Source organism: Solanum dulcamara, chromosome 8 (assembly GCF_947179165.1).
Source record: "Solanum dulcamara chromosome 8, daSolDulc1.2, whole genome shotgun sequence".
Taxonomy (NCBI): domain Eukaryota; kingdom Viridiplantae; phylum Streptophyta; class Magnoliopsida; order Solanales; family Solanaceae; genus Solanum; species Solanum dulcamara.
In genome coordinates, this window is record NC_077244.1 from 3,661,776 (window position 1) to 3,785,379 (window position 123,604).

At 35.2% G+C, this 123,604-nt stretch overlaps 5 protein-coding genes, 3 long non-coding RNA genes, 1 other non-coding gene and 6 pseudogenes across 24 annotated transcripts; 6 read left to right on the top strand and 9 right to left on the bottom strand.

Moving 5' to 3' along the window:
- The first annotated feature begins 3,229 nt into the window (after positions 1–3,229).
- LOC129898941 (serine/threonine-protein kinase prp4-like) lies at positions 3,230–14,499 on the top strand (annotated as a pseudogene).
- Positions 14,500–18,297: 3,798 nt separating this feature from the next.
- Positions 18,298–20,611, bottom strand: LOC129899701 (uncharacterized). The gene is made up of 2 exons (XR_008769573.1): positions 20,244–20,611; positions 18,298–18,909 (listed from the first exon to the last, which is right to left on the bottom strand). It is a non-coding gene; the product is annotated as an uncharacterized LOC129899701 (long non-coding RNA).
- A 251-nt stretch (positions 20,612–20,862) lies between these two features.
- LOC129901554 (putative pentatricopeptide repeat-containing protein At1g12700, mitochondrial) lies at positions 20,863–59,611 on the bottom strand. 11 transcript variants are annotated; one of them, XM_055976777.1, is made up of 7 exons: positions 57,512–59,611; positions 32,534–33,951; positions 31,891–31,967; positions 31,585–31,640; positions 25,894–25,960; positions 25,565–25,660; positions 24,941–25,201 (listed from the first exon to the last, which is right to left on the bottom strand). In XM_055976777.1, exon 1 carries the CDS (start codon positions 59,550–59,552, stop codon positions 57,765–57,767), a length of 1,788 nt encoding a protein of 595 aa, XP_055832752.1. In that variant the 5' UTR covers positions 59,553–59,611; the 3' UTR covers positions 24,941–25,201; positions 25,565–25,660; positions 25,894–25,960; positions 31,585–31,640; positions 31,891–31,967; positions 32,534–33,951; positions 57,512–57,764. The 11 variants fall into 11 exon arrangements, with proteins under 11 accessions (XP_055832756.1, XP_055832752.1, XP_055832750.1 ...); XM_055976775.1 differs by having other exon boundaries at positions 31,585–31,645; XM_055976779.1 differs by having other exon boundaries at positions 32,521–33,951.
- Positions 21,168–22,637, bottom strand: LOC129898944 (putative pentatricopeptide repeat-containing protein At1g12700, mitochondrial). Its single transcript, XM_055973658.1, has 2 exons — positions 21,893–22,637; positions 21,168–21,307 (listed from the first exon to the last, which is right to left on the bottom strand). Exons 1-2 carry the CDS (start codon positions 22,635–22,637, stop codon positions 21,168–21,170), a joined length of 885 nt encoding a protein of 294 aa, XP_055829633.1.
- Positions 27,134–28,093, bottom strand: LOC129898945 (pentatricopeptide repeat-containing protein At3g22470, mitochondrial-like). The gene has a single exon (XM_055973659.1). It carries the CDS (start codon positions 28,091–28,093, stop codon positions 27,134–27,136), a length of 960 nt encoding a protein of 319 aa, XP_055829634.1.
- On the top strand, positions 28,726–30,693 carry LOC129901556 (putative late blight resistance protein homolog R1A-3; annotated as a pseudogene).
- Positions 39,721–42,434, top strand: LOC129901099 (uncharacterized; annotated as a pseudogene).
- On the bottom strand, positions 46,849–50,473 carry LOC129901557 (pentatricopeptide repeat-containing protein At1g12620-like). Of its 6 annotated transcripts, none has more exons than XR_008769862.1 (3): positions 50,345–50,473; positions 49,022–49,080; positions 46,849–47,661 (listed from the first exon to the last, which is right to left on the bottom strand). XR_008769862.1 is itself a non-coding variant. In XM_055976786.1 (3 exons), exons 1-3 carry the CDS (start codon positions 50,373–50,375, stop codon positions 47,614–47,616), a joined length of 324 nt encoding a protein of 107 aa, XP_055832761.1. In that variant the 5' UTR covers positions 50,376–50,473; the 3' UTR covers positions 46,849–47,613. The 6 variants fall into 6 exon arrangements, 2 of the variants coding, with proteins under 2 accessions (XP_055832761.1, XP_055832759.1); XR_008769864.1 differs by having other exon boundaries at positions 49,022–50,051; XR_008769865.1 differs by having other exon boundaries at positions 50,259–50,473.
- Positions 53,058–54,569, top strand: LOC129898788 (putative late blight resistance protein homolog R1A-3; annotated as a pseudogene).
- Positions 55,512–56,074, bottom strand: LOC129901558 (uncharacterized). Its single transcript, XR_008769866.1, has 2 exons — positions 55,870–56,074; positions 55,512–55,621 (listed from the first exon to the last, which is right to left on the bottom strand). It is a non-coding gene; the product is annotated as an uncharacterized LOC129901558 (long non-coding RNA).
- A 7,474-nt stretch (positions 59,612–67,085) lies between the features above and the next one.
- On the bottom strand, positions 67,086–67,201 carry LOC129901930 (U5 spliceosomal RNA). The gene has a single exon (XR_008770010.1). It is a non-coding gene; the product is annotated as a U5 spliceosomal RNA (small nuclear RNA).
- Positions 67,202–71,677: 4,476 nt separating this feature from the next.
- On the bottom strand, positions 71,678–75,710 carry LOC129898948 (internal alternative NAD(P)H-ubiquinone oxidoreductase A1, mitochondrial-like). The gene is made up of 8 exons (XM_055973662.1): positions 75,654–75,710; positions 74,504–74,717; positions 73,952–74,115; positions 73,772–73,837; positions 72,545–72,705; positions 72,275–72,389; positions 71,984–72,151; positions 71,678–71,833 (listed from the first exon to the last, which is right to left on the bottom strand). Exons 1-8 carry the CDS (start codon positions 75,708–75,710, stop codon positions 71,681–71,683), a joined length of 1,098 nt encoding a protein of 365 aa, XP_055829637.1. The 3' UTR covers positions 71,678–71,680.
- An 829-nt stretch (positions 75,711–76,539) lies between these two features.
- LOC129898950 (putative pentatricopeptide repeat-containing protein At1g12700, mitochondrial) lies at positions 76,540–78,585 on the bottom strand (annotated as a pseudogene).
- Positions 78,586–84,462: 5,877 nt separating this feature from the next.
- Positions 84,463–115,201, top strand: LOC129898951 (serine/threonine-protein kinase prp4-like; annotated as a pseudogene).
- Positions 89,532–99,610, top strand: LOC129898958 (uncharacterized). Its single transcript, XR_008769451.1, has 2 exons — positions 89,532–90,637; positions 94,579–99,610. It is a non-coding gene; the product is annotated as an uncharacterized LOC129898958 (long non-coding RNA).
- Positions 115,202–123,604: the final 8,403 nt, after the last annotated feature.

Consider the following 123,604-nt stretch of genomic DNA (forward strand, 5'->3'; position numbering starts at 1 on the left):
CGATGTTTACCAAAAACTCAGCTGTAGTGTTACTCCTAGCTTAAATTGTCCAACAGATTCAATATTTCATAGACAACTGAACATATCTGGTAGTCAAAGATACCCGATACTTGTGTTGGTGGGAGGTAGCATGTACTTGATGAATAGTAGAAGGTACACACAGGTGAGCCCCAACACCACCGTCATTAAAAAAAATAAAGACAACTATGATGAAGCTAACATGTGGAGACATGATCATGGAACAATTTTAACATTACATCTACGTCCATGCAACCAAAGTTCTCCTTTAATGAATCACCCCTTGGTAAGGATTGGGTTGATCTTGTCAGTTCTAGCATTCCATATACGGTTTGCCAATGATGTAACTACGACTTCAGAAACCAGCAAGAAGATTATTATTCTGGTAGCAATTTGTAAGTTAAAATCAATTGTTATTGATTCTAAAAAAAATAGAAAATGATAATACCTGATGACAACAATAATAAAAATACCTGAAGATAACTAAATAGCACTAAAAATGATATTATACTGATAAATCCATTGCATAGGACACTTGTAAATGAGCTTACAATCTCACTACTTTTGTAACTATCTAACCTGCATCTTCTTGATGACATTTATACCAGCACTTTAGTCATTCCATAGAAACACACGCAGAGATATGATTCACTACAAGTTTCAAAAAAAAGATATGATTCTCTACAAAAGACCCCCAATTATCTGCCTTAAATTTAGAGCTTTCATTTTTCACTAGATTGTGCACAGTTGTAGCAAATAGTACAGTTACACAAGATCAGACCACCAAGTTAGAAACTAGGAAAAAAGATTTCCAAGCCAACAGGAAACTGCAAAACTAATGGAAATGCACATAGTAAAAGTGTCAAGACCAACACTAGCCTGCAAGAAATCAAGGTAGATTCTCGGAAAAAATAATAACAAATGGTTTCCTGCTGAAGGATGTCATCATAAACAAAGCTTGTTGTAACTCGGTGCAACCATTCCGGTACTAGCAACTTGCCCTGCATCAACCTGCAGATAAATTAACATACACTAAATAATGTGAAAATCATTAAAAAGGGCAAACCTAGAAAGATGAAAGACAATTACAAGCAATGCTGGTGAAATCGGCAAAAGAAAATATAACAGATATTTTTTTTCTTTGGGAGGGTTAACTCAGAAACATGAATATTTTGATGTTTCTGAACATACCAAATAGCACTGAAAATGATATTACTAGACTTATAATGTGTACAAAAAGGAAACAACTTACCATTATTTCTTTTTTAAGAAAATCAGTATGGCCACCATTTTTTCTCAAATCAAAACTGATGTCTAAAAGCTCAAGCGATGTTCTAATTGCCATCACATTTGGCAAATGCATTGGGTGTCATTTTTTTGCAGGGATAAAAAGGGAACTGTATCACAGTGATAGAGTAGCCGAATGAACCAAACAAAAGAAATATTCACTTCCTATTTTTCGAGTGAAGCTCTGGTATCATGTCAATGACAGAAGGATTCTCCCTTACAATGTTTACCAAAAACTCAGCTGTAGTTGCATCAAATGAGAAACCCCTTCCAGCCATTTCCTTCATAAAAGCTGTCATTTCAATAATTTTGTTGCACCTGAGAAATCCTTGCAAAATAACATTATAAGTGACATTGTCTGGAGCACAACCGTTGTCTTCCATTTTTCTTAGAATATCTTTAGCTTCATCAAACAACTCTTCAAGACAAAATCCATTTATCATTACGGTGTATGTTCTCACATCTGGGAGCAATCCAATAAAAGAAAGTTTCTTGAAAACAGCACGCGCTTCGTCGAGTTTACCATTTTTGCACAATCCATTAATGACAACACTATAAAATGCAATATCAGTATATTCTCTCTTTCTTTCTAACTTATTAAAGAGTGACATAGCTTCTTCAACGAGTCCGTAATTAAAATAACCATTCAGCAAAGTGACATGAATGTATATATCAGGCTTGGTCCCCGCAGATAGCATCTCAGCGTATATTTGTTTTGCTTCACCAGTTCTTCCAACTTCAAACAGACCTTTCAAGATAGTATTGTAGGTAACAATATCAGGTTTTGATCCCTTTTGAGAAATTTCACAAAACAATTGCATGGCCTTAGCAAAATTCTTTTTCTTACAATATCCGTTTATTAGTATGTTATAGCTAAAAATGTCAGGCTCAATGCCCTTCTCTATCAAGATATTAAAAATTCTCCTCGCTCTATCTAGTTGACCACGCAAACAATACCCATCCATTATTGCATTGTAGGTGATTATATCAGGTTCTACACCCTTTTCGACCATGTGTTTCATTATTTCCTCGGCATCTTCAACTTTCCCTTCTTTGCATAGGCCATCCGTTAGTATATTGAAGCTGCGCACATTTGGATATATATTGTGGTTCACCATCTCAGATAACAAAATCTTAACCTTTTCCCACTGACCAATCCTACACAAACCATCAATTATTGAATTATATGTGACTATGTTTGGAGGAATGCCTCTCTGCTTCATCTCATTCAAAAGAGTGATAGCAGCATCTAAGCTTCTATCTTTGCAAAGGGCATCAACAACAATGTTGTAGATACATGTGTCGGGCTTAGTGTACCCTTGTTCCATTAAACGGAGCAAACTTACAGTTTTTTGAGTATGACCCCTTTTGCTGAGCCCATTCATGACAGTTGCATACATGACTACGTCAGGCTCACAAACCTTGTCTCTCACCAATTTTTTGAACAACTCAACTGCATCTTTAACTTTATTTTCAGCAAAGATTCCCTTTATTAGAGTGGTAAAGGTTACAACATCAAATGGAATGCCACTCTTCAAGTAAATGGGTAACACCGAAAATGCACAATCAGAACGATGCATCAGACAATAACTATTAATCACACCAGTCAAGATGAACCCATCACTAATTGGGATACCCAATTTCTGCATTTCTCGAAAAAGAGAAAGGACAGAAGTGTAATACTTCATACTTATCATATTGTTAAACAATTTAGAGAAATGGACAAGTGAAGGAAGAGGTTTCATTCTAACCATTTGATTGAAGAGATTCACAGCATCATCTAAACTCTTTACTTTGTCAAAATTGCTACTGTTTAACTCAACTTTACCCTTTCCTGAAATTGCAGAAGCAGAATGTGAATTAGGGAAGAAAGAGATAAAGGGAATAGCATTTCCATTTCGCAGAGAAATTCTCTTCATCTTCAATGGCTAAATGGATGTGTGAGTGTTGCTCTACTCAGCGTGCCCTAATTATAGCCTTTATGGAATTACAAGGTATGATGTTGTTTTTTTTGGATAATCTTAATATTTTGGACAACAAGTAATTATTCTTGAGGGTAAAAAAAAATATATATATTTTCTTGATATGTTAAAAGTAACGTTATAAAATCTTCTCATATTTTTTAAATTTCATACTTGGTCAAACTGCATTATATAATTGTGACAAAAAATATATTTTAAATTGTGAAAAAATGGAGATTTTTTAATTGTATTTTCTTGGAATTTCAATGTTTGATTATTCAAATTGAGTTTATTTTGTCACTTCTACGAAAATTAATAATAAATACCTTTTAATCCATCATAAATGTAAGAAGTTTCAATTCTAAAAGTTTTATGTGACACTTTAAAAGTGATAGATTAGTCTAATATATAATATTTACCTACATTATTTAAAATCAAATTTTATTTGCAAAGCATTCTTATTACAATCTATTTTTTATAGGTTTAGCGAAAATAATTTTGTCTTCACAATATACGAGTTAACTACGTAGATTTACTAATAAAAGAAAGAGTTTACATACACACGATGCTCCCCAATCTTGCTTGCAGGAATATATTGGATCTATTGTTGTTGTTTTGTTTTTAATTTTTGTGTGACAGTACCCAATTGTTTGAGAATAATAATTTATGTCATGTATTATTTAATATTTAACATAAAGACAAATACTCTGGATATCGTTTTACATAACAAAAGTTACATGGCTAGTAACATGAAAATTCACTTGCTATTGATAATGAAAATACATTATCCATCTTACACATACTCCAAATATGTGGATATATTCAAATAAGTTAATTTGAATTTGAAATGATTTTTGAGAATTTACATCAATGCCCATTTTTTACATAAAATAATCTCCAAATTTGCACAACTCTTTATCATAATGTAATAGCATGGACAACGTCTTCAATGGACCACCCTTTATCATACCACTCTTAATCAACTATTGAGATATGCTTGATATGGTTACCAATCTTAATCAATTATTGATATATGCTTGACGTGGTTATCTGTCAAGTGTAGTGTTGTATCAGAAAGATAAAAATACAACAATGAAAAAAAAGTTTTGAACCGTGAGAAGTCGTTGATTTTAAAAAAATAGTTGAGGTATATTATACACACGTATACGCTCGTGTTTCTTAAGAATATACTAAAGCCAAAATAGGCATTGCAAATCGATAGCCACTTTCAAAGAAGATAAATTTATAGTGGTCGAAGAAAGAAAGCTATAACACATATCTCATTTTGAATTTCAAATATAAATTAGGTTTAAGATTTCAATAAAACTAAAATCTATTTCAATAAAACTAAAATCTATGTTAGAAATAACTATATCAACTCAAAAATAAAAATAGTCCTTTATTCGAATCTCCGTCCCAAACAACGATTTCAAGTCACTTAGAAGTATTAACCATATATCTTAGAAGATTACTTTTTTAGATAAATCCTCAATTGACTTGGCAAAAATAAAAATTTTCTATACAAGATTAAATTTTGAAAATAATATACAATCACAGGGTAAGAAGAAACTCGATAAGGGGAGGCAAAATAGTGAGAGGCAAAGTGTAATGAATATTTACACTTTCATTTTTTCCGCTTATTCTTTTGAGCTTCCCCTTTCATGGCTCTTTAAGCTTTTCATTTCTTTTTATTTTTTTGTGTCTATTTTTATTTATTTATTATATTAAAAATATGCATTCATTTTTACTTGATCAATTTAAAAATATCTATCTTATTTTTTATTATTAAGTACTAGTTATTTTTAATTCACTTTTTAATGAGTGAGGTGACTTATAATAATTAGGAGTAATATAATATTTTTTTCTATTATTTTTTAAAGAATGTACTAAATCAAATATAAATAAGTAAACATGAACAAAGGGAGTAATTTAATAAAACAGATGTTGAGATTTGTTGCTCTAAGTCGGAACTTAATATTTATTAATATTTTAAAAAAATTCAATATTATTCACAATCAACATAAGCAATATTACGTGGATGTATTTGAGAAATCACTTGCATGCACATAAATCTTAATAGTCTTCAATATTAAAGGAAAAAACTGTCCATGTTTTTGTATTAAAACTCTTTAGGTTTTACACCTTTTTATTCTTTTTTAATTAATGTAAAAAAATAGAAATAGGAATATATGTATAAAAATATACTTTTAGTTTGAAAACCTCAAAATTGGTTTATACACTTTACTCATTGTTGATGTTTTTGAGAAACTTATAATTACTAAAAAAGTTTTAATTTATGTGATAATATATAGCTGAGAGAAGAAAATTTAACAAAAAAAAATTTGGAACATGTATTTTAAAACAATTCATATATGATCATGTAATTATAATCATCTCATAAAGGATGATACAGAAAATTAAAATCAAATTGTTTTTAAATATTAAAAAAAATTCTCTGTCAAAATAAAAAGAAAAAAACAAAAGAAGGACAATTAAACAATTTGCAAAAATAATAATAATAATAAACAAAAAAGTTGGCTTCCGACAATATTAATAGTTTTTTTTAATGCTTTCTTAATTTCTTAAAGCAATACTTATTCTGAACCAAAATGGATAAAAGAAATATAATGTTACAAATATTTTCTCCTAAAATCTGAAAAGCAAAAAAACTGAAGAGACAGAGAGTGAGAAACCTAAAAGGTATTGGCAATTCTATGTTTTTCTTGTATTTTAAAAAACTAGTCAGTGTATTTAGTAGCCTATTTCTGATACTGGTTTTTGTTTCTCTCAATGCAGAGATGAAGTTGAATAGGAGGACTATAAGGAAAAAATTGTTTTCCAGCTTGCTCAACAGGAAGAAGAATAAGAACTTGTTAGAACTAAAGAGGAGAACAGAAGGCACAGACAAGCTATTTTTGAAAAGTATAAGAATCAACCTTCACAGAAGGAGCAAGTTACTCAATCCGAAGACAATGGTAAGTTATTTGACCTGTGATTTTTGTAAAATATAATTCAATTCTGTTTTGCTGTATTTCTTGTTGTCTGTTGTAGAGCTCTATCTAAAGAGGGTAGGGTCTATCTGAAACAACTTCTCTACCTCACAAAGGTTGGGGTAAGGTAGGCGTACATCATACCCTCTCCAAATTCTACTTGAGGATTATACTGGGTATGTTGTTGTTGACTAATTAATAACCCAGTTTTGCTAAGCAATTTACACTACTAAAAAACTTGTAAAAATGACCCAAAAAAAGCGACGAACAGCGTCGCTCGAAAAAGCAAAGTAATTTGAGACGCAGTCCGTCGCTTTTTTTTTTTGTAAAAAATATAATTTTTTTTATAAATAGCGACAGACAGAGACTATATGTCCGTCGCTATTTTTTGGCGGATTTTTTAAATATATTTAAAAATTAATTATAAAATAAACATAACGACGCAGTCCGTCGCTTTTATTTGAAAATAATTAAATATAATTTTAATATTGCGTCTCCGTCCATCGTATTTTATTATATTTTATTTATCATTTTTTTAAATAAGCGACGGACAGTGTCTCTAAGTTCGTCGCTTATTTGGTCAAAGGCGGTCAAATATTTTTAAAAAGCGACGGACAGAGCGACACTGTTCGTCGCTCCATCTGAAATATTTCAGAACAGAGACTCATTTTTTTTCTCATTTTTGGTCTCTCTCTCTCTAAACCCTCCCCCTTCTTTCTAAAAATTCCACCCCCACCCCCACCCCCACCCCCTCGCCGCCGCCGGTCGCTGCTGCTGTCGCCATGCCTCCCCCGTCGCCGTTGTTGCCGCCGCCCCTCCCCACTGTCAACCTCTCTCTCTATCTCCGTATATACATATATATATATATATATGTATATATGTATATATATAGTTTCATTATAACTTTTATTTTCTAATATGCAACAAGATTATGAGCGACATGTACGTGAGATGGGAGATTCGGTTCAGCTAAAGCCTAAACAGTCTACTCAAATTTGGACAGAAAAAGTGGTTGGAGGCAGCCACAAGGGCCGAATATATGGAATGGGCTCTAGGAATAATGTACGACAACTCCAATTAGGTTTAGAAGTTATTGGATCATCGCGTCAAGCCGAGGCCATTGACGGGGTTCAGATAGTTGCAATATCTCAGCAAATTGCAGAACTTACACGCGCATTGGCAGAATCAGAGAAAAGAAGGATCGAGGATCAAAAAAGTTGAATAAACAAGTTGAGCAAATTAAAGAACAAGTGCTCAACCTCGCCCATCAGCCTCCGCCCCGTTATTCAAGAGCGTCCACTCCGGATAATTCTAACAATAGTGATGAATATATAGCAAATAGTCATTAGGGTTCCCTATGTTAGTTTATGAACATTTTGAATTTTTTTTGTTAACTTTGAAATACTTTAAATCGTTCTAAATTATGATTTTATTCATTTTAAATGTTTAATTATGTTTGTTATTATGTATTTTGCGGATTTTGTTTGTTGTTATTTGTGTTTGAATGGGCTGAATTGAATACAATTGAATTGAATTTTGATTGCAGGTAGGCAGCAAAAACTACAGGTTTCTGCTGTCAAAAGTGTTGCAGAAAAAGCAACAGACAGGGTCCTTTAGTCCGTTGCTTTTCTGATTTTTTTTATATCTTTCCAGAAATGCGACGGACAGGGTCCTTTAGTCCGTCGCTTTTCTGGTTTTTTTAAAATATTTTTCTAGAAAAGCGACGGACAAAATGACCCTATCCGTCGCTTTTCTGAAAATTTTTTAGATAAACAAAGCGACGGATGGAGACTAAATGTCCGTCGCTTTGAATTAAATAATTTTTTTTTAAAAAAAATAAAAAGACGGAGTCCGTAGTATTTTTTTATATATTTTTTTTAATTAAAAAAATTAGGAGCGACGCAGTTTGTCGCTTTTTACGACCCTATCCGTCGCTCCTTCAAAAGAATCGAGCAAAAAAGCGATGACAGTGACTGCGTCGCTTTTTCGTTGATTTTGACAAAAAAAAAACCGACTCAGTCCGCCGCTTTTTTGCGTCATTTTTTAGAATTTTTTTTAGTAGTGTTAACTATCAAGTTCCTGCTTTCTTAATGTATTTTAATTTTGGATCCGAACTATTAAACGTGTGTGTTATATAATTTAGGATTTGAGTTGGATACTGTCACCACTTAAGATTTTATGAAGATTGTAAATTCACCTGAGCCTTTTCAGAGTTATTTTCTCTGTTGTTCCTCTGCATGTCTCTCTCTCTCTCTCTCTCTCTTGTTGAGTTTCTGGTCTCTAATTGTACTTTTCATTTCTTGGCATTGGGTGAGGTTCATGCGGATCAGTCTACTGAGAAGTGTGCAGCTGGAGATAATGTTGTACCATAGCCCATTGATGGTCCAACCAATGGTGCATGTGTCCATGTTGATGAGCCAACATTTTCTTCTGGGAAATCACCTTCGCGAGGTGGTTATAATGCTGAAGAGAAGGCTTCTAGAGCTGGTGGACTGGGACAGGCTATTCCAGAGGTAGGTGTGTTCACTTGACCCTGAGATTCAAATGGGTTTTTCTTTTCTAGTGATGCCATTCTTCTTTTTGTTTTATTTATCTTCCACACTAATTTCTGGGAGATCTTAATACTTTCCCCTTTTGTTAGGGGTTTGTTTTAGAATTAGTTGATGAAATACTTCTCCATTGGGTTCAAATATTTTGGGATACTGATAATGCGGCTTACTTCTTCTAATCATAAGTCATTACTTTGCAGTTTTCAACAGAGGAGCTAGTGAAGAAGCTTGAGAAACGAATTGAATGTCTCAAACAACAACCACATGTTAGAATACGTGCTCATTCTCTTTTTTTCCCCTGTCTTTCAACACTTAGTTATGTGAGCTCGTAATCATTCTCCCACGTTATGGGATTTTTTTAAAATTAGTCGATGAAATAATACTTCAAAATGCTGATACTGCAACTTACTTTTTCTGATCATAGTCATTACTTTGCAGGTTTTAACAGAGGAGCTAGTGAAGGAGCTTCCTAAACAAATAGAAAAATTAAACAACATCAAATAGAGTGTTATGTCGGAAAAGACGGTTTAAAATTAATTTCAATTTTATAGAGAAAAAATTAAATATAGAAAAAAGGAGTCGCCACTAAATTTTTTAAAGAAATTAAAAAAACTTAATTTAAAAAACTCTAACAAATTTCAGTCTTAAAAATTCAAAGAAAAATGTATGAGGTTCTTATTTCCACTTTGAGAAGGTGTTAAGCATTCAAAGTGACCGCTAACGCGCGGTTATCCGACGATTTGAAAAATTATTTGACTAACTTTTGAAAATATTAATTTAAAAGAAAACAAAGACTTTAAAATTATTATTATTTTTTTAGAAAAAACGATCAAACTTAAACATTTGAAAATAATATACATGTGTATAAAAAAGTAAAAAGTTTATCAAATGACTAAATAAAGGTAGAAAATTATTTAAAGAGTAAATTAACATTAATTGGTTTATCGTTAGGGGAATCTAATTAAGTTAAAAAAAATAAAAATTAATATCTAAGAAAGCATAAATAACACAAGTAAATAAATTAGTACAACCCGAATTAATATAAAAATAAACAATAAATAACACATGAAAATATTGTCCGACACTTAGTTTCTATATGCTTGGATTAAGCAGTTGGGTCATCTGCGTTTTGGGCCTTAAGCACAATTCCACTATATATCGCAACTGTATATACACTGTATATCAGAATGTATATACACTATATACAGTGTTACAACATTATTTTTGTATATCGAACTGTATACACATAGTGTACCATCTGTTTGTTCCTTGTATATGTTGTATATCACTATATATCAGACTATATATACTGTATATCAGTATATACAACATTATTTTCTTGCATATCAGACTGTATAGATACTGTATATCAGTGTATACGATACTGTTTTCCACCTGTATTCCATATATACACATCCCAATATCAATATTCAAATCATGAATATTACCTTCCTTTCCATGTATCAACTTTCCAGCAATTCGAGCAAGATGATGGGATATTCAAAACTCAATGATATGCAAGGATGAAGTCCAAAGATGGACTCGAATTGATATCACATGCACCAAAATAAAATTACATAAGCATTTACTCATTTTAAGCTAAACCAAGAAATATATCATGATATTTTAAGTTATCAAATTGATGGGCATCCTAGAAGTGATTAACAACATGCATATATATAGACAAAGGAAGTGAAAGAAGAAATATATTCAAGTAACTAAAGAATACAGATTTAATATATACGCTATACTAGCTCAAATTTTAAAGAAATAATTAAATCAATTAGGCCATGAAAGTTTTAATTAAATAACAACTTTAAGCATATTTTTGTTATCTAAATCATGTTAAAAGAAGAAATTGAAAACATAAAAATCTATATTGTCAAGGAAAATTACTTGGATAATGAACAAAACTAAGAGTTTTCATGAAATAATCCTAATACATGATAGCTAATTAATCCTAACAATAAGAAATTTCTATCATTAATCTAATTATTCTTAATACATGCTAACTAAAAAAACAAGACTACGAATCAACTAAATATAAAACATGAAATAATGACCTCTTTACGGGCAGTGAGACTGAAAACGACGAGCGTAAGATAACTTTACCACCACCCAAAAGCTTGATGAAACTTCAATCCACAAAAAGAAAAATTGAAAATTTAGACTCGAACCTTCGTGGGTTTCATGTTATAAGAACATTGTTCTTAACCTAAATTTTGACTTCAATATCCTATTTACCTTGAAGAAAAATATAGATTGAAAGCTAAAAATTTTCACAACTTTTAAACTGGGGACAAAAGTCCAAATTCCTAGCCAAGTTAAAAAAATTTCTAACTTTGGGTGGCAAAAAAACCTCTCAGTTTTTCTCCCTTCTTAATAAGAATATGAGCCTTTATATAGGCTCAAAAAACTCTAAATTTTTCATCAATTTTCGATGTGGGAGATTTGAATAATTTTTTTTTCAAAAAAAAAAAAATTTCAAAAATATAAACTATAATAAACTAACCAAACTAACATTGTATTTAGTTAAAAGTAAAATCTTTTTGAGATAATTTTCAAATAACCACATAAATAATGATTAAAGATTTATATATAAAAATATGTATATTATACTAAAATTTATAAAAAAATAAAAATAGTTAAGAATAATATGAAAATATCTTTGTTTTTTAAAGCTAATTATTTTAAAAATGTTCAAAATTTAAAGAAACTCGATGGCTAATTTGCGTTGTGGAGGGTCAAAATTGGGTGTCAACATGGAGCATGAGGACAGAGTTAAGCACCAGGTTGTTCGGAAAATAACCTGTTAATTATAGTTGACCATTGAATTTCTAGCAACTGGGCTCACATACTTTGGCACGCTGATAATTCTCAAAAATAAAAATAAAAATACTCTATGTTGATAATACAACTTATTTTTCTAATCGTCATTACTTTGCAGTTTCCAACAGAGGATCTAGTGAAAGAGTTTGCTAAACAAATTGAATATCTCCAACAACATCAACCAGAGTATAACGACCAAGTTAAGCAAAAGGTTGGTTTAGCTTTTTTCTCCTTTAGTGTTTTTCCTAAATGCTGGTTTCTTCTATTTGATGATTGACTTACTGTTTTAACACTTCACAGAGTGAGAGGTCGGCTGACATGTTTTGTGACGATATATTTGGAGAATCACCTGTTGGAATTTCGAAAATGGTGAGTCTGTCTTGGTAACGTCGTCGGAAATTATTATTATTGTTATATTAATTCAAACAAAATGTGAGTGTCCCTTTCTTTCCTACTGAACCCAAAATGAAACGTATAAAGGAACCATTTATTGAAGTGATGACTGCAAAATGGGTTTTATTTTATTATGTTTCAAGTTGAAGGTTATTCCCTTTGTCCATATTGTGGGAGTGTATTACTTGGTGGCAGTTTTTGCTACTATTGTTCAGTTTAGATTGTGATATCTAGGAATTATGTATTGTTTGAACTCTATTGATTCTATGAATCCCTCTCTCTTGTGCTGTATGCTCCAAGGTAAAACCCAAGCCAATAAGTAGGAGAAAAATAGAGGATTGTTCAGTTCTTTGTACTTTTGCTAAGACTGAATTGTGGGAAATAATTTATTTTGCTTATGGAGAGTCTTTTCTTTGTCAAATCAGGCTGTAATAAGTAAACTGATTTCATATGTCTGGTTATATCTGTTTTGCAGGGCAAATGAGATGGCATGCCGATCGAGCGCAATTGTTTTCATAATAACTGGAATGATCCGGAAGGCTATTATAGTAAGTATTTCATCTCACATTTTGCCTGGATCCTTCTTATCTGAGCTTTTACTTCAGAGCATGTTGATCACACTTCTAAATTTGTTTTTTTTCTCCCTCTTCCTTAATATTTGCTCATGACAGTCCCTTCATTCTCTTATTTGATATATCATACTGCAAGTTGACATTGTTACCTCAAGAAAATAGCTTTATCCTTCTACCTATTTTTGTCAACTTTTCCTGTAATGGTTAGTAACTTTTGTCTTAGTTGATGTTCTAATTCTCATTGATTTTTGCAGGATACCGCTTCGGAGAAATTCTTGATGGCCGTTATGAGATTCTTGCTGCTCATGGGAAAGGTGTGTTTTCTACTGTTGTTCGGGCTAAAGATTTGAAGGCTAGACCCGGTGACCCGACAGAAGTAGCAATAAAAATCATTCATATTAATGAAACGATGTGAGTTAATCTATTAATTTCTCCATTTCGTGCCAACCTTGCTTGTTTTGGCGGCCTAATTTTGTTGTTTTTGCTCATCAAGTATAAAGCGAGTATGGAGGAGTTGGTCATATTGAAGAAGCTAGTTGCTGCAGATCCTAAAGACAAGCGTCGCTGTGTTCATTTAATCTCTAGCTTCAAGTACCGGAATAATCTTTGTCTAGTATTTGAGTCTCTTTGGATGAATCTCCGTCACCTCCAGAAGAAGTTTGGGCGTAACATTGGACTCAGCTTAGACGTTGTGAGGCTTTATGCGAAGCAATTTTTCAGTGATTTGAAGCATCTAAAGAGTTGTGGCGTGCTTCATTGTGACATTAAACCTTACAACATCTTGGTAAGTGGAATGTTTTGAGTATTGTATCTTTTGCTGGCTTGCTGATTCACCCACTTTGCATCTGCTGAGAGTAGCTTTTTATCACTTTGCTTTTGTATGCGTATGATGACTTTTCTATATTTAATTGTTAAGGTAAATGAAGCGAAAGACAAGCTAAAGCTTTGTGGCTTTGGCAATGCTATGTTTGCTGGCAAAAACGAAATTACTCCATACCTCGTGAGCCGCTTTTACCGCGCCCCCGAGATTAGTAAGTATCATTTCTCAAGATTTGCCATTAATTATTTTCTGATCTTCCTTTTCACTTTGTTTCTTTTGTTTGATGCTCTAATGTTTTGATCCTAAGTAGTTTTATGGATCTGCAGTTTTGTTTGTTAATGTATTTGGTTTGCCATACGATCATCCGATGGATATTTGGTCAGTAGGTTGCTGTTTGTTTGAGCTTTATGCTGGTAAAGTCTTATTTCTAGGTCGTACTAATAATGACATGCTCCGTCTTCATATGGAACTGAAAGGTCCATTTCCAAAGAAGATGCTTTGAAAGGTTCGTCTTAAGACATTCTCTGAATGAAAACATTTATGATTTGAAGTTAATAGGCTAGTCAATAATTTGCTGTGGACAATTCTGTTATGATGATTGTATTAGGTAGCGGCTTTTATTGTTTTTAATGAATAATGACATGATATAGCTAGTATGGAAACAATAATACTCTTTTCTTCTTTTATCACAGGGTGCATTTGCATATAAACATTTTGACCAAGATCTCAATTTCCTCGACACTGAAGAGGATCTCGTTACAAAGAAGGTATGTCTTGTAGATCCTTGAGCCCATCGTTTCAATCCCTGATAAACAACCCGTTATAAAATGAATGGTAATATAACTTTGCTGTACTTTTAAGTTTTGCATGTGCTTCTATTTGTTTGCAGGCTATAAGGAAGCTGATTGTCAACATGAAGCCGATAGATATCAGTTCAGTAATTTCAGGAGACCCTGGTGAAGAATTAAAGATGTTGGCTCACTTCAAAGATCTGATGGAGAGAATATTTTGGTGTTAGATCCTCTAAAGAGAATCACTGTTTCTCAGGCATTAGAAAACCCATTTATCACGAAGAAGTGAACGACAATGATGATGTAACACCCCAAATTTTGTAAATTTATTATGTGCCTTTAGATGATCTTGTTCTTATAGTAAATATTTTTTTTTATCATTTCTCTTGAATTTAAATTTAAATTTTGTTTTAAAAGAAGAAAAAGAAGACTTGTTATATCTTGTTGATATTTATCATGATTTGCTTTAAACATCTTCAGATTTCAGACCCTTAGTGGGTGTTTGGTTGTGTATTAAGGTACTAAAGCTACTTATCGAGCTAAGGAGGTCGACATAATTGCTTGATTATTTTCTTTGAGGATCTATTCTTGATGTTTGTTTGAGCTTTTGGAACACTAAAGCTTTGTCGTTTGCACATAAACTTGAATTTTCCTTTCAATTTATTTTGCTTAGATATCAGAAACCACCTCTCTACCTCCCAAGGTAGGGATAAGGTCAACGTACACTATAACCTCCTCAGAACTCACTTGTGGGATTACATTAGGTATGTTGATGTTGTTGTTGTTATATTGATTTCGTTGCTAGAAAGTATGTCTTGACTCTTGGACACTTGGATAAATTAGCTTTCATTGAGTGTACAATTTTATAGTTGGGTTATGAATATGTTAAAGTCATATTGGTGTAACGGGAAGTAGTTTTTGTAAGATAATTTAACTCACCCACATATACGAATTGCTTGAGCACTATTGCAATCTTTTGATCTTTATCCTTCTTGTGATAGTGACTATCACTTATTTTGACATGCCTCTTGAAATAATTTGGATCTTGTGCATCTTGACTTTGGAGTTACAATTCATCTTATTTATGGACTTACGTCCAATTTAAGTATGAAACTATGACTAAAAAGTTACTCTCCTACTTCAGCTCAAATTCTTAAGATGGTTTACACAGAATATCTCCCTGCCATATGTTCTGGAAGGAATTTCAGAATCTTTTGTGTAGAAAGAGAGAACTACAGGCTATGTTAGATCATCAGTGAAGCTAAGCGTTGTGTTCTACAGGCTATCCTTTTGATAATGTTGTTTACATTCCATATATAGTAGCAGTGTTTTCAATGGTGAAAAGCGAAAAAAAGTTCTAAGGTGTGTTGGGGGTTTAAGTGCAAAGCGCAAATAAAGCGTGGCCTTTAATGAAAAAAGGCGCAAAGGGACAAAAAAAATACAACTATATATGTTTAGTCCAACACTAATAATTATAAACACGAATGACAAATATATGACCAAAGAAATTGAAAAAAAAAACTATGATAAAGTGAACTATCAATTTTTTAGTGTTACTTCTTTAGAAGAGGCTCATTGGCAATGAAAAGTTTGCCTTAGAACCTTGCAGACGACACTGAAGCGCACATAAAGTGAGGCAAAGCACTCAAAACATTTTGAGCCTCGCTTCAAAGCTTAAGCGCGCCTTTGACTACACTGGATAGTAGGTAGTGTTTTTTGATGTATCAGTGACTTTTTTTGGAACAAGGTGTAATATAGCTTAGCTGTGGTGTTTATCATTCATTACTTGGTGATTAATACTAGTAATTAGTTACAAAAAGGTACTTTCAACATTAATCTTTATTCTCTTTATTTTTGGGTGGATTCCGGTTCTTCTTCTTATTCGATTATACTTGATGTTGTTGTTTGACGTAGTGTTGGGCAAAACTAACTAATCGGTGGAATTTTGGATTAGCTTTGTGAAGCTTCTTGACAATTGAAATTTTGAATATTTGCATCTTGAACTACTTGATATTTGATTTTCTTGAAGCATCTACCTTCATCATTAAGTATTTGATGGTGATTTTGATATGCTCATTTCTAGAATTCATTTCTTGAGCACCTTATATGGCTATAGCTAAATTCATGTGTTTAAGTTTGATATGATATGTTGCAGTTTTTTTATGGGAATTGGAGAAATTTATGGCTCCAAGCCCAAAGTTTGTGTGCAACTAAACTTTATGATTAGCGATAGTTTCTTGCTATCGTAGGTGATGTACATGAAGAGACTTGAGGATGGTCACTTGAAGTGGACTCTTTAGAAGCATAGATGGTGATCACATTTGCATAAGCATACATATATTTTTGTAGACTTTTGGGGATTTGTACATGAACCACATGATACACTTAGATATGTACTTTTTAATGAATGTTGACCATGATGTAACTTGAAATTGGTGAATAGTTTATCTACTTCTTTCTTCCATAGAGAGGAAACTTATCCTTAGACTTTCGGAGGGTGTGTAAATCGAGTCTAATTATTTACTAAGTTTACTCTTAAATTGCAATTTAGTGGCGTAGGGGACTTAACTAGTTAGTGCTTGACATTTGAAATTTTGGATTTCATGCCTAGTAATGAGTCTCGAATGTTGTAGTATGAAAAATAATCTTCTACTTGATATTAGATACAATCTAAGGTGTTGATTTAATTAAAAGAGGTGCTTCCCATTTTAACTCAAAGAGTCTTGAAGAAAATACATAACTTTGTCTATTAGATTAGTTCGGTTAATAAGTGGCCTTCTCCCTAGGTAGTTTCTACAAATGGTATTCTACTAGACACAATCATTTGCGGGAGCGATGCTTGGCATAGTTGAAGTTGCAAAGACAATGACTTGTAGTGGGAAATCTATTATCTTGGCGCACAAGCTATCCTGAACACCACAATGCCACGGTTATCAAATTTTATTTTATTGTTTTTCAAAAAAAGACTTACCAACTTGCAGTACACGTTTTGGCTTTGTTGTCTCTTGAATAGACTTGTTTGTATCCCCTAAATACCATACATGTGATATTTTCCAACGACTTTTTATGCTTCAACTCTTTCTTTTCTAATTTTCTGCATAACGTGTCACCAGATAATCACATCAAGCACATTCTAGTCGTTGATTAGACCAGTATGACGTCTATGCAGATGTTTTCTGTGTTGTTGTAAGTGAACATTGGGATGAGCTGAACCGTTTAAAGCCTACATACGAGGAAGTCATTAGTTTCATCTTGTTTAGAAAGAGACCTTTCAAAATTTGACTTTACCGCTCTTTGGTGAACTTTTTTAATTCTTTGTAACTATTTGCATTGTTAAGGGGATTTTTGCATTTTATTGCTGTTTATAGGTGTGGGGCCGTGTACTTTGATTATCTTATTTATTTATAATAGCTAATGCCTCTTTTTTTCGTACTATTCTACCATGACCTTTTCGCTTTCGTTATTCCTTGTTCTCATTTTGTTTTTGATATGCTTGGCCCTATCTGACCTTTTATCTTGTCTTGTTTTTCTCTCTTGAACTGAAGGTCTTCCGGAAACAGTCGCCCTACTTTTAAATGTGGGGGTTAGGTTTGCATACACTCTATCCTTCCAGACTCCACATTGTGAAATTTCACTGGGTTTGATGATGAAAGGGAGCCTTGATGCAAAAGTAAAAATTATTATCGTGTGACGAAGAGGACATAGGTTCAAATTGCTGAACACAACCTTTTTTTTTTCTAATTTTAATATAGATTTTGCATGGATTGCCCTTATGTGAAGATGGTCTTCTTGATTTTCATTTAATGAAAATTTATGGGTTAAAGTACTCTTAATTATGACCTAGTTTTGCAACTTGTACGACAGAAGCTCCATAGGAATAAATTAGGCAGAAGTATTCTAAAAACGACACAAGCACCGTAAGAACTAAATTATGCACGTAAAACTTGTAGGTTATGAACTTCTTAAGGCATAATGTTTTGAAATGGAACCAAATTTTTGCTTGAGATTTTGCGATTTCTTTTTTAAGTCGGGGTATTATCAGTTAATTTTTTGTAACTTCAGGTGTTTAAAGGGCGAAAATTAGAAATCATCCAGAAATAGGAGCATTCAAACTAATGAGCCAATATTAACCACCAAAAGATGATAAAACCTATCCATATAAACTTCAAAAGACATCAGTAAACTACACATCAAAGAATTTTTTTTAGTCCTGACTCTAAAGTTGATAATTTGGTTCCCTATCCATCTTTAAAGAGGCTCTCACCCTACTTGGGTAGGATAGGTCGACAACATTTGTGAAGACGTGGATATTTTGTAGCTTTTGACTCCAGTTAGCCATGGCATCTGCAACAGTATTTGCTTTCTCTGTAGTAATGCAGAAAACAAAATTCTCCTTTCTCTTTCAAGACTTCAATCTTTTCTACTATATTCTTGATTTGCTCCATCACATTATTGATCGCCAGATTTCCATTTCCTCCACCAAGGCCAGGCAACCATCTGTGTTAGGCTTATAATCAGAAGACTTAGCTGACCTGATTAGAATAATCTTTAGCAAAGGCTTGATACTTTCCATGATAGGGAGTTCTAGTTTATTGTGAGTTGTCAAGCTTTTCTTCCGAAGTTTCTCTTCTACAAACATCAGAAGCTTTTCCTACACTGCAGTTAAGCCACCATCATGGTCTATTTTCATGAACTTCAGCTGAGAGGATCATAAGAAATTATGTCATGAATAATTGAGTTTTGAGAAACAAAAGCAATATACATTCAAGATTCAGCAAATCACCTATTTTCCTTTATATTTGTCTCCCCCACTTGCAACATTTTTATACTACTCAATGTGTGACAAAATTGAATAGCCCCACCTTCAAAAACCCTTGACAGACCCTTCGAGACCTCCTTAACTCATCTCTCCCATTCAAAACTTGCTTTCCTTATTCTCTCTAATCTTTTCATGCTACCAAAGCCTCTCATTCTCCCACCACTCCCCTTCTACTAGAGATCCTTCTTTAGTGTTCTCATCCAACATTTCCTTGACATGCCAAAGGCACCATCTCTCAGTTCACTACTACTTCCATGACTAGTTCCTTTGCCATTTCTATAAACCCACCCTTCTAAAGTTTTTCTTTCTCATAAAGTACAGGGTTACTAGTTCTAACGCAATACTTACCACACTCGATATGGAACTTAATATTAGGAATAGAACATATATATTGGTAGCACCAACATTTGGATCATTTTCTCCTACCATTTCCTTATTAGCCATTTTAGTCTCGTTATCCCACAAATCACCCACAAAAATGACATTACCATCTTTTCAATTGTGCTCAACAAGCTAATTGCTAATGTTAGTATTGATCTAGTTATGTACTCATCTACACCCACAAAAATGACATTGCCATCTTCTCAGTTGTGCTCGACAGGCTAATAGTTAATGTCGTCATAATACTTTTTTTTTGTTAGTTGATTCCTTAATCGATTTCGGCTTCATTAGTGGTCAATGTTCAACAAAGTAAGCAAACTAGTTGATAGTCTGTTCCAAGGGTCCAAAATACAAAATCAAAGATGTTATTGCAGGCGACAACTCTATCCATGCTATAGTACAAAACCTGAAGTTCACCATCTCCTACCCAAAGAGATAGGTCACAGAACAAAGAAGAACAACTAAACGAAACACCACAAACCTTTTCTTCCTTTTCCTTCTACTCAACCTCAACCACCTACCATCAGTTTAGTAGAGAGAAGCCCCCATCTCCCCCCACCCCCAACTCACAAACTACTTAATCCACAACTCCCCAAGCTAGAGACTCCAACTCATGACTAAACAACTTACGCCTTCTATCCCATTTTTCAATAGTCTATGTTCTTCTAGTTGGCTACACGAAGCAACTCACCAATCATGAGTTGAAGAACCTTCCTTTCTCTCAATTCAGTTGTTTTCTACTATTCTCCAAAAATTTTGCAAAAACCAGTACAAACTGCTCTAACATGTTGCAAAGTATTCAAGCTCATAGCGAGATAAAGTTTTAGGATTACCTCTTCGTTCATAATATCCTTTGACTTTTGTTGACCTACTATGATTTTCCTGAGACAATCTGGTTCAACAGAGTTAATGAAATAGAGGTGAGAAGGGAATAAAAAAGAAAGAGAAGAACAAAAATCATTTGGCATTTATTAAATTTGCATCTAACTATGATCTTGCAAATACTACAAAGAAGAAAATGGATATTCAAAACCCTTCAGCATGGCAATTGTTTGTGTATTCCTTTCCCAAACATGACCTAGAGCCTGTATGGATAGACTTCTTTTAAGTATTTTTTAAGTTAAAGTAGCTTTTAAGCTCTTTTATTGTGTTTGGGTAAATGAAGAAAGTGCTTTTGGACACTCATTTCAAGGCAAAAGAGCTTAAAAAAAGTAGAAAGTGAAAATCTGGGATTTCCAGCTTAAAAAAAGCTTATCCAAACATGCTCTTATTTTATAATGCTTCCCTTCACATGGCCATGACAAGGCAAGCAAACGCAACGAGAAAGTATCAGCATGACATTCATAAACATCAAGTGCACTCTATTACGTTAATGAAGAAGAAACAAAAGATCATAACTGATATTCAAATGATTCTAAAGACGAGGTTAAATTTGTGACAGAAGATGATCACATCACGTGATAAACTAAACTTAGAATGAAATAAATATGTGTTACTCCTATCTTAAGTTGTCCACAAGATTCAATATTCCATAGACAACTGAACATATCTGGTAGTCAAAGATACCCGGTCCTTGTGTTGGTCGGAGGTAGCATGCACTTGCTGAATAGTTGAAGGTACACATAGGTGGGCCCGAACACCACCGTCATTAAAAAAAATAAAGACAACTATGATGAAGCTAACACGTGGAGACATGATCATGGAACAATTTCAACATTACATCTACATCCATGCAACCAAAGTTCTCCTTTAACGAATCATCCCCTGGTAAGGATTGGGTTGATCTTATCAGTTCTAGCATTCCATTTACGGTTTACCAATGATGTAACTACGACTTCAGAAACCAGCAAGAAGATTGTTCTGGTATCAATTTGTAAGTTAAAATCAGTTATTGGTTCTAAGAAAAAATAGAAAATGATAATACCTGAAGACAACAATAATAAAAATACCTGAAGCTAACTAAATAGCACTAAAAATGATATTATACTGATAAATCCATTGCATCGGACACTTGTAAATGAGCTTACAATCTCACTACTTTTGTAACTATCTAACCTGCATCTTCTTGATGCCATTTATACCAGCACTTTAGTCATTCCATAGAAACACACGCAGAGATATGATTCACTACAAGTTTCAAGAAAAGATATGATTCTCTACAAAAGACCCCCAATTATCTGCCTTAAATTTGGAGCTTTCATTTTTCACTAGATTGTGCACAGTTGTAGCAAATAGTACAGTTACACAAGATCAGACCACCAAGTTAGAAACTAGAAAAAAAGATTTCCAAGCCAACAGGAAACTGCAAAACAAATGGAAATGCACATAGTAAAAGTGTCAAGACCTTAGGTAATAATATTAGGTTTTGATCTCTTTTGAGAAATTTCACAAAACAATTGCATGGCCTTAGCCAAATTCTTTTTCTTACAGTATCCATTTATTAGTATGGTATAGTTAAAAATGATAGGCTCAATGCCCTTACCTATCATGGTATCAAAAATTCTCCTCGCACTATCCACTTGACCACGCAAACAATATCCATCCATTATCGCACTGTAGGTGATTATATCAGGCTCTACACCCTTTTCGACCATGTGTTCCATTACTTCCTTGGCATCTTCGACTTTTCCTTCTTTGCATAGTCCATCTATTAGTATAGTGAAGGAGCGCACATATGGATAAATATTATGGTTCACCATCTCAGAGAACAAAATCTTAACTTTTTCCCACTGATCAATCCTACACAAACCATCAATTAATGAACTATATGTGACTACATCTGGAGGAATACCTCTCTGCTTCATCTCATTCAAAAGAGTGATAGCAGCATCTAAGCTTCTGTTTTTGCAAAGGGAATCTATAACAATATTGTAGATATATATGTTGGGCTTAGTGCTCCCTTGTTCCATTAACCGGAGAAAACTTACAGTTTTTTGAGTATGACCCCTTTTGCCGAGCCCATTCATGACAATTGCATACATGACTACGTCAGGCTCACAAACCTTGTCTCTCACCAATTTTTTGAACAATTCAACTGCATCTTTAACCTTATTTTCAGCAAAGATTCCCATTATTAGAGTGTTAAAGGTGGCAACACTAAATGGAATGCCATTCTTTAAGTAAATGGGTAACACCGAAAATGCACAATCAGAACGATGCATCAGACAATAACTATTAATCATGATATTCAATATGAAAACATTAATTGGGATACCCAATTTCTGCATTTCTCGAAAAAGAGAAAGGACAGCAATGTAATACTTCATACTTATCATATTGTTAAACAATTTAGAGAAATCGACAAGTGAAGGAAGAGGTTTCATTCTAACCATTTGATTGAAGAGAGTAACAGCGTCATCTAAACACTCAAAATTGCTACTATTTACACTAACTTTAGTAGGGTGGCATGAAGAAGAAGAAGAGTAAAAATGGGAAATATGAAAGGAAGAGAGAGAGAATAGAGCCATTCCATTTCCGCAGATAGATTCTCCTCATCTTCAATCTCTCTCACTTAACCTCTCGCACCTCATCACTGGAGCATTGTATAAATTAGAGTTGCTTATTGGAGAGATAACGACTTATGTAATATGGATTTTTAAGTATACTAATAAGCTATCGATTGGTTCAATATCAAATTAGTAATTAACACTCTGTTTGGACGGTAGTTTTTCATGATTTCATAATGTATGATACTATAAGGTATGATATGATATTGTACATTACAGTACAATACTATATTTAGATAGACTGTGTGATTTGCTATTGTTTAATAATAATTTTGTTGTTTGGTTTGACTGTATTTGGCTAAGATCCAACCTGCGCTACCAACTTTTTGACTCAACTGAAAATTCCATCATGTAGCTGGATACAAATAAGCCAGTTAAAGACCTATCGTAACTAATAAATTTACAAAAATGCCCTTTATTATTACTGATTGTCAATTTGGTGTCGTTACAATCTCACAAAATGTTACCATTTCCTTCTTCTTCAATCAGATCTCATCGAGTTTTCATGGCTTCAACCATTCATCGACCTTCTTTATGAGTTTTGTTTACTCTTTGTTTTCAATTTTAAGCTAATGGGTGCCGCTCAATGTATTTGTTTTATGTTCTTTTGATTCGCTGTGAAGTGGGTCTCTTTTGTTTTTTTCATTTTGTTATGTGATTCCACTGGAGATAAAAACCACAAATGAAGAGAGAATTTCAATTTGAAATTTCTAGAAGCTTCAAAAATTATTGCGGAGGAGAATGAGTAATACGACGTAAAAGTGGTAGTTATATTAGAGTAACGTTTAATAATGAATACAAGTAAATTAGAATTATTTAAAATTAAGTAAGGGTATAATTGGAAAAAAAAAAAGAGTAAACAATGAGATACCACTGAATTAGTGGTTTCAAAATGTGAATGTTTTCATGGCAACAAAACCATGAAATCAAACCATACCATACCACGGAAAACCACCATCCAAACAAGCTGTAGCAAGCGATGATCGGGCGGTGTATTGACTCAATCATTTCATGCTCCCTTCTTCTCATCTTCTTCAATGGCGTAAAAGTGTTTTTGATGACTATATATAGTGAGTAGGGTTGAAGGGATTATTTTAATTTTCTTCGACCAAAAATTACGCTCTTTCTTTTTATATGATTAAATTTATTTTTCTGTATATACAATGAATTTTGAATGTAAATTTTAGAATAAAAAAGTTATTTCCAATAAACTATCACTCTATAATATTAAACTTTGTACTTTGCTATCAAAATCATTATGTTATTTTAAGATTTGCACGTCAAACTTTATTATTAGTAATTGACATACTAATGATATTAGTCCTCCTGTTGCTTAAATTCTGGATTTGCCACATGATGTCATATACGCAAAAAAATTGAAAAAATTATACAAAATACAATGCAAAATCCAAAAAGTTGTATCACTTATATAGAGAAAATAGAAGTTGGAACCCTCACAAAACAATAAGGGGTCGTTTTAGTAGAGTGTACTAAAATAATGCTTAATAGAATATATTAGTAATATTTGCATTAGTTATGATTGCATTAATTATACATAGAATATTTCTTATGCATTATATGGTTTAGTATATTAAAAAATAACATTCATTGTATAAAAAAATTTATTTACAAAAATAACCTCAACAATTATGATGGAAAAGATGGAAAGGGGATTTTGAGGGATAATTGGGTCTTTAACCATAATAATGCAAGCATTAAATCCCCTTGCATTACTAATACCTAAAAATACATAGTATTAGTAATGCAAGCCTTAATACACAATAGAATTTATAACCAATGTACCAAAGAAGATACTACTAATACACCTAATTAATGCATGCATTATTTTTGCTAACACACTACCAAACGACCACTAAAATCAGAAAGGTAGATCTCTCTGTCCGAATAAAGTCAACTCTACGAATTCTAAACTATCTAAAGAAGTTCTAAAAAAAAAAGGCAGCCCGATGCAATAAGCTCCCGATATGCGCGGATTCAGGAAAGGACCGGACTACAAGAGCCTATTGTACACAACTTTACCATATATATCCAAAGAATGACTCAAATTGCAAAATCAACTACTAGTGACAAGTTGCACCAGTTGACAATGTCTACTCGATAAAAATACAAAACTGATGTTTCAATTCTTTTATTGCTGAGAAAACGAAGCACTTGCTAAGAAGCTTTCAATTTACTTGAGTCCAAAGCCAAAGTTGAAACATCCTCCTCTATTCTCCAACTGTGAGTCCAAAGCCAAAGTTGTACTCTTTCCTTTTGTGATCGACCTGAACAAGCAATAAGGAGCACATTTAGGACACGGATGAAAGTTATACAGCCAAACTGTGTGAGATTGTATTCCAAGCAGTAAAAGCAACAAGTAAAAGAATAGACAGAGGGGTGTGCCCCTTATCTACCAAGTTTGTATCCATGCGCCCCTCGGAGATTTCTCGGTTATCAGGAACAGACAAAAAAAAAAACAGGTGAAAGTCTGAAGCAAAAGCAAGAAGGTGGGAGGAAATCAAGAAGCTTTTCAAATTTCAGCATCATTGAGAGAAGGAGAGACAGCCTCAATTCTAAAATAAAGGCGTTAGGAACATGTATTCTGTGAAGGAGCTACGACAAGATAAAAAAGTCCCGATGCAACCTACCTTGGCTGATAAATTGAAATTAAGACCCATGTTCAAGCGCTCTTCCAATAAAGCAGCAACACATCCATTGGAATCAATCTTCCCTCTGAGACTACACTGTAATGCATGAATAAGTGTTGTTATAGCAACAAAATTTTAGTATTCAGTATTTATAAAGAGAATACCGAAGTACATACATAAAAAAGTATAAAATAGTATTAGTACAAAACTATGGTTGGTTGTACATAAAGTTTGATGCTAGAGACAGCTGCATCGCAGAAAAGAGTTTAAGAAAAGCAAGTCACAACTGAAGTCCTTAAGATATTAATTCAGTGCAACCATTCCCGTACATGGTGAAACATTCTGAACATAACTTGGTGCAACCATTCCCGTACTAGTAACTTGCCCTGCATCAACCTGCAGATAAATTAACAAACGTTAAAAACGTGAAAACCATTAAAAAAGATATGATTCTCTACAAAAGACCCCCAATTATCTAACTTGCATCTTCTTGATCCCATTTATACCAGCACTTTAGTCATCCCATAGAAACACACGCAGAGATATGATTCACTACAAGTTTCAAATAAATATATGATTCTCTACAAAAGACCCCCAATTATCTGCCTTAAATTTGGAGCTTTCATTTTTCACTAGATTGTGCACAGTTGTAGCAAATAGTACAGTTACACAAGATCAAACCACCAAGTTAGAAACTAGGAAAAAAGATTTCCAAGCCAACAGGAAACTGCAAAACTACTGGAAATGCACATAGTAAAAGTGTCAAGACCAACACTAGCCTGCAAGAAATCAAGTTAGATTCTCGGAAAAAATAATAACATAAACAAAGCATGTTGTAACTCAGTGCAAAACTAGCAACTTGCCCTGCATCAACCAGCAGATAAATTAACATACACTAAATAATGTGAAAATCATCAAAAAGGGTAAACCTAGAAAGATGAAAGACAATTACAAGCAATGCTGGTGAAATCGGCAAAAGAAAATATAACAAATATTATTTTTCTTTGGGAGGGTTTACTCAGAAACATGAATATTTTGATGTTTCTGAAGATACCAAATAGCACTGAAAATGATATTACTAGACTTATAATGTGTACAAAAGGGGAACTTACCATTATTTCTTTTTTAAGAAAATCAGTATGGTCACCATTTTTTCTCAAATCAAAACTGATGTCTGGAAAGCTCAAGCGATGTTCTAATTGCCATCACATTTGGCAAATGCATTGGGTGTCATTTATTTTGCAGGGATAAAAAGGAAGCTGTATCACAGTGATAGCGTAGCCGAATGAACCAAACGAAAGAAATATTCACTTCTTATTTTTCGAGTGAAGCTCTGGTATCATGTCAAGGACAGAAGGATTCTCCCTTACAATGTTTACCAAAAACTCAGCTGTAGTTGCATCAAATGAGAAATCCCTTCCAGCCATTTCCTTCATAAAAGCTGTCATTTCAATAATTTTGTTGCACCTAAGATATCCTTGCAAAATAACATTATAAGTGACATTGTTTGGAGAACAACCGTTGTCTTCCATTTTTCTTAGAATATCTTTAGCTTCATCAAACAACCCTTCAAGACAAAATCCATTTATCGGTGTATGTTCTCACATCCGGAAACAATCCAAGGAAAGAAAGCTTCTTGAAAACAGCATGCGCTTCGTTGAGTTTACGATTTTTGCACAATCCGTTAATGACAACACTATAAAATGCATTATTAGTATATTCTCTGCTTCTTTCTAACTTATTAAAGAGTGACATAGCTTCTTCAACAAGTCCGCACTTAAAATAACCATTGAGCAAAATGAGATGAGTGTATATATCAGGCTTGGTCCCCGCAGATAGCATCTCAGCGTAAATTTGTTTTGCATCACCAGTTCTTCCAACTTCAAACAGACCTTGCAAGATAGTATTGTAGGTAATGATATTAGGTTTTGATCCCTTTTGAGAAATTTCACAAAACAATTGCATGGCCTCATCCACTTTCTTTTTCTTACAGTATCCGTTTATTAGTATGCCATAGCTAAAAATGTCAGGCTCAATGCCCTTATCTATCATGATATCAAAAATTCTCCTCGCACTATCCACTTGACCACGCAAACAATATCCATCCATTATCGCAGTGTAGGTGATAATATTAGGCTCTACACCCTTTTCGATCATGTGTTTCATTACTTCCTCGGCATCTTCAACTTTCCCTTCTTTGCATAGTCCATCAGTAAGTATACTGAAGGTGAGCACATTTGGATAAATATTGTGGTTCAACATCTCAGATAACAAAATCTTAACCTTTTTCCACTGACCAATCCTACACAAACCATCAATTATTGAATTATATGTGACTATGTTTGGAGGAATGCCTCTCTGCTTCATCTCGTTCAAAAGAGTGATAGCAGCATCTAAGTTTCCATCTTTGCAAAGGGAATCTATGACAATGCTGTAGATATATACGTCGGGCTTAGTGTTCCCTTGTTCCATTAAACGGAGAAAACTTAAAGTCTTGTCAGTATGGCCCCTTTTGCTAAGCCCATTCATGACGGTTCCATACATGACTTCATCAGGCTCACAAATCTTTTCTCTCACCAATTTTTTGAACAATTCAACTGCATCTTTAGTCTTATTTTCAGCAAAGATTCCCCTTATTAGAGTGGTAAATCTGACAACATCAACTGCTGCAAATTGTGACACTCACTGATGAGCTTGCCAAGACCAGGTATTTGAATGGCAGCATAGCTTAAATTCAAAGAGGTGAGTTTGGAGTGGACTGGATAAATAGTAGGCTGGCATGGCCTCCCAAACCTCACTCAAGCTTTGGAGTTGATTGCAGCCTGAAAAAGCTTGAGATACGTTTAAGAAACTTCAGGAACATCAGCCTGTATGTCAGCAGTGAGGATCCGGTACCATATTCAACCAACTGGGAGGCATGCCAAAGTAGCTATGGAAGTTTCTCGATGGACACAGCACAATTGAGCCGAAGAGTGCTTAAATGAGGAGAGCAAGAAACTAGACGCTCCAAAGCTGAGAAGCTGCCCCCAGAAGCCGAACAAGGAATGTTAAGTGACAAAAGCAGTGTGCATAGAGCTATCAGGAAAATGACTTAAGACAATGGCCCCTGAGGTCTTCCAATTCACATTCTCCCAAGTCCAGTTCACTGAAGATTCCTGCAGCAAATTGTGAGTTACATAATTGTAGGTTTTGAGGAGGAGACAAATTGGATAATGAGGAAGCTCACGAGTGAACCGGAAGATCTAGATATTATTACGATCGCTGGTATGCCGGGTTCGGGTAAAACTACTTTGGCGTACAAAGTATACAATGATAAATCAGTTTCTAGTCATTACGACATTCGCGCATGGTGCACAATCCACCAAGAATATTTTAGGAGGAGTTGTTGAATAAATTTTTTAATCAAGTTATTGGATTGGTTCGAAATTGAGTGAGAATATTGATGTTGATGATAAGCTACGGAAACAACTGTATGGAAAGTGGTATCTTATTGTCTTAGATGACTTGTGGGATACCACATCAGGGGATGAGTTAACAAGACCTTTTCCAGACGTTGAGAAGGTAGTAGAATTTATTTTTACTACTCGAGAAAAGAAAGTGGCTTTGCATGGAAATCAACACGTGACTTCACCTTCAATTGCTCAGACCAGATGAAAGTTTGAAGTTATTAGAGAAAAGGGCATCTGGAAAAGAGAGTTGCCCTGATGAACTATTGGGTGTTGGAAAAGAAAATAGCCCAAAATTTCATCGTCTTCCTTTGGTGGCTGATCTGATTGCTGGAGTCATTGCAGGTTTGGAAAAGAAAAAGACTTGTGTGGCTTGAAGTTCAAAATAATTTGAGTTCCTTTATTTTCAACAGTGAAGTGGAAGTGATGAAGATTATAGAATTAAGTTATGACCATTTACAACATCACCAAAAGCCATGCTTTCTATACCTTGCAACTTTCCAGAAGGACAGAAAATTCAGTCAATGTTTTGAAAATGGTACGGTGTGCTGAGGAACAGACCGAGATGAGGAATGTGGAAGAAGTGATGGACGTTTATTTGGATAATTTAATTTCCAGTAGCTTGGTAGTTCTTTTCAACGAGATAGGTAAATACCCGACTTTCCAACTTCAAGACTTCTGTTTGAGAAAAGCAAGAAATGAAAAGTTGTTTGTGCATGACTTTCACGTATACTTGAGTGCTTGTTCTTTTTTTGATATGGATACAGATGAACCAATACTGTTAGCAGAGGATACAAAGAGAACTTGAGATGTTTAGATAAACTTGTGGTTTCCTATTCAAAAGATACAGAAGATATTTTCAAAGGGTTTTCCAATCTTCAATTGAGTCTCAAGAAAGCATGGGATTATTCAACAGACCGATATTGGTTCCCAAAATTGGATGTCTGTAATGAACTAGAATCGCTTACAGTAGGTTTTATAAGTTCAAACACAAATGACAGTGTAGAGACAAATCAGCCATGGGATTTTCACTTCCCATTGAGTTTGAAAATTTTGTGTTCGTCTGACTTTCCTCTGACATCCAATTCACTATCAACAATAGGGAGACTGCCCAACCTTGAAGAGCTGACCCTTGTTGACTCAATTATCCAGGGAGAAAAATGGAACATGGGGGAGGAAGACACCTTTATGAATCTCAATTTTGTTTAATATGAGCCAACTGACTATTGCCAAGTGGGAGGTTGGGGAGGAATCCTTTCCCATGCGTCAGAAATTAGTACAGTGGGGATGTCGTAAGCTTGAGGATATTCTGCCTAGTTTCGGCGATATTTATTCATTAAAATTGAAAGACTTGTAGAGAGCCCTAAACTTGAATATTCCGCTAAGAACATTAAGGAATATGCTGAAGATATTAGGGGAGGGGACGAGCTTCAGGTCCTTGGCCTGAATAATATCTCGTTATTTAAGCACCATGCGTGAAAAGTAGTGAACGCTCTTACCTTGGGAAATATGCAAGTATAGACGGAACTTATTACATATTCCATTTAACTTTATGTGGTAGAGTTTGACTGGACACTGAGTTTGAAAAAGGAAGGAACTTCTAGTCTTAAACACGCCATGTCATATTTGTGGCTATAAAAAGCATGTCATTAAAGGTAAAATGAGAAATTTATAATTAAATTATTTTCAATTATAGAAAGGCATTGTACTATTAAAAACATGCTAAAAAGAAAAATAGTGTCACATAAAATGGAGTAAGTTCTCTTCTTCTTTTATTCCGATTTCTTCAACCAGTGTAATTTTCTCTGCAGAGGGCGTGTAAGGAATACGAGATACAATTTTCTTTGCCAGTACATCAGCCTTAGAGGGCAAAGATAAATCCTCAGACAACTCTGTTGTGGTGAATAAGTACTCTTGTCAAGTTTTCCCTTTTTTTCTTCATTTTGTGTGTTTTAGAGCCCGTTTGGATAGGCTTAAAAAAAGTAACTTTTATGTATGAAGTGTTTTTAGAACTTTGAAGTGATGAAAGTTATTTTTATAAATAAGCAGTTGAGTGTTTGGATAAAAGTGCTTATGCCGAAGAAATGAGGAAAATAATGTGAATTTTAGGGTTAAAAGAATAAAAAGGGTAGTTTGGGAATTTAGTTAAAATATAAGAGATATAAAAGTAATTTTCATTGTCAAAGAAAATGGCTTTAAGCACTTAGAAAAAAAAGTTAGGAATCCTAACTTTTCATTTTTGGCTGACTTTAACTTTATGGCTTAAAGTTAGCATTAGGCAAACACCACAAGAAGCTAAAAGGGTTTATAAGTGGGTTTGACCAACTTATAAGCCCATCCAAACGGGCTCTTACAGTTAAAAACCAGTAGTCTTGCTAAGTATTCCAAAATTTGTTCTTTCAAAATTGTTGTTCTTGTATACTCTCTTTTCTTTTTGGCGTGGCTTAAATTGTTTGAATATCATATGTTACTCCTCAAGTCCATCATATAGTACATTATTGCAAATCTTATTGTGTATAAAGCAAATACACTAAAAAAGGGCATTCAAAAAAGAAATGAAGCAGAAAGTAGTACCTATCATCAGTTGCTTCGCTTTCAGAACTTCAGTTTCAGGCGTGACCGTGATGAACCTGTTCTGCAAACCACACATTAATTAAATTGACATCATTTAATGGAATGCCTATCTGAGATATACTACTCAAATAGATAGAAAATGACAATACAGAAGATAACAAATAGCATTGGAAATGCTATTCCTAAACTTGTAATGTGTACACATAAGGGTAACTCACACTATTTATCATATCAAGAGACCAGTAATACCAGATTTTCAAGATAAAGAATAGTGGAAAAACAATCAAAATATCAGAAGTGATGTACCTCCTCGATAAGCCAGCATGAAAACCCAAGCAACGTTTTGATTTTCATTTTTCATCTTCCACAATTGCATTGGATTCCTTTTCATGTGAAGTGATAAACCAAAATTGTATCAAAGTTATAACATAGCCAAATAAACCAACAACAACAACAACAACCCAGTGAAATCCCACAAAGTGGGGTCTGGAGAGGGTAAAGTGTACGCAGACCTGACTCCTACCAAGGTAGGACGGCTATTTCCAAGAGACCCTCGGCTCAATAAAAGCATAAGAAGAAGTCAGATACATCAAGAAGTACAAAGCAGTATGCGAAAAGCAAATAACGTGACACATATAAAATAATAAAAAACTGAAAGTACAAAGAGTAATAACTGATAACAGAAATCACAGCACAAAAAATTCGTAGTGCGCTAATGCGCCTACTGATAAGGCAGGGTAACAAGACTTCGTATTAACCTTCTACCCTAATATGGGCCCTCCACACCCTCCTATCTAAGGTCATGTCCTCGGTTATTTGTACTTGCGTCATGTTCTGTTTAATCACCTCTCCCCAATAAACCAAGCGAAAGAAATATTCACTTCTTGTTTTTCGCATGAAGCTCTGGTATCGTGTCAAGGACGGAAGGATTCTCACTTATAGAGTTTACCAGTAACTTTGCTGTAGTTGCATCAAATGAGAAGCCCCTTCCAGTCATTTCCTTCAAAAAGGTTACCATTTCATTTATTTTCCTACACCTAAGATATCCTTGCACAATAACATTGTAAGTGACATTGTTTGGAAGACAATTGTTCCCCTCCATTTTTCTAAGCATATCTTTAGCTTCATCTAACAACCCTTTTAGACAAAATCCAGTTATCATTGTATTGTATGTTATCGCATCCGGAAGCAATCCCATTGAATAAAGTTCTCAAAAATAGCATGAGCTTTATCGAGTTCACCATTTTTACACAATCCATTAATGATAATATTGTAAGATACAATATCAATATTTTCTGTCTTTGTTTCCAACTTATTAAAGAGTTACATAGCTTCTTCAACAAGTCCGTAATTGAACGCGCTAAGTTAAGAATTAGTCTTAGATGTATAACATATAACATTTCACAACAGACATCACTTCCACTCAGAGGAATCATAACAATAGTTTAAACAAATCGTAGTCAACAATTCTTTCACTGATATTTCTCTTAAGTTTAAAGTCAGATGTCAAAGCATCAAGTTAAGATAACAGAACTACAATGATGGAACTTGATATGATGGCACAAGAAATGAAAACGACAGCAAGATTGTCACAAAAGCATAGTAAAGACTCAAATCTTAAATAACACCACTAAACTGTATGAAAGAATTTTATATTTTTTTGGATAAAGGTAACTTTATATTCACATCAAAACTCAACAGCAAAACCTGATCAGGTGGGATTTACAGCCCCCAGAGAGTAATTTCAAAAGCCAAAAACTGGGCAAAAACTTTACAATTGAGCTATAAAGTCCACTAAACTTTCTACCTCCCCCACCAAATCTTGTTTACACCAAAAATATAACAGACTCAAGATATTCATCTTGATTTTCTGAATGCTGCTGTATGAAAGAATTACAGAGAGCAGATAAGTGTTTGGACACATCAGTCTCAAAGGAAAATTTTGTTTCGATTTGCTTCCATAGGATGAAGCTGTTCGTAGAACTAGGTGTTCTAGATTACAAAATCAACCCTCCAGGTAAGACAATCTGGACTAACTGTAAGTACGCTGAATGGGATTGAGCTCCAATACAATAGAGTTTCATACTAGACAATATAAGAAAAAATCATCACTCAATTTTACGTTAGTCTTAGGCAGATGAGCTAATCTGAGATAACTAAGAGCAGATCTACACACTATGTAAGCTATCTTAAGCCTCAAAAACCAAAAGCAGGATCTACTAGGATATATCTTGGCCTAGTTTTATGCCAACAAAATTTGCTGCTTGATTTACAAGCAATGCTGGAGAAATCGGCAAAAGAAAATATTAATAGATATTTTTTTTTCTTTGGGAGGGTTTACTCAGAAGCATGAATATTTCGATGTTTCTGAAGATACAAAATAGCACTGAAAATGATATTACTAGACTTATAATGTGTACACAAAAGGGAACTTACCATTATTTCTTTTTTAAGAGAATGAGTATGATCACCATTTTTTCTCAAATCAAAACTGATGTACCTCCTCAACAGGTTGTCTGGAAAGCTCAAGCAATGTTCTAATTGCCATCACATTTGGCAAATGCATTGGGTGTCATTTCTTTTGCAGGACAGTGATAGCGTAGCCGATTGAACCAAACAAAAGAAATATTCACTTCTTATTTTTCGATTGAAGCTCTGGTATCATGTCAAGGACAGAAGGATTCTCCCTTACAATGTTTACAAAAAACTCAGTTGTAGTGTTACTCCTAGCTTAAATTGTCCAAAAGATTCAATATTTCATAGACAACTGAATATATCTGGTAGTCAAAGATACCCGATACTTGTGTTGGTGGGAGATAGCATGTACTTGATGAATAGTAGAAGGTACAAACAGGAGGGCTCGAACACCACCGTCATTAAAAAAAAATAAAGACAACTATGATGAAGCTAACATGTGGAGACATGATCATGGAACAATTTTAACATTACATCTACGTCCATGCAACCAAAGTTCTCCTTTAATGAATCACCCCTTGGTAAGGATTGGGTTGATCTTGTCAGTTCTAGCATTCCATATACGGTTTGCCAATGATGTAACTACGACTTCAGAAACCAGCAATTCTGGTAGCAATTTGTAAGTTAAAATCAATTGTTATTGATTCTAAGAAAAAATAGAAAATGATAATACCTGATGACAACAATAATAAAAATACCTAAAGATAACTAAATAGCACTAAAAATGATATTATACTGATAAATCCATTGCATAGGACACTTGTAAATGAGCTTACAATCTCACTACTTTTGTAACTATCTAGCCTGCATCTTCTTGATGCCATTTATACCAGCACTTTAGTCATTCCATAGAAACACACGCAGAGATATGATTCACTACAAGTTTCAAAAAAAGATATGATTCTCTACAAAAGACCCCCAATTATCTGCCTTAAATTTGGAGCTTTCATTTTTCACTAGATTGTGCACAGTTGTAGCAAAGAGTACAGTTACACAAGATCAGACCACCAAGTTAGAAACTAGTAAAAAAGATTTCCAAGCCAACAGGAAACTCCAAAACTAATGGAAATGCACATAGTAAAAGTGTCAAGACCAACACTAGCCTGCAAGAAATCAAGGTAGATTCTCGGAAAAAATAATAACAAATGGTTTCCTGCTGGAGGATGTCATCATAAACAAAGTTTGTTGTAACTCGGTGCAACCATTCCGGTACTAGCAACTTGCCCTGCATCAACCTGCAGACAAATTAACATACACTAAATAACATGAAAATCATTAAAAAGGGCAAACCTAGAAAGATGAAAGACAATTACAAGCAATGCTGGTGAAATCGGCAAAAGAAAATATAACAGATATTTTTTTTCTTTGGGAGGGTTAACTCAGAAACATGAATATTTTGATGTTTCTGAACATACCAAATAGCACTGAAAATGATATTACTAGACTTATAATTTGTACAAAACGGGAACTTACCATTATTTCTTTTTTAAGAAAATCAGTATGGTCACCATTTTTTCTCAAATCAAAACTGATGACTGGAAAGCTCAAGCGATGCTCTAATTGCCATCACATTTGGCAAATGCATTGGGTGTCATTTTTTTGCAGGGATAAAAAGGGAACTGTATCACAGTGATAGCGTAGCCGAATGAACCAAACAAAAGAAATATTCACTTCTTATTTTTCGAGTGAAGCTCTGGTATCATGTCAAGGACAGAAGGATTCTCCCTTACAATGTTTACCAAAAACTCAGCTGTAGTTGCATCAAATGAGAAACCCCTTCCAGCCATTTCCTTCATAAAAGCTGTCATTTCAATAATTTTGTTGCACCTGAGAAATCCTTGCAAAATAACATTATAAGTGACATTGTTTGGAGAACAACCATTGTCTTCCATTTTTCTTAGAATATCTTTAGCTTCATCAAACAACCCTTCAAGACAAAATCCATTTATCATTACGGTGTATGTTCTCACATCTGGAAGCAATCCAATAAAAGAAAGCTTCTTGAAAACAGCACGCGCTTCGTCGAGTTTACCATTTTTGCACAATCCATTAATGACAACACTATAAAATGCAATATCAGTATATTCTCTCTTTCTTTCTAACTTATTAAAGAGTGACATAGCTTCTTCAACGAGTCCGTAATTAAAATAACCATTGAGCAAAGTGACATGAATGTATATATCAGGCTTGGTCCCCGCAGATAGCATCTCAGCGTATATTTGTTTTGCTTCACCAGTTCTTCCAACTTCAAACAGACCTTTCAAGATAGTATTGTAGGTAACAATATCAGGTTTTGATCCCTTTTGAGAAATTTCACAAAACAATTGCATGGCCTTAGCAAAATTCTTTTTCTTACAATATCCGTTTATTAGTATGTTATAGCTAAAAATGTCAGGCTCAATGCCCTTCTCTATCAAGATATTAAAAATTCTCCTCGCTCTATCTAGTTGACCACGCAAACAATACCCATCCATTATTGCATTGTAGGTGATTATATCAGGTTCTACACCCTTTTCGACCATGTGTTTCATTATTTCCTCGGCATCTTCAACTTTCCCTTCTTTGCATAGGCCATCTGTTAGTATATTGAAGCTGCGCACATTTGGATATATGTTGTGGTTCACCATCTCAGATAACAAAATCTTAACCTTTTCCCACTGACCAATCCTACACAAACCATCAATTATTGAATTATATGTGACTACATTTGGAGGAATACCTCTCTGCTTCATCTCATTCAAAAGAGTGATAGCAACATCACAGTTTCTATCTTTGCAAAGGGAATCTATAACAATGGTGTAGATATATATGTTGGGCTTAGTGTTCCCTTGTTCCATTAAACGGAGCAAACTTAAAGTCTTGTCAGTATGGCCCCTTTTACTAAGCCCATTCATGACGGTTGCATACATGACTTCGTTGGGCTCACAAATCTTCTCTCTCACCAATTTTTTGAACAATTCAACTGCATCTTTGACCTTATTTTCAGCAAAGATTCCTCTTAATAGGGTGGTAAAGGTGACAATACCAAATGGAATGCCATTCTTCAAGTAAATGGGTAACACCGAAAATGCACAATCAGAACGATGCATCAGACAATAACTATTAATCACACCAGTCAAGATGAAAACATTAATTGGGATACCCAATTTCTGCATTTCTCGAAAAAGAGAAAGGACAGCAGTGTAATACTTCATACTTATCATATTCTTAAACAATTTAGAGAAATGGACAAGTGAAGGAAGAGGTTTCATTCTAACCATTTGATTGAAGAGATTCACAGCATCACCTAAACTCTTTACTTTGCTGTTTAACCCAACTTTACCCTTTCCTGAAATTGCGGAAGCAGAATGTGAATTAGGGAAGAAAGAGATAAAGGGAATAGCATTTCCATTTCGCAGAGAAATTCTCTTCATCTTCAATGGCTAAATGGATGTGTGAGTGTTGCTCTACTCAGCGTGCCCTAATTATATCCTTTATGGAATTATAAGGTATGTTGTTGTTTTTTTTGGATAATCTTATATATTGAAAAATATTCTGGACAACAAGTAATTAATCTTGAGAATAAAAAAAAAGTAATTATATTTTCTTGATATGTTAAAAGTAACATTATAAAATCTTCTCATATTTTTTAAATTTCGTATCTGGTCAAACTGCATTACATAATTGTAACAAAAAAATATATTTTAAAATGTGAAAAAATGGAGATTTTTTAATTGTATTTTCTTGGAATTTCAATGTTTGATTATTCAAAATGAGTTTATTTTGTCACTTCTACGAAAATTAATAATAAATACCTTTTAATCCATCATAAATGTAAGAAGTTTCAATTCTAAAAATTTTACTAGGGCATGCACAAAAATAAGAATGTGAAATATGAAAGGAAGATATACGAGTTAACTGTGTATGTTTACTAATAAAAGAAAAGGTTTAGATACACACAATCCTCCCCAATCTTGCTTGCAGGAATACATTGGATCTATTGTTGTGGTTTTGTTTTTAATTTTTGTGTGACGGTGCTCAATTGTTTGAGAATAATAATTTATTTGATGTATTATTTAATATTTAACGTAAAGACAAATGCTTTGGATATCTTTTTACCTAATAAAAGTTCCATGGCTAGTAACATGAAAATTTACTTGTTATTGATAAAGAAAATACATTATCCATCATACACATTCGAATACTCCAAATATGTGGATAAATTCAAATAAGTTAATTTGACTTTGAAATAATTTTTGAGAAATTACATCAATATCCAATTTTTACAGAAAATAATCTCCAAATTTTCATAGCTCTGATAAAATAAATTACCTCAATAAACAAAGATTTTTCAATATATTCTAATTGAGAACATGAGAATGAAGGATGATCAAGAGGTGTCCAATGTCATAAAAAATAATGTAATAGCATGGACAACGTTTTCAATGGACCACCCTTTATCATATCACTCTTAATCAACTATTGAGATATGCTTGATGTGGTTATCTATTTTAATCAATTATTGATATACGCTTGACGTGGTTATCTGTTAAGTGTAGTGTTGTATCAGAAAGATAAAAATATAACAATGAAAAAAAATTAAAGCATGAGAAGTCATTGGCCTTAAAAAAAATAAGGTGTATCGAAGCCACTTTCAAAGAAGATAAATTCATAGTGGTCGAAGAAAGAAAGTTATTTAGAAAAAATAACACATATCTCATTTTGAATTTCAAATATAAATTTAGGTTTAAGATTTCAATAAAACTAAAATTTATCTTAAAAATAACTATATCAACTCAAAAAATAAAAATAGTCTTTTATTCGAAGGTCCGTCCCAAACAAAGATTTCAAGTCACTTACTTAGAAGTATTAACCATTATCTTAGAAGATTACTTTTTTTAGATAAATCCTCAATTGACTTGGCAAAAATAAGAATTTTCTATACAAGATTGAATTTTGAAATAACATACAATCACAGAGTAAAAAGAAACTCGATAAGAGGAGGCAAAATAATGAGAGGCAAAGTGTAATGAATATTTAAAATATATACCAATTTATTAGACATTTTAACCACTCAATTATGTGCTTTTATATGAATTCATTTTCCCCCCTTATTCTTTTGAGTTTCCCTTTTCATGGCTCTTTAACCTTTTCATTTCTTTTTATTTCTTTGTGTCTATTTTTATTTATCTATTATATTAAAAATATGCATTCATTTTTACTTAATCAATTTAAAAATATTTATCTTATATTTTATTATTAAGTACTAGTTATTTTCAATTCAATTTTTAATGAGTGAGCTGACTTATAATATTTTTTGCTATTATTTTTTAAAGAATGTACTAAATCAAATATAAATAAGTAAATATGAACGAAGGGAATGATTTAAAAGAACAAATGTAGCGACCCTATAGGAAGGATGCTACTACTTTTTTTAAAAAAACATATATAAAGCTCGTGACACAAAAACAAAAAAAAGCTAAAGGTGTAAGTTTTTTTTTTTGCTAGTTTAAAAATTCTTTGATTCTAATTAAATCAAATAAAAGTTCCAACTTAGGATGGGGCGACGTTTCAAAATAATTTAAGAAACTAACTTACGAGACATTCATGTATTATTCCTTATCACTACAATTCATGTTATAAATTATTACCAACAAATAATTACTCAAGGTTAGCTAACTCATGCGTCATCCAAATATTCCGACTCCAAAGGTAATTTAGTACATCAGACTTGGTAATTTACATGCCCCAAAGTAATCAAACAAGCAACCAACTTTAAGTTACAATCCATGGTGTCATGACTGGGTTAACCCTCACAAATAAATACATAAATACATATACACAAGCACCCCATAGATCATATACATGTCCCAACATATTACAAAATATAGATGCCTATATGCAAACAAAATGTGAGTGTCCCTTTCTTTCCTACTGAACCCAAAATGCAACGTAAAAAGGAACCATTTATTGAAGTGATGACTGCAAAATGGGTTTTATTTTATTATGTTTCTAGTTGAAAGTTATTCCCTTTGTCCATATTGTGGGAGTGTATTACTTGGTGGCAGTTTTTGCTACTACTGTTCAGTTTAGAGTGTGATATCTAGGAATCATGTATTGTTTGAACTCTATTGATTCTATGAATCCCTCTATCTTGTGTTGTATGCTCCAAGGTAAAACCCAAGCCAATAAGTGAGAGAAAAATAGAGGATTGTTCTGTTCTTTGCACTTTTGCTTAGACTGAATTGTGGGAAACAATTTATTATGCTCATGGAGAGTCTTTTCTTTGTCAAATCAGGCTGTAATAAGTAAACTAATTTCATGTGTCTGGTTATATCTGTTTTGCAGGGCAAATGAGATGGCATGCCGATCGAGCGCAATTGTCTTCATGATAACTGGAATGATCCGGAAGGGTATTATAGTAAGTAATTCATCTCACATTTTGCCTGGATCCTTCTTATTTGAGCTTTTACTTCATAGCATGTTTATCACACTTCTAAATTTGTTTTTTTTCTCCCTCTTCCTTGATATTTGCACATGACAGTCCCATCATTCTGTTATTTGATATATCATACTGCAAGTTGACATTGTTACCTCAAGAAAATAGCTTTATCCTTCTGCCTATTTTTGTCAACTTTTTCTGTAATGGTTAGTAACTTTTGTCTTAGTTGATGTTCTAATTCTCATTGATTTTTGCAGGATACCGCTTCGGAGAAATTCTTGATGGCCGTTATGATATTCTTGCTGCTCATGGGAAAGATGTGCTTTCTACTGTTATTCGGGCTAAAGTTTTGAAGGCTAGATCCGGTGACCCGATAGAAGTAGCAATAAAAATCATTCATAATAATAAAATGATGTGAGTTAATCTATTAATTTCTCCATTTCGAGCCAACCTTGCTTGTTTTGGTGGCCTAATTTTGTTGTTTCTGCTCATCAGGTATAAAGCGGGTATGGAAGAGTTGGTCATATTGAAGAAGCTAGTTGTTGCAGATTCTAAAGACAAGAGCTGCTGTGTTCATTTAATCTCTACCTTCAAGTACCGGAATAAACTTTGTCTGGTATTTGAGTCTCTCTGGATGAATCTTTGTGAGCTCCAGAAGAAGTTTGGGCGTAACATTGGACTCAGCCTCGACGTTATGAGGCTTTATGCGAAGCAAATTTTCAGTGCTTTGAAGCATCTAAAGAGTTGTGGCGTGCTTCATTGTGGCATTAAACCTGACAACATCTTGGTAAGTGGAATGTTTTGAGTATTGTATCTTTTGCTGGCTTGCTGATTCACCCACTTTGCATCTGCTGAGAGTAGCTTTTCATCACTTTGCTTTTGTATGCGTATGATGATTTTTCTATATTTAATTGTTAAGGTAAATGAAGCGAAAGACAAGCTGAAGCTTTGTGACTTTGGCAATGTTATGTTTACTGACAAAAACGAAATTACTCCATACCTTGTGAGCCGCTTCTGCCGCGCCCCCGAGATCAGTAAGTATCATTTCTCAAGATTTGCCATTTATTATTTTTTGATCTTCCTTTTCACTTTGTTTCTTTGGTTTGATGCTCCAATGTTTTGATCCTAAGTAGTTTTATGGATCTGTGGTTTTGTTTGTTAATGTATTTTTTCTTGTTGCAGTACTTGGCTTGCCATACGATCATCCGATGGATATTTGGTCAGTAGGTTGCTTTTTAGCTTTATGCTGGGAAAGTCTTATATCTAGGTCGTACTAATAATGACATGCTCCGTCTTCATATGGAACTGAAAGGTCCATTTCCGAAGAAGATGCTTTGAAAGGTTCGTCTTAAGACATTCTCTGAATGAAAACATTTATGATTTGAAGTTAATAGGCTGATCAATTATGATTTGAAGTTAATAGGCTGATCAATAATTTGCTGTGGACAATTCTGTTATGATGATTGTATTAGGTAGCGGCTTTTATAGTTTGTAATGAGTAATGACATGATATAACTAGTATGGAAACAATAATACTCTTTTCTTCTTTTATCACAGGGTGCATTTATATATAAACATTTTGACCAAGATCTCAATTTCCTTGCCACTGAAGAGGATCTCGTTACAAAGAAGGTATGTCTTGTAGATCCTTGAGCCCGTCGTTTCAATCCCTGATAAACAACCCTTTATAAGAATGAATGGTAATAACTTTGCTGTACTTTTAAGTTTTGCATGTGCTTTTATTTGTTTGTAGGCTATAAGGAAGTTGATTGTCAACATGAAGCCGAAAGATATCAGTTCAGTAATTTCAGGTGTAATTTCAGGTGATCCAGGTGAAGAATTAAAGATGTTGGCTCACTTCAAAGATCTGATGGAGAGAATCTTTGTGTTAGATCCTCTAAAGAGAATCATTGTTTCTCAGGCATTAGAACACCCATTCATCACGAAGAAGTGAACGACAATGAGGATGTAACACCCCAAATTTTGTAAATTTATTACATGCCTTTAGATGATCTTGTTCTTATAGTAATTTTTTTTTATCACTTCTCTTGAATTTAAATTTAAATTTTATTTTAAAAGAAGAAAAAGAAGACTTGTTATATCTTGTTGATATCATCGTGATTTGCTTTAAACATCTTCAGATTTCAGACCCTTAGTGGTTGTTTGGTTGTGTATTAAGGTACTAAAGCTACTTACTCGAGCTAAGGAGGTCGACATAATTGCTTGATTATTTGCATCTATACTTGATGTTTGTTTGAGCTTTTGGAACACTAAAGCTTCGTCGTTTGCACATAAACTTGAATTTTCCTTTCAATTTATTTTGCTTAGATATAAAAAACCACCTCGCTACCTCCCAAGGTAGGGATAAGGTCAATGTACACTATAACCTTCTCAGAACTCACTTGTGGGATTACATTGGGTATGTTGATGTTGTTGTTGTCATATTGATTTTCTTGCTAGAAAGTATGTCTTGACTTTTGGACACTTGGATAAATTAGCTTTCATTGAGTGTACAATTTTGTAGTTGGGTTATGAATATGTTAAAAGTCATATTGGTGTAACGGGAAGTAGTTTTTGTAAGACAATTTAACTCACCCACATATACGAATTGCTTGAGCACTATTGCATTCTTTTGGACTTTATCCTTCTTGTGATAGTTACTATCACTTATTTTGACATGCCTCTTGAAATAATTTGGATCTTGTGCATCTTGACTTTGGATTTACAATTCATCTTATTTATGGACTTACGTCCAATTTAAGTATGAAACTATGACTAAAAAGTTACTCTCCTACTGCAGCTCAAATTCTAAAGATGGTTTACACAGAATATCTCCCTGCCATTTGTTCTGGAAGGAATTTCAGAGTCTTTTGTGTAGAAAGAGAGAACTACAGGCTATGTTAGATCATCTGTGAAGCTAAGCGTTGTGTTCTACAGGCTATCCTTTTGATAATGTTGTTTACATTCCATAGATAGTAGCCGTGTTTTCAATGGTGAAAAGCGAAAAAAAGCTCTAAGGTCTGTTGAGGGTTTAAGCGCAAAACGCAAATAAAGCGTGGGATTTAATAAAAATACAACTATATATGTTTAGTCCAACACTAATAATTATAAACATGAACGACAAATATATGACCAAAGAAATTAAAAAAAAAACTATAATAAAGTGAACTATCAATTTTTTAGTGTCACTTCTTTAGAAGAGGCTCATTGGCAAGGAAAAATTTGCCTTAGAACCTTGCAGACGACACTGAAGCGCACATAAAGCGAGGCAAAGCACTCAACTCATTTTGAGCCTCGCTTAAGGGCTTAAGCGTGCCTTTGACTACACTGGATAGTAGGTAGTGTTTTTTAATGTATCAGTGACTTTTTTTTGGAACAAGGTGTAATATAGCTTAGCTGTGGTGTTTATCATTCATTACTTGGTGATTAATACAAGTAATTAGTTACAAAAAAGGTACTTTCAACATTAATCTTTATTCTCTTTATTTTTGGGTGGATTCCGGTTCTTCTTCTTATTTGATTATGCTTGATGTTGTTGTTTGACGTAGTGTTGGGCAAAATTAACTAATCGGTGGAATTTTGGATTAGTTTTGTGAAGCTTCTTGACAATTGAAATTTTGAATATTTGCATCTTGAACTACTTGATATTTGATTTTCTTGAAGCATCTACCTTCATCATTAAGTATTTGATGGTGATTTTGATATGCTCATTTCAAGAATTCATTTCTTGAGCACCTTATATGGCTATAGCTAAATTCATGTGTTTAAGTTTGATATGATATGTTGCAGTTTTTTTTATGGGAATTGGAGAAATTTATGGCTCCAAGTCCAAAGTTTGTGTGCTACTAAGCTTTATTCTTAGCGATAGTTTGTTGCTATCATAGGTGATGTACCTGAAGAGACTTGAGGATGGTCACTTGAAGTGGACTCTTTAGAAGCATAGATGGTGATAGGGGTGTACATGAACCGAGTTGGTTCAGATTTTTTACAAATCAAACCAAATCATTTGTGTCTGGTTATTAAATTTATAAACCAAACCAAACCAATAAAAGTCGGGTTTTTCGATATCAATTTTTCTCGGTTTTTTCGGGTTTTTTCAGGTTTCTCGAGTTTTTCATAATATCTAATAAAAAGCACAGAGCAGTGCTTCTTAAAAAGAATTCTAGAATAAAATATCAACATATAAGATGGAGGCAGAATACTGTTTGAAGTTTTAACTTTATAATATAACTTTATAAGATGAACTTTTTTTGTATATTATTTAGATGGGCTTTCAAGTCCAAATCTAAATGTAAGAAAGAAAACAAAAATTATGAAAAAATTTTAAAAAATATTTAGAAATTATATTTTAATAAATATTTTTATGTATAACATAATTTAAAAGTAGTATATCTATAATCGGATCGGTTTGGGTTCGGTTTGACTTTTTTTAGTTAAAACCAAACCAGCCCTATAATGGTCGGGTTTTTTTTCAAACACCAAACCAAGTCAAACCAAACCATTAGTCGAGTTTTATTTTCAATTTGGTTCGATTTGTCGGTTTGGTGCAGTTTATCGGTTTGCCCTGTAGATGGTGATCACATTTGCATAAGTATACATATATTTTTGTAGACTTTTGGGGATTTGTACATGAACCATATGATACTCTTAGATATGTACTTTTTAATGAATGTTGACCATGATGTAACTTGAAATTGGTGAATAGTTTATCTACTTCTTTCTTCCATAGAGAGAAAACTTATCCTTAGACTTTCGGAGGGTGTGTAAATTGAGTCTAATTATTTACTAAGTTTACTCTTAAATTGCACTTTAGTGGCGTAGGGGACTTAACTAGTTAGTGCTTGACATTTGAAATTTTGGATTTCATGCCTGGTAATGAGTCTCGAATGTAGTAGTATGAAAAATAATCTTCTACTTGATATTAGATACAATCTAAGGTGTTGATTTAATTAAAAGAGGTGCTTCCCATTTTAACTCAAAGAGTCTTGAAGAAAATACATAACTTTGTCTATTAGATTAGTTCGGTTAATAAGTGGACTTCTCCCTAGGTAGTTTCTACAAATGGTATTCTACTAGACACAATCATTTGCGGGAGCGATGCTTGGCATAGTTGAAGTTGCAAAGACAATGACTTGTAGTGGGAAATCTATTATCTTGGCGCACAAGCTATCCTGAACACCACAGTGGCACGGTTATCAAATTTTATTTTATTGTTTTTCAAAAAAAGACTTACCAACTTGCAGTACACGTTTTGACTTTGTTGTCTCTTGAATAGACTTGTTTGTATCCCCTAAATACTATACATGTGATATTTTCCAACGAATTTTTATGCTTCAACTCTTTCTTTTCTAATTTTCTGCATAACGTGTCACCAGATAATCGCATCAAGCACATTCTAGTCGTTGATTAGACTAGTATGGCGTCCATGCAGATGTTTTCTGTGTTGTTGTAAGTGAACATTGGGATGAGCTGAACCGTTTAAAGCCTACATACGAGGAAGTCATTAGTTTCATCTTGTTTGGAAAGAGACCTTTCAAAATTTGACTTTACCGCTCTTTGGTGAACTTTTTTAGTTCTTTGTAACTATTTGCATTCTTAAGGGGATTTTTGCATTTTATTGTTGTTTATAGGTGTGGGACCGTGTACTTTGATTATCTTATTTATTTATAGTAGCTAATACCTCTTTCTTTCCGTACTATTCTACCATGACCTTTTTGCTTTCGTTATTCCTTGTTCTCATTTTTATTTTCGATATGCTTGGCCCTATCTGACCTTTTATCTTGTCTTGTTTTCCTCTCTTGAGCTGAAGGTCTTCCGGAAACAGCCGCCCAACCTTTCAAGGTGGGAGTTTGGTTTGCGTACACTCTACCCTCCCAGACTCCACATGGTGGAATTACACTGGGTTTGATGATGAAGGGGAGCCTTGATGCAAAAGTAAAAATTATTATCGTGTGACGAAGAGGACATAGGTTCAAATTGCTGAACACAACCTTTTTTTCTTCTAATTTTAATATAGATTTTGCACGGATTGCCCTTATTTCAAGATGGCCTTCTTGATTTTCATTTAATGAAAATTTATGGGTTAAAGCACTCTTAACTATGACCTAGTTTTGCAACTTGTACGACAGAAGCTCCATAGGAATAAATTACCGTAAGAACTAAATTATGCACGTAAAACTTGTAGGTTATGAACTTCTTAAGGCATAATGTTTTGAAATGGAACCAAATTTTTGCTTGAGATTTTTTGTCAGGTATAACTTATATCTTGCGATTTCTTTTTTAAGTCGGGGTATTATCAGTTAATTTTTTGTAACTTTAGGTGTTGAAAGGGCGAAAATTAGAAATCATCCAGAAATAGGAGCATTCAAACTAATGAGCCCATTTTAATTCATTAAACTAATGAGCCAATATTAACCACCAAAGGATGATAAAACCTATCCACATAAACTTCAAAAGACATAAGTAAACTACACATCAAAGAATTTTTTTTAGTCCTGACTCTATAGTTGATAATTTGGTTCCCTATCCATCTTTAAAGAGGCTCTCACCCTACTTGGGTAGGATAGGTCGACAACATTTGTGAAGACGTGGATATTTTGTAGCTTTTGACTCCAGTTAGCCATGGCATCTGCAACAGTATTTGCTTTCTCTGTAGTAATGCAGAAAACAAAATTCTCCTTTCTCTTTCAAGACTTCAATCTTTTCTACTATATTCTTGATTTGCTCCATCACATTATTGATCGCCAGATTTCCATTTCCTCCACCAAGGCCAGGCAACCATCTGTGTTAGGCTTATAATCAGAAGACTTAGCTATGACATCTGCAACAGTATTTGCTTTCTCTGTAGTAATGCAGAAAACAAAATTCTCCTTCCTCTTTCAAGACTTCAATCTTTTCTACTATATTCTTGATTTGCTCCATCACATTATTGATCGCCAGATTTCCATTTCCTCCACAAGGCCAGGCAACCATCTGTGTTAGGCTTATAATCAGAAGGCTTAGCTGACCTGATTAGAATAATCTTTAGCATAGGCTTGATACTTGTTACTTTCCATGACAGGGAGTTCTAGTTTATTGTGAGTTGTCAAGCTTTTCTTCCGAAGTTTCTCTTCTACAAACATCAGAAGCTTTTCCTACACTGCAGTTAAGCCACCATCATGGTCTATTTGCATGAACTTCAGCTGAGAGGATCATAAGAAATTATGTCATGAATAATTGAGTTTTGAGAAACAAAAGCAATATACATTCAAGATTCAGCAAATCACCTATTTTCCTTTATATTTGTCTCCCCCACTTGCAACATTTTTATACTACTCAATGTGTGACAAAATTGAATAGCCCCACCTTCAAAAACCCTTGACAGACCCTTCGAGACCTCCTTAACTCATCTCTCCCATTCAAAACTTGCTTTCCTTATTCTCTCTAATCTTTTCATGCTACCAAAGCCTCTCATTCTCCCACCACTCCCCTTCTACTAGAGATCCTTCTTTAGTGTTCTCATCCAACATTTCCTTGACATGCCAAAGGCACCATCTCTCAGTTCACTACTACTTCCATGACTAGTTCCTTTGCCATTTCTATAAACCCACCCTTCTAAAGTTTTTCTTTCTCATAAAGTACAGGGTTACTAGTTCTAACGCAATACTTACCACACTCGATATGGAACTTAATATTAGGAATAGAACATATATATTGGTAGCACCAACATTTGGATCATTTTCTCCTACCATTTCCTTATTAGCCATTTTAGTCTCGTTATCCCACAAATCACCCACAAAAATGACATTACCATCTTTTCAATTGTGCTCAACAAGCTAATTGCTAATGTTAGTATTGATCTAGTTATGTACTCATCTACACCCACAAAAATGACATTGCCATCTTCTCAATTGTGCTCGACAGGCTAATAGTTAATGTCGTCATAATACTTTTTTTTTGTTAGTTGATTCCTTAATCGATTTCGGCTTCATTAGTGGTCAATGTTCAACAAAGTAAGCAAACTAGTTGATAGTCTGTTCCAAGGGTCCAAAATACAAAATCAAAGATGTTATTGCAGGCGACAACTCTATCCATGCTATAGTACAAAACCTGAAGTTCACCATCTCCTACCCAAAGAGATAGGTCACAGAACAAAGAAGAACAACTAAACGAAACACCACAAACCTTTTCTTCCTTTTCCTTCTACTCAACCTCAACCACCTACCATCAGTTTAGTAGAGAGAAGCTCCCATCTCCCCCCACCCCCAACTCACAAACTACTTAATCCACAACTCCCCAAGCTAGAGACTCCAACTCATGACTAAACAACTTACGCCTTCTATCCCATTTTTCAATAGTCTATGTTCTTCTAGTTGGCTACACGAAGCAAATCACCAATCATGAGTTGAAGAACCTTCCTTTCTCTCAATTCAGTTGTTTTCTACTCCAAAAATTCTCCATCGCATGACCTCTTCTCCAAAAATTTTGCAATAAACCAGTATAAACTGCTCTAACATGTTGCAAAGTATTCAAGCTCATAGCGAGATAAAGTTTTAGGATTACCTCTTCGTTCATAATATCCTTTGACTTTTGTTGACCTACTATGATTTTCCTGAGACAATCTGGTTCAATAGAGTTAATGAAATAGAGGTGAGAAGAAGGGACTAAAAAAGAAAGAGAAGAACAAAAATCATTTAGCATTTATTAAATTTGCATCTAACTATGATCTTGCAAATACTACAAAGAAGAAAATGGATATTCAAAACCCTTCAGCATGGCAATTGTTTGTGTATTCCTTTCCCAAACATGACCTAGAGCCTGTATGGATAGACCTCTTTTAAGTATTTTTTAAGTTAAAGTAGCTTTTAAGCTCTTTTATCGTGTTTGGGTAAATGAAGAAAGTGCTTTTGGACACTTATTTCAAGGCAAAAGAGCTTAAAAAAAGCCGAAAGTGAAAATCTGGGATTTCCAACTTAAAAAAAGCTTATCCAAACAAGCTCTTATTTTATAATGCTTCCCTTCACATGGCCATGACAAGGCAAGCGAACGCAACAAGAAAGTATCAGCATGACATTCATAAACATCAAGTGCACTCTATTACGTTAATGAAGAAGAAACAAAAGATCATAACTGATATTCAAATGATTCTAAAGACGAGGTTAAATTTGTGACAGAACATGATCACATCACGTGATAAACTAAACTTAGAATGAAATAAATATGTGTTACTCCTATCTTAAGTTGTCCACAAGATTCAATATTCCATAGACAACTGAACATATCTGGTAGTCAAAGATACCCGGTCCTTGTGTTGGTCGGAGGTAGCATGCACTTGCTGAATAGTTGAAGGTACACACAGGTGGGCCCGAACACCACCGTCATTAAAAAAAATAAAGACAACTATGATGAAGCTAACACGTGGAGACATGATCATGGAACAATTTCAACATTACATCTACGTCCATGCAACCAAAGTTCTCCTTTAACGAATCATCCCCTGGTAAGGATTGGGTTGATCTTATCAGTTCTAGCATTCCATTTACGGTTTACCAATGATGTAACTACGACTTCAGAAATCAGCAAGAAGATTGTTCTGGTATCAATTTGTAAGTTAAAATCAGTTATTGATTCTAAGAAAAAATAGAAAATGATAATACCTGAAGACAACAACAACAATTGGGATACCCAATTTCTGCATTTCTCGAAAAAGAGAAAGGACAGCAGAGTAATGCTTCATACTTATCATATTGTTAAACAATTTAGAGAAATCGATAAGTGAAGGAGGAGGCTTCATTCTAACCTTTTGATTGAAGAGAGTAATAGCATCATCTAAACACTCAAAATTTACACTAACTTTACCCTTAACTGAAATGGAAGAGATAATACCATTGCGATTGCCCAAAGAAATTCTCTTCATCTTCTTCAATGGCTGTATCTCCGTCTGCCCTAATTTTGCCACAAACTTTATGGCAAAAAACAACTTGTGAAAATTTTTAAAAAGTATTTTTAAGTTTATTTTTTTTAAAGATATGTTTTTAAAAAGTGCTTTTAGAAGAAAAAAAAATACTTTTAGCACATGAAAAACAGTTTGTGCTAGATATCCAAAGTACTTATTTTTTTGCAAAAGTTTGGCTAAACACTTTTATATTTTTTTATCAAAAAACATTTTTTAATTAAAAAAAATACTTTCGACCTCCAAAAGCTTAGTCAAACAAACTAGTAGTATGCTAAATTTATATAAAGCCATTAAAATCCTTAATATGATATTGAAAATTTTAATTTTTAATACATGAGTAATTCTCTTCCTAATTAGTAATCAAATGACCCCTTATATTTTAAAATTTAAACTCTTTTCATGTTTATAATATTGAAAAATCTACAAAAATATAATAGTAGAATTTTCTTTACGTTTAAAAATCAAACACCATAATCCCTTAAAATGGCCGTGTAAGTGAATGAATTTAACAAATATGAGGTAGAAGAATGAAAAAAACAAACTAATTCGAAAAGCAAGAAAGCCATTACAATAAGTAATTTGTTGTTATTTCCAATTAAAGCCTTTTTAAATTGTGCATGCTTGATTAAAAAGTCTGTTATTTTTTCAATTAAAGAAACGTGTATCCTATATGAATACATTGATTTTTCTAATACAAATACAGAGTCTATACAAAAGCTCTTGGTTTCACCCAAACCTGTAGTTGACCCTCTAGTTGGCCCCTGTGCATATATCACTTGGGCATCCTACTAAATCAACCGAGAGGGAGAATAATTTTTTTTTGAAGGTAATTGATGAATGTGGAAACGACATCGCTTCGTTGTATCATCACTAGCTCATAAGTGATGGTTGTCGGTTAGACAAACTCTCAACTGAGTAAGCATTGCTTATTATTATTATTATTATTATTATTATTATTATTATTATTATTATTATTATTATTATTTTTAAAACTTGCATTACATATTAATGTTGAGATGATGTTGAGTTCTGAGTCGAGTCTTCCTGAGAGGAGTTTCTTGATATCTATCCTTACTTTCCTGTCATTTTACATGCTCGTACATTACACGTACTGACGTCATTCGACCTGCATCATTTTATGATACAAATACAGGTGTTAGAGATAAATAAATAGAAACGGAGCAAGTATATTTTTCTTTCAAATATGTAAAAAGATTTGACACAAAATAAAAGGTATCAAATTCAGTGCCTTTTAAATTTAGATTACATCAATTTGAAAAGAATTCCAACCACACTTGTCCGACTATGAGCTTAAAAGATGCTGATAGTATTCCAAGCGGTGCATGTATGATTGCGGCTTCTTACATAGTCCTTAAATTTTTTAGTTATAACAAATATTATTTTATTTATTTGATGTGATACATGGTCGGTATAAAAAAAAATTAGAAATATTATTTTATTTGTTTGACCTAAATAATAGTACAGTATCAGTATACTTTCTATGCTATGATGTTTATGTCATTCTCTATTTATTTTTCTTTGCATTCACACTAATAATAAAAGTAAAACACTAAAATACCTTCTAAAAGTTCAACAAATGGGATTCCATTTGCATCATGTCGCAAGGTTAAATGAATGTCTTGATTCACATTAATCTTCAAAGAAAATTACAACCAAAGATTAACCATACATGCCCAGAAGTACATGACAACACCATTCCACCAGATGAACAAGTCACTAGAGAAAGTTAAATTGATACATAATGATACAAAATAGGATACACAGGGCAACTTTCTGGCCTCGTATCCAGATGACCCCTCCCCTCTATAACTTCAACATTAAGCCTTGGTAACTTCTGAGCTAGCAGCTTACATACTTCAAAACTTACTGCACAATTACACACCAAAAGGGATCGCATTGTCTCCAACTTTGAAGTATTGGACAACAGAGCCTCATTGTCAAAGTGTAGGATCAAAAATCAAATAACTGAGAAGTCTTTAATACAGATAACAACAACTATGCAACAGTAAGTTATTCTCCATATGGCTGACCAGCAAATAATTCAGAGAAATTACTCGACATTAATCGTTCAGCTACGTTATTCAGTATACACCAAAGCTTATCTATGCTGTTTATTTATCCCTGGCAGTTTTCAAAATCAGCATAACAATGAATGCTTGCCAAGACCAGGTATTTGAATGGCAGCATAGCTTAAATTCAAAGAGGTGAGTTTGGAGTGGAGTGGATAAATAGTAGGCTGGCATGGCCTCCCAAACCTCACTCAAGCTTTGGAGTTGATTGCAGCCTGAAAAAGCTTGAGATACGTTTAAGAAACTTCAGGAACATCAGCCTGTATGTCAGCAGTGAGGATCCGGTACCATATTCAACCAACTGGGAGGCATGGCAAAGTAGCTATGGAAGTTTCTCGATGGACACAGCACAATTGAGCCGAAGAGTGCTTAAATGAGGAGAGCGAGAAACTAGACGCTCCAAAGCTGAGAAGCCGACCCCAGAAGCCGAACAAGGAATGTTAAGTGACAAAAGCAGTGTGCATGGAGCTATCAGGAAAATGACTAAAGCCAATGGCCACTGAGGTCTTCCAATTCACATTCTCCCAAGTCCAGTTCACTGAGATTCCTGCAGCAAATTGTGAGTTACATAATTGTAGGTTTTGAGGAGGAGACAAATTGGATAATGAGGAAGCTCACGAGTGGACCGGCAGATCTAGATATTATTACGATCGCTGGTATGCCGGGTTCGGGTAAAACTACTTTGGCGTACAAAGTATACAATGATAAATCAGTTTCAGATAAATCAGTTTCTAGTCATTTCGACATTCGCGCATGGTGCACAATCCACCAAGAATATTTTAGGAGTTGTTGAATAAATTTTTTAATCAAGTTACTGGATTGGTTCGAAATTGAGTGAGAATATTGATGTTGATGATAAGTTACGGAAACAACTGTATGGAAAGTGGTATCTTATTGACTGAGATGACTTGTGGGATACCACAACAGGGGATGAGTTAACAAGACCTTTTCCAGACGTTGAGAAGGTAGTAGAATTTATTTTTACTACTCGAGAAAAGAAAGTGGCTTTGCATGGAAATCAACACATGACTTCACCTTCAATTGCTCAGACCAGATGAATGTTTGAAGTTATTAGAGAAAAGGACATCTGGAAAAGAGAATTGCCCTGATGAACTATTGGGTGTTGGAAAAGAAAATAGCCCAAAATTTCATCGTCTTCCTTTGGTGGCTGATCTGATTGCTGGAGTCATTGCAGGTTTGGAAAAGAAAAAGACTTGTGTGGCTTGAAGTTCAAAATAATTTGAGTTCCTTTATTTTCAACAGTGAAGTGGAAGTGATGAAGATTATAGAATTAAGTTATGACCATTTACAACATCACCAAAAGCCATGCTTTCTATACCTTGCATCTTTCCAGAAGGACAGAGAAAATTCAGTCAATGTTTTGAAAATGGTACGGTGTGCTGAGGAACAGACCGAGATGAGGAATGTGGAAGAAGTGATGGACGTTTATTTGGATAATTTAATTTCCAGTAGCTTGGTAGTTCTTTTCAACGAGATAAGTAAATACCCGACTTTCCAACTTCAAGACTTCTGTTTGAGAAAAGCAAGAAATGAAAAGTTGTTTGTGCATGACTTTCATGTATACTTGAGTGCTTATTCTTTTTTTGATATGGATACAGATGAACCAATACTGTTAGCAGAGGATACAAAGTTAGAGAACTTGAAATGTTTAGATAAACTTGTGGTTTCCTATTCAAAAGATACAGAAGATATTTTCAAAGGGTTTTCCAATCTTCAATTGAGTCTCAAGAAAGCATGGGATTATTCAACAGACCGATATTGGTTCCCAAAATTGGATGTCTGTAATGAACTAGAATCGCTTACAGTAGGTTTTATAAGTTCAAACACAAATGACAGTGTAGAGACAAATCAGCCATGGGATTTTCACTTCCCATTGAGTTTGAAAAATTCGTGTTCGTCTGACTTTCCTATGACATCCAATTCACTATCAACAATAGGGAGACTGCCCAACCTTGAAGAGCTGACCCTTGTTGACTCAATTATCCAGGGAGAAAAATGGAACACGGGGGAGGAAGACACCTTTATGAATCTCAATTTTGTTTAATATGAGCGAACTGACTCTTGCCAAGTGGGAGGTTGGGGAGGAATCCTTTCACGTGCGTCAGAAATTAGTACACTGGGGATGTCGTAAGCTTGAGGAGATTCTGCCTAGTTTCGGCGATATTTATTCATTAAAATTGAAAGACTTATAGAGAGCCCTAAACTTTCATATTCCGCTAAGAACATTAAGGAATATGCTGAAGATATTAGGGGAGGGGACGAGCTTCAGGTCATTGGCCTGAATAATATCTCGTTATTTAAGCACCATGCGTGAAAAGTAGTGAGCGCTCTTACCTTGGGAAATATGTAAGTATAGACGGAGCTTATTACATATTCCATTTAACTTTATGAGTTAGAGTTTGACTGGACACCGAGTTTGAAAAAGGAAGGAACTTCTAGTCTTAAACATGCCATGTCATATTTGTGGCTATAAAAAAGCATGTCATTAAAGGTAAAATGAGAAATTTATAATTAAATTATTTTCAATTATAGAAAGGCGTTGTACTATTAAAAACATGCTAAAAAGAAAAAGAGTGTCACATAAAATGGAGTAAGTTCTCTTCTTCTTTTATTCCGATTTCTTCAACCAGTGTAATTTTCTTTGCAGAGGGCGTGTAAGGAATACGAGATACAATTTTCTTTGCCAGTACATCAGCTTTAGAGGGCAAAGATAAATCCTCAGACAACTCTGTTGTGGCGAATAAGTACTCCTGTCAAGTTTCCCCCTTTTTTTCTTCATTTTGTGTGCTTTATAGTTAAAAACCAGTAGTCTTGCTAAGTATTCCAAAATTTGTTCTTTCAAAATTGTTGTTCTTGTATACTCTCATTGTTGTTCTTGTATACTCTCTTTTCTTTTTGGCGTGACTTAAATTGTTTGTATATCATATGTTACTCCTCAAGTCCATCATATAGTACATTATTGCAAATCTTATTGTGTATAAAGCAAATACACTAAAAAAGGGCATTCAAAAAAGAAATGAAGCAGAAAGTAGTACCTATCATCAGTTGCTTCGCTTTCAGAACTTCAGTTTCAGGCGTGACCGTGATGAACCTGTTCTGCAAACCACACATTAATTAAATTGACATCATTTAATGGAATGCCTATCTGAGATATACTACTCCTCAAATAGATAGAAAATGACAATACAGAAGATAACAAATAGCATTGGAAATGCTATTCCTAAACTTATAATGTGTACACATAAGGGTAACTCACACTATTTATCATATCAAGAGACCAGTAATACCAGATTTTCATGATAAAGAATAGTGGAAAAACAATCAAAATATCAGAAGTGATGTACCTCCTCGATAAGCCAGCATGAAAACCCAAGCAACGTTTTGATTTTCATTTTTCATCTTCCACAATTGCATTGGATTCCTTTTCATGTGAAGTGATAAACCAAAATTGTATCAAAGTTATAACATAGCTGAATAAACCAAGCGAAAGAAATATTCGCTTCTTGTTTTTCGCATGAAGCTCTGGTATCATGTCAAGGACGGGAGGATTCTCACTTATAGAGTTCACCAGTAACTTTGCTGTAGTTGCATCAAATGAGAAGCCCCTTCCAGTCATTTCCTTAAAAAAAGTTACCATTTCATTTATTTTCCTGCACCTAAGATATCCTTGCACAATAACATTGTAAGTGACATTGTTAGGAAGACAATTGTTCCCCTCCATTTTTCTAAGCATATCTTTAGCTTCATCTAACAACCCTTTTAGATAAAATCCAGTTATCATTGTATTGTATGTTATCGCATCCGGAAGCAATCCCATTGAATAAAGTTCTCAAAAATAGCATGAGCTTTATCGAGTTCACCATTTTTACACAATCCATTAATGATAATATTGTAAGATACAATATCAATATTTTCTGTCTTTGTTTCCAACTTATTAAAGAGTTACATAGCTTCTTCAACAAGTCCGTAATTCAACGCGCTAAGTTAAGAATTAGTCTTAGATGTATCACATATAACATTTCACAACAGACATCACTTCCACTCAGAGGAATCATAACAATAGTTTAAACAAATCGTAGTCAACAATTCTTTCACTGATATTTCTCTTAAGTTTAAAGTCAGATGTCAAAGCATCAAGTTAAGATAACAGAACTACAATGATGGAACTTGATATGATGGCACAAGAAATGAAAACGACAGCAAGATTGTCACAAAAGCATAGTAAAGACTCAAATCTTAAATAACACCACTAAACTGTATGAAAGAATTTTATATTTTTTTGGATAAAGGTAACTTTATATTCACATCAAAACTCAACAGCAAAACCTGATCAGGTGGGATTTACAGCCCCCAGGGGGTAATTTCAAAAGCCAAAAACTGGGCAAAAACTTTACAATTGAGCTATAAAGTCCACTAAACTTTCTACCTCCCCCACCAAATCTTGTTTACACCAAAAATATAGCAGACTCAAGCTATTCATCTTGATTTTCTGAATGCTGCTGTATGAAAGAATTACAGAGAGCAGATAAGTGTTTGGACACATCAGTCTCAAAGGAAAATTTTGGCCCTTTTGTGTACACATTATAAGTCTAGTAATATCATTTTCAGTGCTATTTTGTATCTTCAGCAACATCGAAATATTCATGCTTCTGAGTAAACCCTCCCAAAGAAAAAAAAATATCTATTAATATTTTCTTTTGCCGATTTCTCCAGCATTGCTTGTAAATCAAGCAGCAAATTTTGTTCCCTTTTGTGTACACATTATAAGTCTAGTAATATCATTTTCAGTGCTATTTTGTATCTTCGAAATACAGTTAATATTTTCCTTTGGAAATATCTATTAATATTTTCTTTTGCCGATTTCTCCAGCATTGCTTGTAAATTTTCCTTTGAAAATATCTATTAATATTTTCTTTTGCCGATTTCTCCAGCATTGCTTGTAAATCAAGCAGCAAATTTTGTTGGCATAAAACTGGGCCAAGATACAAAATAGCACTGAAAATGATATTACTAGACTTATAATGTGTACACAAAGGGGAACTTACCATTATTTCTTTTTTAAGAGAATGTGTATGTCACCATTTTTTCTCAAATCAAAACTGATGTTTGGAAAGCTCAAGCGATGTTCTAATTGCCATCACATTTGGCAAATGCATTGGACGACATTTCTTTTGCAGGGATAAAAAGGAAGCTGTATCACAGTGATAGCGTAGCCGAATGAACCAAACAAAAGAAATGTTCACTTCTTATTTTTCGAGTGAAGCTCTGGTATCATGTCAAGGACAGAAGAATTCTCCCTTACAACGTCTACCAAAAAACCAGCTGTAGTTGCATCAAATGAGAATCCCCTTCCAGCCATTTCCTTCATAAAAGATGCCATTTCACTAATTTTGTTGCACCTGAGAAATCCTTGCACAATGACATTATAAGTGACATTGTTTGGAGAACAACCGTTGTCTTCCATTTTTCTTAGAATATCTTTAGCTTCATCAAACAACCCTTCAAGACAAAATCCATTTATCATTACGGTGTATGTTCTCACATCCGGGAACAATCCAAGGAAAGAAAGCTTCTCGAAAACAGCATGCGCTTCGTTGAGTTTACCATTTTTGCACAATCCGTTAATGACAACACTATAAAATGCATTATTAGTATATTCTCCACTTCTTTCTAACTTATTAAAGAGTGACATAGCTTCTTCAACAAGTCCACACTTAAAATAACCATTGAGCAAAGTGAGATGAGTGTATATATTTGGCTTGGTCCCCGCAAATAGCATCTCAGCATCAATTTGTTTTGCTTCACCAGTTCTTCCAACTTCAAACAGACCTTGCAAGATAGTATTGTAGGTAACATTATTAGGTTTTGATCCCTTTCTAGAAATTTCACAAAACAATTGCATGGCCTTAGCCAAATTCTTTTTCTTACAATATCCGTTTATTAGTATGTTATAGCTAATAATGTCAGGCTCAATGCCCTTCTCTATCACGATATCAAAAATTCTTCTTGCTCTATCTAGTTGACCACACAAACAATATCCATCCATAATTGCATTGTAGGTGATTATATCAGGATCTACACCCTTTTCGACCATGTGTTTCATTACTTCCTCCGCACCTTCGACTTCTCCTTCTTTGCATAGTCCATCTATTAGTATGGTGAAGGAGTGCACATCTGGATAAATATTAAGGTTCACCATCTCAGAGAACAAAATCTTAACTTTTTCCCACTGACCAATCCTACACAAACCATCAATTATTGTATTATACGTGACTATGTCTGGAGGAATACCTCTCTGCTTCATCTCATTCAAAAGAGTGATAGCAGCATCTAAGCTTCTGTCTTTGCAAAGGGAATCTATAACAATGTTGTAGATATATATGTTGGGCTTAGTGTTCCCTTGTTCCATTAAACGGAGCAAACTTAAAGTCTTGTCAGTATGGCCCCTTTTACTAAGTCCATTCATGACAGTTGCATACATGACTACGTCAGGCTCACAAATCTTGTTTCTCACCAATTTTTTGAACAATTCAACTGCATCTTTAACCTTATTTTCAGCAAAGATTCCTCTTAATAGGGTGTTAAAGGTAACAACACTAAATGGAATGCCACTTTTCAAGTAAATGGTTAACACCGAAAATGCACAATCAGAACGATGCATCAGACAATAACTATTAATCACACCAGTCAAGATGAAAACATCAATTGGGATACCCAATTTCTGCATTTCTCGAAAAAGAGAAAGGACAGCAGTGTAATACTTCATACTTATCATATTCTTAAACAATTTAGAGAAATGGACAAGTGAAGGAAGAGGTTTCATTCTAACCATTTGATTGAAGAGATTCACAGCATCATCTAAACTCTTTACTTTGTCAAAATTGCTACTGTTTAACCCAACTTTACCCTTTCCTGAAATGGATTTATCAGAATAATCTCTTACTGTAATTGCGGAAGCAGAATGTGAATTAGGGAAGAAAGAGATAAAGGGAATAGCATTGCCATTTCGCAGAGAAATTCTCTTCATCTTCAATGGCTAATGGATGTGTGACTGTTGCCCTGCTCAGCGTGCCCTAATATATGGACTTCAATCTTTATTTCGTGTGCTTTTTGGAAATTTTTAGAACTTCAATCTTTATGTAAAAAAATGAATAATTTGATTTATTGATTAATTTGATTTTTGTATATATATATATATTATAAGAATAAATTTTTATGTGTATATTATTTATTAAGTACAAAAAAAAATTAAAATAACTTAAGTGTTTTAAGGAAAAAATATACTTAAAAAGAAATATTATAACTTACTACCATACCAATAAATAAGGAGCAAAATTAGATGTAGGAAAATATTTTCTATGAAAAATTCTGACCTCGACATTTGAATGTAAACACGACATCGATGATCGATTAGGATCCAACTCCACATTCAATCTGAGACATGACTTCTGACACCCTTACCCGGGACCCGACATTCAAACTCAGATGCGACATCTGAATCAGGACCCGACTGGATACTCCCGTGGGACCCAACCCAGACTCTTGAGGCCCGACTCTCAACCTAGGACCCAACTTCCAAATCGGACATGAAACAGACTCCTTACTCAGGACTCGACTTTCGAATCAGTATTCGACCTCGACATTTGACACTAATGACTGATTTAGGACCCGACCTCGAGATCCTACTGTCGAACTGAGATCCAATCCTGACATCTGATTCGGGGTTCGACTTTCAAAGCAAGACCCTAGCATTTGTCTCCAAATCTTCAACTTATCATTAACTCCGTCCCAAGTCTTATCAATCAAAACTATGTCGTCTGGCAAATAGCATACACCATGGAACCTCCTCCTGAATATCGTGTCAGCTCATCCATCACCAAGGCAAAAAGAAAATGGGCTTAGCACAGATCTCTGATATAGTCCCACCTCAACAGGAAAATGCTCTGAGTCACCTCCCACCGTCCTAACCCGAGTCTTGGCTCCAGTATACATGTCTTTTATCGCCCTAATATATATCATCGGGACACCTTTAGCCTCCAGACACCTCTAGAGAACACCCTTCTGAACTTTGACATAAGCATTTTTAAGGTCAATGAACATCATATGGAGATATCTTTTTCTTTCTTTAAATTTCTCCACCAGTTTCTACATAATATGGATTGCTTCAGTAGTCAACCGCCCCGGCATGAATCCGAACTGATTCTCTGAGATTGACATTCCTCTCCTCACCCTCATCTCCACCACTCTCTCCTAAATCTTCATAGTATGGATTCATAGTTTGATACACCTATAATTATTACAGTTTTTGATATCACCCTTGTTCTTCTACAGTGGAACCATAGTACTCCACCTCCATTCATCAGGCATCTTAGCAGTCTTTAAAATAACATTAAATAACTTAATCAACAACTTCAAACCTGTCTTGTCAGTGCTCTTCCAAAAGTCCATCGGAATCTCATCAGGGCCTATCGCTCCCCCTTTCCTCATCCTGTTAAGAGCACGTTCAATCTTCTCAACATTAAAACACCTACGGTACCTAAAGTCTTGAAGACTATAAGAGTACGCCAAATCACCCAGTACAATGTCTCTGTCTCCTTTTTCATTTAGGAGTTTGTGAAAGTAAGTTTGTCACCTTTGCTTGATAGAAGTCTCATCCACTTACACTTCACCTTCCTCGTCCTAGATGCACTTTACTAGGTCCAAATCTCATGCTTTTCTCTCTCGCTCGCTTTGGCAAGCCTATACAATCTCTTATCCTCACCTTTTTCCCCTAACTGAACATACAAGCGTTCAAAAGATGTCATCTTAGCACTGGTGACCACCACCGACTTCGCTTCCGTCTTTGCCTTCTTATAGATGTCTCTAAGCCTATTGTTCTCCTCCTCATCCACACACTCCAATCACTTTGTATAGGCAACCTTCTTGGCTTTCACTTTGCCTTATACTTCTCCATTCCACCACCAATCTTCTTGACGAATTTATAATATTAATGAGACCATATATTTATATAGGGGTCTTTTGAAAATATATTATCTTATCAAAATGAGTGATTTTTTCCATTGTCCAAGTCGGCACCGGAGAAAAATATTATCATAGAGAGATTATCAAACACCTTCACAAAGTAAATAGTACCAATATGAATTACAAATAAGGTGGTTAAAAATTGAACCAAAATCGAAAATAAGCTATTGGTAATAGGTAATAGGTTTTTTCAGCGGTTTCGATAATAATTTTTTTTTATTATCGGGTTATTTGTTCTTAACGGTTTGAGATTTTTCTTAACATATAACCGATAACCCGATAGTATATTAATAAATTATATTTATATCATTTGATATATAAAGTCATTGACTTAGGGTTTAGTTCATAGTTATATTTGTTGTTGTCTCAAACTCTTGGTTATTCTACAATGTGCTACTGTTTGTTTTTGAAAAAGATGCAATCTTTCAACTCATGTGCATGATTCATTTGGTTTGTCACCTTATTTTAAAAGTGATTTTCAATAATTTTTTGCGTCAAATCTTAACGGTTAAATCGATAACCGAACTGATAATGATGAATAACTGATAAATCGATAACTAAATAGATAATGACTGATAATTAATAAATCGATAACCAATAAACTAATATCTTAATGGTTCTATAACAATTTCGGATGTCTACGAACTGATAACCGATAAGTCGAATCGATAAACTTCAAAAATGAATCGAATCAACCGACACACAACCCTAATTAGAAATAAAATTTAAAAAACAAACATGTCTCCAAATCCTTGGCACGAAGTCTCATTCACATGTTCCGCATAAATTTTTCTTCACATGCACAAAAAAATTAATCCACAATGACTTATATATAGAGATGAATTTAAAAATTTAAGATTATGAAAAAAAAGTTCATCTTAAAAGTTTAAAGGATCTTCACCTTGTTAATAGCCTAATTTAAACTAACAACAAAAGAATAGGAAAAAAAATTAGAACGTAAAATAAAAAAGACATCAAGGATAAGCTTTAAAAAAACTCAAAAGAGAAAAGTTGCTCATATTTGCAAAGAAGAAAACTTTTTGGATCTTCTACCAAATAGGAGTTGAGGTAAAAAAGACCTTGATTTTTATAGATATGGAACGTGGTCGACATTAATTCACTTAATATTAAAAATAGATATCTAATTTTTTTCTCCATATATTCTAGGTTTAGAAGTCCTTATTTTATCAGGGTTCTTCCCATGATAAAGAGTCCTTAATATGGAAGAATTTAATACATAAAACTTAATTGATTTTGAAGTCATATTCTTGCCATATATTTTAGGAGTTTAGTGAAAGAAAACTATTTAATTTTGCTTCCCACATATAAGAGTCTAGTCAATATAATAAAAATAATTAAATAATAATTTGAGAAAATGGTGAAAAGACGACTTTGTCTAAAACGAAATATTTTAATGAAGGCAAAATGTTCAAATAAAATTTATTAAGGACCTTCGTGCTTTTAATATAGTATAGATAATTCAATTAATTTTGGCAACAATGAAAATACCATGTGGTGTGAATATAATATAAGAAAAACTACATAATTACACATACTTCACTACCATATTTACTAGTATTATATATACTATTAAATATAACGTATCTTATCATTATTAAGAGTTTCCTACTATATACATGTATTTTTGCTACCAGATACATTAAAATAGGGAGAGAGGCGAGAGAGATTAGGGGGGCGAGTGAGATTCATATGTATCTTAGATACATGCGAATCACACTAGATACATATATTTGTATGTATCTGGCATGATTCACATGTGTTTGAGATATCATATACATGTGAGCGTGGCGAGTGAGATAGAGAGAGGCAAGCAAGATTTGTTATGTATTTTAGATACATGTGAATCTACTTGGATACAATATATCTAAAACGTATTTAAATGTATGTGGACGTATCTGAATACGTAATAATATTACAAATTAGAGTATATCGAAATAATCAACTCTTAAACTAATGGGATTTATCATTTATGAAGTCCCCCTATAATTATAGCATTTTTCATAGTCCATATAAAATTGGAAAATATACAAAGTGTTTGTGATAAATGGAAAGCATTTTTTTTTGAGTTATGAAGATAATAATGTCATGAATGAGAGTTGGAGTATTTAATTAGTGGTCAAAGTCAGCACAAACTAATATTACCAGCAAATAATTACCAGAAAAATGAATAAATGAGGCTGTCTTGATAGCAAATGGTGGGGTTGCATTTATCCCTCTTCCATTGTAGTTGTCTCACATGACATTATTTCATGTTGATCTCTATGCATGTGAAACAAATTAAACCATCAATTATTCACATAATTAGTTTTATTCATTGATCATCTATCAAATTTTTAGTTTATTTCATGAGAAAATAAATTAAATAACACTAAATCAAGTACAACATAAAAATAATCACTAAAATCCCCAAGGAACTAGTGTTACAAGTCATGAACTACTAAGAATAGGGAAAAAAACGAGATGGAAAAAAATCTATAACTATGCTGAATTGTGATAGTATACATTTTTTTTCGGTTTTCCACTCGATGTCCAAAGTTTGTGGAGCCCGACAATGTAACACCCCCTAAAACATTATATGTAGTATTTCAATTCTCGATGAAAATGATACTACCTCTGTAATGTGCGCATAACTTTTCATATAATAGTCCAAATTAGGTGATTCAAATTTATGAATAACCCCAACATCTTTACCTACAACTTTCATGAGACCATATCTTGAGATTCGGAGGCTAAGTAGATAAAATAAATTAATCTTTGCAAGACATAGTGCTGTGACGAAATGGAGTGTTTGTAGAATAAAAATCATATCTCACTGTAGGGTGCTCCAAATTGGTTGATTCTTAAACGAAAGGAAACTAGACTTCTATATCTACAATTCTTATGAAGACACCAAATCCTAATAAGGAATTTATCTTGTTCAAACGCAGCTTCAAAAAAGGGTATTCCGTTAAAAGAGAGCACATCTCACCTACCATGGAAAAATCTAGAACCATTTGACATCATTCATGACATCAAAATTCCTCATTGAATTTTCAAGATCATCCTTGTGATTATTTTTATTTATTGTTAGGTCCCTCCTCCACACCTATAAATACCCACCTTATTTCCTCATTTTATTAATCAAACTTTCTCAAGCAACTCTTCTTTCTATACACTTCTTTACTCATTCTCAAATATAGTTTTAGTTTTAGTAGTATAGAATACTATTTCAGTGATTCTTATACTCCGGGTAGTACACAAAACGCTCCGGCGAGGACAAAAGGCTAGGGGTTCAAGAATGTTCCAATTCGAAGTAAAGCTTCAAATTTAAGGTATGTAAGACTATTCATATCATTGGATTGAGTTCGTCCATGCGCCCAATATCTAAATTCATCGTAATTGAGTTATAGTTGAGTTTTATCAAAATCTTGAATTCTAAATGAATTAATTCTTCTTCTATTGAGTTAGATATACTTATGCATTGAGATTAGTATTGTTTTTATCTCTCATATTATTGGAATGATTGTTCATGACTACTTTTCCATGAACCCTAATTGATTTGATGTTCATAAATATTTTTACACATGTTTTGAGTAAAGATGTTGGCTTTTAATATTTAATTGACAAAAAGAGTGATATGAATTAATACTATATAAGTATTTTATTGAGTTTTGAAAAAGCAAAAGAATTGAGTTTAAATAAATTTGAGTAAATGATGTTTTGAACAAGATGTTTTGATGAGATGTAAATGATGTTTTTGAAGTATAATGATCTATGAAGAGGTAATGAGATGAGTTTGATGATTTAAATTAAAGTCCAATGAGACTAGATGATAAGTTTAATATGAGCACATATTTTGGGAGTAGTATTGAGCACTGAGTTGGGTAAGAGTTTAATTGACTCAAACCCCAGAACTACGTAGCCAGCGTAGGATGGAGGCTATGCCTCTTAAGTCCCAAAAAGAGGACTTTGATGATTGGATTCAAGATGGCGATTCCTTTACCCTGTCAAGGTAATTGATGGATGTGGAAACGACATCGCTTCATTGTATCATCACTAGCTCATAAGTGATGGTTGTCGGTTAGACAAACTCCCAACTGAGTAAGCATTGCTTATTATTATTATTATTATTATTATTATTATTATTATTATTATTATTATTATTATTATTATTTTTAAAACTTGCATTACATATTAATGTTGAGATGATGTTGAGTTTTGAGCCGAGTCTTCCTGAGAGGAGTTTCTTGATATCTATCCTTATTTTCCTACCATTTTACATGCTCGTACATTACACGTACTGACATCATTCGACCTGCATCATTTTATGATACAGATTCAGGTGTTAGAGATTCTTAACAGACGCATTGTTGAAGATCATTTCTTTCCAACTATTTGGGGAGTCCTTCTTGTATTCGGAGGAACTCCTTATCCTTTTATTATTGTTGAGTGTGGTGTTCCTTTTGAGGTAGCCATTAATATGTCATTAGCACCATCTGATAGTGTTAGAGGTTTCATAGACAGAGTTTGATAATGTAATTGGAGTAGTTCTTCATTGAAACTACTTCTTCTAAGGATTATTTCTTTCCTTGATGTTGATGGTGAGCCCACATAAGTATTTTTATTTTCACTTAAGTCTTCTGCTGATGAACGAATGAGTGATGAGACCAAGTGGTTCTCTCGGAGGCTAGGGATAGTTTCTGAGTGCCGATCATGCCTAGGGTACCCTCTTGGGGTGTGACAGACAAAATTCGGATCACACACTACAAGTCCAATTTGGGGATGACGCTCCCAACAAAATTTTCTCCATACACAAGGCTCAAATCCGAAACATCTGACTAAGGGTGAATCAATTCCACCACAGCCCATGTCGACATAATATATATTTTGTGCTACACGTTGTATGATTTCAATGTATTTTGATATAAATTAATTATTACTCGTTTAGTGAAACTAATAAATTGTTGGGTGTAAAATAAATACAATATATATATATATATATCTTATCATTTTTATATAAAACTAAAGATGATTTTATTGGAATCATTTCTCAATAATATATGTATCCAAAAAAATGAAAAAAAAATCACTCTTCAACATTAATGACACTAAAATGTGAAGTAAAAGAAAAAGAAAAAGAAAAAAAATACATTATTTTTTGCTACTAACTTTTTGAATTTAAGTTATAATGTAATATTTAGGGGTCACATAATGCATGATTTTTGTTGGATCAAATCTTTCGGATCTAATGCAAAGGGAATTTATTCTAAAAATTTTCCTTTAATTATGTACAATTTTTAAATATTTTAAATTCTTCTTTCAAATGTCTTAAACACTTAATTTAAGTAGAAAAAAAATACTTAACACTAGATAAAAATTGATGATGTTATTTTAACTACATAATCATGTATGTTAGATCAAAATAAATGATTCAAAGACATAAGCTACACCCTCTACACCCTAAACCAATAATTATCAAACTTAATTAATCTATTGAACAAGATACATCAAAAATACTCGAAACTAGATTTATAGGGTTAAACTCAATAAAGAGTAACCCTCCAAAAATAAAGCGTATGCCACTATTTGCAGAGCACACACGGTATTCTTTAGTAAAAAGCAAAAGAATAGTTCGCTTTGTGCTTACTGATGGGCTGTGTAAGTTGTGTACAAAATATATAAAATTTTTTCTTTGATTTTTCATTTGGTTCGATATTAATATTGAAGCCCAATTATTTCGTATTCGCACTGCGCCTAGGGCCCCATTCGGGGACACACGATTCTTACTAAGAATTTTTTATACTCCGAACTCAAAATCAAGATTTCTAATTTAGGGAGGAGTAACTTTATTCACTGCCTCTTCTTTTATTTTTTATTTATTGATTGATTAAAGACGATTATAGGAGATAAAAATATTTGCAAGAAGTCAGATCTTTTGGTAGGAAGATATATGAGATTATATAGATAAATAAATTAAATTCATAAAGTGTTTTATATCTTTGCTTGATTTAGTATGTGAATTAGAGTAATATTTTTCTACTTATATGATATATCGTATTACTTTTAATTACAAAAATAAGTCTATTATTCAATATCATAGTAATTGTTACGTTTTTTTTGTTTTTTTGAAATTGGATTATACTCAAGATCTATTTCTTTACAATTTCTTTCTCCAACATTCTACAATATTGTTGTCACTTGACACTCTTTCGCTAAAAATATTCACTCGATAAATATGTAAATAATGTGTATATACAAATATGCCGTCATTATATGAAAACAATACAACATAAAACCATTTTGGGACATGAAATAGATCCCCTGGATCTCTACAACCTCAAATCTAAATTGTGATAATAAATCGATACTACTTCCACAAAATCCAATGCAACACGCAAGGAACCATCCTTTTTTTTTGGGGGGGGGGGCTCTTATATCCTACTTATATCATGACCAAATACTAAGGTTGTCAACCAGTTAATTAGAACATAAAACTTGTTCCTCCAACTCACTACACGAGTCAAATATGCTGAACGCCAAACAAAAAAATTTTGAGTATTGTATCTTTTGCTGGCTTGCTGATTCACCCACTTTGCATCTGCTGAGAGTAGCTTTTTATCACTTTGCTTTTGTATGCGTATAATGAATTTTCTATATTTAATTGTTAAGGTAAATGAAGCGAAAGACAAGCTGAAGCTTTGTGACTTTGGCAATGCTATGTTTGCTGGCAAAAACAAAATTAATCCATACCTCGTGAGCCGCTTTTACCGCGCCCCTGAGATCAGTAAGTATCATTTCTCAAGATTTTCCATTTATTATTTTTTGATCTTCCTTTTCACTTTGTTTCTTTTGTTTGATGCTCTAATGTTTTGATCCTAAGTAGTTTTATGGATCTGCGGTTTTGTTTGTTAATGTATTTTGTACTTGGCTTGCCCATACGATCATCCGATGGATATTTGGTCAGTAGGTTGCTGTTTGTTTGAGCTTTATGCTGGGAAAGTCTTATTTCTAGGTCGTACTAATAATGACATGCTCTGTCTTCATATGGAACTGAAAGGTCCATTTCCGAAGAAGATGCTTTGAAAGGTTTGTCTTAAGACATTCTCTGAATGAAAACATTTATGATTTGAAGTTAATAGGCTAGTCAATAATTTGCTGTGGACAATTCTGTTATGATGATTGTATTAGGTAGTGGCTTTTATAGTTTTTAATGAATAATGACATGATATAGCTAGTATGGAAACAATAATACTCTTTTCTTCTTTTATCACAGGGTGCATTTACATATAAACATTTTGACCAAGATCTCAATTTCCTCGCCACTGAAGAGGATCTCGTCGTTTGCACATAAACTTGAATTTTCCTTTCAATTTATTTTTCTTAGATATCAGAAACCACATCTCTACCTCCCAAGGTATGGATAAGGTCAACGTACACTATAACCTCCTCACAACTCACTTGTGGGATTACATTTGGTATGTTGATGTTGTTGTTGTCATATTGATTTTGTTGCTAGAAAGTATGTCTTGACTCTTGGACACTTGGATAAATTAGCTTTCATTGAGTGTACAACTTTGTAGTGGGGTTATGAATATGTTAAAGTCATATTGGTGTAACGGGAGTTAGTTTTTGTAAGATAATTTAACTCACCCACATATACAAATTGCTTGAGCACTATTGCAGTCTTTTGGACTTTATCCTTCTTGTGATAGTGACTATCACTTATTTTGACATGCCTCTTGAAATAATTTGGATCTTGTGCATCTTGACTTTGGATTTACAATTCATCTTATTTATGGACTTACGTCCAATTTAAGTATGAAACTATGACTAAAAAGTTACTCTCCTTCTTCAGCTCAAATTCTAAAGATGGTTTACACAGAATATCTCCCTGCCGCCATTTGGTCTGGAAGGAATTTCAGAGTCTTTTGTATAGAAAGAGAGAACTACAGGCTATGTTAGATCATCAGTGAAGCTAAGCGTTGTGTTCTACAAGCTATCCTTTTGATAATGTTGTTTACATTCCATAGATAGTAGCAGTGTTTTCAATGGTGAAAGGCGAAAAAGGCTCTAAGGTCTGTTGGGGGTTTAAGCACAAAGCGTAAATAAAGCGTGGCCTTAAATGAAAAAAGGCGCAAAGGGACAAAAAAATACAACTATATATGTTTAGTCCAACACTAATAATTATAAACACGAATGACAAATATATGACCAAAGAAATTGCAAAACAAAACTATGATAAAGTGAACTATCAATTGTTTAGTGTCACTTCTTTAGAAGAGGCTCATTGGAAAGGAAAAGTTTTCCTTAGAACCTTGCAGACGACACTAAAGCGCACATAAAGTAAGGCAAAGCACTCAACACCTTTTGAGCCTCGCTTCAGGGCTTAAGCGCGCCTTTGACTACACTGGATAGTAGGTAGTGTTTTTTGATGTATCAATGACTTTCTTTTGGAACAAGGTGTAATATCGCTTAGCTGTGGTATTTATCATTCATTACTTGGTGATTAATACAAGTAATTAGTTACAAAAAAGGTACTTACAACATTAATCTTTATTCTCTTTATTTTTGGGTGGATTCTGGTTCTTCTTCTTATTCGATTATGCTTGATGTTGTTGTTTGACGTAGTGTTGGGCAAAATTAACTAATTGGTGGAATTTTGGATTAGCTTTATGAAGCTTCTTGACAATTGAAATTTTGAATATTTGCATCTTGAACTACTTGATATTTGATTTTCTTGAAGCATCTACCTTCATCATTAAGTATTTGATGGTGATTTTGATATGCTCATTTCTAGAATTCATTTCTTGAGCACCTTATATGGCTATAGCTAAATTCATGTGTTTAAGTTTGATATGGAGAATTCATTTCTAGAAAAAATTTTGAAGAGACGTTTTTTTGGGAATTGGAGAAATTTATGGCTCCAAGCCCAAAATTTGTGTGCTACTAAACTTTATGCTTAGCGATAGTTTGTTGTTATCGTAGGTGATGTACCTGAAGAGACTTAAGGATGGTCACTTGAAGTGGACTCTTTAGAAGCATAGATGGTGATCACATTTGCATATATATATATATATATATATATATATATTTGTAGACTTTTGGGGATTTGTACGTGAACCATATGATACACTTAGATATGTACTTTTTAATGCATGTTGGCCATGATGTACCAATACATAATTTCACTTACCAATACATAATTTCACTTGAAGTGCACTCTTTAGAAGCATAGATGGTGAAATTGTATATTAGATTAGTTCCGTTAATATTAGACACAATCAGCTGCGGGAGCGATGCTTGGCATGGTTGAAGTTGCAAAGACAATGGCTTGTCGTGGGAAATCTATTATCTTGGCGCACAAGCCACAGTGGCACGGTTATCAATTTTTATTTTATTTTTTTCAAAAAAAGACTTACCAATTTGCAGTACACGTTTTGGCTTTGTTGTCTCTTGAATAGACTTGTTTGTATCCCCTAAATACCATACATGTAATATTTTCCAACGACTTTTTATGCTTCAACTCTTTCGTTTCTAATTTTCTACATAACGTGTCACCAGATAATCGCATCAAGCACATTCTAGTCGTTTATTAGACCAGTATGGCGTCCATGCAGATGTTTTCTGTGCTGTTGTAAGTGAACATTGGGATTAGCTGAACTGTTTAAAGTCTACATACAAGGAAGTCATTAGTTTCATCTTGTTTGGAAGGAGACCTTTCAAAATTTAACTTTACTGCTCTTTGGTGAACTTTTTAAATTCTTTGCAACTATTTGCATTGTTAAGAGCCTTGGTGCAAAAGTAAAAATTATTATCGTGTGACGAAGAAATCATAGGTTCAAATTGCTGAACACAACCTTTTTTTCTTCTAATTTTAATATAGATTTTGCACGGATTGCCCTTATTTCAAGATGGTCTTCTTGATTTTCATTAAATGAAAATTTATGGGTTACAAATACGCCGTCGTTATATGAAAACAATTCAACATAAAATCATTCCGGGACTTGAAATAGATCCCCTAGATCTCTACAACCTCAAATCTAAATTGTGATAATAGACCGATACTGCTCGCACAAAATCCAATGCAACACGCAAGGAACCATCCTTTTTTTTTGGGGGGGGGGGGGCGGCGGCTTATATCCTACTTATATCACGACCAAATACTAAGGTTGTCAACCAGTTGATTAGAACATAAAACTTGTTCCTCCAACTCATTACACGAGTCAAATATGCTGAAAGCCAAAGAAAAAAACTTGTGAATCCTGCTAGAGATACACCTTTTGCTTCCTGCAATGAACATACGTTAAAAAAATGTTAAATAGATTCAGAATTAATGTACGGAATGAAAAATAGAAAAATATGAGCTTCCGTTGGTAACATATGTGGAGAATATCGACTAATCCATAGGGTGAACGAATTATAGTAATTAGTTCCAACCCGAGGCAATAAACCATGCCAGAGGAGCCGATGTACAAACAAAAAAAACATTTTGTAGATAAATGGATCTCCCAAGTTAATGTTTTGTGCACAATTGGCATGCCCTCCACCTTCTTTACCCACCTTGTTCAACAAACTTGCCAAATATTTTCCCTGCCTCTCTGCAACCTGATCAAACAAAACAAACATCCTATGACAATTTAGAGACATTTACCTTTAAAAAATTGGGACACACACACAGGGGCGGGGCAAACATTGTGGTTGTGGGTTTGATGGAACTTAGTAACTTACTTGGGCCAGAGCTGGAATAACTTGTCTGCCTGTACTTTCAAGAAAACCACTGCAATCACCAATTGAGCATACATCTTGTACCGATGGGACGCGTAACCATTCATCAATTTCGATCCTATTAATTCATGGAGAGTTATCAGTAAATAAGGGGGGAAAAAAACTAATATCATGAATATCCTTCGCCCTTATCTTTATATCTCCCACTGTGAACAAAGGTCAATGAATCTTAAGAAGTTATATAGGAAATTGTGGAGTGAAATGACTACTTACCTCTCTTTAGCTTTTGGTATATCAAGTGAGTTGACAAAAGGTGAAGGGCCAACACCAGTAGACCACACTAACATACCATAGGGGACATCTGTGCCATCACTAAGAATTATCTTCTCCGGTTGCACATCTTGGACGAGGCCTCGTACAAGATGAACTCCTGACTGAAAACTGACAAATCATGTAAATGGCACCTACTAATTACTAGTTATTTCGAAAACAACATCTCTACTTCTAAGGTAGCGGTAAGGTCTGCATACACTCTACTCTACCCTTCCTAGACCCCACTTTGTGGGACTATACTGGGAATGTTGTTGTGGTTGCTTCTTTGCTAGTTATGAGTTTTAATGACCAACATATCATGTTTTGAACTGTTGGGCTAAAATTGTCTAAGAATACTCCTAATATGGTGTATGATATTTTCCCCTTTGGACCAAGCCCGTACGGTTTTCCTCAAAAGGTCTCACATCATTAAGAGTATCTAACACCTTATAAGTAGCTCCTTTTTCTTTTGAGGTATCAAATGTGGGACTTTGTTCGCACACCCAACAAGAAATACAGTTGAAAAATGATAAGACTGCAATCATCACAAACAACTTATATATGGACGTAAAGGTGTGTTTTGATAAATAGTTGGTGATAGATCAGGTAGGAAACGCAAACGCGTGATAAATTAGGTAGAAAATTCGCAAAAAAGTGATACTTATGTGTGTTTTTGACCATTATCTCTTTTGGATTTCTTACAGTTTCTGATGCACGTTCAGCTTCTAGAATGTAAGCGGTTCCAAGATATATTCCTTTGTCTTCACTGGACACAAAACAAATGGAAACTGGCTTCACTTGTCATATTAAGACAACCCCTCTATGGCTCTATATTCTTTCCCAATAGCTCAGATGAACCTCTTTCCGCATGTTCTCTAGAGTTCAAGAACAGATTCTTGCTATCGCTTATTTTGTCCATTAAGTCAGTTTTTCTGCTAAAGGCAGCATTAAAAACATGTATATTGTGATACATAAGAATAAGAACAATTAAGCCTCTATGCTACTATTGACACCCGAAACTAGAAGTTACAACTGGAAATCCAACTTTAGCTAGTTATTATGATCTAATAACAAGAGAGTCTCAATCTGTGAGTGCACTCTGTGACAAAGTAACTGTGTCGTAATATATACTTCAACATATATAGCACAATAACAGAAAATTACACGGATATTCGATCAGTATCTCACCTTAGTCAACTGTTTGGTTGCATATACACATAAACGATCATCAAAGGAGGACAATATCTCATTTGCCTATCAATTAAGGACACGGAGCTTAATCAAATATAAGCAGCATTTTCAAGTTTTTTCAAGACTCAAACACTGCTACAGACATAATAATTATAGAAATTGAGACAATAAGTTTGCCTCAATCAACATGACGTGAATGTAGTCTTTGACATGAGAATATCTTTGACATGAGAATATCTTTAGGATAAAGTCACTAACTTCGCCACTGAACTCAACTCCTGTTGCACCACCTCCAACTACAACACAGTGTAATAGTCGACGCTTTTCTTCCTCAGTAACTCCTGCCTCATCCATGACCAAAAGTGAAAAGAAATTGGTCCGTAATATACTTTCGATATCACATTGTTCGGTTAAACTTTTACATCAGATCATAACATAACTTCATCCAATATAACAGTAAAGTCACAAAACTACTTTTTGTCACAGTAAAGTAATCAAACTATAGTGAATTGCTCAAAAATTACAAACAACACGTCACTTGCCACATGAGGCTTTGCATCTGTATGTTCCGATCATTTGTATTTTTTTCAGCACTTCACACATAGTTCATTTACTTTAGTATGATCAACAAATAGTTGGGATGAGTTTACTATATTATAAGAGGTGAAGTTCAGTGATCGTACGTGAACTTAACATTATATTGAAACTATAAATAGAAACAACATATACCAGGGACATCAGACTGCATGAGATTTAGAAGTAGTTTCCTCCATATTTCCTGACCATGGTAAACTTCACGAAGAAATGTAGCGTGCTCGTTTACACCCTTAATTCCAAATGTCAAAGCTTCTGCTCCAGATGCAATGACTAACTTGTCATATGAGATATTGAAATTCCATGGCTTCAAGGTTTCAATTCCCTCTGTCACAGTTTGGCATTGTACCTAAAAGTACCAGACAAATTTCTAAAGAAACAGCTTGGGAAGAATCTAAGTGTAAAATTGAACTATTAGGACATTTCGAAATGTTCGACAAAATTCCACTCTAAAATTATTCGATACAACTTTCAAGAATTCAAATTCATTTCACTATTCAAAATTTAAACTACACCATAATCTAACTTCTCAACTAGTATTATTACAATTTTTTCTTCAATCGATAATATAAACTCTAAAGTTTCATAGTCAGAAAATCTAATATGACTCATTTTAATACTCAAGTTCAATCAGCTCCTACTTCGAAGTAAGACTACGGATTGTTTTGAAGCTTAGTAGCTAAGGAATACTTGCGTGTTAAGTGTACGTGCTTTACACGAGGTTAAATTTGTGACAGAATCTGATCACGTCACGTGATAAACTAAACTTAGTAGGAAATAGATATGTGTTACTCATAGCTTAAATTGTCCAAAAGATTCAATATTTCATAGACAATTGAATATATCTGGTAGTCAAAGATACCCGATACTTGTGTTGGTGGGAGGTAGCATGTACTTGATGAATAGTAGAAGGTACACACAGGTGGGCCCGAACACCACCGTCATTAAAAAAAATAAAGACAACTATGATGAAGCTAACATGTGGAGACATGATCATGGAACAATTTTAACATTACATCTACGTCCATGCAACCAAAGTTCTCCTTTAATGAATCACCCCTTGGTAAGGATTGGGTTGATCTTGTCAGTTCTAGCATTCCATATACGGTTTGCCAATGATGTAACTACGACTTCAGAAACCAGCAAGAAGATTATTCTGGTAGCAATTTGTAAGTTAAATCAATTGTTATTGATTCTAAGAAAAAATAGAAAATGATAATACCTGATGACAACAATAATAAAAATACCTGAAGATAACTAAATAGCACTAAAAATGATATTATACTGATAAATCCATTGCATAGGACACTTGTCTATCTAACCTGTATCTTCTTGATGCCATTTATACCAGCACTTTAGTCATTCCATTGAAACACACGCAGAGATATGATTCACTACAAGTTTCAAAAAAAGATATGATTCTCTACAAAAGACCCCCAATTATCTGCCTTAAATTTAGAGCTTTCATTTTTCACTAGATTGTGCACAGTTGTAGCAAATAGTACAGTTACACAAGATCAGACCACCAAGTTAGAAACTAGGAAAAAAGATTTCCAAGCCAACAGTAAACTGCAAAACTAATGGAAATGCACATAGTAAAAGTGTCAAGACCAACACTAGCCTGCAAGAAATCAAGGTAGTTTCTCGGAAAAAATAATAACAAATGGTTTCCTGATGAAGGATGTCATCATGAACAAAGCTTGTTGTAACTCGGTGCAACCATTCCGGTACTAGCAACTTGCCCTGCATCAACCTGCAGATAAATTAACATACACTAAATAATATGAAAATCAATAAAAAGGGCAAACCTAGAAAGATGAAAGACAATTACAAGCAATGCTGGTGAAATCGGCAAAAGAAAATATAACAGATATTTTTTTTCTTTGGGAGGGTTTACTCAGAAACATGAATATTTTGATGTTCTGAAGATACCAAATAGCACTGAAAATGATATTACTAGACTTATAATTTGTACAAAAAGGGAACTTACCATTATTTCTTTTTAAGAAAATCAGTATGGTCACCATTTTTTCTCAAATCAAAACTGATGACTGGAAAGCTCAAGCGATGCTCTAATTGCCATCACATTTGGCAAATGCATTGGGTGTCATTTTTTTGCAGGGATAAAAAGGGAACTGTATCAGTCTATCACAGTGATAGCGTAGCCAAATGAACCAAACAAAAGAAATATTCACTTCTTATTTTTCGAGTGAAGCTCTGGAATCATGTCAAGGACAGGAGGATTCTCCTTTACAATGTTTACCAAAAACTCAGCTGTAGTTGCATCAAATGAGAAACCCCTTCCAGCCATTTCCTTCATAAAAGCTGTCATTTCACTAATTTTTTTGCACCTGAGAAATCCTTGCACAATGACATTATAAGTGACATTGTTTGGAGAACAACCGTTGTCTTCCATTTTTCTTAGAATATCTTTAGCTTCATCAAACAACCCTTCAAGACAAAATCCATTTATCATTACGGTGTATGTTCTCACATGTGGAAACAATCCAATAAAAGAAAGCTTCTTGAAAACAGCACGCGCTTCGTCGAGTTTACCATTTTTGCAGAATCCATTAATGACAACACTATAAAATGCAATATCAGTATATTCTCTCTTTCTTTCTAACTTATTAAAGAGTGACATAGCTTCTTCAACGAGTCCGTAATTAAAATAACCATTGAGCAAAGTGACATGAGTGTATATATCAGGCTTGGTCCCCGCAGATAGCATCTCAGCGTAAATTTGTTTTGCTTCACCAGTTCTTCCAACTTCAAACAGACCTTTCAAGATAGTATTGTAGGTAACATTATCAGGTTTTGATCCCTTTTGAGAAATTTCACAAAACAATTGCATTGCCTTAGCCAAATTCTTTTTCTTACAATATCCGTTTATTAGTATGTTATAGCTAAAAATGCTAGGCTCAATGCCCTTCTCTATCAAGATATCAAAAATTCTCCTCGCTCTATCTAGTTGACCACGCAAACAATACCCATCCATTATTGCATTATAGGTGATTATATTAGGCTCTACACCCTTTTCGACCATGTGTTTCATTACTTCCTCCGCATCTTCAACTTTCCCTTCTTTGCAAAGTCCATGTGTTAGTATATTGAAGGTGCGCACATTTGGATAAATATTGTGGTTCACCATCTCAGAGAACAAAATCTTAAATTTTTCCCACTGACCAATCCTACACAAACCATCAATTATTGTATTATACGTGACTATGTCTGGAGGAATACCTCTCTGCTTCATCTCATTCAAAAGAGTGATAGCAGCATCTAAGCTTCTGTTTTTGCAAATTGAATCTATAACAATGTTGTAGATATATATGTTGGGCTTAGTGTTCCCTTGTTCCATTAAACGGAGCAAACTTAAAGTCTTGTCAGTATGGCCCCTTTTACTAAGTCCATTCATGACAGTTGCATACATGACTACGTCAGGCTCACAAATCTTGTTTCTCACCAATTTTTTGAACAATTCAACTGCATCTTTAACCTTATTTTCAGCAAAGATTCCTCTTAATAGGGTGTTAAAGGTAACAACACTAAATGGAATGCCACTCTTCAAGTAAATGGGTAACACCGAAAATGCACAATCAGAACGATGCATCAGACAATAATTATTAATCACACCAGTCAAGATGAAAACATCAATTGGGATACCCAATTTCTGCATTTCTCGAAAAAGAGAAAGGACAGCAGAGTAATGCTTCATACTTATCATATTGTTAAACAATTTAGAGAAATGGACAAGTGAAGGAAGAGGTTTCATTCTAACCATTTGATTGAAGAGATTCACAGCATCATCTTAACTCTTTACTTTGTCAAAATTGCTACTTTTTAACCCAACTTTACCCTTTCCTGAAATTGCGGAAGCAGAATGTGAATTAGGGAAGAAAGAGATAAAATCAAATTTTATTTGCAAAGCATTCTTATTACAATCTATTTTTTATTGGTTTAGCGAATATAATTTTGTCTTTCACAATATACGAGTTAACTATGTATGTTTACTAATAAAAGAAAAAGGTTAGATACACACATTCCTCCCCAATCTTGCTTGCAGGAATACATTAGATCTATTGTTGTGGTTTTGTTTTTAATTTTTGTGTGACCGTGCCCAATTGTTTGAGAATAATAATTTGTTTGATGTATTTTTTAATATTTAACGTAAAGACAAATGCTTTGGATATCTTTTTACCTAATAAAAGTTCCATGGCTAGTAACATGAAAATTCACTTGCTATTGATAAAGAAAATACATTATCCATCATACACATTCGAATACTCCAAATATGTGGATAAATTCAAATAAGTTAATTTAAATTTGAAATGATTTTTGAGAATTTACATCAATGTCAATTTTTTACATAAAATAATCTCCAAATCTGCACAGCTCTTTATCATAATGTAATAGCATGGACAACGTCTTCAATGACCACCCTTTATCATACCACTCTTAATCAACTATTGAGATATTCTTGATGTGGTTATCAATCTTAATCAATTATTGATATGTGGTTATCAGTCTTTATGCGTCTGCTGCCAAAACCAACAACACCACGAGGAGCGGAACACTCAGGCGAGCAATCACCAGGTAGCTCCTCTGAGATCTGCTCAGCCACGCGCCGTCACGCGCCGCCAGCAACCCCAGATCTGCGACGCCACGCGCTACACGCTCCGGCGCGTGTGGCAGTTTCCGGCCATTTTTCGGCTCCGTTTTTTCTCCCAGGGTGGTCGCCTCTGCATTCCGAGGCTGACCATATATTTGTATCCTGTTTTACGGCGAGTGAACAGTGCTCCGGCGGGTGAACAGTACTTTCCGGCAGTGAACAGTACTTTGGTTCTCGGGCAAGTCGAGGAAGATTAATATAGCTTGCGTCCAAGAGACTAAATGGGTAGGACCTAAAGCTAAGGAGGTGGATGGGTTCAAACTTTGGTTCTCGGGCAAGTCGAGGTTTAAGAATGGAGTAGGGATATTAGTAGATAGCGAGCTTAGAGATCAGGTCGTAGAGGTTAAGAGGACAAATGATAGGATGATGACGATTAAGTTAGTCGTTGAAGGGATCACCCTGAACATTATTAGTGCCTATGCGTCGCAAGTGGGGTTGGACGAGGAGACAAAAAGGCGCTTTTGGGAGGACTTGGACGAAGTGGTGGTCAGTATACCGCCTACTGAGAAGCTATTCATAGGAGGAGATTTCAATGGGCACATTGGGTCTGTTTCGACGGGCTATGACGAGGTGCATGGAGGATTTGGTTTCGGGTGCAGGAATAGTGGAGGAGCCTCACTCTTGGATTTCGCAAAGGCTTTTGGTTTAAGGGTGGCCAACTCGAGTTTCCCAAAGAAGGAGGAACAATTGGTAACCTTTCGTAGCTCGAGGGCGGCGACGCAAATAGACTTCTGGCTCCTTAAAAAAGAGGATAAAAGCCTCTGTAAGGACTGCAAGGTCATACCAAGTGAGTACCTTACGACCCAACATAAACTATTGGTCATGGACTTGGAGATAAGAAGGAAGAAGAAGAAGAGGGTCGTGGATGACCGACCGAGGATTAGGTGGGGTCGTTTGACTCCGTCTAGTGCCCTAGAGATGGGGGAGAAGCTGATGGCTATGGGGGCGTGGGATAGTAGGGGGGAGGCGAGCAGTATGTGGGATAGGACGGCCAGCTGCATTAGGGAAACAGCTAGAGAGGTGCTGGGGGTCTCACGAGGCCGCCATGGCGGGCACCGAGGGGATTGGTGGTGGAATGGAGAAGTCCAGGAAAAGGTAGAAGCAAAGAAGCAGGCATATGCAAAGTTGGTATATAGCAAGGATGATGAAGAGAAGCGAACGAACAGGAAAAAGTATAAGTTAGCGAATAAGGAGGCGAAGATGGCAGTTTCGACGGCCAAAACGGCAGCCTTTGAACGCCTTTATGCAGAACTAGAGGAAAAAGGCGGGGATAAGAAGCTATTTAAGCTTGCCAAGGCGAGAGAGAGGAAGTCACGCGACTTGGATCAAGTGAAGTACATCAAGGACGAGAATGGTCAAGTACTGGTACAGGAATCCCGCATTAGACAGAGATGGCAGTCATACTTTCACGAACTCTTGAACGAAGGAGGGGACAGAGACTTTGTGTTGGGAGACTTGGAGCACTTGGATAGGCGTCGCGACTTTGGGTATTGTAGGAGAATAAAGGTTGAGGAGGTTAAGGGAGCTGTTCGTAGGATAAGCAGGGGAAAAGCGATCGGACCTGACGAGATCCCTGGGGAATTTTGGAAGAATGCAGGTAGGGTAGGATTGGAGTGGCTGACTGCGCTGTTTAATGTCATTTTCAGGACATCGAAGATGCCGGAAGAATGGAGGTGGAGTACAATCATTCCCGTGTACAAGAACAAGGGAGACATTCAAAGCTGCAACAACTATAGAGGTATCAAGCTGCTAAGTCACACTATGAAAGTGTGGGAAAGGGTGATAGAAATAAGAGTGAGGAGTAGTGTGTCTATTTCAGAGAACCAGTTTGGATTTATGCCGGGGCGCTCGACTACAGAAGCCATTCATATCTTAAGGAGATTGGTAGAGCAGTATAGGGAGCGGAAAAGGGACTTACACATGATATTTATTGACCTAGAAAAGGCCTATGACAAAGTTCCAAGGGAGGTCCTATGGAGATGCTTGGAGGCGAAATGTTTACCTGTGGCATACATTAGAGCGATTAAAGACATGTATGATGGAGCTAAGACCAGGGTAAGGACGGTAGGGGGGGACTCGGAGCACTTTCCTGTTACGATGGGGTTGCACCAGGGATCGACTCTTAGCCCGTTTCTATTCGCCCTGGTGATGGATCAATTGACTAGACAAATACAAGGTGAGGTGCCTTGGTGTATATTGTTCGCGGATGACATAGTCCTGATTGACGAGACTCGCAACGGAGTTAACGACAAGTTGGAGGGCTGGAGACAGACGTTGGAGTCTAAAGGATTTAAATTGAGTAGGACCAAGACAGAATACTTGGAGTGCAGTTTCAGTGGACTGCCGCGTGAGGCTGACGGGGAAGTGAGGCTTGGTACCCAGGCCATTCAAAAGAAAAGAAGCTTCAAATACCTTGGGTCTATTATACAGGAAGATGGGGATATCGACGACGATGTTTCACACCGCATCAGTGCAGGGTGGATGAAATGGAGGCTCGCCTCCGGAGTGCTGTGTGACAAGAAAGTGCCACCAAAACTCAAAGGCAAGTTCTACAAAGTGGTGATTAGACCGACCCTATTGTACGGGGTGGAGTGTTGGCCAATCAAGAAACTTCATGTCCAGAAGATGAGAGTCGCGGAAATGCGAATGCTGCGGTGGATGTGTGGGCACACTAGGATGGATAGAATTAGGAATGAAGATATCCGAGACAAGATGGGAGTGGCATCGGTGGAGGACAAGATGCGGGAAGCGAGACTGAGATGGTTTGGGCATGTGAAGAGGAGAGACACAGATGCTCCAGTGCGGAGGTGCGAGAGTCTGGCTATGGACGGTTTCAGGAGGGGCAAAGGGAGGCCGAAGAAATATTGGGAAGAGGTCATTAGACATGATATGGCACAGTTGCAGCTCTCCGAGGACATGACCTTAGATAGGAGGCTATGGAGGACTCGGACTAAGATAGTGGGCTAGGTGGCCGATTGGTTCTCCATAGTTGTCGTAGTCGCGCTCATCTGTCTTAACATATGATTTTGCATGGGATTACTGCTTATATTAGTTGGCCCAGTCTACTTTGGGTATCCTATTTTATCTATAGTAGTTAATGCTCTTTTATCCCCGATCTTTCCTACCCTGACTTTATCGCTTTATCGCTCTCATTATTCATATCTTTATATTGTCTGTTATATGCCTGGCTTCACTGACCTATGTCTTGTTTTTCCTTGTTTCTCCTCCCTTGTTTCTTCTCTCTTAAGCCGAGGGTCTTTCGGAAACAGCCGCCCTACCTTTTAAGGTGGGGGTTAGGTCTGCGTACACTCTACCCTCCCCAGACCCCACATGGTGGGATCACACTGGGTTCGTTGTTGTTGTTGTTGATATGCTTGACGTGGTTATCTGTCAAGTGTAGTGTTGTATCAGAAAGATAAAAATACAACAATGAAAAAAACGTTTTGAAGCGTGAGAATTCGTTGATTTTAAGAAAATAGTTGAGGTGTATTATACACACTTATACGCTCATGTTTCTTAAGAATATACTAAAGCCAAAATAGGCATTACAAATTGATAGTCATTTTCAAAGAAGATAAATTTATAGTGGTCGAAGAAAGAAAGCTATAACACAAATCTCATTTTGAATTTCAAATATAAATTAGGTTTAAGATTTCAATAAAACTAAAATCTATGTTAGAAATAACTATATCAACTCAAAAATAAAAATAGTCCTTTATTCGAATCTCCATCCCAAACAACGATTTCAAGTCACTTACTTAGAAGTATTAACCATATATCTTAGAAGATTACTTTTTTAGATAAATCCTCAATTGACTTGGAAAAAATAAAAAATTTCTATACAAGATTGGATTTTGAAATAACATACAACCACAGGGTAATGAATTTTTAAAATATATATCAATTTATTAGACATTTTAACCACTCAATTATGTGCTTTTATATGATTTCATTTTTTCCCCTTATTCTTTTGAGCTTCCCTTTTCATGGCTCTTTAACCTTTTCATTTCTTTTTATTTCTTTTTGTCTATTTTTATTTATCCATTCTATTAAAAATATGCATTCCTTTTTTACTTAATCAATTTAAAAATATCTATCTTATCTTTTATTATTAAGTACTAGTTATTTTCAATTCATTTTTTAATGAGTGAGATGACTTATAATAATTAGGAGTGATATAATAACTTTTTCTATTATTTTTTAAAGAATGTACTAAATCAAATATAAATAAGTAAACATGAACGAAGAGAGTGATTTAATAAAACAAATGTTGAGATTTGTTGCTCTAAGTCGGAACTTTATGTTTATTAATATTTTAAAAATTTCAATATTATTCACAATCAACATAAGCAATATTATGTGGTCGTATTTGAGAAATCACTTACATGCACATACATCTCATTAGTCTTCAATATTAAAGGAAAAAAACAGTCCATGTTTTTGTATTAAAACTCTTTAGGTTTTACACCTTTTTATTCTTTTTTAATTAAAGTAAAAAAAATAGAAATAGGAATATATGTATAAAAATATACTTTTAGTTTGAAAACCTCAAAATTGGTTTATACACTTTATTCATTGTTGATGTTTTTGAGAAACTTATAATTACTAAAAAGATTTTAATTTATGTGATAATATATAGCTGAGAGAAGAAAATTTAACAAAAAAAATTTTGGAACATGTATTTTAAAACAATTCATATATGATCATGTAATTATAATCATCTCATGAAGGATGATACAGAAAATTAAAATCAAATTATTTTTAAATATTAAAAAACAATTCTATGTCAAAATAAAAAGAACAAAACAAAAGAAGGACAATTAAACAATTTGCAAAAATAATAATAAAAAATAAATAAATTGGCTTCCGACTATATTAATAGTTTTTTTAATTCTTTCTTAATTTCTTAAAGCAACACTTATTCTGAACCAAAATGGATAAAAGGAATATAATGTTACAAATATTTTCTTTTTGTGGTCTAATTAGGATTAGGGAGAGTCGAAATGTGAGAGAAAATTATAAAATTGAGAATTAAACTTTCGTCAATAAGGTGAAAGATTTTAATCCAAAAAAAATAGATCAAGACAATTGAAAAATGCAAAAGGAGGAAGAACAAAATTAAAAACAAGCATAACTTTTAAAATTTAATACCATTTTGTTGAATAGTATAATGTGAAATTATATTAAGACAACTGTTATTGGAAACCCAAGTATTTATTTTTAGGGTGCTATATATACATGAGTAACATGATGGTGTGTATATATATATTCCATAATTATCAAATGTAGTATAAATTTCTGTTTATCAAACATAACAATATGTTTAAAACTCATAGGCAGAATTCTAGTTACATAAATGAACTGGATTCTAAACCACACAAGGTCCAAGTAAGTCGAAAGCAAAAGAGCACCAATGACTACGATGCCAGTGATTTACAGGTTCAAAGAAAATCTGCAAAAAGGCGTAGGTCTTCTTATGATGAAGAAGGACAAGTTAACAAGTCCCATAGAGGAGGATTGCAATCCAAAAGTATTTTAGAGGAGTCTCGTAAGTCTCACAAGCAAGATGATGCATATGAGATGGAAAGGGGAAGATATACAAGTAACTTGGATGATGATAGAAATGGACAATTCTACTTTTAGAGTGAGAAACCTAAAAGGTATTGGCAATTCTATGTTTTTCTTGTATTTTAAAAAACTAGTCAGTATATTTAGTTTTCTATTTCTGATACTGGTTTTTGTTTCTCTCAATGCAGAGATGAAGTTGAGTAAGAGAACTATAAGAAAAAAATTGCTTTCCATCTTGCTCAACATGAAGAAGAAAAAGAAGAAGAAGAAGAAGAAGAAGAACTTGCTAGAATTAAGGAGGAGAACAAAAGGCGCAGACAAGCTATTCTTGAAAATTATAAGAATCAGCCTTCACAGAAAGACCAAGTTACTCAATCCGAAGACAATGGTAAGTTATTTGACCTGTGATTTTTGTAAAATATAATTAAATTCTATTTTGATGTATTTCTTCTTGCCTATTGTAGAGCTCTATCTAAAGAGGGGAGAGTCTATCTGAAACAACTTCTTTATCTCACAAAGGTTGGGGTAAGGTAGACGTACATCCTACCCTCTCCAAATTCTACTTGGAGATTATACTGGGTATGTTGTTGTTGACTAATTAATAACCCAGTTTTGCTAAGCAATTTAACTGCCAAGTTCCTGCTTTCTTAATGTATTTTAATTTTGGATCCGAACTATTAAACGTTTGTGTTATATAATTTAGGATTTGAGTTGGATACTGTCTCCACTTAAGATTTTATGAAGATTGTAAATTCACCTGAGCCTCTTTAGAGTGATTTTCTATGTTGTTCCTCTGCATGTCTCTATCTCTCTCTCTCTCTCGTTGAGTTTCTGGTCTCTAATTGTACTTTTCATTTCTTGGCATTGGGTGAGGTTCATGCGAATCAGTCTACTGAGAAGTGTGCAGCTGGAGATAATGTTGTACCAGAGCCCATTGATGGTCTAACCAATGGTGTAGATGTCCGTGTTGATGAGCCATCATTTTCTTCTGGGAAATCACCTTCGCGAGGTGGTTATAATGCCGAAGAAAAGGCTTCTGAAGCTGGTGGACTGGGACAGGCTACTCCTGAGGTAGGTGTGTTCACTTGACCTTGAAATTCAAATGGGTTTTTCTTTTCTAGTGATGACATTCTTCTTTTTGTTTTATTTATCTTCCACACTAATTTCTCGGAGATCTTAATACTTTCTCCTTTTGTTAGGGGTTTGTTTTAGAATTAGTTGATGAAATACTTCCCCATTGGGTTCAAATATTTTGGGATGCTGATAATGCAGCTTCTTCTAACCATAAGTCATTACTTTGCAGTTTTCAACAGAGGAGCTAGTGAAGAAGCTTGAGAAACAAATTGAATGTCTCAAACAACAACCACATGTTAGAATACGTGCTCATTCTCTTTTTCTCCTATCTTTCAACACTTAGTTATGTGAGCTCGTAATCTTTCTCCTACGTTATGGGATTTTTTTAAAATTAGTCGATGAAATAATACTTCGAAATGCTGAAACTGCAGTTTACTTTTTCTGATCATAGTCATTACTTTGCAGTTTTTAACAGAGGAGCTAGTGAAGGAGCTTCCTAAACAACTAGAAAAATTCAAACAACATCAATTGGAGTGTTATGTCGGAAAAGATAGTTTAAAATTAATTTCAACTTTATAGAGAAAAAACAAAGTTAGAAAAGAGGAGTCGACACTTAATTTTTAAAAGAAATTAAGAAAACTTAATTTAAAAGACTCTAGCAGATTTAAGTCTTAAAAATTCAGAGAAAAAGGTACGAGGTTCTTATTTCCACTTTGAGAAGGTGTTAAGCATTCAAAGTGACTGCTAACACGCGGTTATCCGACGATTTAAAAAATTATTTGACTAACTTTTGAAAAATATTAATTTAAAAGGAAACGAAGACTTTAAAATTAATTTTTTTTAGAAAAATGATCAAACTTAAACATTTGAAAATAATATACATGTGTATAAAAAAATTAAAAAGTTTATCAAATGACTTAGTAAAGGTAGAAAATTATTTAAAGAATAAATTAACATGAATTAGTTTATCATTAAGAGAATCTAATTAAGCTAAAACAAATTAAAATTAATATCTAAGCAAGCATAAATAATTTAAGTAAATAAATTAGTACAACCCGAATTAATATAAATAAACAATAAATAACACATAAAAATATTGCCCGACACTTAGTTTCTGTACGCCTGGACTAAACTATTGGGTCATCTGCATTTTGGACCTTAAGCACAATTCTACTGTATATCGCAACTGTATATGTACTGTAAATCAGAAAATATATACACTATATACAGTGTTACAACATTATTTCTGTATATCGAACTGTATACACATAGTATACCACATGTTTGTTCACTGTATCTATTGTATATAACTATATATCATACTATATATATATATATATATATATATATAGTATATCAGTGTATACAATATTGTTTCTTGCATATCAAACTGTATATATACTGTATATCAATGTAAACGACACTTCTTTCCATCTGTATTCCATGTATACAACCCAATATCAATATTCAAATCATGAATATTACCTTTCTTTTCATGTATCAACTTTCCAGCAATTCGAGCAAGATGATGGGAGACTCAAAACTCAATGATATGTAAAGATGAAGTCCAAAGATAGATTCGAATTGATATCACATTCACCAAAATAAAATTACATAAGCATTTAATCATTTTAAGCTAAACCAAGGAATATATCATAATATTTTAAGTTATCAAATTGATGGACATCCTAGAAGTAACTAACAACATGCATATATGTACACAAAGGAAATGAAAGAAGAAATATTCAAGTAACTAAAGAGCACAAATTTAATATATACGCTATACTAGCTCAAATTTTAAAGAAAGAATTAAATCAATTAGGCCATGAAAGTTCTAATTAAATAACAACTTTAAACATATTTTTTTTTATCTAAATCATGTTCAAAGAAAAAATTGAAAACATGAAAATCTATATTGTCAAGAAAAACTACTTGAAAAAATAATGAACAAAACTAAGAGCTTTCATGAAATAATCCTAAATTATGATAGTTAATTAATCCTAACAATAAGAAATTTCTATCATTAATCTAATTATTCTTAATACATGCTAACTAAAAAAAACAAGATTACGAATCAACTTAATATAACACATGAAATAATTAAATAAAATAAAACCGAAAAAAGATTTTACCTCTTTTCGGGCAGCGCGACTGAAGACAATGAGCGTAAGATAACTTCACCACCCCAAAAGCTTGATGGAACTCCAATCCACAAAAAGAAAAATTAAAAATTTAGACTCAAACCTTTGTGAGTTCGATGTTATAAGAAAACTGCTCTTAGCCTAAATTTTGACTTTAATCTCCTATTTTCTTTGAAGAAAAATATAGATTGAAAGTTAAAAAGTTTCACAACTTTTAGGATGGGGACAAGAGTCCAAAATCCAAGTCAAGTTAAATTTTTTTTTAACTTTGGGTAGCAAAAAACCTCCACTTCTTCTCTCTTCTTAATAAGATTATGAGCTTTTATATATGCTCCAAAAACTCCAAATTTTTCATCAATTTTCGATGTGGGAGATTTGAATTATTTTTTTTAGAAAAAAATTAAATTTCCAAAAATATAAATTATAATTAAACTAACATAACTAACATTGTATTTCGTTAAAAATAAAATATTTTTGAGATGATTTTCAAATAACCACATGAATAGTGATTGAAGATATAGTTATATATTAAAATATGTATATTATATTAAAATTTATAAAAAAAATAAAAATAGTTAAGAATAACATGAAAATATCTTTGTTTTTTTAAAGCTAATTATTTCAAAAATGTTCGAAATTTAAAGAAACTCGATGGCTAATTTGCATTGTGGAGGATCAAAATTGGGTGTCAACATGGAGCATGAGGACAGAGTTAAGAACCAGATTGGAATTTAAATGAATACTTCTGAAAATAACCTATTAATTATAGTTGACCATTGAATTTCTAGCAACTGGGCTCACATACTTTGGCACGCTGATAATTCTCAAAAATAAAAATAAAAATACTCTATGTTGATAATACAACTTATTTTTCTGATCATTAGCCATTACTTTGCAGTTTCCAACAAAAGAGCTAGTGAAAGAGCTTTTTAAACAAATTGAATATCTCCAACAGTATCAACCGGAGTATAACGACCAAGTTAAGCAAAAGGTTGGTTTAGCTTTTTCCCTAAATGCTGGCTTCTTCTATCTGATGATTGACTTACTGTTTTAACACTTCACAGAGTGGGAGGTCGACTGACATGTTTTGTGAAGATATATTTGGAGAATCACTTGCTGCAATTTCGAAAATGGTGAATCTATCTTGGTAACGTCATCAGAAATTATTATTATTGTTATATTAATTCAAACAAAATGTGAGTGTCCCTTTCTTTCCTACTGAACCCAAAATGCAACGTAAAAATGAACCATTTATTGAAGTGATGACTGCAAAATGGGTTTTATTTTATTATGTTTCTAGTTGAACGTTATTCCCTTTGTCCATATTGTGGGAGTGTATTACTTGGTGCAGTTTTTGCTACTACTGTTCAATTTAGAGTGTGATTTGTCACGATCCACTTTTTCTCACGTCATGATGACACCTACTATAACCCACCAATAAGTAAGCCAACTCTTCAACCCAGAACTTGAAGTAATGGGTTTAAGGAAAGAAACCAAATAAAAATAGCAAATTATAAATATAGGCAGAAAAATTAATCAGAAGTAAACCAAAACATAATTTTTACAACTAAAAATCCCTCCCCAAATCACTCTAACATCTCTTTAAAGAAAACTTCTCCAATAGGGGCAAAATTGTCATAAAAAAAAATATGGGGTGGGACCCACCTCGCAACATCGAAAACTTTCGTTCGAAAGATAGGAAGGAAGATATCGATAATACGAACGCAACACAAGTTGTCCCATCAAAAAATTCCACCCACAGCTCCTCTAATTTGCAAAATCAATCTGCAATCGCTGTTGCACTATCGGAGGAGCAACTTGCCCGGGTTCATCAAATAATCGACTTGGAGAAATCTGGTTTGATTCGAGTTAAACGAAAAATTGGGGATGATTCCTCATTGGAAGGGTTACAATATACTCAAATTTCAACTGATTCTAACCAGAGAAACTCGAGAAATCCAATGGCGACTGAAGGCAGAAGTGCGACTGTGTCGCCTGAAAATCGATCTCAAATTCGACCAAGTTCCGGCGACCTTCGAGTGGCGCTCAACACAGGGGTTTGTTCCCCACATCAAAGCGCCCCTCCTCACCAATTTTCAGACCAAATGGCCAGAGGATTAGTGGAGGAGCAAGTCGCCGGAGAAGACGCCGGAGCTCCGGCAACTTTTTCAGGCGAAGAACAATACCATCCTGGGAGCTTCAATGTCCTTAGCAATCCCCACCAGGTAAGAGCTCTCGAATCTTCACACACCAATTCGAATTTGAAAAAAAATAGCTACTGGTTCGAAAGCTGATGAACAATCGAAGGAACAAATTCAAGCCTCCCATTTTGATAATTCAATAAGTTTTGGATTAATTGGTGTGGAAAATATGATTCCTCATCTCCCAAACATCAGAGAAGACATTCAATCTTCTCCAATTAGCACAAATATGCCTATTCAACAGAGTTACTGTTCCAGTGGTCGCGCCGGAGCTCCGGCGACTCAATCAGTGCAACACCAATGCCAAAATATTCCTAAGAGTGTTCCGGAGCTTCCCAGCCAAGGTAATGTCTCAAATCATCACCTATAAGCTCAAATTCAAAAAGTCGCCAAGACATCCTCCAAGGTGATGTGCACTGTTTCACTGGTTTTGGAGCTGAGGATTCTATATTGGTTCATGACCAATATCAGCAACATGATAATTTCAATCAGCTCAATGAAGATATACACATATTTGATAATGCAAAATTGAAGAATCTTTGTTCCAAGACTGATACAAAGGCCTTAGGAATTGCACACCAATGTAACAGTGCTGATGCTGCAGCACTCCAAGGTAAGTGTTCTGACTTAGCTAACCAACCTGCATTACCTTATAGTAACTATGTGAACAATAATGTTCAAATACTTGCTATGCCTGCTGAACCATATGTGCAAAATAATATTGGCCCTGCCACAAGTAGTTTGCTGAAATCCATTGGAACTCATTTGCAATCTAATGCAAATGAGAACCATGGTGCTGTGATAGTTAATTCAAATGATAACAGAAATACTCAGAATGTTAATGTTCAAAATACCTTAAGAGTCGAGCAAAATGTTCAAGGAATAAATCAGTCGCAAGGTGGGACAACCACAGGTAAGTCCACTTCCTCTAACTTGATATGTTCTGAAATTGATAAGTTGAAATCCAGTGGAGTCCACTTGCCACCTCATGCAAATGTACTCCCTGGTACTGCTGTAAACATCTCCATGCAGGGCCCTGACTATAACAATATCAAATCTACTAGCAGCCCTGAAATTCTTCCCAAAGTTTTTAACAAGGGAAATCCTCAGCCTAATAACCAGCAACACTTTCAACAGCCCACCAACACCTACAACAACTTTCCTAAGGTGTCTAGAAACTTTGACATCCAAGTTCAGAACAATCAACCTAAGATACCCAATAACTTAGCTAATACTGGCCTTAGACAGCTTGGAACTAAAGCAACCAGTCCTCAGATTCAACCAAATAATAGTAACCAAAATCCCCAAAAAAACAATTTTCTCAACTTGAAGGACCTGGTCCCTCAACCTGCTCCTTATACTGTTATTCAGACATTTGCAGCCAAACTTAGAGCAAACCAGGCAAAAAATGAGGCCCTCTTTGAGCTAGTCACCCCTGAGTACACTACAAAGCAGGGCCTGCCTGCTGTTTTCTTTCAAAGAGAAGACTTCATGCACAAACTAGCTGACAGATGCAAGTACACACTGGTTGGAAAATTTAGTAACACAATGCCAAAGATAGAGTTAATAAGAAGAAGTTTCATTCTTCAAACTCAACTCTCAGGTGATGTCAAAATAGCACATTTCAATGCAAGACATGTCTACATTGATTTGGACTATACCACTGTCTGGACAAAACAGAGGATGAGTATAGAGGGACAACTCATGAGAATTCAAACATGGACACCTACTTTCAAACCAGATGAAAAAACTCCAATAATACATCTCAAATGAATCTTCCGATGCCAATGAGGTCGAGCGTGATGGGCCGGAGACCTTGGCACTGTTATAACAAAGAGTTCATAAATGTCCTACTAGCCTCTGTAGGGAAAGTGCTCTATCTTAACACTGCTTCCATTCAAAAAACAAGGGGAAGCATAGCTAAGGTGAGACTACAAGTGGATCTCACCAAAGAAAGACCTCCCCATGTATGGTTGGGATATGACAGAGATGATAAATCTCTAGGGTGGTGGCAGACTGTCCTATATGAAAGTGTACCTGATTATTGCATGTACTGCAAACATCAAGGTCACTTGATATATGCTTGTAATATTCAAAGGAGGGATAAAGAACAGAAAAAAAGAAAAGAAGAGTAATCAGAAAAAAAGAACAAAAAAAAGGAAGGCATGATGACCAAGGATCATGATAAGGCACACATCAGTACACCTGCAAATGATGCTCCTGCTTAACCACAACAAGCAGGTGATAACACAAAAGAAGAATTGTGGGAGTCTCGATAGGTAGTCATGTCCGGCATCGAGGGGACTGGTGGCGGAATGGAGAAGTGCAAGAGAAGGTGGAAGCAAGTAAGATAGCGTATGCGAAGCTGATAGAAAGCAAGGATGAGGTGGAGAAGTGGACAAATACGGAACTTTATAAGATAGCGAGGAAGGAGGCGAAGTCGGCGGTTTCGACGGCAAAAACGACAGATTTTGAACACCTTTATGCTGAACTAGAAGAGAAAGGCGGGGATAGGAAATTATTCAAGCTAGCCAGGGTGCGGGAGCGAAGGGCACGCGATATGGATCAAGTGAAGTGCATTAAAGACGAGCATGGAAAAGTATTGGTAGAGGAGAACATCATTAAACAGAGATGGCATTCGTACTTCCATAAACTCTTGAACGAAGAAGGAGACAGAGAGATTGTGGTGGGAGATTTGGAACATACAGGGAGGCTTCACGATGGTGAGTGTTGCAGGAGTATTTCGGTTGAAGAGGTTAAGGGTGATGTGCGTAGGATGCGTTGGGGAAGAGCGACCGGATCTGACGAGATTCCTGGTGAGTTTTGGAAGAGCACGAGCCCGGTAGGTTTGGAGTGACTGACTAAGTTATTTAATGTCATCTTTAGGACAACAACAATGCCCGAAGAATGGAGATCGAGCATAATATCCCTCTATACAAAAACAAAGGGGATATCCAGAGCTGCAACAACTATAGAGGTATCAAGCTTCTAAGCCATACTATGAAAGTGTGGGAAAGAGTGGTGGAGATGAGGGTTCGGAGAGGCGTGTCTATTTCAGAGAACCAGTTCGAATTTATGCCGGGACGCTCAACTACAGAAGCCATCCATCTTATGAGGAGACTGGTGTAGCAGTATAGGGAGAGAAAGAGGGACTTGCATATGGTATTCATCGATCTAAAAAAGGCTTACAATAAAGTTCCACGAGAGATACTATGGAGATGTTTGGAGGCTAAAGATGTACCTATGGCGTACATTAGAGTGATCAAGGATATGTATGAGGGTGCCAAAGCCAGGGTGAGGATAGTAGGAGGGGACTCAGAGCACTTTCCAGTTGTGATGGGGTTGCATCAAGGATCAGCCCTTAGTCCGTTTTTATTTGCCTTGGTGATGGATATATTGACGTGACAAATTCAAGGTGAGGTGCCATGGTGTATACTTTTTGCAGACGACATAGTCCTGATCGATGAGACTCGCCGCGGAGTTAACGCTAAGCTGGAGGATTGGAGACATACCTTGGAGTCTAAAGGGTTTAAGTTGAGTAAGACAAAGACAGAGTACTTAGAGTGCAAGTTCAGTGAGACACCTCAGGAGGTTGGCGTTGAAGTTAGGCTTGGTGCTCAGGCCATCCAAAAGAGAAGTAGTTGCAAGTATCTTGGGTCTATCATGCAAGGCAGCGGGAGATTGACGATGATGTCACACATCGTATTGGGGTAGGGTGGATGAAATGGAGGCTCACTTCCGGTGTGCTTTGTGACAAGAAGGTACTACCACAACTTAAGGGCAAGTTCTACAAAGTGGTGGTAAGATCGGCTATGTTATATGGGGCCGAATGTTGGCCAGTTAAGGTCTCCCACGTTCAAAAGATGAAAGTTGTCGAGATGAGAATGTTGAGATAGATGTGTGGGCATACCAGGAGCGACAAGATTAGAAATGAGGCTATTCGGGATAAGGTAGGAGTGGCCTCGGTGGAAGACAAGATGCGGGAAATGCAACTGAGATAGTTTGGGCATGTGAAGAGGAGAGACACAGATGCCCCAGTGAGGAGGTGTGAGAGGTTGGCCATGGATGGTTTCAGAAAAGGCAGGGGTAGGCTGAAGAAATATTGGGGAGAGGTGATTAGACAGGACATGGCGCAGTTACAACTTACGGAGGACATGACCTTAGATAGGAGGGGGTGGAGGACCCACATTAGGGTAGAATGCTAGTTCATAGTCTCGTTATTCTACCCTATTAGTAGGCGCATTAGCGCACTATAATTTCCTGTGTGGAGGACTGAGATTAGGATAAAGGCTAGATGACTCATCCTTTACACCATAGCAGTTGTAGTGTTGCTCATTATTTTTTTACCATTTGATTTCTGCATTGTATTGTTGTCTATAGTTGTGCTTTGATTATCTTATCTTATTTATTTATAGTAGTTAATGCCTCTTTCTTCCCGTACCATTCTACCATGACTTTCTCACTTTTCCTATTTCTTGTTTCCATCTTGTTTTCGATATGATTGTCCTTATCTAACCTTTTATCTTGTTTTCCTCTTGTTTTTCTCTCTTGAAGCCGAGGATCTTTCGGAAATAGCCTCCTTACCTTTCAAGGTGGGGGTTAGGTCTGCGTACACTCTACCCTCCCCAGACCCACATTGTGGGATTATACTGGGTTTGTTGTTATTGGTACACAAGATCAAACCAATATCCAAGATGCAGGAGAACCAATCAACCAAAGGAATTCAATATTGATGAATTCATCAAAAATATAGGAAAACACCAAACTTCAAAAACAAGGTATTGACTTAGCTCTCCCAAAGTCCCATCCCCCCATATTGAATGCATAGGTACTGCTTTAGCAGGTACTAATCAAGGGAGCAATGCAGCAAGTAATGCAGGTATTGACTCATTACTCCCCATACCCCTGAAACCCCCAGATTATATTTCTACTGCTGCTGATTATGTAGTTAATGGAGGTATGGTTGGAGGAGTTCTGGAGAATCCCACTAATCTGCAGGATGGGGAACCCAAAAGGGGGGGATTTTACCTCATGTTTTGCATGAGAACATCACTGACCCTAGGAGTGACCTTAGAGCTCCTGCTACCCCTGCACACAAGGTCCAAACAGACACTCCAACTCCTGAATCCATAAGAAGAGATGTCCCTACTGATGACTCTACCATACAAAACATCATAGGCTCTATGGCCAAAGATTTGGGCTCCATTGCAAGTACTACTACTAAAAAGAACAACTTGAGCAAGAAAAGGAGAGAGGCCATAAAAAAGTAAATTGCAGAAAAAAACTCTGCTGAGAAATGCCAAACTCCTATAACTGACAGTGTAGTACTGCACCAAAGTGAGCAGGGATGTCAACAATTTGTACTTGATGAGGATCAGGTGGGTATGGATATCACTCCTCTTCAAGCTCAATGCATCCTCACACATCCCACCCTCAACACCACCATACAGGATCTTACTGATGAATATGCTGTGTGTGAGTCAGAAAATGAAGAGGACAATGGTTATAAGCCATTGCAAGATCAGAATGAAGATGATATTGCAAGTGAATAGTTAATCAAAACCTTCAACCCCTCTTCTGATAATGTATATGAGGAAGAGATTCAACAGGTGGCTAGTTCATAGGGCCTATCCCCCAGAAGGATACACAGGACCAGCTTTAGCACCAGGGCAAAAAGCTCTATTATATCTGCCCCCATAGGCAAACCAAGAACCAAGCTCCACATTTCCAAAGACTCTCAATGATTAGTATCCTCAGCTGGAATGTGAGGGGTATTAATACCCAAGGAGCCATGGAAAGGATCAAGCAGCTAAAAAACCTGCATCAAATCTCCCTTATTGCCCTATTGGAGCCCTTTTCTGATAATTCTCAACTGCAACATTTCAGAAATCAGCTTAATATGGACTATGCCATCCATAATCTAAATGGTAAGATTTGGATTTTTTGGAACAAAGATGTGGACTGCAGGATTTTGGAAAATGATGAGCAATTGATCACATGTGTGGTTAATCATGTTATGATCCCAAATCAGTTCATCACTACCTTTGTCTATGCAAAATGCAAGGACCAACTCAGAAGGCCTCTCTGGGACAGCCTACTACAGCAGTCAACCACTCCCCTCCCTTGGTTCACCTTAAGGGACTTCAATGTTATAACAGACCCTGAAGAAAAGCTTGGAGGGTTCCTTATAAAATGAGAAAGAGTCTTGATTTTATCAGCATTGTAGAAGCTTGTGGTTTGCAGGATCTTGGCTTCTCTAGGCAGAAATACACATGGTCCAACCTAAGAGGTATTATGTTCAGAGTTTAGAAGAGATTGGATAGAGGGATGGTTAATGATAAGTGGCTGGAAACCATGCCTCACACTAGCATCACTCATCTCCCTTCTGAGGGCTCAGATCATTGCCCCTTGCTCTTGGAAATGGTGGATCATCATCATAATCTCATCAAGTACTTCAGATTTTTGAATTGCTGGCCAGACCAACCCTCATTCATGGACACTGTCAAGGAGTGTTGGAGCAGATCAGTAGCAGGCAATCCAATGTGGAGCTTTCACCAAAAAATGAAGAGACTAGCTTCCACTCTTAGCAGGTGGTCCAGAAATCAGTTTGGAGACATTTATGCTAGAGTTAAAGAATATGAGGAGGAAGTTAGACAAGCAAGCTGAAGAGAACCTGAACAATATCCACATGAAAACAGGTCTAAGCTTCATGCCATCAATGCTGAATACATTAAATACCTGAAAATGGAAGATGCAATTCTCAGGCAGAAAACTCAGTTGCACTGGTTCAAAGAAGGAGATGTGAACTCTAGCTATTTTCATGCCTTAATCAGAGGTAGGAGAAGGAAGCTATACATTCACAGGATCCAAACTGAAGAAGGTTCTTGGGTTGCAAGGAGATACTGAAATAGCTGAAGCAGCTTGCAAGCACTTCCAAGACATATTCACTGGGAAGGACAAGTATATTCAGCAACAGGCTCTACAGTGCATCCCCTCAATGGTTACTGACAAGCACAATAAGGATCTCCAAGCCATGCCTACTATGGATGAATTAAGAAATGTAGTATTCACAATGAATCCAAACTCAGCAGCAGGTCCAGATGGGATGAATGGAAAATATTTTCAAGTGTGCTGGGATATCATCAAAGAAGATCTTCTTAGTGTGGTCAATTCCTTTTTCTGTGGACAAGCCATGCCTAAGTACTTCACCCATATTTGTTTGGTTCTACTTCCAAAAGTAAACCATCCTACCAAAATCTCTAAATTCAGACCCATAAGTCTGAGTAACTTCACCGACAAAGTCATCTCCAAACTCCTTTGTTTAAGGCTGGCTCCAATTCTTCCTAACCTCATCTCCCTTAATCAATCTGGCTTTGTCAAGAATAGAAGCATCTCTGAGAATATTATGCTTGCACAGGAAATCATACACCAGATCAAAAATCCAAATGTAGGAGGCAATGTTGTGATCAAACTTGACATGGCTAAAGCTTATGATAGGGTCTCTTGGTCCTACACTTGTCTGGTCTTGAGAAGAATGGGATTTGGTGAAAGATTCATTGACATAACTTGGAGAATTATGGCAGACAATTGGTACTCTGTCATAGTTAATGATTCAAGACATGGTTTCTTTCATTCAACAAGGGATCTCAAGCAAGGAGACCCCCTTTCCCCTGCCTTATTCATCCTTGGAGCTGAGGTGCTCTCCAAACAACCTACACCATCATCCTCAGTTTCATGGCTTCTATATGACAAATCATGGTCCTCAGATTAACCATCTCAGATTTGCAGATGATATCATCATCTTCTCTTCAGGAAGAAAGCAGACTTTGACACTTATCACGGAGACTCTAGATGCTTATGAAAAAGTCTCTGGACAGTTGATCAACAAGCATAAGAGTCACTTCATGATCCCCTCCAATGCATTCAAGCCTACTGTGGTGAGAATCAAGAAAATTACAGGCTTCAACCAAAAAGATAGCCCCATAACTTACTTGAGATGTCCTATCTATATTGGCAGACAGAGTAATTTATTATTCTGATTTTATTGCAAAGGTGGTTAACAGGATCACTGGATGGCATGCAAAAATCCTTAGCTATGGGGGAAGAGCTGTATTAATCAAGCATGTTATCCAAGCCATGCCAATACACCTGCTATCAGCTAGTACTCCACCTTCAACCACCATCAAGCAGATACAAAGCATAACAACCAACTTTTTCTGGGGATGGAAAAATGATAAAAGGAAGTATCACTGGTCCTCATGGAAGAATCTGATCTTTCCTTATGATGAAGGAGGCATAGGAGTAAGGCAAATTACAGATGTGGCTAAGTCCTTTCAATACAAACAGTGGTGGATACTTAGATCCAAGAATACCCTGTGGGGAGACTTCATTAAAGCCAAATACTGCCAGAGGGCCAATATCACACCAAGAAATGGGACACAGGTCAATCCTTGACCTGGAAGCACCTGATGATCAATAAACATAACATTGAGCCCCATATTCAGTGGCAAATTCACTCAGGTTCCTGCCTCTTTTGGTTGGATAACTGGCTTGGAGTTGGCCCCTTAGCACACTTCAGAACTGAGAGTTGCAGATTCAACAACACTCAAGTTTCAGATTTTATTACGATGCGGTGCCATGGTGTATGCTTTTCGCGGACGACATAGTCCTGATCGATGAGACTCGCCGCGGAGTTAACGCTAAGCTGGAGGATTGGAGACATACCTTGGAGTCTAAAGGGTTTAAGTTGAGTAAGACAAAGACAGAGTACTTAGAGTGCAAGTTCAGTGAGACACCTCAGGAGGTTGGCGTTGAAGTTAGGCTTGGTGCTCAGGCCATCCAAAAGAGAAGTAGTTGCAAGTATCTTGGGTCTATCATGCAAGGCAGCGGGAGATTGACGATGATGTCACACATCGTATTGGGGTAGGGTGGATGAAAGGGAGGCTCGCTTCCGGAGTGCTATGTGACAAGAATGTGCCACCAAAACTTAAGGGCAAGTTCTACAAAGTGGTAGTTAGACCGGCTATGCTGTATGGGGCCGAATGTTGGCCAGTTAAGGTCTCCCACGTTCAAAAGATGAAAGTTGCTGAGATGAGAATGCTGAGATGGATGTGTGGGCACACCAGGAGCGACAGGATTAGAAATGAGGCTATTCGGGACAAGGTAGGAGTGGCCTCGGTGGAAGACAAGATGCGGGAAATGCGACTGAGATGGTATGGACATGTGAAGAGGAGAGACACAGATGCCCCAGTGCGAAGGTGTGAGAGGCTGGCCATGGATGGTTACAGAAGAGGTAGGGGTAGGCCGAAGAAGTATTGGGGAGAGGTGATTAGACAGGACATGGCGCAGTTACAGCTTACGGAGGACATGACCTTAGATAGGAGGGGGTGGAGGACCCACATTAGGGTAGAATGCTAGTTCATAGTCTCGTTATTCTTCTCTATTCATAGGCGTAGTAGTGCATTACGATCTCTTGCGCTTTGACTTCTGATTTCTGTTATTTCTGTTATTATTTATTACTTTCTATGCTTTGATTACTCTATTTTACCTGTGACGCTATCATTATTTATTTAATCGTTATTTGTTATTTGTATTTATTTATTTGTAATTATTTGTTATTTATTCGTTATTTGTTTGTTGTTTTTCTCATAAAGCTTTTAATTTCCAATTCTTATCTAACATTTTTTTTATGCATTTATGCTTTTACTGAGCCGAGGGTCTCCAGGAAACAGCCGTCCTACCTTGGTAGGAGTAAGGTCTGCGTACATTCTACCCTCCCCAGACCCCATGTTGTGGGATCTCCAGGAAACAGCCGTTCTACCTTGGTAGGAGTAAGGTCTGCGTACATTATCCTACCTTGTTGTTGTTGTTGTTGGCCAATGGAATGTTGATCTGATCATCCAAAAAACTCCCCCTCAGCTTGTACCAATCATCCTAGACACTCACATTAACTACCAACCCCTCAAACAGGACCATCCCTGCTGGATCCCAAACAGCACAGGGAAGTTTTGTTGCTCTTCTGCCTTAGAGCTTATCAGAGAAAAGAGGACCAAGACTGTGTCAAATTCATACACTTGGCACAAGCTCATCCCTTTCAAATGTTCATTCCTAGTTTGGAGAATCCTTAGAGGGAAGCTGCCCACTAATGAAAAGCTTATCAGCTTTGGACAAGCTCCTTCACAGTGCTATTGTTGCTATAGACCTGGACAGGATACCATTGAGCACATCTTTGTTGCAGGAGCTTTTGCTCAGTGTATTTGGAGGATGTTTGCTGACTCCTTGGGCATTAATAAAGAGTACACACCTATCAGAAACTTGTTAATGAGATGGTGGAACTCAAAGCACAAGAATGAGGCTCACAAACTCATTTTGCATGCAACTCCTATTTTCATTTGCTGGAACCTTTGGAAGAATAGATGTGCTTCCAAGTATGGTGGGAAGCAATCTAATCTTGCTAGAGTTAAGTTCTCTATCTTCAAAGACACCTCTAACCTGCTCAACACTGCATTTTCATATATTGATTGGCCAAATAACTGGAGGGACCTGGTCCTTTTGATTGAAAAATGTTACCATGATACCAAAATCACTCCTGTCTACTGGACCAAGCCAACTGACCACATGATGAAACAGAACACTGATGGCAGTGCTCTTAATAACCCTGGCAACATTGGTGGAGGAGGAATCCTTAGGAATGCACATAGTGAACTCATATTTGCTTATGCAGGTCCTTTGGGTGCAGGTACTAACAACCAAAAGCAGAGATTAAGGCTGCAATATTTGGTCTTTCTTGGTGTCTTCAACTTGGTTATACACAGGTAGTGCTGGAAGTTGATTCTCAGCTTCTATTCAAGTGGCTGCAACATGAAGCAAAGCCACATTGGGCCATCACAGAGCTACTGGACAAGCTCAACAACATCATCAATCAATTCCATTCTTTCATCTGCAGCCACACATTCAGAGAAGCCAACTCCACTGCTGATAGTTTGTCCAAACATAGTCACAAATGCACTGCTCCAGAACTCTACTTCACCAAACAAGATCTCCCCAAAGAGGCAAGAGCTCACATGGAACTAGACATGCTTGAAATGGCTAATTTCAGAAGGAGAAGGCTCAAGAGAATCAAGAAACCACCATGACTTCTCCATCTTTGTTGGTCCAACTTACTCTTCAAATTGGTTATTATTATGCATAGTTATAGCTACTTTGAAGGTTCTATAGTTAGGACCAATATAAAGGGGAAAGTCTCCCCTGCTCCTTGCATGCTTAGAATAACCACAATACCTCTAGAGATAAGGCATAGATTAGTATTTTCCTTTTTCTTTTCTTGTTTTTGGCTATGCAGGTATAAGCAATTTGGCTGGAAGCCCAACCTTGTTAGTTTTTGGTACAGCAGTGGCAAGATGAAACATTTGACAAGTTGGAACTTGGATTGGAGAAGCAAGAATGCTACAAAGATACGGATTCCCCTTTGTGCAACAAATTCATCTTGTAAGCTACAACATCCAACAACAACATATTCCAATAACAACCCCAACAGCCTACAACATATAGAAAACACCTACAAGTTCTTGTATGTATGGCTGGTTGCTTATTTGTGCAGGTATATGCAACTTGGATGGAGGCCCTGTCTTGTTTTGTTTTGGTACAATAGAGGCATGGTGCAACATTGCTTTGTGCAATACTTGCAGCTTGCAAGCTACAGCATCCAACAACAACACCTTTCAACAACAATCCCAGCAACCTCCAACACACAAGGAACACCTACAAGTTCTAGTTGGTATTTTTGTTTGTTTGTTAGTGCAGGTACATTAAGGAGTTGCAGCAATTGGTTATGGAGTTCCAGCATGTTTCCACCCAACAACAAGCTCTTCAACAACCAAAAACCTCTGCAGCTGCACCAAGTTCCAGCAAACACAACAAGTTGGATCCTTCATTGCTTCCTGTGTGCAGATGCACATAGCTGAAGCTAGATTGGAAACATATGGAACTTTTCAATATCTTCAGCACTACTGCTTGGGTGCTCTTTGTTTGCTTGTTTTGTGCAAATTTCACAGAGCTATAAAAGGCAGGCTGGGTGGAAGAAATACAGCAAACCAACGACAACCAACAACCAACACATTTTAGTCAAGGAAATGCACACTTCAGATCTACAACACCACCAAGAGTATGCTTGTTTGTTTGTGCAGAATCCTTTTTGTTTAATTATTGTGCAGGTACACTACAGTACTGCATCACAAATGGCAAAAGACCAGCACCTTGGCAAACTCTGCAGATGCAATAAGCTGGACCTCCAACAAATGCAAAGCTGCAGGTACCTGGAAATCAACACAAATACATCAACTTTGCAGCCTACACCAGATCAGCAACTCTCAACAACAGCAGAAAATGCCACATACAACACACAACTGTAGCAACTGTCAGCAACCCTCAACAGCTGCTTTATACAACTCCAACATGCTTCCAGATATTGCAGGATTACAGCAAATACAACACTTGCGGAGCCCAAGAAGTTACAGCTCGAACGGACAATTTGAGATGTTAGTCGAGCGACCTTGAAAAGTTAGCCGGCTAAGTTTCACCAATGTGGTCAACATCCATTTCTAGCCAAATCTGCAGCACCAAGACTTTTCTTTGCGTGACGCACTAGCACCTCATGGACAAACTCAATATGAAAAGATTAAGAAGGACGCAGATGAATTGAACGATCTCAATCCATGCAAATTGGAAGTTTCGTATACTTGGCCTTCTTCAATTTCGCTATGTATTGAATGTAGCTTAGTTGAATAGGACTAGTGTAGGTTTCTTTCTCGTATTTACATGGAAGGGGAGAGTCTCCCTCATTTACGTTTTTCTTAGTTACATTGTATCTAGAGGAGTTCTCTCATAGGTTTATCATTTTTTCCATCTAGAGCTCGTTTGGATGGGATTAAAAAATATAACTTTTATGTATGGAGTGCTTTTAGAACTTTAAAGTGCTGAAAGTTATTTTTATAAATAAGCAGTTGAGTGTTTGGATAAAAGTGCTTAAATGAGGAAAATTATGTGAATTTTAGGGTTAAAAGAATAAAAAGGGTAGTTTGGAAATTTAGTTAAAATATAAGGGATATAAAAGTAATTTTCATGGTCAAAGAAAATGACTTTAAGCACTTAAAAAAAAGTTAGGAATCCTAACTTTTCATTTTGACCGACTTTAAGAACTTTCTGGCTTAAAATTAGCATTAGGCAAATATGTCTAAAAGCTAAAAAGGGGCTTTAAGCCAATCCAAACGGGCTTTAGTATTCGGGGATAAGTTGGCCGACCTTAGTAGGTTAGTCGACTTATGAACCACCTTAGGGTCGGAGGTAAGGTTTATGTTCCCCTTCATGTATTTTTATTATTTTTATTTATGATAAGGCTTGGGGGTGCTGCTTAACCCTTGACTGTGCACGAGAGGTGGGAGCTCGTGTAGGGTCTGTTCCTGTAAAAAAAAAAATTCCTTCCAGAACCTGGAAGTCACAAATTTAGAGCTGCTACAAAATAATAGACGAGTATAAGTCTCGAAAGTAGACCAAAAATATATACAATAACTGGCTAGTCTCAAAAGGCAAAAGACGGGTCATCTATACTGAAGGAGATATAAGTGTTCCAGAAACGCCAAGTGCTTACCCTAGTCTCCGAATCTGACTGCAATAAGCTCGATCTATTCGTGACGGTAGCTGGTGCTCGGTCCCGCATCACAAAAGTAGATGCAAAGTGTAGTATGAATACCAAGACAACAGGTACCCCGTAGGCATCATAGGCCGACTAAGCAGAAAAGGTAAAAACAATATGAAAAAGAGGAATAAGCCTAAATAGGGATCAACATACGTATCTAAAATGAAAAGAGTACTATCTATTAGAGCTACAACTAACTATACCCAACTAGGCCCCCATAAGCCCAATCGGGACACTCGTGCACAATTTAAATAAAAATCCGGACGAACCCCCATAAGCTCGCCGAGTACACAAAATAGCTACAACTACCAAGGCTAGGAACCAAGAATCTGTGATGTTAGGAGCCAAAGTACTATATCATTTCCAAACCCAGAATCTCCAAGCGCTAATCGATCTAGGGGTGCCTTAGGGGTCGAGGCTGGGATTGGGACCCAGATACTCACTCGAATGTTCAAAGTGGCCAAGGCCGGGACTGGGTACTCGGATGCTTGCCATAATACATCAGTACGGTCGAGGCTGAGACTGGGTACCCGGATGCTCGCCGTAATACATCAGTATAATTGAGGCCGAGACTGGGTACCTGAATGCTCATCATACTAGCAAGTCGGTAAAGGCCGGAGCTGAGTACCGGATGCTCCCCGATAATTCAGAACGGAGGCCGGGACTTTATACCCAGATGCTCACAGATAATTTATCCATGATGCCAAACATTCTACTTCCCAACTAGAATACAACAGTACCAAAAATCTTTTCCTATATGAGTCAACCAATATGTCGCCAAAACTGGAACCGGAGTCAAAGTCAACGATCACGAAATCTTTTATTGTCAACGCATCACGAAAGTCACGATTATACCGATTTATGGATGAGGATATTTTTAAGAGCAAGGGTAACGCCTAGCAAAGGCCAAGCTACCAGGCACTAGCCCACTACACCATTCTACAAGGATCTAAGTCCACTGGAGCGACGTCGAGGCATCCAAAGCAAGTTTACATCTTATACTAAGGCCAACATACTCCACAGTATCAACAACATGCTCATTCAACTCTCCTTATAATAGTAACAAATAACGACAAGATACACATGCTTCTAAATATCCGAAAAACCCGATAACAAGCCTAAAACATGATTTCTAACATCTAAAATATACAATCAAACTACCCAACCCAAATTCCAACTATTTCAACATGCTTTCACACATTCCAGCTCAATTTAAAGAAAGGTAAAAGCATAGTCTACCTGTAGGCTACACACGCGAGTTTCAAATCACTGTGCTGGAGCTTTTTCCTTTCTAACAACTTTGGAACGCTGCCAAGCTGTCAAAAACATAACCACAACGTCGATACGGTCGTTTAGACACAAATTTCATAATTTTTGGAGACAGACCAATTTTGGGGTCTAAAATGAGAATTATGGGACACGCATATGAAACTTTATATTTGACACCCAAAACAGATTCCAAACGTCACCCTAAGCTCAAAATTCAGATTTCTAACAAAATTTGGGTGAAAAAATAACGCAAGACGAACAAACAATCAATTCCCACATTTTTAAATTAAGAAAACAAACAAGACAGCCTCTTTAAGAGTCGATTTCTCAAAAACAAAAATCTGCCAACCAAAAAAAATTCACCATGACGTTCCTTGCGAAAACCCCCACAATCTAGCCTCAAGAATCACTCAAAACGGAGTTATATTAACCAAGATACACTCTTCCAAAATTCAACAAAATTTGATTCTGAAAAATACTAAATCTGCAGCTAAAAATCCATTTATTACCTAGAATGATGTGGCAAAATCAGATTCTGAAACTTCCACGATGTTCTCAAAATTCCATGCAAAATAGCCTCTGGAATCACCCAAATCGGAGTCAAAACGAGCAAGAACCAACCCCTCAAAGATCAACACAATTCTAAGTCGGAAATGTAACAACCAGCTGCTAAATTCGATGTTTTACCTCAAACAAAGCTTCCCCTCGTATTTCTGAGATCACCACGAGATTCCTCGTGAAATTCTCTTGAATTTAGACCCTTGAATCACCAAAATCGGATTTATATAGGCCAAGAAGTGATTTCTCAAAGTTCTTCAAAAATTAATTCCGAAAATAGGGAGGGCATCTGCTATAATGCGAATATTACCTCAAACAAATCTTCCCCATCACTTTCTTATTACACCACTGTATTCCTATGGAAAAACTACACAATTTAGAGCTTTGAATCACTGAATTCGGATTTAAGATGACCAAGAAATCATCTTCCAAAGTTTATAAAAATCTGAATCCGAAAATGATCGAGGCAGCATCTAAAACATGAAATCTTACCTAAAACGAAGCTTCTAATCAAGATTCATAGCTCACCAATGGTTTCCTCGTGAAAATCTCTTGAAGGTAGACTCTTCAATCACTGAATTCGGATCTAAGATGACCAAGAAATCATCTTCCAAAGTTTACAAAAATCTGAATCCGAAAATGATCGAGGCAGCATCTAAATCATCAAATCTTACCTAAAACGAAACTTCTAATCAAGATTCCGAGCTCACTAATGAATTCCTCACGAAAATCTCTTAAAGATAGACTCTTGAATCGCTGAATTCGGATTTGAAAAGCTCAAGAAATAAGGGTTCAAAGTTGAGAGAAAATGCTGAAAATCTGATGCAAAATCTGCACTTTTGCACCAGATTTTTCTGGTTTTCCATTATTTAAAGTGTCCAAACGGACCCTCGGAATTCGTTCGAAACCCGATAAAAATAAATATGATATGCTACCCCACTAAATTCGATATTTCGGACTCAATGGCGCATTCAGAATTCTCATACAAGATTATTATGATAAAAAGTGGGTCCCACACCCAAGAGCTCTTTTAAGCCACATTCCACCACGAGCCTCGATATTAGTCCGGAATCCTCGAAAAGTGAACGAAGGGTCTTTCTAAACCAAAATCGACATTCCAAAACTAACCGCGTTGTCTGAATTTTCATTCAAGCGCGATTTCCAAGAATGTTGACCAAAGTCAACCATAGACTAATTTTTAAAGTCAAAAGCATCAAATGTCCCCAAACTCGTATCGATTGCCTCGATAGTCATTCCAACAGTGCTACTAGCCTAATTTGGTCATTCCATAGATGATGGAACCATCATAATTTGAATTCGAGATCTCGTTGATCCGAAACTCGAAAAGTCGCAACTAGACCAACTTAAGCCTTTAAAATACCAAAACAGACTCGCAACCTCTAAAATTTCAACCAACACTTCTTCTAGACCAAAAGCCATCTTCCGAATCCAAGAAGTCGTTGGAATTGTATTCCGAGTATCGTAACTCCAAAAGTTGACCAAAGTCAAACCTTGACTTAAAGTTCCACAAATTCTCAACTCAAGGCCTCAAATCTTCGTTACAACTCCAAAACTGATTTCGTAAAGTCTCCTAAGCCAATCTCGACATTTCGGAGCTGTTGGAATTGACGGAATTCCATTCTGAGATCTGTAGCTCCGATTGATCTCAAATATCACTTTTGAATACTTGAAGCTTATGAAAACTCAAAATTTCCAAAGACTTGACTTTTCATAGAATTTTCTAAAAATCAACACCCAATACCAATCGAAAATGACTTGGGGCAACTAAAGGGAGGGGTAAAATAGTCATTTTACAAAAATTCCAAAAACGACCTTGAGGGTCATTACAGATATCTAGGAATTCCCCTATCTTGTGTTGTATGCTCCAAGGTAAAACCCTAGCCAATAAGTGAGAGAAAAAAAGAGGATTGTTCTGTTCTTTGTACTTGTGCTTAGACTGAATTGTGGGAAATAATTTATTGTGCTTTGGAGAGTCTTTTCTTTGTCAAATCAGGCTGTAATAAGTAAACTGATTTCATGTGTCTAGTTATATCTGTTTTGTAGGGTAAATGAGATGGCATGCCGATCGAGCGCAATTGTTTTCATGATAATTGGAATGATCCTGAAGGCTATTATAGTAAGTGTTAGTGTGTGAACATTTTAACATTTTATTAAATTGCAATTTTAGCAATTGCCCATTGATGACATTTAATGTCATCTTTATTATTCTTTCTTTAGTGCATAAAAATGTCTTTCATTATCATCTTTATTTAGTGCAAAACTAAATCATTCCATTATGTATTTTTAATCTAATTATCACTAATAAGTGGTGCACTAAATCATATTATTATGTATTTTTAATCTAATTATCACTAATAAGTGGTGCACTAAATCATAATGGTACACTAAATGATGATAATGATGGCATTCTATTATTTTTTCATCTTTGTATGATTTTCTCTCCTATAAATAGAGAGGTCTTCTTTGTTTTGAAATAAGTATAAGAGAAGAAAAAATTGAGAGAGTTAAGTTTATATAAAAAAGAGAGTTCTTATTAGTTGATGGGAGGTGTTCTTTGTGTAGAGCTTTAAACTCAACTCTTGTCCAGAGTTTGTTGAGTTACATTTTTGTGATAAGGCTGTTGTATCCTGGAGGGGACAAGTCAAGAGGACTACTGCTGGACCAGTGAAACGATTTACTGCAGTGGGCTTGAATCTCCTTAAAGAGAGCGAGATATCCGCGCCTCAGCCAAGAAGTGAAGTTAATTTCTTCATTTTATTTTTCAATTTTAATTTGTAATCTTATAATTTCACCAACAATTTTAAGGAGATTTCAATATGGCTACAATTGAAAAATCCGCGGATATCAAGATGGGAGATCTAAACAAACCATTTCGGTTTAATGGTAATCATTTCAAGAGATGGAAGGGTAAAGTACTTTTCTACCTAAGTCTTCTCAATGTTTCATATGTGTTAACTCAAAAAAATCCTAATAAAGTTGACATCCTCTCCATGGATAACGATGAACTTATTTCTCATCAAGAGAAAGTGGAAAAGTACAATAATGATTCCTACAAGTGTCGGTATTATATTCTGAATTGTCTATCTGATAATATTTATGATTATTATGATAGAACTTACTCTAGTGCAAAGAAAATATGGAAAGCATTGCAGAGTAAATATGATACCGAAGAAGCTGGAGCGAAAAAATATGCTGCTAGTCGATTTTTTCGTTTTCAAATGGTGGATGATAAATCAGTGATAGACCAAGCTCAAGATTTTATAATGATCGTTGGAGAGCTCAGGTCCGAGGAAGTCAAAATTGGAGACAACCTTATTGTTTGTGGCATAATAGACAAACTTCCACCTTCATGGAAGGAGTTTCAAAAAACTATGCGCCACAAACAAAAAGAAACTTCTCTTGAGACTTTGATCATGAAAATCCGCATGGAAGAGGAGGCAAGGGGCCAAGATGCACTTTTACAAAATGAAGAGAGCAACATCACAACGAAGGTAAATTTAGTTACTTCAAAATATGTTACTCCTGAATCTAACAAAAATACCTCTTTGAAGCCTAAGAAGAAAAAGTTCAAGAAAAATAATGGTAGACTACCCAAGAAAAATAATGGTGAAAATAGCCAAGCACAAAATCAACAAGTTTATGATAAAGGACCGTGATTTGTCTGTGGCAAGAGTGGGCATATTGCTCGATTTTGCAGATACCGGAAACGTGGTCCTATACCTCAGGCAAACGTTACCGAAGAGCCTTTTGTGGCAATGATTACAGACATAAACATGGTTGAGAATGTTGATGGATGGTGGGCTGATTCTGGTGCAAACCGTCATGTCTGTTATGACAAAGATTGGTTTAAAAAATATACTCCTTTTGGAGAGCCCAAAACCATCATGCTCGGTGATTCTCATACTACTCAAGTGCTTGGAACGGGAGATGTCGAATTGTGTTTTACCTCTGAAAGGATATTAACTTTGAAAGATGTACTTTATACTCCTTCCATGAGAAAAAACTTGATGTCTAGTTTTCTTCTTAATAAAGCAGGCTTTAAACAAATTATTGAATCTGATCAATATGTAATTGTGAAAAAAGGTATTTTTGTGGGAAAGGGGTATGCTTGTGATGGTATGTTTAAACTGAATGTTGAAATGAATAAAATTTCTACTTCTGTTTACATGCTTTCTTCTACTAAATTTTGGCATGCTCGTTTGTGTCATATTAATGATCGTTATGTTGGAATCATGAGTAATTTAGGATTAATCCCAGTGATTAAAAAGAATTTTGAAAAGTGTGAAGCTTGTAGTAAAGCAAAAATCACTAAAAGGCCTCATTTTAAAGTTGAAAGAAAAACTGATTTATTAGAATTAGTTCACACTGATATTTGTGAACTTGGAGGAATTTTAACTCGTGGAGGAAATAGATATTTTATCACTTTCATTGATGATTTATCTAAGTTTACATATGTTTACTTAATGAAAAATAAAAGTGATGCTTTTGAAAATTTTAAATTTTTTCTCCATGAGGTTGAAAATCAGTTTGGGAAGAAAATAAAAAGAATTAGAAGTGATAGAGGCCGTGAATATGAGTCAAATGAGTTTAATTCTTTTGTTAGATCATTGGGAATAATTCATGAAACTACTCCTCCTTATTCACCTTCATCTAATGGTGTAGCGAAAAGAAAAAATAGAACTTTGGTTGAATTGACTAATGCCATGCTTATTGAGTCAAATGCACCTTTGAATTTTTGGGGTGAAGCTATTTTGACTGCGTGTTATGTGTTAAATCGAGTGCCTCATAAAAAGACTAAACTAACACCTTTTGAGTTGTGGAAAGGTCATAAGCCAAATTTGGGATATCTAAGAGTTTGGGGTTGTCTAGCCTTTGTGAGGCTAATGGATCCCAAAGTTACAAAATTGGGTAAGAAAGTTACTACTTGTGCTTTTCTTGGTTATGCTTTAAATAGTACAGCCTATAGATTTTTTAATCTTGAAGATAATATTGTAATAGAATCAGGTGATGCTATTTTTCATGAAAATAAATTTCCTTTTGATTCTAAAAATAGTGGGGGTCAAAGAATTGAACAAAATATTTTATCACTACCTAGTTCTTCTTCTTCCATTTTAAAAAATAAAGAAATTGATGATTTTGAGTTAAGAAGAAGTAAAAGAGCTAGAGTAGAAAAAGATTTTGGGCCTGATTTTTATGTTTTTAATGTTGGAGATGACCCTTTCACTTTACAAGAAGCTTTATCTTCGTATGATTCTATTTTTTGGAAAAAGGCTGTAAATGATGAAATGGAATCACTAATTTCTAATAAAACTTGGAAGTTAGTTGATTTACCACCAGGTTGTAAAACAATTGGTTGCAAATGGGTCTTACGAAAAAAGTTAAAACCAGATGGATCAATCGATAAATATAAGGCTAGACTAGTTGCTAAAGGATTTAAGCAACTAGAAGGCCTAGAGTTTTTTGATACTTTTTCTCCGGTTACAAGAATTACATCCATTAGACTTTTAATTGCTATGGCTGCAATTTTTGATTTGCATATTCATCAAATGGATGTAAAAACTGCTTTTTTAAATGGAGAACTTAATGAAGAAATTTATATGGAACAACCTGAAGGTTTTGTTGAAGCAGGCCAAGAAAGCAAAGTATGTAAACTTACTAAATCCCTATATGGCTTGAAACAGGCACCAAAGCAATGGCATGAAAAGTTTGATTCCTGCATGATTGAAAATGATTTTAAAACAAATGAGTGTGATAAGTGCATATATCATAAGTCTTGGAATAATACACATGTTATTATTTGCCTATATGTTGATGATTTATTGATCTTTGGCTCGAATATGAATGTTATTGATGATACTAAGAACATTCTTAGAAGCCATTTTGATATGAAAGATCTTGGTGAGGCAAATTTTATTCTAGGAATAAAAATTACTAGAACATGTGATGGAATTTTCCTTGACTAGTCACATTATGTTGAGAAAATTTTAAAAAAATATAACTTTCTTGATTGCAAGCATGTTTTAACTCCTTTTGATTCAAGTGTACACTTGTTTCCTGTACAAAGTGAAATTGATGTGATAAATCAAAAGGAATATGCTAGCGTAATTGGAAGTTTGAGTTATGTGACTGATTGCACTAGGCCTGATATTGCATATGCAGTAGGAGTACTTAGAAGGTTTACTAGCAAGCCAGGTAATGAACATTGGCATGCTATAACAAGAGTTATGAGATATTTAATTGGAACAAAAACTTGTGGTTTGTTCTATAAAAAATATCCTGCTGTACTTGAAGGCTTTTCTGATGCAGATTGGAACACTCTAGCAGGTGATTCCTGTTCTACCACTGGTTACATTTTTACATTGGGTGGTGGTGCTGTTTGTTGGAAATCAAAAAAACAAACTATAATTGCTAACTCTACCATGGAGGCTGAACTAATTGCTTTAGCTTCAGCTAGTGAGGAAGCGAATTGGTTAAGAGATTTATTATTTCAAATACCTTATTTTGAAAAACCAATTCCTCCAATTTTAATTCATTGTGATAGCACTGCAGCAATTGGTAGAGTTCAAAATCGTTATTACAACGGTAAATCCAGACCTATAAGGAGGAAACACAGTAATGTAAGATCATATTTGACAAATGGTACCATTAATGTTGATTATGTCAAATCTTGTGAAAATCTTGCAGATCCTCTTACTAAGGCCTTAACAAGAGAAAAGGTCTGGAGCACATCGAGGGGGATGGGATTGAAGCCTATAAATCCATGAGTCATATATGAGGAAACCCAACTTGGAGACTAGAGATCCTATAACCAGGTTCAATGGGAAAAACGAATCATATGATGACTTGTTGTGAAAAAAATGCACTATTTTTATTCCCTCCCTATGATGTGAGTGCATTGTTTCCTGTAGTGAATTGAGGAGGTTGAGTTTAAATAACTCTTAATGAAAATCTGTAGCCCGTATGGGTGGAGTGTTAAATTTTCAGGAGCACTCTTGATAGATTTCACCTATGTGAGTATGGAAGTAGGCCGCTTCCTATGAGAATTAGGCTTATTCTCAAAAGCACTCATAAAACCGGGATAGCACAAGGCCGTAATGTGCTGGCTTATAAAGCTCGTGACAATACCTTGATTACTATGTGTGAGCAGTAATATTTTATGTCCCTTAAGCAGTCATAGTTCAAGTCTGAGACCACTACGACTCTGGAGTAAAAGTTATTGTTTCACTAAGTGGAGGTTCAATGCAGAGCACACCTTCATTATGTATAGTAATCTTCCTTCAGCTGATAAACTCTCTTATACAATATTAAAATGAGTGGGGGATTGTTAGTGTGTGAACATTTTAACATTTTATTAAATTGCAATTTTAGCAATTGCCCATTGATGACATTTAATGTCATCTTTATTATTCTTTCTTTAGTGCATAAAAATGTCTTTCATTATCATCTTTATTTAGTGCAAGATTAAATCATTCCATTATGTATTTTTAATCTAATTATCACTAATAAGTGGTGCACTAAATCATATTATTATGTATTTTTAATCTAATTATCACTAATAAGTGGTGCACTAAATCATAATGGTGCACTAAATCATAATGGTACACTAAATGATGATAATGATGGCATTCTATTATTTTTTCATCTTTGTATGATTTTCTCTCCTATAAATAGAGAGGTCTTCTTTGTTTTGAAATAAGTATAAGAGAAGAAAAAATTGAGAGAGTTAAGTTTATATAAAAAAGAGAGTTCTTATTAGTTGATGGGAGGTGTTCTTTGTGTAGAGATTTAAACTCAACTCTTGTCCAGAGTTTGTTGAGTTACATTTTTGTGATAAGGCTGTTGTATCCTGGAGGGGACAAGTCAAGAGGACTACTGCTGGACCAGTGAAACGATTTACTGCAGTGGGCTTGAATCTCCTTAAAGAGAGCGAGATATCCGCGCCTCAGCCAAGAAGTGAAGTTAATTTCTTCATTTTATTTTTCAATTTTAATTTGTAATCTTATAATTTCACCAACAGTAAGTATTTCATCTCACATTTTGCCTGGATCCTTCTTATCTGAGTTTTTACTTCAGAGCATGTTGATCACACTTCTAAATTTGTTTTTTTTCTCCCTCTTCCTTGATATTTGCTCATGACAGTCCCTTCATTCTCTTATTTGATATATCATACTGCAAGTTGACATTGTTACCTCAAGAAAGTAACTTTATCCTTCTGCCTATTTTTGTCAACTTTCTTGTAATGGCTAGTAACTTTTGTCTTAGTTGATGTTCTAATTCTCATTAATTTTTGCAGGATACCGCTTCGGAGAAATTCTTGATGGCCGTTATGAGATTCTTGCTGCTCATGGGAAAGGTGTGCTTTCTACTGTTATTTGGGCTAAAGATTTGAAGACTAGACCCGGTGACCTGACAAAAGTAGCAATAAAAATCATTTATAATAATGAAACGATGTTAGTTAATTTATTAATTTCTCCATTTCGTGCCAACCTTGCTTGTTTTGATGGCCTAATTTTTTGTTTCTGCTCATCAAGTATAAAGTGGGTATGGAGGAGTTGGTCATAGTGAAGAAACTAGTTGGTGCAGATCCTAAAGACAAGCGCCGTTGTGTTCATTTAATCTCTAGCTTCAAGTACCGGAATAATCTTTGTCTAGTAATTGAGTCTCTCTGGATGAATCTCCGTGAGCTCTAGAAGAAGTTTGGGCGTAACATTGGACTCAGCCTCGACGTTGTGAGGCTTTATGCAAAGCAACTTTTCAGTGCTTTGAAGCATCTAAAGAGTTGTGGCGTGCTTCATTATGACATTAAACCTGACAACATCTTGGTAAGTGGAATGTTTTGAGTATTGTATCTTTTGCTGGCTTGCTGATTCACCCACTTTGCATCTGCTGAGAGTAGCTTTTTATCACTTTGCTTTTGTATGCGTATAATGAATTTTCTATATTTAATTGTTAAGGTAAATGAAGCGAAAGACAAGCTGAAGCTTTGTGACTTTGGCAATGCTATGTTTGCTGGCAAAAACAAAATTAATCCATACCTCGTGAGCCGCTTTTACCGCGCCCCTGAGATCAGTAAGTATCATTTCTCAAGATTTTCCATTTATTATTTTTTGATCTTCCTTTTCACTTTGTTTCTTTTGTTTGATGCTCTAATGTTTTGATCCTAAGTAGTTTTATGGATCTGCGGTTTTGTTTGTTAATGTATTTTGTACTTGGCTTGCCCATACGATCATCCGATGGATATTTGGTCAGTAGGTTGCTGTTTGTTTGAGCTTTATGCTGGGAAAGTCTTATTTCTAGGTCGTACTAATAATGACATGCTCTGTCTTCATATGGAACTGAAAGGTCCATTTCCGAAGAAGATGCTTTGAAAGGTTTGTCTTAAGACATTCTCTGAATGAAAACATTTATGATTTGAAGTTAATAGGCTAGTCAATAATTTGCTGTGGACAATTCTGTTATGATGATTGTATTAGGTAGTGGCTTTTATAGTTTTTAATGAATAATGACATGATATAGCTAGTATGGAAACAATAATACTCTTTTCTTCTTTTATCACAGGGTGCATTTACATATAAACATTTTGACCAAGATCTCAATTTCCTCGCCACTGAAGAGGATCTCGTCGTTTGCACATAAACTTGAATTTTCCTTTCAATTTATTTTTCTTAGATATCAGAAACCACATCTCTACCTCCCAAGGTATGGATAAGGTCAACGTACACTATAACCTCCTCACAACTCACTTGTGGGATTACATTTGGTATGTTGATGTTGTTGTTGTCATATTGATTTTGTTGCTAGAAAGTATGTCTTGACTCTTGGACACTTGGATAAATTAGCTTTCATTGAGTGTACAACTTTGTAGTGGGGTTATGAATATGTTAAAGTCATATTGGTGTAACGGGAGTTAGTTTTTGTAAGATAATTTAACTCACCCACATATACAAATTGCTTGAGCACTATTGCAGTCTTTTGGACTTTATCCTTCTTGTGATAGTGACTATCACTTATTTTGACATGCCTCTTGAAATAATTTGGATCTTGTGCATCTTGACTTTGGATTTACAATTCATCTTATTTATGGACTTACGTCCAATTTAAGTATGAAACTATGACTAAAAAGTTACTCTCCTTCTTCAGCTCAAATTCTAAAGATGGTTTACACAGAATATCTCCCTGCCGCCATTTGGTCTGGAAGGAATTTCAGAGTCTTTTGTATAGAAAGAGAGAACTACAGGCTATGTTAGATCATCAGTGAAGCTAAGCGTTGTGTTCTACAAGCTATCCTTTTGATAATGTTGTTTACATTCCATAGATAGTAGCAGTGTTTTCAATGGTGAAAGGCGAAAAAGGCTCTAAGGTCTGTTGGGGGTTTAAGCACAAAGCGTAAATAAAGCGTGGCCTTAAATGAAAAAAGGCGCAAAGGGACAAAAAAATACAACTATATATGTTTAGTCCAACACTAATAATTATAAACACGAATGACAAATATATGACCAAAGAAATTGCAAAACAAAACTATGATAAAGTGAACTATCAATTGTTTAGTGTCACTTCTTTAGAAGAGGCTCATTGGAAAGGAAAAGTTTTCCTTAGAACCTTGCAGACGACACTAAAGCGCACATAAAGTAAGGCAAAGCACTCAACACCTTTTGAGCCTCGCTTCAGGGCTTAAGCGCGCCTTTGACTACACTGGATAGTAGGTAGTGTTTTTTGATGTATCAATGACTTTCTTTTGGAACAAGGTGTAATATCGCTTAGCTGTGGTATTTATCATTCATTACTTGGTGATTAATACAAGTAATTAGTTACAAAAAAGGTACTTACAACATTAATCTTTATTCTCTTTATTTTTGGGTGGATTCTGGTTCTTCTTCTTATTCGATTATGCTTGATGTTGTTGTTTGACGTAGTGTTGGGCAAAATTAACTAATTGGTGGAATTTTGGATTAGCTTTATGAAGCTTCTTGACAATTGAAATTTTGAATATTTGCATCTTGAACTACTTGATATTTGATTTTCTTGAAGCATCTACCTTCATCATTAAGTATTTGATGGTGATTTTGATATGCTCATTTCTAGAATTCATTTCTTGAGCACCTTATATGGCTATAGCTAAATTCATGTGTTTAAGTTTGATATGGAGAATTCATTTCTAGAAAAAATTTTGAAGAGACGTTTTTTTGGGAATTGGAGAAATTTATGGCTCCAAGCCCAAAATTTGTGTGCTACTAAACTTTATGCTTAGCGATAGTTTGTTGTTATCGTAGGTGATGTACCTGAAGAGACTTAAGGATGGTCACTTGAAGTGGACTCTTTAGAAGCATAGATGGTGATCACATTTGCATATATATATATATATATATATATATATATTTGTAGACTTTTGGGGATTTGTACGTGAACCATATGATACACTTAGATATGTACTTTTTAATGCATGTTGGCCATGATGTACCAATACATAATTTCACTTACCAATACATAATTTCACTTGAAGTGCACTCTTTAGAAGCATAGATGGTGAAATTGTATATTAGATTAGTTCCGTTAATATTAGACACAATCAGCTGCGGGAGCGATGCTTGGCATGGTTGAAGTTGCAAAGACAATGGCTTGTCGTGGGAAATCTATTATCTTGGCGCACAAGCCACAGTGGCACGGTTATCAATTTTTATTTTATTTTTTTCAAAAAAAGACTTACCAATTTGCAGTACACGTTTTGGCTTTGTTGTCTCTTGAATAGACTTGTTTGTATCCCCTAAATACCATACATGTAATATTTTCCAACGACTTTTTATGCTTCAACTCTTTCGTTTCTAATTTTCTACATAACGTGTCACCAGATAATCGCATCAAGCACATTCTAGTCGTTTATTAGACCAGTATGGCGTCCATGCAGATGTTTTCTGTGCTGTTGTAAGTGAACATTGGGATTAGCTGAACTGTTTAAAGTCTACATACAAGGAAGTCATTAGTTTCATCTTGTTTGGAAGGAGACCTTTCAAAATTTAACTTTACTGCTCTTTGGTGAACTTTTTAAATTCTTTGCAACTATTTGCATTGTTAAGAGCCTTGGTGCAAAAGTAAAAATTATTATCGTGTGACGAAGAAATCATAGGTTCAAATTGCTGAACACAACCTTTTTTTCTTCTAATTTTAATATAGATTTTGCACGGATTGCCCTTATTTCAAGATGGTCTTCTTGATTTTCATTAAATGAAAATTTATGGGTTACAAATACGCCGTCGTTATATGAAAACAATTCAACATAAAATCATTCCGGGACTTGAAATAGATCCCCTAGATCTCTACAACCTCAAATCTAAATTGTGATAATAGACCGATACTGCTCGCACAAAATCCAATGCAACACGCAAGGAACCATCCTTTTTTTTTGGGGGGGGGGGGGGGCGGCGGCTTATATCCTACTTATATCACGACCAAATACTAAGGTTGTCAACCAGTTGATTAGAACATAAAACTTGTTCCTCCAACTCATTACACGAGTCAAATATGCTGAAAGCCAAAGAAAAAAACTTGTGAATCCTGCTAGAGATACACCTTTTGCTTCCTGCAATGAACATACGTTAAAAAAATGTTAAATAGATTCAGAATTAATGTACGGAATGAAAAATAGAAAAATATGAGCTTCCGTTGGTAACATATGTGGAGAATATCGACTAATCCATAGGGTGAACGAATTATAGTAATTAGTTCCAACCCGAGGCAATAAACCATGCCAGAGGAGCCGATGTACAAACAAAAAAAACATTTTGTAGATAAATGGATCTCCCAAGTTAATGTTTTGTGCACAATTGGCATGCCCTCCACCTTCTTTACCCACCTTGTTCAACAAACTTGCCAAATATTTTCCCTGCCTCTCTGCAACCTGATCAAACAAAACAAACATCCTATGACAATTTAGAGACATTTACCTTTAAAAAATTGGGACACACACACAGGGGCGGGGCAAACATTGTGGTTGTGGGTTTGATGGAACTTAGTAACTTACTTGGGCCAGAGCTGGAATAACTTGTCTGCCTGTACTTTCAAGAAAACCACTGCAATCACCAATTGAGCATACATCTTGTACCGATGGGACGCGTAACCATTCATCAATTTCGATCCTATTAATTCATGGAGAGTTATCAGTAAATAAGGGGGGAAAAAAACTAATATCATGAATATCCTTCGCCCTTATCTTTATATCTCCCACTGTGAACAAAGGTCAATGAATCTTAAGAAGTTATATAGGAAATTGTGGAGTGAAATGACTACTTACCTCTCTTTAGCTTTTGGTATATCAAGTGAGTTGACAAAAGGTGAAGGGCCAACACCAGTAGACCACACTAACATACCATAGGGGACATCTGTGCCATCACTAAGAATTATCTTCTCCGGTTGCACATCTTGGACGAGGCCTCGTACAAGATGAACTCCTGACTGAAAACTGACAAATCATGTAAATGGCACCTACTAATTACTAGTTATTTCGAAAACAACATCTCTACTTCTAAGGTAGCGGTAAGGTCTGCATACACTCTACTCTACCCTTCCTAGACCCCACTTTGTGGGACTATACTGGGAATGTTGTTGTGGTTGCTTCTTTGCTAGTTATGAGTTTTAATGACCAACATATCATGTTTTGAACTGTTGGGCTAAAATTGTCTAAGAATACTCCTAATATGGTGTATGATATTTTCCCCTTTGGACCAAGCCCGTACGGTTTTCCTCAAAAGGTCTCACATCATTAAGAGTATCTAACACCTTATAAGTAGCTCCTTTTTCTTTTGAGGTATCAAATGTGGGACTTTGTTCGCACACCCAACAAGAAATACAGTTGAAAAATGATAAGACTGCAATCATCACAAACAACTTATATATGGACGTAAAGGTGTGTTTTGATAAATAGTTGGTGATAGATCAGGTAGGAAACGCAAACGCGTGATAAATTAGGTAGAAAATTCGCAAAAAAGTGATACTTATGTGTGTTTTTGACCATTATCTCTTTTGGATTTCTTACAGTTTCTGATGCACGTTCAGCTTCTAGAATGTAAGCGGTTCCAAGATATATTCCTTTGTCTTCACTGGACACAAAACAAATGGAAACTGGCTTCACTTGTCATATTAAGACAACCCCTCTATGGCTCTATATTCTTTCCCAATAGCTCAGATGAACCTCTTTCCGCATGTTCTCTAGAGTTCAAGAACAGATTCTTGCTCATCGCTTATTTTGTCCATTAAGTCAGTTTTTCTGCTAAAGGCAGCATTAAAAACATGTATATTGTGATACATAAGAATAAGAACAATTAAGCCTCTATGCTACTATTGACACCCGAAACTAGAAGTTACAACTGGAAATCCAACTTTAGCTAGTTATTATGATCTAATAACAAGAGAGTCTCAATCTGTGAGTGCACTCTGTGACAAAGTAACTGTGTCGTAATATATACTTCAACATATATAGCACAATAACAGAAAATTACACGGATATTCGATCAGTATCTCACCTTAGTCAACTGTTTGGTTGCATATACACATAAACGATCATCAAAGGAGGACAATATCTCATTTGCCTATCAATTAAGGACACGGAGCTTAATCAAATATAAGCAGCATTTTCAAGTTTTTTCAAGACTCAAACACTGCTACAGACATAATAATTATAGAAATTGAGACAATAAGTTTGCCTCAATCAACATGACGTGAATGTAGTCTTTGACATGAGAATATCTTTGACATGAGAATATCTTTAGGATAAAGTCACTAACTTCGCCACTGAACTCAACTCCTGTTGCACCACCTCCAACTACAACACAGTGTAATAGTCGACGCTTTTCTTCCTCAGTAACTCCTGCCTCATCCATGACCAAAAGTGAAAAGAAATTGGTCCGTAATATACTTTCGATATCACATTGTTCGGTTAAACTTTTACATCAGATCATAACATAACTTCATCCAATATAACAGTAAAGTCACAAAACTACTTTTTTTTACAGTAAAGTAATCAAACTATAGTGAATTGCTCAAAAATTACAAACAACACGTCACTTGCCACATGAGGCTTTGCATCTGTATGTTCCGATCATTTGTATTTTTTCAGCACTTCACACGTAGTTTCATTTACTTTAGTATGATCAACAAATAGTTGGTATGAGTTTACTATATAATAAGAGGTGAAGTTCAGTGATCGTACGTGAACTTAACATTATATTGAAACTATAAATAGAAACAACATATACCAGGGACATCAGACAGCATGAGATTTAGAAGTAGTTTCCTCCGTATTTCCTGACTATGGTAAACTTCACGAAGAAATGTAGCGTGCTCGTTTACACCCTTAATTCCAAATGTCAAAGCTTCTGCTCCAGATGCAATGACTAACTTGTCATATGAGATATTGAAATTCCATGGCTTCAAGGTTTCAATTCCCTCTGTCACAGTTTGGCATTGTACCTAAAAGTACCAGACAAATTTCTAAAGAAACAGTTTGGGAAGAATCTTAGTGTAAAATCGAACTATTAGGACATTTTGAAATGTTCGACAAAATTCCACTTGAAAATTATTCGATACAACTTTCAAGAATTCAAATTTATTTAACTATTCAAAATTTAAACTACACCATAATCTAACTTCTCAACTAGTATTATTACAATTTTTTCTTCAATCAATAATATAAACTCTAAAGTTTCATAGTCAGAAAATCTAATTTGACTCATTTTAATACTTGAGTTCAATCAGCTCCTACTTCGAAGTAAGACTACGGGTTGTTTTGAAGCTCAGTAGCTAAGGAATACATGCGTGTTAAGTGTACGTGCTTTACACGAGGTTAAATTTGTGACAGAATATGATCACGTCACGTGATAAACTAAACTTAGAACGAAATAGATATCTGTTACTCCTAGCTTAAATTGTCCAAAAGATTCAATATTTCATAGACAACTGAATATATCTGGTAGTCAAAGATACCCGATACTTGTGTTGGTGGGAGGTAGCATGTACTTGATGAATAGTAGAAGGTACACAGGTGGGCCCGAACACCACCGTCATTAAAAAAAATAAAGACAACTATGATGAAGCTAACATGTGGAGACATGATCATGGAACAATTTTAACATTACATCTACGTCCATGCAACCAAAGTTCTCCTTTAATGAATCACCCCTTGGTAAGGATTGGGTTGATCTTGCCAGTTCTAGCATTCCATTTACGGTTTGCCAATGATGTAACTACGACTTCAGAAACCAGCAAGAAGATTATTCTGGTAGCAATTTGTAAGTTAAAATCAATTGTTATTGATTCTAAGAAAAAATAGAAAATGATAATACCTGATAACAACAATAATAAAAATACCTGAAGATAACTAAATAGCACTAAAAATGATATTATACTGATAAATCCATTGCATAGGACACTTGTAAATGAGCTTACAATCTCACTACTTTTGTAACTATCTAACCTGCATCTTCTTGATGCCATTTATACCAGCACTTTAGCCATTCCAGAGAAACACACGCAGAGATATGATTCTCTACAAAAGACCACCAATTATCTGCCTTAAATTTAGAGCTTTCATTTTTCACTAGATTGTGCACAGTTGTAGCAAATAGTACAGTTACACAAGATCAGACCACCAAGTTAGAAACTAGGAAAAAATATTTCCAAGCCAACAGGAAACTGCAAAACTAATGGAAATGCACATAGTAAAAGTGTCAAGACCAACACTAGCCTGCAAGAAATCAAGGTAGATTCTCGGAAAAAATAATAACAAATGGTTTCCTTCTGAAGGATGTCATCATAAACAAAGCTTGTTGTAACTCGGTGCAACCATTCCGGTACTAGCAACTTGCCCTGAATCAACCTGCAGATAAATTAACATACACTAAATAATGTGAAAATCATTAAAAAGGGTAAACCTAGAAAGATGAAAGACAATTACAAATAATGCTGGTGAAATCGGCAAAAAGAAAATATAACAGATATTTCTTTTCTTTGGGAGGGTTTACTCAGAAACATGAATATTTTGATGTTTCTGAAGATACCAAATAACACTGAAAATGATATTACTATACTTATAATGGGTACAAAAGGGAATTTACCATTATTTCTTTTTAAGAAAATCAGTATGGTCACCATTTTTTCTCAAATCAAAACTGATGTCTGGAAAGCTCAAGCGATGTTCCAATTGCCATCACATTATGGCCGAAGTGCATAGTTCTAGGTACTCTATTTATCCGGGCTCCACAAAAATGTATCATGATTTGAGGGAAATCTATTGGTGGAGTGGGATGAAGAGAGATATTGTAGAATTTGTTTCCAAGTGCTCGAATTACCAACAGGTGAAGGTTGAGCATCAAAGGCCATGTGGTTTAGCCCAAAACATAGAAATTCTGGAATGGAAGTGGGAGATGATCAACATGGACTTTATCGCTGGATTGCTGAAGTCCCGAAGGAAACATGATTCGATTTGGGTAATTGTGGATAGGATGATGAAATCATCTCACTTCTTGAAGATGAAGACTACTGACACCGCAGAGGATTATGCAAATTTGTATATTCAAGAGATCGTCAAACTGCATGGGGTTCCCTTGTCTATTATCTCAGACAGAGGAGCTCAATTCACTTCCCAATTTTGGAAATCCTTTCAAAAAGGATTAGGTTCGAAGGTGAACTTGAGTACAGCCTTTCATCCCCAAACAGATGGCCAAGCAGAGCGCACCATCCAGACATTAGAAGATATGTTGAGGGCGTGTGTGCTTGACTTCAAGGGAAATTACAATGATCACTTACCTCTCATAGAGTTTACATATAACAATAGCTATCATGCAAGCATTCAAATGGCTCCTTATGAAGCGTTGTATGGGAGGAGGTGTAGATCACCCATTGGGTGGTTTGAAGTTGGTGAAATCGAGTTGATTGGGCCCGATTTTGTCCATCAAGCCATGGAGAAGGTGCGAGTCATTCAAGAGAGGCTAAAGACAGCCCAAAGCCGCCAAAAATCTTACACCGACGTGAGGAGGAGAGACTTAGAGTTTG

Coding starts and splice junctions, on each gene's coding strand:
- LOC129898944 (XM_055973658.1), bottom strand. CDS start 22,637: ATGCAGAAATTGGGTATCCCAATTAATGTTTTCATATTGAATATCATG. Junction 21,308..21,892: donor AATTTTTGATACCATGATAG/GTAAGGGCATTG, acceptor ATTTTTTCTTAG/AACCAATAACTGATTTTAAC.
- LOC129898945 (XM_055973659.1), bottom strand. CDS start 28,093: ATGAATGGGCTTAGCAAAAGGGGCCATACTGACAAGACTTTAAGTTTT.
- LOC129901557 (XM_055976784.1), bottom strand. CDS start 50,375: ATGAAGAGAATTTCTTTGGGCAATCGCAATGGTATTATCTCTTCCATT. Junction 49,081..50,115: donor ATTGTTGTTGTTGTCTTCAG/GTATTATCATTT, acceptor CTATTGAACCAG/ATTGTCTCAGGAAAATCATA. Junction 47,662..49,021: donor AGGATATTATGAACGAAGAG/GTAATCCTAAAA, acceptor TGATCCTCTCAG/CTGAAGTTCATGCAAATAGA.
- LOC129901554 (XM_055976781.1), bottom strand. CDS start 59,552: ATGAAGAGAATTTCTCTGCGAAATGGCAATGCTATTCCCTTTATCTCT.
- LOC129898948 (XM_055973662.1), bottom strand. CDS start 75,710: ATGGCATCAAGAAGATACAGGTTAGATAGACAAGTGTCCTATGCAATG. Junction 74,116..74,503: donor CATGCAGTCTGATGTCCCTG/GTATATGTTGTT, acceptor TGGATGAGGCAG/GAGTTACTGAGGAAGAAAAG. Junction 73,838..73,951: donor TTCACGTCATGTTGATTGAG/GCAAACTTATTG, acceptor CTTAATTGATAG/GCAAATGAGATATTGTCCTC.